The sequence below is a fragment of the Pseudorca crassidens genome, chromosome 3 (assembly GCF_039906515.1).
Source record: "Pseudorca crassidens isolate mPseCra1 chromosome 3, mPseCra1.hap1, whole genome shotgun sequence".
Taxonomy (NCBI): Eukaryota; Metazoa; Chordata; class Mammalia; order Artiodactyla; family Delphinidae; genus Pseudorca; species Pseudorca crassidens.
Window position 1 is genome coordinate 142,485,629 of NC_090298.1, and position 144,179 is coordinate 142,629,807.

General features: G+C 42.9%; 2 protein-coding genes, 2 long non-coding RNA genes and 1 pseudogene across 10 annotated transcripts in view; 3 read left to right on the top strand and 2 right to left on the bottom strand.

The window, feature by feature from the left end:
• Window positions 1–5,433: 5,433 nt before the first annotated feature.
• LOC137222082 (uncharacterized) lies at window positions 5,434–60,864 on the top strand. Of its 2 annotated transcripts, none has more exons than XR_010942302.1 (3): window positions 5,434–5,590; window positions 51,909–52,111; window positions 60,151–60,864. It is a non-coding gene; the product is annotated as an uncharacterized lncRNA (long non-coding RNA). The 2 variants fall into 2 exon arrangements; XR_010942301.1 differs by lacking the exon at window positions 60,151–60,864 and adding an exon at window positions 53,191–53,324.
• LOC137220872 (uncharacterized) lies at window positions 17,102–20,222 on the bottom strand. The gene is made up of 3 exons (XR_010941820.1): window positions 20,059–20,222; window positions 17,831–18,118; window positions 17,102–17,463 (listed from the first exon to the last, which is right to left on the bottom strand). It is a non-coding gene; the product is annotated as an uncharacterized lncRNA (long non-coding RNA).
• On the bottom strand, window positions 58,016–104,943 carry SFXN1 (sideroflexin 1). Of its 6 annotated transcripts, XM_067732813.1 has the most exons (13): window positions 104,797–104,907; window positions 103,463–103,568; window positions 89,587–89,759; window positions 77,755–77,925; window positions 76,939–77,037; window positions 75,332–75,407; window positions 74,655–74,740; window positions 73,608–73,735; window positions 70,750–70,799; window positions 64,282–64,354; window positions 63,327–63,376; window positions 62,868–62,915; window positions 58,016–59,348 (listed from the first exon to the last, which is right to left on the bottom strand). In XM_067732813.1, the coding sequence occupies exons 3-13, from the start codon at window positions 89,748–89,750 to the stop codon at window positions 59,286–59,288; spliced, it is 1,008 nt and encodes a 335-aa protein (XP_067588914.1). In that variant the 5' UTR covers window positions 89,751–89,759; window positions 103,463–103,568; window positions 104,797–104,907; the 3' UTR covers window positions 58,016–59,285. The 6 variants fall into 6 exon arrangements, 5 of the variants coding, with proteins under 5 accessions (XP_067588914.1, XP_067588909.1, XP_067588910.1 ...); XM_067732808.1 differs by lacking the exon at window positions 103,463–103,568 and having other exon boundaries at window positions 104,797–104,943; XM_067732809.1 differs by lacking the exons at window positions 103,463–103,568; window positions 104,797–104,907 and adding an exon at window positions 93,289–93,384.
• Window positions 98,120–98,575, top strand: LOC137221044 (nuclear transcription factor Y subunit beta-like; annotated as a pseudogene).
• A 38,612-nt stretch (window positions 104,944–143,555) lies between the features above and the next one.
• DRD1 (dopamine receptor D1) overlaps window positions 143,556–144,179 on the top strand; it is a 3,303-nt gene continuing 2,679 nt past the window's right edge. Inside the window, exons 1-2 of the mRNA XM_067732814.1 lie at window positions 143,556–144,044; window positions 144,139–144,179. The exon at window positions 144,139–144,179 is cut by the window's right edge and continues 2,679 nt beyond it. The gene's annotated coding sequence lies outside the window, so the exon portion shown is untranslated. The remainder of the gene's footprint in view (window positions 144,045–144,138) is intronic.

Sequence of the window (144,179 nt, forward strand, 5' to 3'; positions counted from 1 at the left end):
TCCCCTGAGGCATATAGATTAGAGGCAGGACAACCCCAGGTGGTGAATAATGGGGTGTGATGGGTAATGGGGTGTGAAGAGGCTATACTTGGTTCAGGGAGGTGTGAGGGGAGAAGCCATCAACTCTGCCCTAGAGGCTCCAGAAAAGCTCTGCTTCATACGGGACCTTTCGGCTGGGCCTTGAAGATAAAGAGGAGTTTGTTACCTGGAGATGGTGGGGATGGGCTCCTTAGGCAGAAGGAAGAAAGTGGGGTAGACTCTAAAGAAGGATGACACATAATTTCACTAGTTAACGTGAGCTTTTTAATCTCTTTCCTCGTGTATTTCTATTTCCTGTTAAAAAACAAGACATGTATTCAGATTTATGCTAATTGCATAGCCTGCGCCCAGAATAGAAAAAGTCGCAGGCAGTGGCTGCAGAGTCGTCACTGCTGTGGGAACTTCTTGCTGTGTTTGTGGCTTCTGAGGAAGAAATCCGGACCCTGGAGCCTTTCACTCGTCCTGGGGTGTCCCCGCACTGTGGACACGTCACTGAACACGCAATCACGTGGACTGGGGCTTCAGTGCCTGACTCTGGCACTTGAAGGCTGCGTGACCTTGGCCAAGTCATTTTGCCTGTCTCAGCTTTAGTTTCCAAATCCTAAAATAGGGATGCAGATCTGTCCTGTCGCTCCGTCTCCTCTAGGACTGAGCACTTGTACTATCTCCCTGGTAGTTTGCCAGCTGGACGCCCAAGGCACATGCTTAACTTGATCTAGAAGGTGTCTCACTGCCTGGCCCAGAGCACAAGGTCACTTTGATCCCTGTTTCACTCAGGTGTTAAAACGTCCTTTAAATAAGCAGGAACAGGCAAGCACAGCCACCTTCCCTCCTTGCCGCTCAAGTCAGCTTCCTGGTAACTTCTCTCCCGTGGTCAACAACCCCAGCTCTGTCAGTGGGGCTGGATTCTCACATCCCTGGCTTCAGGGAGATGCCCAGAGGGGACCTGTCTCCTTTGTACCCCATGCCAAGCAGGGTAAGGTCATCCCTTCTTTGGATCTGGAAGACCTGGGAATGTCCAGGGCCTGGATTTGAATCCTGGCTTGGCTGTGACGCCTTGAGCAAGTCCACTAACCTCTCTGAGCCTCGGTTTCTTAATCATTTAAATGGAGATGACAGCACTGACCTTCCAGACTTATGGTGAGGAAGCCATTAAATGGGAGAGTATGTGCCAAGTGACAGATGGTGACAACTATATATTTGCTCTTTGTTCCTGGTTCCTGGCACAGAGCTCCTAAAACCCTTGGAACACTCGACGCGGGAGTGGCAAGAACGCTTTTAATAATACACATCAATCTATATACAAAGACAGGAACAGCCTCACAGAGAAAACAAACTTATGGTTACCAAAGTGGACAGGGAGGTGGGGGAGGGATGAATTAGGAGTACGGGGATTAACAGATACACACTACTATACACAAAATAGATAAGCAACAAGGATTTACTCAATAGCACAGGGAATTATACCCAATATCTTGTAATAACCTATAACGGAATATAATGTGCTGAAAAAAAACCGTAATCACTATACTGTACTTCTGAAACTAACACAATGTTGTGAATCGACTCTACTTCGATAAAAAGAAGAATGTCTTTTATATGCTAATGAGATGACTGGTGTCTGGGGGCCCCTAAATAGCTTCAGGAGGGGGAATGGCTGCTAAAAGACAGGGCATGACTGGAGGGTTTGAACTTTCAGCCTCTCCCTTAAGCTCTGCGGAAGGCTGAGGGGCTGGAGGTTGAGTTAATCACGAATGGCCAATGATTTATGCCTACGGAATGAGACCTCCATAAAAATCCCTAAACAGTGGAGCTCAGAGGGCTTCTGGGTTGGTGAACACAGCGAGGTGCTGGGAGGACGGTGCGTCCAGAGAGGGCACGGAAGCGCACCTTCCCTCCCCCATACCTTGCCTTATGTACCTCTTCCAACTGACGCTTCCTGAGTTACATCTTTTTTATAGTGAACTAGAACTAGTAAGTAAAGCACTTTCCTGAATTCTGTGAATCATTCTGGCAAAGTATTAAGCCTGAGGAGGAGGTTGTGGGAATCCCCTGAATCTAGAGCTAGTTGGTCAGAAGTACACATGGCAACCTGGGACCTGTGACTGCTGTCTTCAGTGGGGCAGTTTGTGGGACTGAGGTCTCAACTTGAGGGGTCTGCACTATCTCCAGACAGTGTCAGAACTGAATTAAATTGTAGAACACCCAGTTGATGTCCAGAGAGTCTGTATCAGACCTGATTGTTGGCGTTGAAAAGAATCAGTTCACAGGTGAGTAGTGATCACTCAATAAAGAGCAGCTATGCACCTTCCAACTGGGCTGAATCTATTGAAAAGCTTGTGCACTGAGAATACTGATGGGTTTTATACACTGCCTCATGGTTTATAAAGAATTTTCGCTTAGGGTACCAAATTTGACAACAAATTTTGGACTTTCCTCCATTCTGTTGCTTCAATGGGGAGCCCACATAGGGTCCCTGCTGGGCTCAGCGAAGGGTGTCCTGGAGGAACCGAGCACACAGGGTGACCAGGGAAGCAATAAGGGGTACATTGTCTCAGAATTGAACAATAATGACAAAATGAACAAAACGTCAGTTTGCTTATTACCACCATGTGCCTGCAATTCTAAATAATGTTAGTGATAAAATCTTCCTCCCTGAAAATATATTTGTTGATGCAAATTCTAAACACTTGCTTTGGTCCTGGTTGAGAGTTTTCATAATATATGTCGGCTTCCTATTAGCACATTTTTATTACATATTACATATTCTTTAAAAATATATCATTCTACCTGGAAATTAATTCTGAGAACACCCAATTGTACAGTTGACCGTGATACACTCAGGGTTAGCTACAAGCTCTCGTTTTAAGAGTAAGTTCATAACGATTTGAAATTGTTTTCTCTTTGGGAGGGGTTAATGATGCTGTATATTCCCAAGTTTGGACAATAGACTTGAAATAAATGAAAGCATAGTAACCGCAAAGAAAAGGAAACTGAACTTGTGTGGGACTCGAGGGACATTGTTCCAGCTAATGATTAAGAACTCTCCAGACAATAGGGGCTTCTTAGACAATGGGTGAATTTCCAGGATGTCCGGCCCCCTTCCGAGAAGGAGGGAGATAAACAAAATGTAAAAAAGGTATCTGTCAAAGACCAATCAGGAAGCTGGGGACAAGTTCCCTCTCTGGTCCGAGCCTAAGCCGGGACCAATCAGCAGGAAAACACAACCAAGTCTATAATTTACATACGGGGAAGTGGGAACCTATAAAACTGACATATTCGCGCCCAAAAGGGGTTCCTTCTTCGACCGCCTGCGTGAGGACCAAGGAACCCCGGTGCACCGGCCTTCAATAAACCTCTTGCGTTTTGCAGCGGCTTCCGACTCTTGTTGTTTCCTGGGCGAGTCGAAACTCCTAGGAGACCGCGAAGGTCTAACACTTGCGTTTCTTCAATTGTTATTCCACGTGGCTACTTAGAGCTTGTATTTGTGTTTAAAATTTTAAACAGTGGAACAAAGTACCAACTGGGAGGTGTAATATTTTTGTTTGACAGTGCAAATTTTAGTTTATACACAAAATATGTCCATTTCACTTTAGAATATGATTTTATTTCAGATTATTATAATTGAATATCCCCCTCATATAGAGGAAGGAATGCTAAAAAATGATCCACTGTGGGTGTCAAATATGGCAGGTACACTCCTGCCAGGGAACCAGCCAGGCTGAGGCCAGGTCTCTGGGGGAGCTGAAGTGGCTCCTGCCTTCCCCCCTCAGAGCAGGACTGCCCAAGGGTCTGGGAGACTGAGCTTGTGTGTTGTCGTCACATGAAGGAGGCAGCAGCTGGTGTGACAGATGAAAACACCGGCTTTGGAATCAAAGGAGCAGGTTTAAATAGCTGTGTGGCCTTGAGTAAGTCACTGCACCTCTCTGGGCCTCAGTGTTGGCATCTGTAAAATAGAGATGATCTAGCACCTACCTTCTGCTTTGATTGGAGGGTACAATGAGATCATGGGACCAAACTCTGTCCGGCTCTCATCTGGTGGACAGGGGTTAGTGGCCATTGTTATTGATATAATTTCCATACACTGAGGGCTGGCAGGGACGGGAAAGGCGGGAAGGCGAACAGAGTGTGAGCGTGGGTATTTTCAGTATGACCCAGGGTGGCTGTGGTGACCAGAAGAACAGAGGCTCTGTTTAAGGACTCAGGTCCAAGCGCAAGAGGTCCAAGCTTCAAAAGAAGCTGGAAATGGGAAGTGAAGTCTCTCATTTGAAAATGTTGGCTCAAATAGTTTTAAAACACTGCGAGGGTCCAACAAAACATAACCGTGGGCTGAGTTTGATCCATGGGCCACTAGTTAGCAACCACAGTCTAAGAAAAGAGGGACCCCCAAACACAACAATAAGGAAGTCTACTGCTCTGAGAAACATCAATGAAACTCTCTTTCCCTTTATCTCTGCTCCCGACCTCTGTCTTTGTCTCTCTCCTGCTATCTACTTTATCTGCCACTCTGTCAGTAGTTGTCTCGAAAGATAAGGACTCTAAAAATGTAACCACTATACCATTATCGTACCTAAAAAATTAACAATACTTCATCAGATACGCAGTAAATTGTCAACATTTCCCCTGCTCCCTCACATTGCGTACTTTACAATTTGTGTGTTTTCAAACCTTTTCTTCATCACGGCCCCCTTAAGGAGCGATTTCAGACATTTTCTCCCCCCAGTCACAACCCTACCCACGCTGCTCCGTGAAATTTTAATACCACCGATGAACTGTATATTTCTTTATGTACTGCAGCCCTTTGGAGGGCCACATTCCATTGTAATAGCTAAGATTTTTCCACTCCCCCAAGAAGCAAGTTTTGCTCCCTTAGGGGGTGACTGCCCCCCTCTTCCCTCTCTTAAAAACGCATGCTCTAATGGGATCCAAGTATGGCATGGATCGCACCATAACAACTGATTGATGTATTCTCCTCCTAGACCCCTTTTAAGGTTCCCCTGCATCTCTCTCTCTCTCTCTCTCTCTCTCTCAGTTTTTAAAAGCAATTGTTTGTTGTTGAGGAAATGTGTTCATTTGTCTTGTTGCTTCTACCCCTCCCCCTCCCCACGTTTGCTGACTGCAGCCACCTGGCGTGGTTAACGTGGTCTTCTGTCTCCTGCACTTCCTGTTCGTTAATGGCTGGGTCCAGTCGAGGCTGAATCAGTATGAGGATTGATCTTTATTTTCTTTCTTTTGCAAGACGACGCCTCTTTTTAAAATGGGAGCAGACACTGATGATCAAGGCCTGGATCCACTAATTCATTAGGAATTTCTTTCCCTTTTAAGGAAAAGAGTTCGATAGTCAATTCCTCAAAGGGCTGGAAATTTTAGCATTTCTTAAGGATTTATCCATTGCACTCCCCTGCAAAATATTTTAAACCTGTTTAATCTAGGCTCTAGTTGAAAGTTCAGTTCTGGTGGCTTTTGGAAGGCAGTAAGATAATATACTTGAAATTCACGCATTTCATAGCCCTCTACAAACATGAGGGAAAAGGATGACCAGCCAGAAAAGGTATGTCTTTCTGCCTTCTCTTCCTTCTTTCCTCCATAAACAAGTCCTGGACCCTGTCTGAGGCACTTGCGATCCAGGGCTTTAGCTGGACTGAGCGGAGAGCTTACATTTGCAGAATGGACCCACTCCTTCCCTGCAGCTCAGTCACAATTTGTCTTTTCTCTTGCCCTGAATTTTTCTGTAGCATCAACAACAACAACAAAAGCATACCCTTGGTTGGGCCAGGGATCCTGGGGCAGGCATCGGGAAGAGTCCAAGCTGGGAACTCTGGAAGAAAACAGATGTCTCCTTTGCTGCTTCGGGAGACCACCCCCTGCCCCTGCACGACTGCAAGCGCCGGTCCCCTTTCCTGCCTGCCTGCACCGCCATGTCCCAGGGTTAGGCACAGTGATTCGTTGTGAGAAGGACTGACAATCCCTGGCTTCTGTCCGCTCACGTCCCTCACATGCAAATGTCCTCCCAAGGATCACCAAGTGTCTGCTGGCGATGCTGTTTTGTCCTTATTTTCGCCACTTCTAACTTCCTGTCCCTTCCCCATTGCAGATGCGGGGTGTCACACCTGGGGGCCGGGTGGAGACTCTATGCTCAGCTCCAAACAAGAAGAGCTTTGCCCCTGGTCCTGCCATCTACAGCTCCTGCCCTCTGTTTTCGCCTTCTCCTTAAAATAGAACGTCAGCTCCCACCTGCCGCCACAAGGGGAGGAGGCTGGAAAAGGATCTGCTAAGTAAACCCTTTAGGGACGGGCATTCAAAGAGTATCTTCAAGGTGTTTTCAGAAGGAAAGAGGAGAAGCTCCTTTAAGAGCCAATGTAAGCTTGGAAGGGAAATAGTCCAGCAGAGCTGGTTGCAGTGTAATTTTCACCCAAGGCCAGATTGTGCTGGGCCGGGCTTAGCCAAAGGCTTGTTTGCAATGCTAATTAAGCAGAATCCTTGAAGAGTGGAGGGAGAAAATGTGAGAATCTGAGAGGGGCTAAGAACTGGGATCTGCCTTCCTCCCTGAGCTGGTGTCTCTGGATATCTCGTGGGTGATCAAAACCAACTCTTTGAACATTTCAAATTACCTGAAGATCAAGTGAGAGCATGTAGAAGTGCTTTGCCGTCTGTAAAATGCTGTAGTCGAGTGAAGGATTTTCTTTATTAAGGTGAATTTTTATCTTTTTTTTTTAAGGATTTTACTGGAGTATAATTCTTCACAATACTGTTGGTCTCTTTCGTACAACAGAGTGAATCAGCCACGTGCACACATACATCCCCACAACCCCTCCCCTCTGAGCCTCCCTCCCACCCTCCCTATCCCACCCCTCTAGGTCATTGCAAAGCACAGAGCTGATCTCCCTGTGCTACGCTGCTGCTTCCCACTAGCTAACTATTTTACACTCTGCAGTGTATATATGTCGACAAGTCCACTCTCTTTGTCTATGTCTTTATTCCTGCCCTGTTCATCAGTTCCATTTTTTTTTCTTTTTTTTTTAGATTCCATGTGTTAGCATATGGTATTTGTTTTTCTCTTTCTGACTTACTTCACTCTGTGTGGCAGACTCTAGGTCCATCCACCTCACTACAAATAACTCAATTTCGTTTCCTTTTATGGCTGAGTATATTCCATTGTATATATGTGCCACATCTTCTTTATCCATTCATCTGTCGATGGACATTTAGGTTGCTTCCATGTCCTGGCTATTGTAAATAGTGCTGCAATGAACATTGTGGCACGTGTCTCTTTTTGAATGATGGTTTTCTCAGGGTATATGCCCAGTAGTGGGATTGCTGGGTCATATGGTAGTTTTATTTTTAGTTTTTTAAGGAACCTCCATACTGTTCTCCATAGTGGCTGTATCAGTTTACATTCCCACCAACAAGGCAGGAGGGTTCCTTTAAGGTGAATTTTTATCTTGACCTTGGAGAGTGAGGGTGGAGTAAAAAATGTAGGAAGGGGCGGGAATATTATATGCCAAGTGCTTTCAAAACGTGAATCTCGTTTAATTTTTATAAACTTTATATGAAGTAGGAATTCTTATTCCATGATTTATCAGACCAGAAGTTCATTTCTTATTTTACACATTCCAGAAACATACTGGATTGCGTGCTAGAATGAAGAAAGTCTTCCAGACAATTCTCCCAATCTGTTCATTTCTTTATTCACTCATTCCTTAAATATGTACTGAGTGCTTGCTTCCCAACCATTTTACAAATGAGGACAGTGGAGTTACAGAGCCAAGGGCTTACCAGCTGGGCGACCTTGGCCAAGTCACTTTCCCCCTCTGCGCTTTCATTTCTTTATGTGTAAAACGGAGATAATAAAATGGTCTTCTGGACTGCTGTCAGGATTCACTGAGAACCTGGCACACAGTGGGGACTCAATAAAGCCACAGATCAGAAGTTTTCCTTTACCATGTAGACCTGGGTTCTTTCCTGGATAATAACATCTCCAAGGGGGGGCATTTTGCAAATGGAGAGCAGTGATTCTTATTGTCACAAGGATTGGGAACGCTGCTGGCATTTGGGGGAGGGGGCCAGGATGCTTGAGTCCTGCTCTGGGCATGAGGGTCCCACACGGCAAGGTACAAGGAAGAATTGTCCGCATTTCTCCAGGCTTGAAAATGTCTCCCCCAGGCCAAACAGTATAAATATAAATAATAACACTTCAATATTTTAAAGGAAAACTTTTTACAATACGCTGAGTGAAATCCCAGTAATTCAGGAGAAGATTCTTGCAGAGGGAGAGACTTAAATGGAAGAAAAATTCTCTCTTGAGATTATTGACCAATTTCTCCCATCCAAGTACTAAGCAGGTCCCACCCTGCTTAGCTTCTGAGATCGGGTGCGTTCAGGGTGGTATAGCTATAGCCAATTTCTCTCTGACATGCCTCTAACTCATCTTCTCCCATCCAGTTTCCACCTCCATATTTAGTTGAAAAGGGCTTCCAGCAGACTGTAAAGCAGTCACTCCTTGCATATTCCTTGTAAGAGACTTAGAACCAAGTTGTATTAAATTAGTGGTGATATGTGACGTGTAGAACCCTCACTAAATTTCATCACTAAAAATTTCTAAAATATTCAAAATTCTTGCTGTTCAAAAGAATTTAACATTTTCTTTTGGCCTAATGATGAGAGAAATCTATGTTCTGAAAGTTACACATTAAATTTATTTATTTGGGCGTTGCCTGGGATTTTCCATTTTTACTCTGGTAGGATTTTCAGTTGACCATATACATAGGAACCATCTTCTAACGTAGTCAGGTCAGGGCACCGACATATTGAAATACGTATTATTGTATTATGAATTATTTTCTTTTACACTATGGGTGGGAGAGTTCCTATATATGTGCATATATATTAAAATCATGTGTATAGGTACATTTTATTATCTAAAACTTCAGGATAGTAAAGGGAACACTTTAAAAAAAAACTTAAGCCAATTCAGCTTCCCCGTAAGAGAGAACTCTTCGTAACAGCACAGCTTGGATATGCCAGTTGCACATATTTCTGACTCACTTTCAAATATTTATTATGAAATGGTGGGTATTGTGTGAATGAGGATTGGGGACCTCAGATCTGGAAGAGTCCAAATTACATCGGTCTCTGCGGAATTCAAGGCTCATATCCTGGCCTCTGGGGTCCCCCCCAGGACGTGTCTCCTCCCTGCTCTGCCCTCTGGCCTCTGTCACCCCCAAGTGACAGGCTCCCTGCATCCCTCCCTGCTTACCCACAATCAAGGAAGGGCATTCAAGACAGACAGTATGGGCCCTTCATGTTTGGAGAAGCAGACGCAAGCACTAGTCCGTCTCTGCTCTCTCGGGAGGCTCAGTGAGTGGTTGGAAGGATCCGGGCAGCTCTTTACATCATGCCTCCTGAATCACTCCTTTGGTGCATTTTGAGGCCTTAGAATGGCTGAGGCAGAAGGGATGACCTGCTGGGTGCTTCCCAAATGCTAGTGTTTGGAGGACATCGCCACGTCCTGCCTGTGTCCTGAAGAGGCTGTTAAGAGCACAGAACCTACGTCTCAGCTGTCTAGGTTCAGATTCTCCCTCTACTCCCTACTGTGTGGCCATGGCTGAATTACCCCACCACTGTGCACCTCTGTTTTCTCCATCTGTAAAATGGGTATAATCATGGCACCTACCTTATAGGATTATTATAAGGCTTTAATGAATTAATCCATGAATAACGAGTAAGCATTATAGAATTGCTGGATACACAGTGTTTAATTAATATTTTCTTGAGCTCAGTTCACTTTAAAAAAAAACTCGTGTAGCTCTACTCTAAGAAATAGTTCTCCATAGCAGCACAGACTGGATATGTGAGTTATACATGTTTCTCATTTGCTTCTGAATAAGCGCACAACTATTAAAATGAAGACTGCAGCGTGCGCTTCACATCTTAGGAGGGCGGATAAATCTGATCCCCTCGATGCTGGCAGGGAAGGCCTATCTTGAACCCTCAGCATCCAGGGCCTGGGCAGAGCAGGTGCTGCTGGGTAGTTCTTGGGTAACTGATCTGACAATTGAGGGAACTGAGTCCTGGGGCTTGTCCAAAGGCTCCTGCCCGCATCCCCCCCTCCGCTGCCTCTGGATTCATCACCACTGCTCCCCAGAGCTGCCAGGGAGACCGTGATTCCTTTTTGCTGAAATCATGTGTTTTGGAGTTATTTGGCTTGTCTCACACCCGCCTCTAGTCGGGGTGGCTGTGGAAATCACACTTTGGAAGAGAATTCAAATTTCAGGTGAGGGAGGAGCCAGGAGGCCTGCATCTTCTTCCAAGGAGATGTATTCATCAGCGGCAGGAGAGGGCCCAGCGGGACGCGGAGCCGCCCGACCTGCTCTTCAGCCTGGCCACCCTCTGCTCTGCTTTAGGCTGCAGCCTGGTCTCGCCCCTGCGGGGGTTCCTTACCTCCAATCCAGCGTGAACACAGCCCTTTCCAAAGCAAAGAGGACTCTGCCTCTCCTGATGAAAGCCCTTCTGTGGTCCCCATTACCTGACCAGTGGTTCTCGAAGTGAGGTTCCCAGACCAGCAGCAGCATCGTCCAGGAACTTGTTAGAAAAGCAGATTCTTGGCTTCATCCCAGGCCTACCGACTCAGGGGGTGGTACCCAGAAATCTGTGTTTATCAACCTCCCTCCCGCCACAGGTGATCCTGATGCTTGTTGAAGGGGGAGAACCCCTGCCCTAGACAATGTCCAGCCTCATCAGCTGGGTGTCCAGGGCCTTTAGGGTCTGGCATCAGCCCTGCCTGCTGCGTGGCAGCATCTCTGCCGTTGACTCCAACCAGACTCGGGGGTAGCTTCTGCACTGGCACTTACTCTGTGTCCTTGGGCGAGATCCTCCACCTCATGGTGCCTTGCCTTTCTGCCTGTGCAACTACACACAGGAGTGTTGAGACTTGAAATGGGATGGCCGCAGAAGGTGGCTGGCTCAGGGCCTGGGGTGGAGCAATTCAATGACTGCTACTCATTGAGCAACTACTATGTGCCAGGCACTGTTTTAGGCATTTGGGGATAAGTTGATGAACAAAACAGATAAAGCTCCCTGCCCTCAGGGAGCTTATGTTCTACCTGGGGAAATACAGACCACAAACAAAAAAAACCCACCATAGATCAGGGTGGTCAGGGAAAGAGACACTTGAGCAGAGACATCAGGGAAGGGCGTCCCTAACGAGCAGACACAGAGCCAGAGCAGAGGCCCTCGGTTTACTGGAGTAGAGGGCGCGAGGGGAGCATGGCACAGAGGGGGTCGGGAAGGGCACAGGCCCGGACCTCGTGGGTGGCCCAAATTAGAACTAAGGCTTTTCTCTGAGTGCAAGGGGACTCCGTGGGAATTTAATTTCAGACTTATACAGGCAGACGTTGTTTTACCGCACTCTGCTTTATTGTGCTTCCCAGACATTGCATTTCTTACAACCTGTGGCGAGCAAGTCTATTGGTCCCATTTTTCTGACAGCATCTGCTCACTTCCTGTCCCTGTGTCACAGTTTGGTAACTCTCGAAATATTTCAGACTTTTTCATTGTTATTATATTTGCTATGGTGACCTGTGATCAGTGATCTGTGACGTTACATTGCAAAAAATTACGACTTGCTGGAGGCTCGCATGAGCGTATTTTTCAGCAATAAAGAACATTTTTTTGTTTGTTTGTTTTTTGCGGTACGCGGGCCTTTTACTGCTGTGGCCCCTCCCATTGCAGAGCACAGGCTCCGGACGCGCAGGCTCAGCGGTCATGGTTCACGGGCCCAGCTGCTCCGCGGCACGTGGGATCCTCCCGGACCGGGGCATGAACCCGCGTCCCCTGCATCGGCAGGCGGACTCCCAACCACTGCCCCACCAGGGAAGCCCTGTAGGTATTTTTGAGGCAGAAAAGTCAAGGGCACAGCTGGGGGTGGTTAGGGGAGGGTGCCCCTGGGAAGGCACAAGACATTCTCTATTTTTCAGTAGCTGGGGATGCTCAGAGAATGACTATAGTTGGGTTTAAAAACAATGTCTGGCAGACCCTTTGGGGTTTTCTGATTCTCTAGGGGGCTGTGCCCTTCACGGTCTTTGAGCGAGCTATTTTACATCTCTGTAAGCTGTAGAAAACTGACAGTAAAGCAAATGACTCTTGTCCACATTGATGCAAGTGAATTTTGCTGTGGCGACTCAGTTGATTTCTGTCATGTGGAAGGCGGGATTTGCATCCACTAACAGATTCATGGTAGTGTCCCTGGTTACTGATTCAAGTCTTTTCCTTGGATTCTCCTGGAACCTCTTGTGATAGCTTCTTTGTTCCTTCATGATTAATGAACTAAATCATATCTTTGACACAGGTTCATTTTGTATTTGTATGACAGTCATGATTTTGCCTTTTTAAAAAAATGATCCTTTCACAATCGTTTAATTTGAAAATGATAGCTAGTGTAGTCTGTGGTGAGTAAGCAATGGGCGTGGGGATGGATAGAGAGCAAAGAGAGAATGTTTGCTTTCCAAGGGATAAAACCCATCCAAACTAGTCCAGCTAACGTTGAGTTTTACTAGAAAGATCCAGGGTCTTCTTATGGAACCAAAGGGTAGGCAGAATTGTCAGGCCTCATCTAAACTGGGAAGGGGGTAGGGGACTAAGTTTGGCTGCATATAACTGAAATAAAATATATGAGAAATATAAAAGAAGTATAGAAGTCAGAAACTCAGGGCTAGTATGACAGCTTCTCAGTGTCATAAAAGACTCAGACTCTTATTTTTCTGCCCTGTCATCCTCATCATGCTTCCATCCTCAAAGTCACCTTCGTGCCTCATATGATTGCTGAAGCTCCAGCCATCACTTCTGTACTCCAGGCACCAGGAATGAGGAAAGGAAGAACGACTCCCTTTTAAGAAAACCTCCAGCTAGATTGGCTACACAAGATTTTAATTGGCCGGAACTTAGTCAATGGCCATACTTAAATGCAAAGGAGGCTGGGAAATGAGGCTGATTACAGCAAAATTAGAAACTCACAGTGTGGTGTGTAGATGTATTTTGGCTGGCCTTGACAATTCTGAATGCTTAGAAACATGATCAGACATTTAAATATTATAAGGTTTAACATTTCTGGCCTCTCTTAAAAAAAGAAAAACTCAGAAGGTCTGACAGCCCCGGGCTTCTTTTAAAGCCCAGCTTGCCCCACCCCTTCAGGTTGTTTGCAGGACTCATGCCTTTGAACTCCAGCCTTTCCAAGGGAGGCGCTGATGGTCCCAGATCGCCTGGAATAATATCCACTCCTGGCCCAGTCGTGCTGGCCACTGGGAGAAGGGGTTGGCGGCCAAGGGGCAGTTCTCCAGATCGGGCTGTGGGGCAGCCTGTCTGTTAAGAGATGAGAATTCATCTGCATCGGCACCCTGGGGAGTCTTGCAAGACAGGGCCAGCTGTCAGAGCCTTCAGCTAGCTACCCCTGTCTGAGCACCTACTGGATGCCACATCCATTGGACTCCAAACCCGGTTTTACTAGAGTTTCTCAAAGTGTGGCACAGAGACCTGCCTCTGGCATCGGCATCCCCTGGAGAGCCTGTTGAAACCGTTGACTCCTAGGCTGCGTTCCAGAACTGCGGAACCAAACTGTCTATGTGGGGGCCAAGGACTCTGAACTTCAGCAGCCTCCCCAGGGAATTCTGACACTGCAGTTTGGGAGTGACAGCATCATGTCAGTCAGCCCTGCCGTTCGGAGCGGGGCCAGGGGTCTGTCCAGGGAAGGCAGGGAGTCAGTAGGAGCTCTTTTATCAGGAGGCTGCTGGCCCTTGCAGGGCTCTCTATCAAAGGCACTCTGAGGCCACCAGGACATCTTCCATCCTCACGGCTAACCCTGGGCTGCATGGAGGGTTCTTCTCTTAATTGTCTGTTTCACTGAGGAGCGGGGAGGGAGAGGGACAGACGGGAAGCCTAGAGAAGAGAATGGTCACATCACGTTCCCCTCCTCCCTCCACCCTGGGCCCGGTTCACTCTTTGAGGCTGTTTCCTCCCCTTTATGTGGGCAATCATTAGTGTAATGGCTGATAGCTGTTTCATGCTATCTAAATGCTATCAGTTTTTACTTATCTATCCACCCCTTCTGCTAACATCACTTTCCTTTCCTGCGGGAGACTTCCCCATGCGCGGTGTACCAGGATGGGTCAGTGAGAGCCCGAGTTAGAACTTGAGTGGAAACCACGGGGAAGAAGGACATTCCCCTTCCTGGCTGGGAACTGTGGCGATATAGGCTGTGCCAACTTGTCCCCTCAAAGGGCAGTTCTGCCTTGGAAGGAAGCCAGAGTGAGGGAAAGCAGGGCTGAGAGAAGAGAGGCCAAGAAAGCATCAGATGACATCCTGTAAGGCCCTGCCTCAAAGCTAGGCCCACTTCAGTATTGATGTGCCAGTGGATTCCTGTTTTCTGCTAAAGTTCACTTGAGTTGGTTTTCTATTGCCGAGGGAGTGACAGAAGGCCCCAGTAGCTACCAAATCTGATATAACCTGTGTTTGCTGTTAAGTATTGCATGGCTGCTATGCAGTCACTGCTTGGGCACTATTTTGCATCTTCTTTGGCTTCTTATAATTTGTGCTAGATATTTGTTCTTTTTCCCTTTATTATTTCACTCCTTACTGCTTGACCCATGGTAACAGCTGGTAGAGTTAAATGTGTATGCAGGAAAAAGCTTTCATGTAAGCGACAACTCTTTCCCAATTGGCTGCCTGGAAGGCTGGGTTAAGAAATCAGTGGGAAACAATGCAGGGCTTGATTAGCAATGTCTGCCATGGGAGCTGCGATCTAGTGTGGGTGTGCATATTATATTCTGGCCAGTGTGAATTATTCTTTTACTGGTGTTAATTGTTCCAAATCAATAAAAGGGAATTTTAGTGGCTGTGTGCTCCATGATTTCCCAAGTTGGGGCCACTTCTCAACCCAATTCAGAAACTGGAGAATGGGAAGATTTGTGGCCGGAGGTGAGTGAGCGAATTTGCAAAGGACTTGGGGCGGTGGCCAGAAGCCACATTTAGTGCCTGCCACTTGCTGGGTGATGCTGAACAATCACTTTCCCTCCCTCAGCACCAGTGACTGAATCTGCAGTGAGAGGGATTTGAACCAGGAGGACTGGAGGAGGCCCTGTGACTTGTGTGCAAGAGGCATTGCCTGTGCTGTCCTGCCTCTGGTCTTAATGCTCTGGTGACATTGACCTATGTGTCATTCTCCGAACAAATTGTTTTGTCTTTGTCCCTTTGAGGACGTTTGTCTCCCTGTGAGACGCCACCCTCACGCACTCCTCATAATTCCTCAGCACCCTGCTCAAATATCCCCTCTTCCTCCTCGGACAGAAAGGCTCAGAGCCTCTACTTGGCTTGTTGTTTGTGCTGTGAGCTGCCTGAAGGCAGGTACAGGTCGGATTCAGCTTGTGCCCCAGAGCTTGGCCTGTGACCTGGCACAGAGCAAGTGTTCAGACAAGCTTTGTTGAACTCATTAGTAAATGACCGCTTTTCAGAGGCATGAGGCTGCCGAGAAATTGAGAGAAAGGCAAAAATTCCAAGAAGTCTTTTTTGTATTTTTTCTCTGTATTTTTTCCCCCGCCCTCCCCTCCCTTCTTTTATCTCCCTTAAAATTTCCAAGAAGAAAGGGCTTGTGAGATCCCTGTCACCACCTTTGGAGGGGAAACCCCTGACTCATGGGACTGGCCTGGGCTGGCAGGGCTAGACAGTGTGGGAAGGTTCTGAGATTCCTGATCTGCTCTGACCTCCAAAGGCTGTGCAGCCAGGCCTCTCCAGAGACTCAATCAGAGCCACTGTTTACATGCTAAAGCCTGTTTCTCTCTGAACTGCCTGCAAATTGGACTGAATGTGCTAAATACATAATGAATCTGCTAAACTGTTTAATGCACTTCCAGTACTTATTGATTTCCTCGTTGATGACATATAATTTGCCGAATTGATTTGGCTGTGTGACTTGAAAGACATTTGGGAGAGATCTCTGCAATTTGTCGCTCAGCTCGCCCTGGACTTTAAAATGAATACAGAATGATACATTAAAAGAAATCTCGGGGCTGCGATCCCAATTGCCTTCAGCTGATGGTGCCACATTCAGTGCAGCAATTTTTTAAACTGAGTTCTGATGATATGCCAGGCCCTGTGTGAGCTGCTGGGGTTTCACTGATGGATAGGAGTGCGTTTCTGACCTTGGTGTGCTTACAGTCTATAGGTTGGGGGGTTGGGGGGGGTAGATGGATAGGCCCACAGGTGCTTACCATTCAGAGAGTGGGAGCACAGAGGAGGAGCATATAAACTCATTTGTGAAGGTCAAGGAAATCTTCGGAGAGAATTTGACCTTTGACCTATCTCTTGAAAGATGTGCAGGAGTTTCCAGGCAGGCCAGGTGGAGAAGATGGCCACTGCTCTTGCCTTCCCAGCTTCCTTCCTCCCTTCACTGAAGACAGCATGCAGGTTTTCTCTGAGAAATCGCCTCCTGCATTCCATATCCCATGAGGTACTAGAGAAACCAGGTGTACCCCACCTCCATCCCACAGCCAAGATATGGGTCCTTCAGACCTTATTCCTGGGACTCTCCATTTGCCAAGGTGTCTTAAAGGGACAGAAGGCAGCTGGAACCAAGACATCCCAAGATGGTCCTTGAATTTCTGCTGCTGAGATTCAGCCCTGTCTGGATTATTTCCTTCTTGAATCTCAGTCTCTGAGATGCTCAGTAACCAGGGTTGATTTCTGTGGCTCATAATCAAAAGGCCCTGAGTGACACACTAGGTGTCAAGGGGCTTTCCCTCCTTCACTCACTCTGGGGAAGAATTGCTCCTTCCCTTCTGGTGAGACCCTGAGCCCACAGCTATGCCTCTATCAGGGCCACGCGCCCATGACTCACATTTATATCACCATCCTTGTGTTCTCCACTGAGCTGGGAATTTGTATATCCAACTGCTCTACTAACACGGTCACTCGGATACCTAATACACATCCAGAACATCAATCCCTCAATCCCCACTCCCCTTGCCCCCCAGACAATCACCTCCTCCCCATCTAAGTAAATGACATCACTATCCACCTCTGAGCTCAAGCTAGTTGTTATCTGTCTACTTGGTTCTCTACCTGCCCAATCCCATCCACCTGCCAGTCCTGTTGGTTCTACTCTCCTTCCCCTACAAGTTCCATTTTGAACGCATCGTTTTCTTTCTTTTTTTCTTTTAAATTAATTAATTAATTTATTTTTGGCTGCGTTGGGTCTTCGTTGCTGCACGCAGCCTTTCTCTAGTTGCGGTGCACGGGCTTCTCATTGTGGTGGCTTCTCTTGATGCGGAGCATGGGCTCGAGGTGCGCGGGCCCTCGAGGTGCATAGTTGTGGCGCACGGTCTTAGTTGCTCCGTGGCATGTGGGATCTGCCCGGACCAGGGCTCGAACCTGTGTCCCCTGCAATAGCAGGCAGATTCTTAACCACTGTGCCACCAGGGAAGCCCCCTTTTCTTTCTATGTTGACTCCACACCCCTAGACAAAGTCACCCTCTCTCCTGGATCCTGTATTAGCTTCTTAAATCCAGTCTTAGACTCCTCAATCCTATATGCCCCTCTGCTTAAAACCCTTCCAAGGCATCTTATTGCAGCTGAGATACAATTCACATTTCCCACTGTGGTCTTCTGGCACATCCTACCCCATCTAGCCCTTTCCCACATTCCTGTCCTCACCTCCTACGCCTCTTCCCTTGTATCCAACCCTCAGCCGACCAGCCTACCTGTTCCTGGCTCTCTCTGTCTGGGTGTGCTTCTCCCCCATCTTTACCTGGTGGCGCCTCCTCATCGTTTTGCATCAGGGTCTCCACTCAAAGGTCTTCGCCTTAGTGAAGTCCATGTTGATCACGCCAGGCACCTCTCTCCCCAACTCCAAGCAGATCTATCCAGTTTTGTTGTTCTCATCGCACATATTGCTGTCAGACATTGTCGGGTTCCTTTGTTCACTTGTGTGGTGTCTGTCTTCCTCACTGGAATGAGGGCTCCAGCAGAGCAAGCGCTTGTCTCTTTGACTACTGCTGCATTGCTGCAACTCTGCACATAGAGTGTGCTTAAATATCTGTGTTGTGCAAACACATGAGTGAGTGAATGGACAAAAGAATTGAATAACAACATATCTGAGTGTTTTGCACATGCCATCTCTCCTGCTACTCTGAGCTCCTTGAGGACAAGTACTGGGTCTGTTTTTAATCTCAGTATCCCCAGCACCCTCTAGATAGCTGGCACACAGTAGGTATTCAATGAATGTGTGTTAAAAGGATGCAGAAGTAAATGGCATTTGTAGCAGAGGGAACAGGATAGGGAAAAATGCGGAGGCTTAATTTATGTTAAGCAGATTTACATACTCTGTTCTTGGAGAAGCAGTGAGCACAGCTATTTATGGTACAGGAGTGTGCATGTACACACGTGCAGTACTTCGGGGAATAGGTGAGGCAATGGAATTCCATCTGATGAAACCTTTAACGGGAACCCCCCCCTCCCATCTAAAGCAGTCCAATAGAAATGATTTCCAAGGATCAGAGTTCCCAGGGAAAAAAGATAGGAGTCAGGAATTCCCCTGTGAAGGGAAGTGTGGGGAGGGATGTTGAGACTTTGAGAACCATCCAGACTTTGTAAGATTGCGGGGTGAAAAGGGGTTTGATATTCTTCTAGACCAGAAGTTCTCAAACGTTAGCAAACATTAGAATGGAGATTTTTTTTTTTTGGTAATAGCTAAATTTCTTTCTTTCTTTTCTTTTCTCTCTTTCTTTCTTTCATTGAAGTATAGTTGATTTACAATGTTGTGTTAGTTTCAGGTGATTCAGCAAAGTGATTCAGCTATACATATATACACACATATATATAAGATTCTTTTCCATTATAGGTTATTGCAAGATATTAAATATAGTTCCCTGTGCCATACAGTATGTCCTTGTTGCTTGTCTATTTTATATATGGTAGTGTGCATCTGTTAATCCCAAACTTCTAATTTATCCCTCCCCCACTTTGGCAAGCATAAGTTTGTTTTCTATGTCTGTGGGTCTATTTCTGTTTTGTAAATAAGTTCATTTGTATCATTTTTTTTAGATTACACATATGATTGATATCATATGATATTTGTCTTTCTCTATTAGACTAACTTCACTCAGTATTATAATCTCTAGGTCCAACCATGTTGCTGCAAATGTCATTATTTCATCTTTTTATATATATACAATAGAATATTACTCAGCCATGTAGATAGGTAGATAGACAGACAGTTAGATACCGTATCTTCCTTATCCCTAGAATAGAGATCTTGAGAAAGGGGAAGATTCCTGGGGCCCATCCCCAGAGATTCTGGTTCTGTAGGTCTGGGCTAAAGTTTTGATCTGTGAATCTATATTTTGATAATCACCCCCTGGTGACTTTGACATAGGTAAGTCATCAACCCCCAGACTGGAGAAATCCTGAACTGAAGCAAACCCTATCTGTTGTCTTGAATCCTCTCTGTAACATCCCCTCTGAATGCCCTTCTTTCTGCCTGTGATACCCTGTGATGGAAACTCACTGTCTTTGGACATCTAAGACTGTTAGGAAGTTTTATTCTGTGTGCATGTCTGCGTGTAAAGAATGCCATTTGAAGCAGAAGGTACAGCATATACAAAAGCTTTTAAGAAGAAGGAAAATTGGGCTTCCCTGGTGGCACAGTGGTTGAGAGTCCGCCTGCCGATGCAGGGGACACGGGTTCGTGCCCCGGTCCGGGAGGATCCCACATGCTGCAGAGTGGCTAGGCCCGTGAGCCATGGCCGCTGAGCCTGCGCGTCGGAGCCTGTGCTCCGCAACGGGAGAGGCCACAGCAGTGAGAGGCCCGCGTACCGCAAAAAAAAAAAAAAGAAGAAGGAAAATTGCTGGTTTGTTGCTGAAGGGTGAGTGGTGTAAAGCAGATGGAACATTGGATGACAGGGAGAAGTGCAGAGCCTGGAAGCTGGAATTGCAGATTGGGACCTGCTAAAGAGTTTTTAGCAGAGAACATCTTACCTAAACCAGCACAGATGGGGTATGATTACTGGTGGGCATGACTTGATCTGGTACCCAGTTTCTTTCTCTCCCCTTCTTTTGGCTATGCTTTTTTACCAGGCCTCATATCATAAGAAGGCTACAGCAGTTCCAGCTCTTCCACCTTCTCTCTAATTCCTCTCTAGGCAGGAAGAGCCACAGCATATTTCTTAAGTTCACAGAAATGGGCTAAGGGCATCTCATTGGCTCTAAGTGGATCAGGTGCCCATCTCTGACCTAATCACCATGATTAAGGGAATATGACATTCTGATTGGCCTGGCTTAAGTCACATGTCTATGGAAGGGGTAGAGTCAACTCTACTGGAAACAAAGTGATTGCCCATGGAGGATGGGTGGTCCCCCAGAAGGAGATGTGATGAGTCAATTTAGAATGATTTATTCAACGAGTACAGAGAACTGCTCTACCCTTAGCAGCGTGTTGGGTGGAGAAGTGTGTTCCCCCTCTGTGGCTCAGGGAACCAGGTCCAGGGAACAGGAAGGTGTGAGGTGGAGACAGTGGAGTGGCAAAGGAGGAAAGTTTTGGAGGAGACAAACCAGAGTGCGTGACACTTAGCAGGTCAAGTCCTGGCTCAGCCATTTACTTCCTGGGTGGCCTTGGACATATTATGCCTTTCTCTGAGCCTCATTCTTCATTGCTAAAGTATTACATGAAATGTTTCCTTTAGAGAGCTGCTGTAGGGAGCTGATGAACTTATGTATAGTCCCTGGCACAAAATAACTGCTCAAATAACAATCAGCAATTACAGTATTTTCTTGGTTCTATGGAAGCAGTGATTATAGATGAATCATTGATTTAATAGGCTTTTGGAGAGAAAAAAGCTGTCATATCAATGGTATGAAATTTCAGAAATGTTGAAATTTGAAAAAAGAAGTGTCTTTGAATTGAAGAAATGGACAGCAATGATGATGATGGTGATAACGATGACGATGATGATGATGACAGTGATGATGATTTTTGGGGGGCAGGTGATCAATGGGTAAGAGCACAGATCTGGAGCACAGAAACCCTGGTTTGGGCCCCCACTAGCTGCCTGATGTTGAGATATGTAAACCATAAAAAAGGACTCAACAAGCGGTAACTTCCTCTCCTTGCCCACTCGGTGCCTCAGTTTCCCTTTTCACTCTCCTGTCCCATGACACCAAACTTCATGATTTTTATCTTCCTTATACATAGTTGTATTCACCTACTTTTCTACAATTTTTTAAAAAATAATCAAATTGTTTTGATAATTTAGGAAAATTTCTTCTAGAAAATTATAAAGAAAAAATCATCCTATTTCATTCCTGCCCCCTGAAGATGGCTCTCTACTATTTTATTGGATTCCCTTCTATGGTATTTTTCTGAGTATAAGGTTTTGTTGTTGTCGAACTCATAATCATCCTGTAATTTCAATTTTGTATCCTATTCCCCTCCCGGTTATTACCATCTCTCCCTAAATAGAATTTTAATGACCATAATATTTTTCATCATGTGTCTGGAATTGGTTGACTTAATCATTTCTATATTTGAATGCTAAGTAGTTTCCAAGTTTTCACTGGTGTTGATGACATAGGGATGAACAATTTTCTGCAAATATTTATTTCATATTTCCGATATCACGAGGAAACAATCCTGGGTGTAGAAATATTGGGTAAAAGTTGGGACATGTTTTCAGTTCTTGGGTGCCAACATGTTTCTCAAGATAATTTCAACACTATATGATCTGGTAGCTATCTGAAAGGCCTGTTTCAAATGCTTGGTGTGTACACAAATGTGAGTGCATGCAGAAAAACACACGTGTGCACACATGTTTAGCATTTGCCATGAGTCACCCGAGGACTAGGAACAGTGGGTCTATGCAGCCAGAGAAACAGCCCTTCAAAACCCTGCCACCCCCCACTCAGTGTTAAAAGAACCCAAAGAGGCTGACATAGGAGCAGGTTGGCAGGGGCCATTTCTCTTTCCAATTCTGGCTCAGACACTAGGTTTTTGCCACAACTCTGGGGCTTCTCCCTTAAATAAGGCTGAAACCTTCTTTCCCCCCTCCCTACATAGGGCAAAGTCCCCAGGGTAATTCCTTAGGGCTTAAGTGATTATGTTCCCCCCTATGCTTTCTTGTCCCGGAAATTCTCTGCTGGGCTCTAGGCAGCTACCCTCACCAGGGAAATTTGCTCTCACAGAGTGCAGGGATGTGAGAATCAACGTTAGAAGTTCTCATATTTTTAAAACTTTTTTGTGTTGAAAAATAATACATGTTCAGAAAGGTACATGCAATACAAATGTACAGTTTAGTGAATTGTTCTAAAACGAACATCCATGTAACCACCACCCAGGCCAAGAAACGAAAACTGGTCAGTGCCCCAGAAGCCCACCCCTTTCCCATCCAAGTACTAACCAGGCCCAACCTTGCTTAAGCTTCTGAGATCAGACAAGATCGGGTGCTTTCAGGGTGATATGGCCGTAGACCCTACCCTTTTCAATTACACGCCCTTCCATCCCTGCCAAACGTAACCATTGTCCTGCCTTTTATGGTAAGAGCTACATAAATGTTCTTCATACTTCTGTTATTTAGTTATGTGTTCTTAAACACTCCAGCTTAATGCCTGCTTTTGAGTTTTCTATAAATAGAATGAAAAATATGTGTCCTCTTATATCTGACTTCTTTTGCTCAAAAATACCTCTTTAAGGTTCATCCATGTTGTTCTGTAACTTTTTTGTTGGAAAGTATTATTCCATTGTATGAATATACCACAATTTATATGATCATTCAACCAGGGGTCTGCAAGCTACTGTCCATGGGGCCAAATCCAACCGAATGCCTGTAGTTTATAAATAAAGTTTTATTAGAACACAGCCCAGCCCACTCATTTACATATTGTCTATGGCTGTGTTCACTCTCCGAAGGAGAGTTGATTAGTTGTGGCAGAGAATGTATGGCCCACAGAGCCTAAATATTTATTATTTAGCCTTTTGCAGAAAAAGTTTGCTAACCCCTCCCTTCTGCAGTTGATGTACAGTTGTTTGCCAGTTTGGGGTTATCACAATTATTTTATGCACATTTTTCCTGGTATGTAGGTGCCCAAGATTTTCTGGGGTATATACTTAAGAGCGGAATTGTTGGTTCACATGATATATGTATGTTCAAATTTTCTAGATAATGCCAAACTGTTCCAAATTAGTTGTATTAATTTATACCCCTCACTTGTGTATAAGAGCTCTGGTTGTTTCACATCTTCTGAACAATTGTATGGTCAGACTTTTTTTTTTTTTTTAACGCAACATGAGAAGTTATTAATTATTATTACTGCTGCTCTTAAGGACCTTGCAGTCTAATGGGGAAAGGCCATTGAGCAATTATTGCTAGGTTTGCAGAAAATACGTGTTATTTTTCCTTAAGTGTTATCTTTCCTGCCACCCTGACTCTTGTCTAACTTTGGTATTCATTTGGGAAATTACAAATACAGCTTATGTTGATCAGATCTAGTGTCTCTGGAGTTTAGATGATGGAGGGAAAGTGCTCTCAGGCAACTATGGGTAAGTTCCTCTTGAGAACATAAGAAAAGATCACATCCTTCTTGTAGACAGAGGTGCCATTAGCTAGTTGCTCATTCTGGTTCCAGATTCCTTCCTATGTTGCCTCTGTTGCATTTATTCAGCAAGAATTTGAATTCTTGCTGGGTTTGGCCTCTGTTTTGCTTGGAAACAGTAGAGGAAGACTCAGTTTTTAGCTTGTTTTTGTCACTACCTGTGACTAGAGGTGTTTCAAAATAAATTGACGGGTCAGATATGCCTTTACAATCTTACTCATGGTTGATAACCTCACTGTTTTACTCCAACTTTATCATGCTAAGGTGGTCAGGCTTTTTAAATTTTGCCAATCTGACAGATGTGAATTAGTATTTTGTAACTTAGTATTTACATCTCCCCGATAACTAATGAAGTCAGGCATTTTTTCGTTTGTGTTTTGGCCCTTTTATTTTCCTCTTCTGTGAATTTCTTGGTCATTTTGCCCATTTTTCATACAGTTGTCTGCTTTTTTTCTTCTTGATTTATAGGAATTCTTTATAGTATTCTGTATATCAATCTTTTGTTGGTTATGTATTGCAAATACATTTTCCCTGCCTTTGACTAATCAATTTCACTTTCTGGTTGGCCATTTTCACTCAGAAGTTTTAAATTTTAGTCAAACCAACTCCTTTCCCTTGTGCTTTGTGCTTTTTTTGTATATTATCCAAAAAAGGTTTTTCCTATTCCACTATTGATGACAATTTTCCTATAATAGTTCTAAACTTTTGTCTGTGGGAGTCAGTATATACAGCATCTTAGTCCTTTAGACAGTTCTGTGGACTGGAGCTTTATGTCCCCAATTTAAATGAGGAAAGAGGTTCAGAGAGGTCAATGACCTGTCCGCTGTGGCACACCTGATAAAAGCCAAAATGGTGTCTGATCTAGGCCTGCCTGCCACTCTCCAGGACACAGCCTCCAGAGTCCTCCCAGAACATCAAATCTTTCCTCCTCAACCGACTGGAGACAGAACACTCTGTTCAATTCCATTGCCCTGGAGGAAGAAGTTGAAGCTCCGAAAGGGAAAGTACATTCAGTGCTTTGTCCAGGGCGGTGAAAAGCATTGTATTTTTATGGGGCAGGCGGCACCAGGATGCAGACCACAGAAGCACCCCAGTGGCCTGCTTCCAGTGGGTCTCAGAACAGCTGGCCTGAATGCCAGCCCAGGCCAGCTTCCCGGGTGGCAGGGCTGTTTTTAGGCCCCAGTCAGATGTGGCCTGGTCTTGGGGCTCCCTGGGGCTCAGCTGCAGACAACACGCCCATCGCTTTCCCACGATGGGCCTTCAAAGGTGGATGCCTTCCAAAAGGTCCTCTACTTTTCCCAAAAGTGGGAGCCCTGCTTCCCAATCTGCCTGTTCCAGGCAAGAAAGCTCACAGCAAGGTGTTGGGTATGTTTCAAGGACCCACTTCATAGGTCGTAACCACTTCTGCAGGAGGATCCATTTTTGGGTGGCCATTGGGGTCATGGTCCTGAGGAGGCGGAATCTGGGTCTGTCTCTCAGTGGTACCACCGGGACACAGAGGTGAATCAGACGTGTTTCCCACCTTGGACCCCTCTCTCCATGGGTTGTGAGTTGTGATGTAACCCCAAGTCCATAAGCGGCCTGGCCCCTTCATGGGGTTGCCTTTGATGATGGGGACCTAGATGCAAAATTTACTCTGGGGTCCAGTATTCACATATTCCCCTCAAACCACAAAAGACGTCCCTCCTACTTGGGCATTTGACCCCATAAGTAAAGAAGTTACACTTTGGGTTTTCTGTGCATCATCTCACTGAGTTCCCATAACTGGTCCTATGAGGTCCCATTCTACAGATTAAGAAACAGAGGCTTGGGACAGTCAGGCACCTTGACAACAAGGGCACACCCCTGGTAAGCGGCAGATGCACGACAATTTGTTTATTCATTCAACACATACAATTGAGATCTTACTACATGCCAGGTACCGTGCTAGATTCATGCAGAGATCTGTGGGAACAGGAATCTTGACAGAGAGAATAGCCAGCTAAAGGCCTCAAAATAGGAACAAGCCTGGGGCTTGAGGAGCACAGAGAAGGCCAGTGTGTCCAGAGCATGGTGATGAGGGGGAAGAGGAGTGAGGGTGAGGTCAAGGCAGGCAGGGGAAAAATCACGCAGAGCCCTGTAGGCCACAGGAAGACTAGATTTGATTCCAATGCAATGAGAGCGCTTTACCTAGGGCAGGGACAAGACGTTATTTGCACTTTAAAAGTAGCACTCTGGGTGCCCAGTGGGGCAAGAGAGGGCTAGTCCCAGGGCCACAACTTCAATTCAGGGTGGAGCTGGCATTAGAGTGTGGGCAGAGGAAGTATAGACAGGTCAGGGCAGAGAGAGAACCCTGTATCTCCCAGGGTTCTTTTTTTAAAATTAAGATATAATTTGCATCCCATAAAATTTACCCTTTATGAGTGTACAGTTCAGTGGTTTTTAGTAGATTCACAAGGTTGTGCAACCATCACCACTGTCTAATTCCAGAACCTTTCATCATCCCCAAAAGGTGTCCCATTCCCATTAGCGGTCATTCCCCATTTCCTCCTTCCCCCACCACCTGGAAGTGAGTAATCTCTAGCAATCAGTCTAGTCTGGACATTTCATACAAATGAAATCATATAGTGAATGGTCTTTTGTGTCTGGCTTCTTTCACTTACCATAAAGTTTTTAATTCACCCATATTGTACCATAAATCAGAACTTCATTTCTTCTTATTGCCAAATAATGTCCCATTGTATGGATATACCACATTTTGTTTATCCATCAATCAGCTGATGGACTTTTGGATTGTTTCCACTTCTTAGCTACTATGCATGAGTTATTCCTATGAACATGTATGTTCAAGTTTTTGTGTGGACATATGTTTTCAATTCTCCTGAGTATATTCCTAGGAATGGAATTTCTGGGTCATGTGGTGACTCTATATTTAACTTTTGGAGGAACTGCCAGATTGTTTGCCAAAGCAGCTGCACCATTTTACGTTTTTATCAACAGTGCTATGAGAGTTCCAAGCTTCCGCCTCCTCATGAGCCAACACTTACTGTCCATCTTTTTTATTCTAGCCAACCTAGTGGTTGTGAAGTGGTATCTCATTGTGATTTTGACTTACATTTCTGTGATAACTAATGATGTTGAGCATCCTTTCATGTGCTTATTGGCCACTTGTATATCTTCTTTGAACGAATGTCTACTTAAGTTCTTTGCCCATTTTTTAATTGGGTTATTCATATTTTTATTACTGAGTTGTAAGTGTTCTTTATATATTCTAGATATAAGTCCTTTATCAGATATAAGATCTGCAAATAGTTTATCCTACTCTGTGGGTTGTCTTTTCACTTTCTTGATAGTGTTCTTTGAAGCACAAAAGTTTATAATTTTGATAAAGTCCAATTTATCTATTTTTGTTATTGTCATTGTCTGTGCCTTTGGTGTCATGCCTAAGACATCTCTGGCTAGTACAAGATCACAAATATTTACCCCTATGTAAATATAAGGGTTCTATAGTTCTATCACTTATTTGTAGGTCTTTGGTCCATTTTGAGTTAATTTTTCTATATGGGGTGACATAGGGGTCCAACTTCATTCCTTTCCATGTGGATATCTAGTTGTCCCAGCAAAATCTGTTGAAAAGACTATTCTTTCCCCATGTCCCAGGGTCCTTGAGAGGACTTGATGAAAAACAAGAGGGGAAAATGCTGCACAGATGAAGTTTTCCCCACAGTAACCTATCCATGAAATTCCATCTAGTCCTGGGCTCTCCATGTCTCCCTCAGTTCCTGGGGAGAGAGCACAGTTGACTAGAGAAATGAGCTCAGAACTCAATGGACAGTTCCTTGATGCCTCACAGACTCAAAATGATGTCCCCAGAGGCTGGAACGGGAAGATCTGCTGAGTCCAACAGCCTCACTTTGCTGAGGAAGCATCCAAAGCTTAGAGAGAGGTGACTTGCCCAGGGTCACAGCCAGGTAGCTGTAGCTGGGCCCAGAGCAACCTCAGCACCCTCAGGATGTGATCCCTAAGTGAGCACAGAAAAGGCCCTTCCTCCCCTGCAGGCCTGGAGAGTCCCCAGGGCACAGGGCTACCTTTGAGGACTCTGGGGGAATGAGCTGCTTTTTTGGCATAGACTCAGCAGAAAATAAAATACTTATCACTAATTGCAGCATGGAAAAATAATTATGGCTTTTAAAAATGCAAATGTTGAAGTCCTCTCTCTCTAGAAGGAATGTCTGCACTGCTGGTGCTGCTGGGCCATCACAAACAATCCTCCAGGTGGGGGAGATACCAATGGTGGGTGGGAGCAAAGGTTTCTTAGAAGAGAGGGCTTGGGAGGGGGCCTTCAAGGACAAGTCTGTCCTCGCCTGGAGGATATAGTGTCAGGGAGAAGTAGGCACGTCAGTGGAAAGAATAGCAAGGGGGAAGGCAGAGATGGTTCTTCGGTGACATCATTCAGCAGAGACTCAGTTTCCTCTTCTGTAAAATGAGGTGTGTCCATTGAGATGCTTTTGGCTGTGTGAACAAAATACCTAACAAAAGTGGCTAAACATTGGGGTTTTTTTAATGTCCTCGTTTGACAGGAAATCTGGAGGTTGACAGTTCCAGGCTGGATGCCCCAGCTCTGTTTGTCAGGACTTCCAGGCGGCCTCTCTGAGAATCTCTTTCCTTCTCATGCTTGCAATATGGAAGACCTGGTTCTCCAGTCTAGTAGGGCAAGACAGGTCATGATCTATCAATAAAATGCAAGCACATGCATGGATGTGACATGTGATAAGTGCCATGAAAATGGACAGGCCATGGTGGCAGAGAATAACAGGCGGGCTCGACATATATAGGGTGTCAGAGGAGAAGCCTCTGAACGCTCATACTTAGGCTAAGACCCAAAGTAAGAGAAGGATCTAGATGCCAGAATGACTCAGGGAAGAGAGATCCAGGCAAGGGCCCCGATCCAGGCAGAACTCAGCTTCTCACCTTCTTAGCTTGTGACAACTAAAGTGGTACCCCTGGGGGCCATCATGGACAACACACAATCAGGAGCTCTGAAGTTTGGTGCAGGTACCCAGTTCTAAACGGGTCATCCAGGGCCTTCGGAATACACTGGCATTCACTTCCCAGTGATAATAACCACAGACATTTTTAGAGTGCAATAAACAGTCCAGGTGAGAGCAAGGAATCTCTGGGTCTCATGGAAATGCTAGTTCACTGATCTCCTTGTTTCTTGTCCTCCTACAGTTTATTCTCCAACCAGAAACCAGAGAGATATGACATAAATGTCCATTGAGATAATGTCATCCCTTTGCCCAAGGCCCTCCAATGGCCTCCAACTGCACTAGAACTAAACCCAGAGCCTTTCCCATGACTGCTAAGATCCTACAGCATCCAGCTCCTTGCCACTTCTCTAATCCCTTCTCTCACCATCCCCTCTCACTCACTCAGTTCCAGCCTTCCTGGCCTGCTTTCGGTTCACTGCTGCCTCGGGGCCTTTGTACGTGCTGTTTCCTCTGCCTGGAATCCTCTTCCCCAAATATCCACACGGCTGACTCCCCACTTCGTCCAGGGGTCTGCTCCAAAGTCACCTGCTCAAAGTCACTCTCTATCACCTTGCCCTGCTAATATATCATGGAGTTGTCTTTATATTGTCAGCTGCATCAGAGCAAAGTCTTGTTCTCATGTCTCCAGTGCCCAGACAGTGCCTGGCACATGGTAGGCATTCAATAAGTGTTTGTTAAATGACTAAATGAAAAAAACATAGACCCACATTTGAAATCATACAGGTATTTGATATCCCAAGTTATGGTTTCTGAGCATGGCAGCGCTGTTCACAGCGACTGCAGGAGAGGGGAGTAGCAGGGAAAGAAAGATGGTGCGCCTGGTCGGAACACTGTGTGGTTGAGATGTCACTGAGGCGTCTTGGAAGATTATCAGGAGGGTGGGCTGGAGAGGGGGACTTAGGAGTCATGGGAATGATGAGGGTAACGCAAATCACAGGGCCTGCCCATGGGAGTGTGCAAGACGAAATTGGAGCCCCATCTTGTGTGGACTGGGGGGACAAAGAGGAGGGAGGAAAGAGCATTAAAAGGGGGATGAGGAAAGGCAAAAGAAATAAAAGCAAAAGTAAACAAATGAGACCTAATCAAACATGTAAACTCTTGCACAGCAAAGGAAACCATAAACAAAATGGAAAGACAACGTATGGACTGGGAGAAAATATTTGCAAATGATGCAACCAACAAGAGTCCATTGTTTTGCATTTGTAATTTCCAAAATATACAAATAGCTCATATAGCTCAATCTCAAAAAACAAAACAACCCAATCAAAAGATGAGTCAAAGACCTAAATAGACATTTCTCCAAAGAAGACACACAGATGGCCAACAGGCACATGAAAAGATGTTCAACATCACTAATTATTAGAGAAATGCCAATCAAAACTACAATGAGGTACTACCTCACACTGGTCAGAATGACCATCAACAAAAAGTCTACAAATAATAAATCCTGGAGACGGTGTGGAGAAAAGGGAACCCTCTTGCACCATTGGTGGGAATGTAAATTGGAGCAGCATTATGGAGAACACTGTGGAGGTTCCTTAAAAAACTAAAAATAGAGCTACCATATAATCCAGCAATCCCACTCCTGGGCATATATTTAGAGAAAACTCTAATTTGAAAAGATATATGCACCCCAGTGTTCATAGCCAAGCAAGCTAAGTGCCCATCAACAGATGAATGGAGAAAGAAGATGTGGTATATATTCAATGGAATATTACTCAGCCATAAAAAAGAATGAAATACTGCCATTTGCAGCAACATGGATGGATCCAGAGATTACCATACTGAGTGAAGTAAGTCCAACAGAGAAAGACAAATATATGATATCACTTATACGTAGAATCTAATCAAAATGATACAAATGAACTTATTTACAAAACAGAAATAGACTCAGAGACATAGAAAACAAACTTAGAGTTTTAAAGAGGAAAGTGGTGGCGGGGAGGGAGGGACAAAGTAGGAGTTTGGGATTAACAGATACACACTACTATATATAAAATAAATAAACAACAAGGTCCTACTGTATAGCACAGGGAACTATATTCAATACCTTGTAATAACCTATAATGGAAAAGAATATGAAAAACATATATGTATAACTGAATTACTTTGCTGTACACATGAAACTAACATAACATTGTAAATTAACTATACTTCAATTAAAAAAAAAGTGGCGGGGTGGTGATGGGGGTGGAGGAGAGCCAAGGAGGCCCAGGGGACAGCGGCAGTGTCACAGGGAAATTGGGACAGGGAGGACTGAGCAGCGGTAGTGCTTTCAGGCACAGTGGGAAAATGAGACCTGGAAATGCATTTTTAAGATCAATTGTTTCAGTTGGCCTTTGGAAAATAAAGTGACATTTCAAAAATAACCATGAGGTTTAAAACTAAAAGCAGACAAGTTATTCCCAGTGTGGAAAGGACTACTTTTAATCAGAGCAATGAGGTTTGGTTTTTTTCCCTAAGTCCCAGATGAAGGGCTCACAAGTTACACTGGATCCACAATGAGGCTGTTCAGGGATCTTTAAAAATGCAGAATTTGCTGCTAACACTTAAAAATTGGGAGAGTTTCCATAAAAACCCAATTTCAAGCTTTTTGAAAAATGAGAATATTTGAAAGCACTGGCCTCTAATTCCCATGAAGTATCAGTTAGCTGTCCTCTTTATTTTATATTTAGTTTTGAATGTCTCAGTTAAGCAAATAACAACTTAAAAAAAGACCTTTTTATTATGAAAGCTTTCTAACATACTAAGAAGTAGAGATGAGAATAATATAAGGGCACCTCCCTGTATCATCACACAAATTGACAATTTTTAACATCTGCTTTTCTTGCTTCCTCAATTTCTTTTTTTTTAAATATTTTTTTATAATTTATTTTTATTATTTATTTAGTTAGTTTTGGGTGCGTTGGGTCTTCGTTGCTGCATGTGGGCTTTCTCTAGTTGCCATGAGCAGAGGCCACTCCTTGTTGCGGTGCGCGGGCTTCTCACTGCGGTGGCTTCTCTTGTTGCGGATCACGGGCTCTAGGTGCATAGACTTCAGTAGTTGTGGCATGCGGGCTTCAGTAGTTGTGGCGTGCGGGCTTCAGTAGTTGTGGTGTGTGGGCTCTAGAGCACAGGCTCAGTAGTTGTGGCACACGGGCTTAGTTGCTCTGAGGCATGTGGGATCTTCCCGGACCAGGGCTTGAACCCGTGTCCCCTGCATTGGCAGGTAGACTCTTAACCACTGGACCACCAGGGAAGTTCCATGTTTCCTCAATTTATATCCCAAGCTTTCTTTTTTTTTGGCAGGGGGATGGGAGGGCTGAAATAGTTTAAGTCAAATTCAAGACATCATATGATTCCACCCATAAATACAATAGTATTACTTTCTAAGAGATGAAGACCTTTAAAAATCATAACCACAATGCATTATGACACTCAACAAAATTAGTAACAATTCCTTAATATCATCTAATGTCTAAATTGTGTTCAATAAGACCCACATACTGCATTTGGTTGACATGTCTCCTAAATTTCTTTATCTACAAGAGTTCCTTTTCCCTCTTTTCTTTTTCATATTTTCCATTTATTGAAGAAACTGGGTCATTTCTCCTGTAAAACTTTGCATATTCTAGGTTTAACTGTTTCCGCCTGCTGTATTTAACATGCTTGTCTATCTTTGTATTTCCTCTAAACCAGTTAGAGTTAAAGGCTTGGTTAGAATCAAATTTATTCTTTTCTTTTTGTTTGCAAGTGTTACTCATTGGCAGTGCTGTTTATTTCCTATTGCTTTGTGTCATGTCTACTGTTCAACGCTTTTAAGAATGATTAGCAAGTTCAGATGGTGTCGGTGGATCTCACTGCAGTAAAGTTCACCATCATACCATCGATGATTATTGTCTAGACCACGCATTCTTAGTGGGGTGATGATGCAAAATATGAGGTTTGGGGTTAGAAAAAATCTTGTTTTTTCCTATGCATAAAGCATAGGAGAACATATACTACATAGGTAGGTATACAGTATATTTGTGGTATTAAAATTTCATGGGAGTAGGGTGTGATTAGGGAGAAAAGAAGTCTAAAAAGACTCCTTAGAGAGGTGATAATGAAAAGTAAGTTGAGAAACACTGACATGGATATGCTATTTCATTAGGGACTGCAAATTCGTGAACTTCTAATGCTATCATTCCTTCGCTATGATTCTTTTATATAGAAGAAATTTTCCATGCTATTTTATTTCCCTGAAATCTAATCCATGCAGGTAAGGCAAGTAAATGCTTAAATCTTATTCTTTATTAGTTTTCAGCATAATGAGTTGAAGGAAACCAATGAGATTTTAAAAGTATCATTTTGAACTTAGAGATGTCATATATTTTGTGTGATTTCTTTCAATCTATTTCAGTGAATATTCTTACTGCTCAAATTAATCTTGCTTTGGCCAATGAGAGCCCCTCCAGATAGGCTCTTATGTCCATTGACATGCTCCCAATAGTCTGATAGATTCTTGATTTCACAGTCATGACACGATGCCCCAGATTTGTCTTTGCCATTTCTTTTGCCAGATCTTCAAATACCTATTTCTCTGAGGAGCACTGGTTCATTTTAGAGAGAAATAATATTTAGAGACCACAGTGAGTGCTAAGGATGCTCATTGCTACTTGGTTGTCAGGGCTTCAGTAGTTGTGGCTTGTGGGCTCTAGAGCGCAGGCTCTGTAGTTGTGGTGCACGGGCTTAGTTGCTCCGCAGCATGTGGGATCTTCCCAGACCAGGGATCAAACCCATGTCCGCTGCACTGGCAGGCAGATTCTTTTTTTTTTTGTTACTTCTTTTTTTTTCTTAAACATCTTTATTGGAATATAATTGCTTTACAATGGTGTGTTAGTTTCTGCTTTATAAAAAAGTGAATCAGTTATACATATACATATGTCCCCATATCTCTTCCCTCTTGCGTCTTCTTCCCTCCCACCCTCCCTATCCCATCCCTCTAGGTGGTCACAAAGCACCAAGCTGATCTCCCTGTGCTATGCGGCTGCTTCCCACTAGCTGTCTATTTTACATTTCGTAGTGTATATATGGCCATGCCACTCTTTCACTTTGTCCAGCTTACCCTTCCCCCTCCCTGTATCCTCAAGTCCATTCTCTAGTAGGTCTGTGTCTTTATTCCCATCTTGCCCCTAGGTTCTTCATGACCATTTTCTTTTTTTTAGATTCCATATATATGTGTTAGCATACGGTATTTGTTTTTCTCTTTCTGACTTACTTCACTCTGTATGACACTCTCTAAGTCCATCCACCTCGCTACAAATAAATCAATTTCGTTTCTTTTTATGGCTGAGTAATATTCCATTGTATATATGTGCCACATCTTCTTTATCCATTCACCTGTTGATGGAAACTTAGGTTGCTTCGATGTCCTGGCTATTGTAAATAGAGCTGCAATGAACATTTTGGTACATGACTCCTTTTGAATTATGGTTTTCTCAGGGTATATGCCCAGTAGTGGGATTGGTGGGTCATATGGTAGTTCTATTTTTAGACTTTTAAGGAACCTCCATACTGTTCTCCATAGTGGCTGTATCAATTTACATTCCCACCAACAATGCAAAAGGATTCCCTTTTCTCCACACCCTCTCCAGCATTTATTGTTTGTAGATTTTTTGATGATGGCCATTCTGACAAGTGTGAGATGATATCTCATTATAGCTTTGATTTGCATTTCTCTAATGATTAATGATGTTGAGCATTCTTTCATGTGTTTGTTGGCAATCTGTATATCTTCTTTGGAGAAATGTCTATTTGGGTCTTCTGCCCATTTTGGGGTTGGGTTGTTTGTTTTTTTGATATTGAGCTGCCTGAGCTGCTGGTAAATTTTGGAGATGAATCCTTTGTCAGTTGCTTCATTTGCAAATATTTTCTCCCATTCTGAGGGTTGTCTTTTCGTCTTGTTTATGGTTTCCTTTGCTGTGCAAAAGCTTTTAAGTTTCATTAGGTCCCATTTGTTTATTTTTGTTTTTATTTCCATTTCTCTAGGAGGTGGGTCAAAAAGAATCTTGTTGTGATTTATGTCATAGAGTGTTCTGCCTTTGTTTTCCTCGAAGAGTTTGATAGTGTCTGGCCTTACATTTAGGTCTTTAATCCATTTTGAGTTTATTTTTGTATATGGTATTAGGGAGTGTTCTAATTTCATTCCTTTGCATATAGCTGTCTAGTTTTCCCAGCACCATTTATTGAAGAGGCTGTCTTTTCTCCACTGTATATTCTTGTCTCCTTTATCAAAGATAAGGTGAACCATATGTGCGTGGGTTTATCTCTGGGATTTGTATCCTGTTCCATTGACCTATATTTCTGTTTTTGTGCCAGTACCATAGTGTCTAGATTGCTGTAGCTTTGTAGTATAGTCTGAAGTCAGGGAGCCTGATTCCTCCAGCTCCATTTTTCTTTCTCAAGATTGCTTTGGCTATTCGGAGTCTTTTGTGTTTCCATACAAATTGTGAAATTTTTTGTTCTAGTTCTGTGAAAAATGCCATTGGTAATTTGATAGAGATTGCATTGAATCTGTAGATTGCTTTGGGTAGTATAGTCATTTTCACAATGTTGTATCTTCCAATCCAAGAACATGGTATATCTCTCCATCTATTTGCATCATCTTTACTTTCTTTCATCAATGTCTTATAATTTTCTGCATAGAGGTCTTTTGTCTCCTTAGGTAGATTTATTCCTGGATATTTTATTCTTTTTGTTGCAATGGTAAATGGGAGTGTTTTCTTAATTTCCCTTTCAGATTTTTCATCATTAATGTATAGGAATGAAAGAGATTTCTGTGCATTAATTTTGTATCCTGCTACTTTACCAAATTCATTAATTAGCTCTAGTAGTTTTCTGGTAGAGTCTTTAGGATTCTCTATGTATAGTATAATGTCATGTGCAAACAGAGACACCTTTACTTCTTCTTTTCCAATTTGGATTCCTTTTATTTCTTTTTCTTCTCTGATTGCTGTGGCTAAAACTTCCAAAACTATGTTGAATAAGAGTGGTGAGAGTGGGCAACCTTGTCTTGTTCCTGATCTTAGTGGGAATGGTTTCAGTTTTTCACCATTGAGGATGATGTTGGCTATGGGTTTGTCATATATGGCCTTTATTATGTTGTGGAAAGTTCCCTCTATGCCTACTTTCTAGAGGGTTTTTATCATAAATGGGCATTGAATTTTGTCGAAAGCTTTCTCCGCATCTATTGAGATGATCATATGGTTTTTCTCCTTCAATATGTTAATATGGTGTATCACATTGATTGATTTGCATATATTGAAGAATCCTTGCATTCCTGGGATAAACCCCACTTGATCATGGTGTATGATCCTTTTAATGTGCTGTTGCATTCTGTTTGCTGGTATTTTGTTGAGGATTTTTGCATCTATGCATCTATGTTCATCAGTGATATTGGCCTGTAGTATTCTTTCTTTGTGACATCTTTGTCTGGTGTTGGTATCAGGGTGATGGTGGCCTCGTAGAATGGGTTTGGGAGTGTTCCTCCCTCTGTTATATTTTGGAAGAGTTTGAGAAGGATAGGTGTTAACTATTCTCTAAATGTTTGATAGAATTCACATGTGAAGCCATCTGGTCCTGGGCTTTTGTTTGTTGGAAGAGTTTTAATCACAGTTTCAATTTCATTGCTTGTGATTGGTCTGTTCATATTTTCTATTTCTTCCTGGTTCAGTCTCGGAGGGTTGTGCATTACTAAGAATTTGTCCATTTCTTCCAGTTTGTCCATTTTATTGCTATAGAGTTGCTTGTGGTAATCTTTCATGATCCTTTGTATTTCTGCAGTGTCAGTTATTACTTCTCCTTTTTCATTTCTAAGTCTATTGATTTGAGTCTTCTCCTTTTTTTTCTTGTTGAGTCTGGCTAATAGTTTATCAATTTTATTTATCTTCTCAAAGAACCAGGTTTTAGTTTTATTGACCTTTGCTATCATTTCCTTCATTTCTTTTTCATTTATTTCTGATCTGATCTTTATGATTTCTTTCCTTCTGCTAACTTTGGGGTATTTTTGTTCTTCTTTCTCTAATTGCTTTAGGTGTAAGATTAGGTTGTTTATTTGAGATGTTTCTTGTTTCTTAAGGTAGGATTCTATTGCTATAAACTTCCCTCTTAGAACTAATTTTGCTGCATCCCAAATGTTTTGGGTGGTTGTGTTTTCGTTCTCATTTGTTTCTAGGTATTTTTTGATTTCCTCTTTGATTTCTTCAGTGATCTCTTGGTTATTAAGTAATGTATTATTTAGCCTCCATGTGTTTGTAGTTTTTATGGATTTTTTCCTGTAATTGGTATCTAGTCTCATAGTGTTGTGGTCAGAAAAGATACTTGATATGATTTCAATTTTATGAGATTTACCAAGGCTTGATTTGTGACCCAAGATATGATCTATCCTGGAGAATCTTCCATGAGCACTTGAGAATAAAGTGTATTCTGTTGTTTTTGGATGGAATGTCCTAAATATCAATTAAGTCCATCTTGTTTAATGTGTCATTTAAAGCTTGTGTTTCCTTATTTATTTTCATTTTGGATGATCTTTCTATTGTTGAAAGTGGGGTGTTAAAGTCCCCTACTATTAATGTGTTACTGCTAATTTCCCCTTTTATGGCTGTTAGCATTTGCCTTATGTATTGAGGTGCTCCCATGTTGGGTGTATAAATATTGACAATTGTTATATCTTCTTCCTGGATTGATCCCTTGATCATTATGTAGTGTCCTTCTTTGTCCCTTGTAATAGTCTGCGCTTTAAAGTTTATTTTGTCTGATATGAGAATCAGCTTTCTTTTGATTTCCATTTGCATGGAATATCTTTTTCCATCCCCTCACTTTCAGTCTGTATGTGTCCCTAGGTCTGAAGTTTGTCTCTTGTATACAGCATATATATGGGTCTTGTTTTCGTATCCATTCAGCAAGTCTATGTCTTTTGGTTGGAGCATTTAATCCATTTACATTTAAAGTAATTATTGATATGTATGTTCCTATTACCATTTTCTTGATTGTTTGGGTTTGTTATTGTAGGTCTTTTCCTTCACTTGTGTTTCCTGCCTAGAGAAGTTCCTTTAGCATTTGTTGTAAAGCTGGTTTGGTGGTGCTGAATTTTCTTAGCTTTTGCTTGTCTGTAAAGGTTTTAATTTTTCCATCAAATCTGAATGAGATCCTTACTGGGTAGAATAATCTTGGTTGTAGGTTTTTCTCCTTCATTACTTTAAATATGTCCAGGCACTCCCTTCTGGCTTGCACAGTTTCTGCTGAAAGATCAGCTGTTAACCTTACGGGGATTCCCTTGTGTGTTTTTTCTTTTTCTTTTCCCTTGCTGCTTTTAATATGTTTTCTTTGTATTTAATTTTTGACAGTTTGATTAATATGTGTCTTCGAGTGTTTCTTCTTGGATTTATCCTGTATGGGCCTCTCTGTGCTTCCTGGACTTGATGAACTATTTCCTTTCCCATATTAGGGAAGTTTTCAACTATAATCTCTTCAAATATTTTCTCAGTCCCTTTCTTTTCCTCTTCTTCTTCTGGGAACCCTGTAATTCGAATGTTGTTGTGGTTAATGTTGTCCCAGCAGTCTCTGAGACTGTCTTCAATTCTTTTCATTCTTTTTTCTTTATTCTGCTCTGCAGTAGTTATTTTCACTATTTTATCTTCCAGGTCACTTATCCGTTCTTCTGCCTCAGTTATTCTGCTATTGATCCCTTCTAGAGAATTTTTAATTTTATTTATTGTGTTGTTCATCACTGTTTGTTTGCTCTTTAGTTCTTCTACGTCCTTGTTAAACGTTTCTTATATTTTCTCCATTCTATTTCCAGGATTCTGGATCATCTTTGCTATCATTATTCTGAATTCTTTTTCAGGTAGACTGCCTATTTCCTCTTCATTTGTTAGGTCTGGTGGGTTTTTGCCTTGCTCCTTCATCTGCTGTGTGTTTCTCTGTCTTCTCATTTTACTTAACTTACTGTGTTTGGGGGTCTCCTTTTCACAGGCTGCAGGTTCGTAGTTCCCATTGTTTTTTGTGTCTGTCCCAGTGGCTAAGGTTGGTTCAGTGGGTTGTGTAGGTTTCCTGGTGGAGGGGACTAGTGGCAGGCAGATTCTTAACCACTGTGCCACCAGGGAAGTCACAAATCTTTTCTTTTAACTTCCTCATTTCTCTTTCATTGTTTTTCTTTTTTTTTCTCTTTTCACTCTATACTTCTCTAACGGTAATTTTCTATTGTGCCTATTAATTTTATCTCTAATTCATTCTTGGGATTGTCTAATTCTGTTTTATACCATTCTTTCTTAACTGCTATTTTTTTTTTCAGTTTTCTAGCTCATTTTGAAATATTAGGTAATAGTTTTCCTCTCCCTGGGGCTACATATTTCTAATGTGTTATTGCTTTTCATAGATATATTACTCTGATAATTGTCTGGTTTTTCTTATTCTTTGACCACAATCTTCCTCTGTTTACTCATATTTAAGCAGGATGGGTTTTCATACATTTTGGAGGAAGTTCTGATGTTAAAAGATGATTTTCAGAAACAGGTAATATCATGACTCTCATGCAGATGTAAATATGAACACACGTTAAAAATTTTAATCTATTTGTTAATCAACAAGGGAACCAGGTGGATGTTATAACCCATTCAAAGAAAAACTCAGAAAAGCACTAATGTATGTGGAGTAAAGGAGTGTTGAAATGAATTGCAAATGAAGACAAACATTTTGCACTTGTGTCGATGGGTATAAGACAGGACAGAATCCACGTGTCCATCAGTTACAAACTACTTACAAAGTTGTAAAAGGACTCCCACAGAATCAGTCTAATAAGGCAAAGGGTGTGCTATAGAATATGCATAATTTTCCACTAAAGTATGAGATTTTTTTCTACACTGTGCAGGAGATGGGGTGGGCCATCTCTCCCAGCTACTGCGAACCATGGACTCCCCTATAGCACAGAGGATTTGCCCACACCATGGTAAGAGACTTGGCTAAGTCTTAGCCTGGCTTCCACCTGCACTAGGCCACGTCTCAACAGGCGATCCTAGGCCACTGTGCTGAATCTTTGTTCATGTCGACTGAAAAAAATTGCACAATGTGAGAGCTGTGAGTTAAGTTGTATCTGGGGCAAAATGAGGACTATAGCCCTGGAGACAGCATTTCAGATAGCTCTGAGAAACTGCTCCAAAGAGGTTGGGGGCAAGGCCAGTATATATGTGATTTTGGTGAGGGGGGAGTACATGCAATCAAGCATATATATTTTGCAGAAAGTTGCTGCTAGTCACAAGGAGCAGACGTCACCATGAAGGATTTTAGTGCTTTTCTAGATAAAAGGAGATGCAAGAATTGGCTCATAAAATCTTCTCCTGAAAATATTTAACTATCTGAAGACCTGTTCTGCCAGTTTTTTCCCAGAGCACAGAGTGCCTCATTCCTGATCTCCACCCTGATCTCCTTTCGGGGGTGTTGAAGGACAGGGCCTGCAGCAGCTCATGATTTAATCCTTATAGAGGTAGATGGCAAGTGCTCATTTGTAGTTGGCACTCAAAAAAACATAATACAGCCAAACCACAAAATGTACCTTGTCCCAACCCACATGCTCAAACTATTTTCAGTAATTCTTCATTGAACTCCCTTCTGTGATTTTCCATATCCTCATAGCCCCTTTCTGTTCTCCCTTTAAAAACTTCAGTCACCTTTGTCCCAGTCAGAGTTGAGCTCAGTTTGTACCTGGGTTTCTGCCCTACTGCCCTGATCTGAATAAAATCTGTCTTGCTGCCTTTAACATGTGTCTGGTACTGTTTCTCTTTGTCACTCCACACTTTTCTCTCTCTTTGCTGTTGCTTCCACAAAGTATTAAAAAGTATTATCTTTCAGTACAGCCAGCTCCCTTTTTATTTTTATTTATTTATTTATTTATTTTTGCGGTACGCGGGCCTCTCACTGTTGTGGCCTCTCCCGTTGTGGAGCACAGGCTCCGGACGCGCAGGCTCAGTAGCCATGGCTTACGGGCCCAGCCGCTCAGCGGCATGTGGGATCTTCCCGGACCGGGGCACGAACCCGTGTCCCCTGCATCAGCAGGCGGACTTTCATCCACCGCGCCACCAGGGAAGCCCCCAGCTCCCTTTTTATTTTCAGAGCTCTGTATCTTCTGGTCACTTCCCTCACAGATAATTAAACCTTTTTTCACTTTTACTCACAAACTTTCTACCCTGGTTGTATTGCGTACTATTCTCAGCAGTTTCCCCCATGAGTGACTCTGTCTCTTTCCTGAGCATTTTGGAGAGCTTCGAGGTCCCAGGTTATCTCAGCACCCAGACCCCTTCTGTCCCTGTGCAGCCACCTGCAAAGCAGAGCCTTGTAGGCCTCTCCCAGTTCTGTGTACTCCAGACTGTTTCCGGTGAAAGTGAGGTTCTTGTCTCATCACAGAAAGAATTCAGAAATGAGACGGGGAGATCAAGAAAGTAAAGTAAGGATCTATTTAAGCAAGAATACATTCTCAGAGGGACAGCAGGCAGACAAGCGAGCAGCTGCTGCCCTGAGTTTCTTTGGCAAGCCGGTTATAAGGGGCGTACAAATGAAGGGGCAGAATAGTCATTGCGGAGGAAGAGGTTTGGGGGTCAAATTCCCTGACTTTCATCCCAGCTCCACCTTCCCTAGAGGGAAGGGAAGGCTTTCTGCCCACGATTCAATCGCCTCTTTTATTATGCAAATACTCCTTATTTAGCTTTGATTGATAGTATCATGGCATGGGTGCATGATGGGTACTTTTAGCTGCAAGGCTAATTTTATTGTAATGACAGCATAATGAGCAAAATGTTACATTTGGACACTGGAGATTCCTGCCTTTTCCCACCTTTCTTAGTCTGTCTCTAGGGCACTTATCACCCCCAAATGTGTGGTTTCCTGTCAGTCTGGAGGTTCCTGCTTTTCTTTGTCTGCCCATAGACCCCCGCTGTTCACAAGATGTGTGGTTTCCTGCCACCTGGCTGGTGCCCCCCGCCCCGCCGTTTCTCTGCTCATATGTAGCTACATGCCCGCTGTAACACGTCCACCTCTCAAGGACTCACTGCTGTCAGTCTCTGCAGTGCCTGGCTCTTAGGACGTCTGGAAGTCTTTGTTTTCCCTCTATCTGCTCCCACACAGCTGCGACCCAGGTGACCTTGTTGCCATCAGCGGTGTCACTGCAGCCTCCTGTATTCTGGGATCCTTGGTCCCCTGGTTTTATTAAATATGTTGTCTGTGGCTACTTTTCTTTTGCTCTCCTAGTTATTCTGTGCATGTGTGTAAGAGGAGGCAACTACACTGCCACTATCTCTTCCATCCTTGACTGTGCCCTTTTAGACAGGACACGTGCGGTCTACGGTGCCAAGGTCCCCACCAGGTGGCTTCACTTCCTTACTCAGGACATATTACCCCGCTGGCCTCCAGAGGTCTGTTTCCACATAGCCTCTATTTTTCTTGCTGTATTTCTGACGCTCAGTGTGTGTTTCAGAATCTATCTGCTTATATTTTCTTTATATTTTTTTCTCTTTATAATAGCTAAGGAGTCAATCCCCACCCCCCTTCTTTCTTTGTTCATGTGTTCTTTTTTGGGGGAGGCAGAGATCTGTTTTTGTTTTTTTTTCTATATTGCTTTCTTTGTAGGAAAAACAATGAGATTCAGTCCCTTCCTCAAGCACTTTCCTGGGACTTTCTTGAAACACCTACACCTCATTTCCTCATCTGTAAAATGAAAATAATATAAACACATCAAAGACTTTGAGAAGATTAAGAATATGGTAGGTCCTCAAGTAGTGCCTTTCTGCCTCTCCAACTGGTCATAATGTTGCAACTCAAGTACATTTCCCAGTGTTTTGTTTGCATTTATCAAGCAGTTTTACATCTTGTTTTGTTGTTTTTTTTTAAAAAAAGGATGTGAATTCAGAACGTTTTAAAATTCCACTTTGAAGAAATACCCTTCCCTCACCCCCTGCTGGGTAAGAAGAAGAAGAAAGGAAAAAGGAACCAGGAAATCAGTTCCTTTTCCTTCTGCTGCTGTCAGTCACTGCTGTCCCCGTCTGGGTCAGGGCCCCTCACAGCAAAAAAATAAATAAATAAATAAAAAAAAAAAAAAAAAAAAAAATAACAGAGAGAGAGAGAGAAAGAAAAAAGGCTTTCTGCCCACGATTCAAATTAACCCCTTTTATGACCATTTTTTTCCCCTCCTGAATTGGTATCTCCCTGTGACACAAGCTTTAGCCTTTGAAAAAACTGCTAGAAATGATTAGAATGGAGAACAAAAGGATTGCAGCCTCTGAAAGGTAGAGACTGTACACGTTTGAATTCAGTCACCTCTTTTATTATGCAAATACTCCCCCTTGGATTCTGCCTTTCTGTGTGATTAAATGGAGACTGTCTTAGGATAAACAGAGCACAGATGCTTAAATAAAGGACCCACATTTCTCAAGTCCCCTTTCCTCAGAAGCCAAATAACTCTCCTCTCCATAGTCCCAGTTGTTTCTTTGGAAAGTTGTCCATGTTCCCTGGGGGAAGATAAATTTTGAATGACTGTTCCTGGCCATGGGCTAAAGACAAAAACAAAACCCCAGTTCTCTGGTTTCCTAGAGACTCCATCATCCAGGTTGAGATCTGGGTGGTGTTTCCTGCCCGATAGAGGAAATAATGGCTCACATTTTTTTTCCTGAGCACTTCCTGTGTGCCAGGCACAGTGCCAAGCCCTCTCTCTCCATCCAGTCCCTCCTTTCCTCCTCCCAACAGCTGCATGAGGTGGGCACTGGTTTGGATTATCTGATTTTGCAGATGGGGTTGGGGGGCCCAAGGCTTACCCAGGTGGAGTCACTCAGCTCGTTAGCGCCAAAGCCAGGATTGAAACCCACAGGCAGAATCACAGAGTTGGCTCCATGTGCAGTGCACAGAATCTCATGGGCTCTAGGGCAGGGATGCAAGCCTGGGTTTTGTGTCCTGGACCCTGAGCTTCTGGAAACAGAGCCAAACATGAGGACTGGCATCATGTGCTCCAAAGAAAAAGAAAGAAAGAATGAAAGAATAAACGAACAAATGAATGGATACCAATCTAAGAAAAATGCAGGATGATGGAGCAGAAAGAACATGGGCTTTGGGGTTGGGCATCTGGGTGACAGTCTCAGATATGCCAGGGGCTTGCTGTGTGGCCTGGTGCACATTATCTTTCCTCTCTGGGTCTCTCTTTGCTCTCTCAAGGTTGTGGGGAAGATAAAATAAAATTATCCCCAGGAAGCTCTTTGGTAACTAGCATTTTGTCGAGGGGGACAATATATTGTCCAAACCAGGATGATTTGGAAAGGGGCGCTATTACCAAGGACACCCAGTCAACCTGAATGCGGGACCATTCTCTTCTCAATGTGCAAATGATCTCCTGGCTTCCCTGAGAATAGAAGAGAAATCCTGCAGGAGTGTTTTGGACACTCCTTGGGTGTCCAAAAGTGTTTTGGACACTCCTTGGGAAGTGTTTTTAAGGTCAGTAACTCAGCCCTCTAGGCACCTGACTTTGAGTACCTTGCTCTGTCCTACTCACTCACTAGATCTCTGGGTCACTTCATAGAATGGAGCCGTTTTTAGTTTAACTCAGCAGTGGTTGGGATGATCGATGCCAGAATCTTTCTTTTTTAAACATCTTTATTGGAGTATAATTGCTTCACAATGTTGTGTTTGTTTCTGCTGTATAACAAAGTGAATCAGCTATACATATACATATATCCCCATATCTCTTCCCTCTTGCATCTCCCTCCCTCACACCCTCCCTATCCCACTCCTGTAAGTGGTCACAAAGCACCGAGCTGATCCCCCTGTGCTATGCGGCTGCTTCCCACTAGCTATCTATTTTATGTTTGGTAGTGTATATATGTCCATGCCACTCTCTCACTTCGTCCCAGCTTACCCCTTCCCCCTCCTGTGTCCTCAAGTCCATTCTCTACGTCTGCAATGCCGGTCTTACTTTGAATATTTGAATCTCTTACAAGCTGTGAGATCTGGGACAAGATACATAACCTCTCTAGGCCTCATTTTTGTTTCCTGCAAAATGGGGCTATGAATCCCCAAGTGCACAAGTTGTGTGAAGATTGGGTGCTTAGCATGGTCCCTGGCACACAGAAGCCCTCCGTAACTGGTCGCTTCCCTTCTTTCCTTTGCATGGACCCTGGAGGCTATTCGAGTATTTATTGAAATCCAAGCATCACAGAGGACAAGGAAAATCAGACTGAGTTGGTCATAGCAGTCTGTTATATTTAAGTGGGTAGTGAAAGAAAAAAATACCCTACTATGCATACCTGTTGTTACTAGTAATAATAATGGCAACTGTAACAGAAGTGATTGAAACCCCGCTGCACATGCCCCTGGCCCTCCGGGGTTGACCCGAAAGCTGAGCACCTCCCTCCCCGAGCTTCTCCATCTCTCTTCTCTGCCAAGGGCTTCTCTCCTCATGCAGCTGTGCCCAGATGCGCAGTGGGGCTGGTCACTGCCTCCCAGGGCAGACCCCTACGTCATGGGGGTGAGAGTCGGGGTAAACGTCCCAGCCTCCTTCCCATCCTCCGGGAGGATGATACTGACATGATTCCACACTGTTTCTCAGAGTCTTGCACGAGGGCCTGAGCCCCAGGTGCCCCCAGCAGGAACCTGCTCAAAACAACACCCAGTACTGGCTTGGCTTCTGTCACACTCCTCCCTGGTCCCCCCTGTGCTTCCTGGCAGCACCTCATAAAAAAAACAGGAGCCCAAATTCTACTCTTTGATGAACCCCAGATGAGATGGTAACTGCTGTAGTCTGAACGTTTGTGCCCCCAATCCCCCAAATTCATATTTGAAATTAATCCCCAAGGTGATGGTATTAGGAGGTGGGACCTTTGGGAGGAGATTAGGCCTTGAGGGCGGAACCCTCCTGGTTGGGATAAGTTCTCTTATAAAAGAGACGCTGGACAGCCAGCTCGTCCCTTCCACCCTGAGAGGTTATAGTGAGGAGATGGCCCTCAATAAGGAAGCCAGTCCCCACTAGACGCTGAATAAGCCAGCACCCTGCTTTCCACTCCTCAGCCCCCAGAACTGTGAGAACTAAATTTCCATCGTTTATAAGCCACCCAGTCTATAGTATCTTTGTTACAGCAGCCCTAGCGGATCAAGATAGCACCTAACACTTAAGTGCTGGCTGTGTGCGGGTGCTGTGCTTAGCCCTCCATAAGCATCATTGAACGTGATCCTCCTGAAAACCCCATGAGGCAGGTCCTATTATTAGCCCTATTTTACAAATGCGAAAAACCAAAGCTCAAGAGGGAAGTGATTTATGCAAGTTCACACAGTGACTTAGTAATTTTCCAGGACAGAGATCCTGGGCCAGAAGCCAAGGTTGCACTGGTTGATTCTGTTCTCTGTCTAATCCACTGATTTGATGTGAAGAGCCTCCTTCAGTGGGGACTTTAGAGACCACCTCCAAGGGGATGGGGGAAGAATATCTAGGCTCTAGAGATCTGGGTCATGAGATATTGATGAAAGTGGGGTTCTGAGCCATAGAAGAGCTCAGTCGAGCCCTGGGAAGAGGCCATCAGTGTGTTTTGATGATATTACTAGAGGCACAAAGGAGTTAAGTTCTCTCAGCCATTCTCTGTCTGCTTGACTCTTGGGAAGGAGGTGGGCCTCCTGGAACAAGAGGGGCAGCTAATGCATCACGTCTGTGGTGGGACAGCTACCACACTGGGAGCCACCCGTGTCATTCTTTGAGGCACATTTCTTTCCTTCCTTCCCTCCCTCCCTCCCTCCCTCCCTTCCTTCTTTCCTTCCTTCCCTCCCTCCCTTCCTTCTTTCCTTCCTTTCCTCCTTCCCTCCTTCCCTCCCTTCCCTCCTTCCCTCCCTCCCCCCTCCTTCCCTCCCTCCCCCCTCCTTCCTTCCCTTCCCTCCCTCCCTCCCTCCCTCCCTCCTTTCCCTCCTTCCCTCCTTCCCTCCCTCCCTCCCTCCCTCCCTTCCCTCCTTCCTTCCTTCCCTCCCTCCCACCTTCCTTCTTTTTTTGTGAGTCTGCTTCTTTTCTGTTGTATTCACTAGTTTGTTGTATTTTTTAGATTCCACATATAAGTGAGATCTTACAGTATTTGTCTTTCTCTGCCTGATTTATTTCACTTGCACAATACACTCCAAGTCCATCCATGTTGCTGCAAATGGCAAAATGTCATTCTTTTTTATGGCTGAGTAGTATTCTATTGTAGTATACACCACATCTTCCTTATCCATTCACTTGTTGATGGGCACTTAGGTTGCTTCCATATCTTGGCAATTGTAAATAGTGCTGCTATGAACACTGCGGTGCCTGTATCTTTTTGAATTAGAGTTTTTGTTTATTCCGGATATATGCCCAGGAGTGGAACTGCTGGGTCATACGGTAGTTCTATTTTTAGTTGTTTGAGAACCCTCCATGCTGTTTTCCACATTGGCTGCACCAATTTACATTCCCACCAACAGTGTAGGTTGGAGGTGCATTTCTGATGCAAGGGGTCAGCCAACCCCGCTCTTCCTCTAACCTACAGCATCTCCCGAGCTTGGGTCTTTGGCCTTTGAGGGTTGCCAACCATGGGGAGACCGAGGCAGATCCTCCTCCACTCTGTGCGCACCGAGCGCTCTCCTTCCCACATTCTGACTCATGTGTCCAAGGTGGGACTTCTGATGCAACTTTACCAAGGAGAAGCCTTTCATTTCAGCTCTTGCTAAGGAATTTATGACCAGATTACCAGTAAACGTCATTTCCTAATTGGTCAAATTCCAAGAAGGAAAGTGTATTTTTAAAAATCTGGAGTTAAGGGCTTCCCTGGTGGCGCAGTGGTTGAGAGTCCGCCTGCCGATGCAGGGGACACGGGTTCGTGCCCCGGTCTGGGAAGATCCCACGTGCCGCGGAACGGCTAGGCCCGTGAGCCATGGCTGCTGAGCCTGCGCTTCCGGAGCCTGTGCTCCGCAACGGGAGAGGCCACATCAGTGAGAGGCCTGCGTACCATCAAAAAAATAAATAAATAAAAAATAAAAAATCTGGAGTTAATGAGAGTCTGGAAAACATCCAGGTGAGAGGGCGGAGCAATGAGAATGCTGGAAAGCTGCTCGGCATCCTCCCTTTGGGAGGGATGCAGACACCCTCTCCGAGTCCAAGCCTGGCTCCTCCTCCCATTGGCTTTGGCCCCCCAGGGGAGCCACATAATCTTTCCACTCCTCGGTTTCCTCATCTATAAAAGGGGGAGGGCTTCCCTGGTGGCGCAGTGGTTGAGAGTCTGCCTGCCGATGCAGGGGACACGGGTTCGCGCCCCGGTCCGGGAAGATCCCACATGCCGTGGAACGGCTGGGCCCGTGAGCCATGGCCACTGAGCCTGTGCGTCCGGAGCCTGTGCTCCACAACGGGAGAGGCCACAACAGTGAGAGGCCTGTGTACTGCAAAAAAAAAAAAAAAAAAAAAAGGGGGATGATATCATTTCCTACAGCCGAGGATTCCTGTGGGGACTAAATGGCAGTGCACAGAGAACATCAGTGCCTGATGTGTGCTAAAGGCTCGGTAAAAATTAGCAGAGCCACGAGGTTAATGGGCATAACGCCCATGAAAGATAAAAGGGGGAAGAGGCAGGGAAAGTTTCAGACGGTGGCGCAGCTCTGAAGTTCAGCCAAGGCAGCATCAAGTTCTAGAGCAAAGGTTGTTTTTAGAAGAATCTGCATTGGACAGAAATAGCCAGACCTGAGTACCCATGACCCTCTTCTCCATCCCTCTGCTCTTTTTTTTTTTTTAAATAAATGTATTTATTTTATTATTTTTTACTTTATTTTTTTTTGGCTGAGTTGGGTCTTCATTGCTGCATGCAGGCTTTCCCTAGTTGCGGGAGCGGAGGCTATCCTTCGTTGCAGTGTGTGGCTTCTCTTGTTGTGGATCACGGGCTCTAGGTGTGTGGGCTTCAGTAGTTGTGGCATGTGGGCTCAGTAGTTGTGGCTCACGGACACTAGAGTGCAGGCTCAGTAGTGGCGCACGGGCTTAGTTGCTCTGTGGCATGTGGGATCTTCCCAGACCAGGGCTCGAACCCGTGTCCCCTGCATTGGCAGGTAGATTCTTAACCACTGCGCCACCAGGGAAGTCCCAATCCCTCTGCTCTTAAACTGTGCCTCCCAGCTTTGGGGAATGAGACAGTGGTCCAACGCTGAGCCAAATATGTAACGTCTGCTCTCTTAGCTGCCGAAGACCCAGAGGGACCCAGAAGCAATCACATGTAGGGACTTCCTTGAGGGCATGTCTGTCCTTGTGTCTGGGGGAGAGGAACCCAGGAAGGAATCTTCTTTTGAATGCATGAGAAGCTTATGCTTTAGAAGTCAGCCAAGGTGTGTGTGTGGGCTTGACTTTTTTGTTAGTTAGTTAATTAACTAATGTATTTAGTAGCCGCTTATTGAGTGTCACCTATGTGCCAGGCACCTGGAAATTCTCTCAGAGGAAAAAGACACCTACTTGGACCCAAATATGAACAAAGAGGCAAGGCCAAGTTTCCTCTCAGAGAGTAATTTAGAATTATCTAGGTCAGGGCCCTAAAGCACTACTTTAGAGAGCACAGACTAAGACATTTCAACTGAAAAATGCTCAAAGATTAAAGTTATTTTATTTTTTTCTAGTTATGAAATAGTTACTCATGTCGAAACATTTAGAAAGCACAAAAAAGTATAAAACAGAAATAAATATCAGTCTCACTTCAATATTAATATTTTGGTGTTCTTGTTGGTTTTACCCTGGTCTCAAGAGGGGCCATTTTAACTGGGCTTTGAAGGATGAGTAGGAGTTCACCAGGCATATCAAAGATAAGAAAGCTTTCCAGGAAGAGGAAATGGCATGTGCACAGGCCTGGAGATGTGAAAGTACATGGACATGGTTTGCAAAAGCCAACGGGAAAAGTACAGGAGGGCCAGAGAGAGGATATTCATTTGCATAGTCTGGCAGGGAGGAAGTCATGGAGGCTCTCACATGTCAGACGGAGGAGCCAGGACTTTGTCAAATGGCTTCAGGGGAGGGTGTGCCTGCTCAGGCAAATGTGGAGGATGGGCTGAAAGAGGGAAGCCTGGCAGCAGGAGCCAGTGGAGGCTCTGGTCCAAGTAGGGGAGACAGTGGTCCAAAAGAGAATGGTAACAGTGGAGGTTCAAAAGATTTACCCCAAGGGATGAGAAGTAAATTTTTAAAAAGTGACCTTTAGATATTTAGTTCTTACAAAGACAACTATATCCTATCCTGGGGAGGGTGTGGGCCCTGTTGCTAGAGTGAAATACCTTTTTGGAGGACAGTCCATTTACTCCCTGGGTGGTTTGGGGCAAGGGTTTCAACCTCTCTAGGCCTCAATTTATTGTGTGAAAAGTGAGGCTAATAAGAGAATTTATCTTACAGAGTTGATGAGAGGCTCAAATGGGATAGTGAATAAATTGCGCTTATCAGACCTGGCACATCAAAATAAAGGCTAAATACTGTTAGCTTTCATCATCATCAACAAAATTTTAAATGCTCACATCCTAGGACCTAACTAATCTCCCTTCTAGGAACTTCTCTTAAAGAAACAACAGCGTAAGAATATAAAGCTTTGCACAAGGATATTCACAACAGAAATTTTTTTGTAGTAGCAAAATTGTGGAAATAACAGAAATGCCCGTCAATAGAGGAATGATTAATAAATTATAGGAATTCACGTTTCAGAATTCTATGAAGCTCTTAACAAGAATGAGGAAGATCTATAAATATTACCTAAAAAATAAAAAATTTTATGGGGAAAAGTGAGATTGTAGTAGAATATGTATATTTCATTTGTATAAAGTCAAACCAAATACACTTACAGGTGAGCGCATACATATGCAGTGGCCAGATGAACGGAGATCAAAGTCCACAGCCTTTACCCCCGGAGAAGGTAGCCTTGGGGTTGAGATTAGGAAAGGAGAAGAAGGAAGCCATCTCTTTATACACTTCTGCGTCATCTTAGTTTATTCTTATGAGCGTGTATTATTTTGGTGGGGCTTCTTAGGTCAGAGAGGTTGAGGCAGAAAAGAAGGCTGGAGAAGCAGGAGTGTGAGGCGGAGCCTGAGGGAGCCTGGATGGGAAAGGAGGCAGGAAGCAGCCGCGCGCCCAGAAGAGAGCACGCTGCAGGGCTCCAGAAGCTTCATCTTTCACATTGCAAACTCCACCCACACTGGAATCCTTCCAGAGCCACATTGTCCAGAACTAACAAGCCACTGCGGTCCTGGGCACATCTGTTGTTTGCCTCTGGCGATGTTCCAGAATTCTTCTCCCAGGCCTGTGGGAATGGAGCCTTGGTTGTGCTTACCCTGGGGTCAGAGGCTGGCTCGACACTACTCCCCCCGCCCCCCCCACCCGCGATGGATGGCAGGCTAAGGGGAGGGTCTGGGCAGGACACATAGGCCAAGGGCGTTCTGCCTACCTCTGCCACGCGTGAGCTGGCTATCTCTGGCAAGTCCCTGAAATGCAGTTTCATGTGTGAAGTGGGAGCAACTAGAGTCGCAGTTACTTGACAGGCTGTTGTGACAGTAAATGAGGCTGCAATAGGGTAAAATAATTGCTCAGTGCCTGTTAGCCATCGCTGTCTGTAATGGAGGTTCGACAGTGGTCGAGTGCAAATAAATGATAACACAGGTCCACACTCCTAGTGTCCACACTCCTGGTTCACTGCGGGACGTCCCGTCCCCACCACGGCAGAGCACTAACCACTGCCCCCGCTCCCCGGCACCTCCAAAGCCGTGGAATCACTTTAACGTACTCTTTGATCTCGAGAACAACAGTTCTCAACCCTGGCTGCACTTAGAACCTGAGCCCTGGGGAGCCTAAAATGCCGATTCCCAGGCCACCTCCGAATATTGGGATGTGATTGGTTTGGATGGGACCTGAGCAATAAGACTTGTGAAAGGCTCTTCAGGTGATTCTGGAGTGAAGCCAAGGGGGGAGAAACCCTACCCTACACCCAAACGGGGGTGCCTTCTTAATGCCCAGCATCAAGGATGGGGGCTGCCCATTGCTGCCTCTTTGTGTCCCCTCCCCCCAAACCCTGTCTTCCCGGCTCTCAACTCCCAGACTTGAGAGTGCTGTCTACACCTGGTCCAGGCAGCTTTTCTGTCCAGCCTTCTCTCCCTCTCTCCATTATTTTTACTGTCAGCCTCTACTTGGGAGTCCTTTGCTTTGTTTTCTTTTGTTTCCCCATTGTCCAGATTTTGCCTTGCAAAGGAGCCCTGGGAAGCTGGAGGTGCACTGCAGGAGTGGAATCCAGTCCCAGCTTCTCTTTCGGTGACAGCATCCTTTTCCTCCTCATCGGGTCATCCGCACTAGATTTGCCGATGTGACTCACCCTGCCCAGTGAGAAGGCCGTTGGAAGAAAACTTTCTGCTTCTTTCCTATGTCAGCCATCCAGCGGGTAAGCCACCCGGCTGCACCTGAGGCCGCTCCCCTGGGGAACAGGGTTCCCAGCAACCCCACTCCTAGTTCTGGACCGAAATTATTATTCAGGGTTTGTATCAGGAGGTGGCATCCTTTGGAATTTCAATAGCATCGTCATCTTCGTCTCTATTTTTAGCTTTGCGTTATTAAAAACCTTGTTCTCTCCTGCTACCATTTTTCTTGGAGATTGCACATGATTAAAATACATTTTCATCATAAATGAGAATACGAGGAAAGAACTTGTTCTTGATTGCAATCACACATGATGAATCGATTTCCTGGCCCCTGGAAACGTCACACTTGCCAAACCAACACTGTGACATGCTGGAAATGGCCTGCTTGTCTGTCTTTTCCATTTGGTTTATTGCAGAGAAATAAAAGGACAAGGAAAGGAAAGTCACGACTTCAGGTTCTCCATTTACCCATTTTAAGCTTCACAGCAAGACTGTAATGTAGGTTTTATTGTCTCCATTTTACAGCTGAGTACACTGAGGATCGGAGAGGGGAACTGGCTGGTCCCATATGACAAAAACAGCAAGTGACAGAGTTAGGATCTGACTGTTGTTCCTCCCCGGGACAAAAGCCTCCAGAAGGAGTCCCTGCTTTCAGGATGAAGCCCGCACTCCTTCCCTGGGCACTGAAGGGCTCTCACGACCCTGAGATCCTGGTGGCATCTTCCCCAAAGTTCCCTCCTTTGCACACACCATTCAGCCACACTCTCCCTGGTTTCCAGATCTTTCCATGGAAAGGGAAGCCCATTCCGGTACGGAGAAGCCCTAGTTTTCTTCTTGCCCCTTTTCTCCTCCCAGTGAGAAATTTCTACTCCTCTTCCCGGTATCAGTTGAGATGCCACTCTTTAAAGCCCTCACTGATTCCCAGCTCCCTTTCCCTGAGCCAGCTTCAGGTGTGATTGGCCTGTGTCGCAGCACTGATGGCTCTGAGGGCAGGGGTTGGGTCTGGTCTACAATTGTTCTGTGTCCCGCACTGCCCCCCTCCTACCGGGAGTCAGGTGCCCTGTACAATAAGCCCCATTCCTGCTTGTTGGCATCTTTCCAGCTTCCTGAAGCTGGAGAGATCATGTCCTTCTCCTGGCTTCCTGCACCATCTTCCCGACCTGGCCTTGGAAATCCAGAGATGCACTTTCGAGAGCCGCAGTCTGTTGCCTTGCGCCACCTGCCGGCAGCTCTGGGGATCGGTGGGCTCCAGCCGCGCGATGTTGCAGGCAATGCTGCTCCCTGGCGGCGTCTCTCGGCGCTGCGGATCTCTCCGGCCTGGAGCTCCAAAACCTCAGGTTCAGGCCTGTCTATAAGGTAGATACTGTTTCCATCATTTCCAGGAGAGAGATGGAATCAAGGGGAGGGTCAATGATTGGCTCGGTAATCCCAAGGCTTGGGAGCTGAGAGGCACCCGCTTCCAAGCCTGAGCTGGGGGTCACTCAACGGCCTGAACTTGACGTGTTTCTGATTTTAGAACCAATACAGGTACATTCCAGAAAATCTGAGAAACAGAAAGCTGTAAAGAAAATAAAGATTACCTGTAAATCCAGAGATACCAACTGTTAACCATTGTGGTATATATTCCTCTAATATGTCTTTTTATACATATCAGTGCATATATTATTATAAAATTGGGACTATAACCTACAGGGTTTTTTTTTTTAAGTAGCATTTAATATGTCCTGAGTTCAGAAACAGAAGTAAATCTGTAAAACTAGAAAAGCATAAAGGAGAAAATTTTAAAATCACTTAAAATCCCACCATCCAGAGATAGCCTTTCTTCCCAATTAGCTTATATTTGTGAAAATCAACTGTTATTTATCCTTCTATCTTGCAAAAATCCAATTCAGAAATTAAATTCTTTTTCCCAAGGGAAAATTTATTCTTATACTTGGGATTACCCACAATAGTGTACACTTTTTTTTTTCCTACCTGGCAGTTTCTCACCATCTTCTGGAAATATTCTCCAACCTCCCCCTTCCTTCACTTCCCCCGACCATTCCATTCATATGGTTCCCTCCCAGGAGTAGACAGGTCTCCTGTGAACCCGAGTGTATCCATCTGTGCGATTAATTCTTAGACGTGAAATTGCTTTAAGGAGGGTATGTGCTTTTATAAGTTTTGAGAGATACACCCAAACTGTCTTGCAGGAACACTGCAGCAATTTCGATGTCTACCAGCAGTCATGAGAGTGCCTGTTTCCCTGTAGGATCACCAACAGTGTTGTCAAACTTCTGGCCCTGGGGATCGCATAAATTTAGCTACAATGCGTTGAGTGTGCCCTGTGCCAGGCTAAGTGCTGTCCATTTATTAATTCTCATTGAATCCTCCCAATAACCCAAGGACGGAAGTGGCATTAACATCATTTTACAGATGAGGAAACAGGTTTAGAGAGATTAGCCTGCCTCAGTTCATAGAACGGAGCTGAACGCGACTCTAGCATTCATCCTAACAACCACGCAGTGGTTCTCAAGTTTGAATGGACTGTGTCAGAGTCACTCAGAGGGCTTGTTAGAAGTTGGTCGGGTCCCACCTTCGAGTTTTTGATTCAGTACGAGAGGGCCTGAGAACATGCATTTCTAGCTCCCAGTGATGCTGATGCTGCTGGACCAGGGACCACACTTTGAAAACCATTGTTCCTATTACTCTAATAGGGGATCCTATCTGGAAATGACCTTGCTGATCTGCCTGTGACCTTGGTTGGGTCCTTACTGGAATTCCGTATGTTCCATAAACCTTTTGTTTGTGGGTGTGTGTGTGGGAACGTGAATACATCTTTTATAATCCTTTGAATCCCCCAAGTTAGGTTGGTGGTAAGTGATTTCACTTCTTCAAGACTGTTTCCCCACTTTTTAAATGGAGATGATGCTCAGAGGAACTGTTGGGGGTATTACAAGGAGTAATGTATGCAGAAATAAAAACACGTTGAAGATTGTAAAATGCTGTACCGAAGCTAATTCTAATTATTCCTATTGATGGAGAAGCTGTGAAGTACAGCAGAAGACACTGGAGTCTGACAGGCCTGGACTGAGATAGCAGTTGGGCCACTGCATGACATTAGACAAATCAGCCCACATCTCTGAGCCTCAAATTCCTTCTCTTTAAAACTGGGCATATCGTGGTCTCCTTGAGGGTTCAACAAGCCCCTATGTGTATTGTCCCAAGTGCTCCTTCGTCTCCAAAAGCTACAGGGGCAGTGGTGTCATCCGTGACGGTTGGGCTGGCTCCAAAACAATGGGTACAATTGGATGTTCATTTTGCCTCTCGGTTCCCAAGGATAACATTCATGGCCAGCTCTGGTCCCAGAAACCCTCAGATTCCCTGTTCTTTCCACATCTTGGTGATGACCTCTCCGTGATGCCAAGTGGCTTCCTTTCCACAACTGGAAATCGGAAATGTGAAGACCCTTCTTCAGATTCCCAGAAAGAGCCCAGGATGAACCCGATGACCATATGGGGACCCGTCGCTGGTGCCAGTTGTTCTAGGTGATGGAGCTACGGCCGTGGACAAAACGGAAATCCCTGCCCTCGTAAGCTTGTTGACCCTACGTCCCTAAGAACGTCAACATTGAAGCTGGAAGCCTCCTTGGAATCTGGTGAGGGGTAAATACGCAAATTCACAGAGTATTAGAAGTTGATCTGAAACTGACTCAGTGAAGCTTGGGTCCCTGGGAGCGTCAGAGATGTGGCACAGCCAGAACTTCTCCAGCTGCGATGCATACGGGGATCTCAGGGCTCCTGTTATCTGGCAGATGCTGGCTCAGCAGGTCTGGGCTGGGGCCCAAGAACTTGCATTTCTAACAAACTTGGATGTTGCTGGGCTATGGACCATACTTTGAATATCTAGAGTTTGATACTTTCTAACATCACTAACAGATGTAACCTGACCTTTCTTTGGCTTTTAGTGAAATTCTGAATACACAAGAATACACCAATTTGAAAAACTAATGTTATTGGACTGTTCCAGTCGTTTACTTTTGGACAGGGCTGTAGATTCAGGTGTCAGACCTTGGCTGCCACTATAGTTTTCAAGCGACCAGGAGCAGCCTTGAACTTGTACTACTTGAAGCCCCAGCCTTCTCATCTGTGAGCAGAGACTTTCCTACCTCTGTCTCATTTAGGCAAAACCTTAACTGTTGGATGTTTTAAAAGGATGGATTCAAGTGTCTCCCCGTGGCCACTTCAATCTGCTACTTTTAGTGAAGTTGTGGGTTATCTCTGGGGAAGCCGCCAAGATTCTGAAATCTTACCGGTGGATTGATATACTGGCATTTTGAATGCACGTCCAGCATCTGTAGACGATTGGCAATCATCCACTGAATGGTTACTCTGTGCCAGGCACTACGTCAACCGCTGTGCTGGAATTATCTTGTTTACAACAACTCTATGAGGTAGATTCAATTATTCTCTCCAAACAATCTAAACTAATAAAACTGAAGGTCACAGAGAATGTCACCAGCCCAGATATGTTTATTTTAAAAGTGGGTACAACCAAGATTGTACCGGCTCTGACTCCTAGGCCCAAGCTCTTGAATATATTTCAATAATTTAAGTGATAAACAGAGGTCCTGTAGCAACACAGAGCAGAGACGTGACCACGGTGGGTAAAATGCTCAGTTCTTTTTTACGTCTCTTAATAAGGCACTCCCCAATCCTGGGCTGAATTTAGATTTTCTCTGTGAACTATGGTAAACGCTAGTTCCACATTAGAATCTGACAAACAATATAAAAGCAAATTGACCTGACCACATGTGTAAGGGTGTCAGTCATCAGGGTCTAAGGCAGAATCTGATTCCCCCTGTGTCATAATGAACGTACCTGGAATTACGCTGTGTGGGGCTGCCGGGGGGTGGGGGTGGGAGCCTCTATGGTGTTCAAGAAGGTGGAAAACTGGTAGCCAGGACTAGAAATATATTTCCTGCTAAAGGCATAATACAAAAATATCTCTTCATCAGGAGTTACTGATGGTACCCAGATATTAAGTTAGAATGAAAGGTACCATTGAGTATAACATAAAAACTGCATCATCCTTTACATACAAATAAAAGAGAGAATTTTTTTTCATTCTGAGTTTATTTAACATTTCATCCAGTTGAACTGAAATAATACATCGACTCCAACACTGGCCAGACACTGTGCTAATACTGAAAAAAAGCTGCCAGTCGTTTAATACTTACAGTCATAATTCTTTATATCATGTTGCTAGAAATATTAATAACTATTTACCTTTACAAGCATATTGCACTTCATGTGAACTTTTCTCCAGAAGAGGTATTCCTAAGAGATCAGCAAAGATCGCCAATCTTGGTTCATTTTGTTCCTTTATATAAACCATGATTCAACTATACAATTCATAGTTCTCTATAAAAGCATCAAGAGTCAGAAGCTTCAACAGATGATGTTTAAAAAGACACATCTCCAGGCTCATTATCCCTTTTGTAATGATCCTTTGGCCATCTCATCCTGGTGTGTATTAAAATTTTGGTCAGTTTGTCAATCTTCCAACCAGGCACTCATTAATTTTTCAACGAAGGTTAAGATTTGGACATGGAGCTGCCACCTGACTGGGGGTAAGCATTCTGAGATTAGCTGGGGCGAGTGGGGTAGGCCTCAAGGGCTTTAGTTTCTTGTTAAAAGTGCCCTTTAAGCACCTCGTGGAGCTCTGCCTTGAATTTCCTGCTTTTACCCATTTTTAAAGAGAAGCATCTATGGCCACAAAAGACATCCAAGGCCAGAATGTCATGGGGAAGCTCTTTTGCTTCAAATGGCTTAAGACAGGAAATCTAAATGAGAATATTCCGGCAGTATATAAAGGAAGGCTCAGAGTGGCCCAAAACCTTCAGGTCCATTCATCGTTTCAGAGAAAAGAGAAACACAGACACGAGGCACACCATTTTTTCTTTATGAGGAAATTCAGTCTGGTCACAGTGTCAGGAAAAATTTGCCCAAACTAGTTTCTACATTCTGAATTACAGATCGAATCGAGTGGTCTATACTCAGTGAAATGACCACCTCACGTATGCCTTTGAACCTCTACAGAATTGAAACATAATCTATTAACATTAAATATATTATATGTGAAGATACTACAGATGATGTAAACAGTGGTCCATGGGTTCATTATTTTCAAACAGGGTGGAATGTAATATACAACATTCAAGTAAAATTCATTGAGTCATTGATTCACATACACATTATTTCCGTATCTTTCTGAACGCCAAAGAGATCTACGAGGATGACAAGAAAAGACATGTAGGCAGAGGGAAATGTTCTCTCGCTTCTAAAAAAAAAAAAAAATCAAACACGCCAGATTCAACCCAGTCATACAGCGTTGGTTTCGAATATACTTCCAAAATTTGACATTTGTGCATTTCCGTTATTTGATTAGTTGATTTAAATGATTGAATATAAAGTCAACAAGTGCAAGGTAAGATTGATATCTTCATAAGAATGTAAAATAGAATAAATTTCAAACTCAACCGAAGAAATCCACCAGCAATACGAAAGCATACAGCTGTTGACAGCAGGGACCTTTCACAATTGTCTATCACTCTGACTTCCGGGAGGTGTATGAAGGAGCTTTTATCCTACAAATGCAAAGAACTCATCATCTACTTCGGGTCGCCTCCAGCCCGAACTGGGCAGGAAAGTAAACTGTCCTTAATATTTACGAGTCATTTTCTTTTACAGTTTAGCTTCAGAGCTTTTGTGTTTTCTCAACTCACTACTGAGCTCTCCTTGATTTGAAACAAGAGTAGGATAAAAATTCAGTATTTTAAACAGATTTCCTTTTCATTGACTGACAGTCAATATACTGAACATCTACTCTATGCCTAGCGGTGCTTTTGAAAACTCTGGGTGAGGGTTGGGATATTGTCTTTGAAAAAACAGTGACTATAAAAGCTACAGGAAGGGTGTTTCTGTAAATTGTACCATGATTCAAATGTAAGGGGAGGCCACCCCAGGTGCTGTGCTAGAAGTAGCAGCTTGACTCTAAAAGGCTAACGTGGATCGTTAAAAGGTATCTGTCACCTGTCGACCAGAACCAGGATATTCCTTACCAACTTGGCTACACCACACTTGTGGTTGGTAGGATCCTCTGAAGATGTTTCTTTCCCTACTTTATAATCCCTTGTTAAAGTACACGCGCCGTAATTCAGGATGGGTCTCTCGGATCCTGGCTTGCAGCTCGGCCTCCAAGCTTGTCACAGACATGGAACTGGGAGAAGGGAGAAACGACAGACAGGGTCATTCCACGGGCAGAGGTGGGAATTAGAACCTGGAGAGAGGAGAGAGAGGAGCCCCACCCACCCCCGTGACTGGGACAACAGAGTCCTGTTTGAAAAATGCTTCACGTGCCCAGAAAACGAGTATCCTGTTCCTCTCAGAAAACTGTCACTAAATATCAAAGAAAGGCACCATCAAAACCCAACACTGAGATACGCTTTTTACCTCGCATCTTATTAAAAGCCTTAAAAACCACTTTTGCCAGCAAGGAGGTATGGTGATGACACTCTTAGACCCTGATGGTATTGGAAAACAACCTGTGGTCACGCCACTTCCCAAGGAAAACAACATAAATGTTCACCGTTAATTAAAAAAAGATATATGCACTCAGTGGAATTTTTTAGCATTACAAATTCACTTGCGTTAATCTGCTTTTGTCCATTGTACAGTAAAACATACTTATTCTAAAACTTTCAGAAAATACTAAAATGTATGAGAAAAAACATCTCTTGTTGACCACTGTTAGTGCTTGCTTTATACTTTAAAAATGTACTTGAATGTTTTATATGTGCATATGTATTAAGGATGAAGAAAAACTGTCCAGAAAAACTGTGGACATTTTGTTATTGAAAGCAACTCATTTGCCCCTTTCCTGTTTGCCCATTTCTGTTCCCCTCTAATCTTAAAAGAACCTAATGACAGGGATGAGATCACTAGGCGATTAGCCTAACTCCTGACTTGTGCTGTCCTGAATGCACACCATGCCTTGTCTAACCTGTTGATTCTTTTCCTAGATAAAAAGAAGAATGAAGAAGTAAGCAGTTAAAAAAATGACTAGCTCTCTACCTGCAACGAATCTCCCTAAGCAATCCCGCAGGCAGATCATGTGGGCAAGATAACACGTGAAGAGAGTCAGCCAGTCTGCACTCAACGCAACGGAGAATGATGCAGAATCCAACCTCCTGCCTCGATGATTCGCTGAGATTCTTCCCCCTCCATTTTCTTCCCTTTAAAAACTGTCATGGCTGAGCAGAGTCATCAGAGCTGGTCTCTGGACACAAGTCCACCATCTCCCCAGACCGCCAGCTTTTATGATTAAAGCACCTTTCCTTTCTACTGACACTTGCCTCTTGAATTATTGGCTTCTGAGCGGCAAGCAGCCGAACCTGGGTCTGGCAACACTATATAATTAGTCTTTTAAAAAGATTTGTTCTTTAATATAGTTGAGATGTGGTAAACTACGAGGTCGAAAAGGTAGGAGGCCTCTTGCCTTCCAAGATGGCCCACACTCTGTCTATGGAGCGTGTATCTCCCTGAATAAACCTTCTTTCACTTTACTACGTCTTGCTCTTAAATTCTTGCCTGCACAAAGCCAAGAACACACACTGGGTGGCCATCCCAGGGACGCAGACATGACTTGGGATGTGACCATCCTCTCGTACCCCACTCTCTTTCCTGCAACATCTTTCCTGGCACCCAATGCGGGGCCTCCAAGGCCATAATCTCGATCCGCCTATTGGGCTATGGCTCCCCTCTGAAGGGTGGCTGGGACTTACCCTGAGCCATGGAGATTCAAGCAGCCCGTTAAGGGGCAGCTGACGTCGCCTGCAGGACCTGGCAGAGACCAGTTCTCTGGCCGTGAAGAAGCGCACTGAGGCCAAGGCTTTCCCCCTCAGTCTTTCTCATTCTCCTATTGCTCTATCTCTTTGGACTTGAAAAGATCCACCCAGACGACCACCAAACATCCAAATTAAGACTGCGCGGCAAGTAACTGACAACTTGGTTGGGTCTAAAGAACTCCTGCCAGGGGGCTTCCCTGGTGGTGCAGTGGTTGAGAATCTGCCTGCCAATGCAGGGGACAGGGGTTCGAGCCCTGGTCTGGGAGGATCCCACATGCCGCGGAGCAACTAGGCCCGTGAGCCACAACTACTGAGCCTGCGCGTCTGGAGCCTGTGCTCTGCAACAAGAGAGGCCGCGATGTGAGAGGCCCGCGCACCGCGATGAAGAGTGGCCCCCGCTTGCTGCAACTAGAGAAAGCCCTCGCAGAGAAACGAAGACCCAGCACAGGCAAAAATAAAAAAATAAAATAAATTTAAAAAAAAAGGTAGGATATAGATTTATAAACATATGCAAAAAAGAGAAAAATTATGAATATAGAAAAAAACTAGAAAAAAAACACAATGGCTTTTTTTTTTCCATATAGTGGGAACTTGGGTAATTTTAAAATCATGTTGCTGATGATAATGATAATGGGTATGACTTAGTACTCAGTTTCGGGGTCCGACGTTATGCGTTTTAACCCTTATAAAAGCCTGGCAAGTCAGGGATTATCCTAATTTTCCAGATAAGGAAACTGGAGGTGTAACTGAGATTTGAAGTCAGATCTTTCTCGACCCAAATGCCATGTTCCTAAGTCACCGAGCGCAAGGTCAAGGGCTGAACACACATTCCAATGCGATATACTAACGAAATAAACATGTCTTACCTTAAGCCCTGAGATTCTGGGGTTTGTACAATTAAATAGGTATGAACGCTCCTCTTTAGGAAATTCATCTGTATTGGGCTTCAACAGAGGTGCTGAAGGTCCCGCCCTCTTCAAGGGGGGCTTAGCTGTAGGCATCAAGGTGATAAAAGTTCCCTCTCCTTGAAATTTAAATCCCCAACTGAGAACAGTGGGGGTCAAAGGCAGAAGTGAAAGAGCGGATAAAAGATGGATTTTTCTATCAGGTAGAGGGACCTGATGAAGTTAGTTCTAGAACAGAATACCTCATCCCAAACCCACTGTGAAAGCCTAGGGCATTAAAGGCCATGTGTTTGGGGCCTGCTGGCCCACGAAGGATATTACAAGGGCAGGAGTCTGGTAACACAAACCACAGCAAAACAACAAAATGCTGCTCCTCTGTGCCTTGATGTTGGAATAGAAAAAAGCTGAAGCCTTAGATTTATGGGATGCTGATTTAAGGCCTGTCAATACAGTTCTTACATCAAAGGCAGGATTCAAGGGCAGCTTGTGATGAAAGACACGTGCACAATCAAGCTTTTAAGGCAAAAAAAGAAAAAAAAAAGAAAAAAAAGAAAAAAAAAAACCCTGAGTAGGAAGAAGGGAAGCAAATATACCAACCACCAAAGCTAAGTGCATATAACTGCTGTCCCTGGGGGTGGAACTTAAATTCGAATATATCTGCATTATAGACGCATTTGCCAATGGATTGGACATCAAGCCATATTTACATTCTTATAAGAGCAAATTGGCACCAGAGTTAACCTGAGTCTTACACAAGAATAAAGAATTTTCAAATGTAACAGTAGCAGGTAGAAAAGAGCTGGGCAAAGAGAATTTTGATATTAGACAGACATGCATTTCACTTCTGCCTCTTATCTCTTCCTTTTAGAGGCTTGGCTTCATTATCTTTTTGAGACTCAACTTTCCTACTAGTGAAATGGACCTGTGTCTTCAACTGGTTTTTAGGATTAAAACGCATGACCACTCTGAAGAATAACAAATACATACCTTTTCTGAGGAAACAGAGCACAGCACAGAGGTGTAGCAAATACCAAACTTAAAAAAAAAAGGAAAAAAATCAGAGCATTTTTGAAATGGTCGACTTTTCAGATTCTTTTTTATTATTTTACTTTGATAACAATGCCCTTTCTTTCTTTCAAGTATTATGCTGCCTCACAAAAATATGTCCTGTTCGTATAATTTTACTACCAAGGACTGCCAAAATAATTTTTTTTTTAAATCAAAGAGATAAAAGGAGTTTAAAAAAGAATCACACAAATAGCCCCAAATGTTGTAGGTTTCTCTAAAGACAGCTTATGTCTAGCTAATGACTGGGACCATAAGTTCCAGATGTTCTGGGATGGTCTCATTTTCAAAACGTGTGTCCCATATTATCCCTCACATTTCAAATGCTGTATATTTATCTTAAAAAAAAGAAATTAATGACATCAAAGTAATTCTACTCACCAGAAGCCAACTAATCCAACTTGAATAGGCGCGCTCATCCATGGGAACCTCTGTGTTGAGAAATAAATTATTTTGAGTACTTTTTATACAGGCTCTTAGAAACAATTTCTTCTGCTGGTTAACTGGGACAGGAACCTCGCCACATTACAAGATCCAGCTGGAATGCGATTAGTGAAACGCAGGGATAACACTGTAACAGCGCTACAGTTAGTCCTGACTTCCCTCTTCGATCTGCTCATGAATGCACAGGCAAAGATTAAGCGGCTTCTCATTTTTCTCCCTTGCACATATAATCTGAGAGATGCCTGGCTATATGGGAGCTGGAGAAATGGTTATCACTTAGCTATAATTTCTCTCCTGGCTGGGGGTCTGTAGAGCGTGGTTCCAAGGCTGGAAGACAAACAAAATTGCAATCAAATCTCTGCCCTACCAGTTCATCCCCACTGTGGGAAAAGGGCACGGTCTCCAACCTTTGGTTCCTTCTCTGCAAAATGAGGATCACGACAGCTTCCTCAAAGCGTGTGAGTGAAGATATGCCAGATAACATTCATAAAGCACCTAGCACCGTGCCCGGAACGTAGCAGAAACCCAACAAGTCTCCCCCCTCCTCCTCTGCACCTTTCCTTTCTTGGTTTTAGTTGCTGTCGGTATGGCTAAAACTATTGCTGGCATGACAAATTTTTGCCTGTTACTTTTTTGTTAATGGAAATGAACGAGTTGGTTGGTCTTTTAGAGAATAAGTGCTGTTAGATTTTTAGTGTTCAAAAGGGAGTTTTAAAAAAGCATAATATGCAACATAAAGAGCAACGAAATATATAGATTATATCAATAAGGCCACGGAAAGAGCTGCAACCAAGTTGTGAACGGGCTGTAATGAAATCAGCCAACTTAGTTAAGTGTCAACACAAGCTGTTAAAAGATCATGACCCCAAGGAGGCTTGTGTGACAGGCATACCCTGGTCCCCGAGCAGACTCCTCTGGCGAAGAGGTACATCACATGGGTGAACGTGAAGGGAGAGAGGCGTGGACTGGAGAGGAAGGGAGAGATGTCATCAAGCAGAGACAGACCATGGAGCTCGCACAGAGGGGCCCCACCCCTCCAAGGAAAGCAGGAAAAGGAAATATTGTATCTGGGGCAACTGGCTCTGTCTGATGATGAAGGATTTTCATAAGGAGATGGTAAATCCTCTTCCTAGCACTTCCCAGATGTGTGTCATCTGTGCGGGTACACAGACTTGGTGATGGGAAGGCAAGCTAAGCCCTGAATGAGATCTTGAGGGAAGATGAACCCATGAGAGCCCATCCTCAGGTCAAGTGGACTCTTGAACAGCTGTGTGTAATCTCAACAATGGATGTGTACAAACCAAAGGCTGATGGCAGCTTGTGCAGAGGGTTTTGTTGGAAAGGCTCTTGGTAACGACAAGGATCCTGGAGAATTCTGATCTCTCCCATGAAACCCAACCTGGATGTCATCCCTCCTCCCGACTCCTTCCCAGCATCCCATCCTGCCTCCTTCATCCCTACTTCTTAAACAGAACTTAGTCTGAGATTAAATAAGTGAGCTGAGGATGTTTGGTTTTCCCCTAGATAATCACAGAACTCCGTGAGGGAGGGACACACCTTATTTAGCACAGAATTGTGCAAACAGAGGATATTTTAAATGAATTAAAGACAGTAATCACAAGTTTAAAAGATATATATTCAATGAAGTAAGAGCTCAAAAAGTTGATATGAGTAAATTCTTTCTCCTCCCAATGATTTTTCCTCCAACAGCTTTATGAAATACAATAAATTGCACATACTTACTGTGTATGATAAAAGTTCTGACCTAAGTATTCAGCTGTGAAGCCATCACCACAATCAAAATAATTAACACAGCCATCATCCTTCATGTTTTCCTTGTTCCTTGTGCCCTTGGCAATTCCACCATCTTCCCTAAACCCTGTACCCATTCCCTGGCAACCTCTGATCTACTTTCTCTCATTATATACTAGGTTATAATTTCTAGGATTTTCTATACAGTATCTACTTTTTTGTGTAATTGTTTTGAGATTCATTCATGCTCTTGTATGTATCCATAGTTCAGGACTTCTTATTGCTGGGTTAGGTATTCCACTGCATGGAATGTATTGCTTTGATACTCCATTCATTCTCCTGTTGAGGAATATTTGGATTGTTTCCAGTTTTGGGCTATTACAAATAAAGCTGCTTTGAACATCTGTCTTTTATGGACATATGTTTTCATTTCTTCTAGGTAAATACCTAGGAGTGAAATGGCTGGGTCACATGGTAAGCATAGGTTTAACTTTTTAAGAAACTGCCAAACTCTTCTCCAAAGTGGTTGTATCATTTTACATTCCCACCAGCAGGGGATGAGAGTTTCAGGTCCTCCACAGCCTTGTCAACACTCGTTATGGTCAGTCTTTTTGATTTTAGCCATTCCAATAGGCGTTTAATGGTAGCTAATGTGGTTTTAAACTTGAATTTCCCCAATGACTAAAGATACTGAGCATCTTTACATGTGATATTATTTTATATCTATATATACTTGGTGAAATGTCTGTTCAAAACTTTTGCCTTTTAAAAAAAAAAAACTGTTGAGGTAGGGAGGGTGGGAGGGAGGGAGACGCAAGAGGGAAGAGATATGGGAACCTATGTATATGTATAACTGATTCACTTTGTTATAAAGCAGAAACTAACACACCATTGTAAAGCAATTATAATCCAATAAAAAAAATGCAAAAAAAACCCAACTGCGTTGTTTTCTTTAAAAATTATCGAGGACTCTTTATATATTCTGGATACAAGTCCTTTATCAGACACATACTTTGCATAAATTTTCTCCCAGTCTGTTTCTTGTCTTTTCAATCTCTGTACAGTTTTCAAAAAACAGAACTTTAACCTTTTGTTGAAGCCCAATTTGTCAATTTTTTCTTTTATGGACTGTGCTTTTGGTGTTATGTCTAAGAAATCTTTGCCCAAGTCTAGATCTCAAAGATGTTCTGCGATATTTTCTTCCAGAAGTTTGACAATTGTAGATTTTTACATTTAGATTCCATGAACTATTGGGAGTTGATTTTTATATATGGTACAGTCAGTTCCCTACACATGGCCCACATCCCAGGCAACCTGACCATCTACAAGTCTCTCGACAAGCCATGCTCTGTGTCTTCTCTGAGCTTCTGCAAAGCAGATGTCCCTGGCCAGTTGTCTTCAAGCCTCTGCCCACCTAGGGCAGTTGGGGGCGAAACCTCTTCTATGCTCCCTCTGTGCCTCACGCTGTACTCACCATGTATTGGAACCATTTGCCCTGTGCCTCTCCCCACCCCCATGCTATATGGTCCCTGAGAGCAGGGCCCAAGCCCTATTTCTCTGATGCTAGGACCTAGCACATTGCTTGGCACGCAACAGGCAGTCAACAAAGGGCTGCTGAATAAAATAAATGAATGAACAAATAAATGCTACATTCACACTCCATTAGCAGACGATCCTGAAAATCTACTGAGTAGACAGAGCTGTCCACTTTTATTAAAGAAAATATAAATGAACTAGAACTTAAGGAACGAGCAGCTCTTATCTGACCCAGACCATATCAACTTTATTCCCAATGAAAGTGCCAGCAAAGTAGAGAGACCACAGGAGCTATTCTTCAAGAACACTGTTGGGAAAAGCACCAGATTTTAAGCAGTGAACTTTTTGGTTTACTGCAAAGATTTCTGTGAGTCACCTGCCCACAGCTGATGCTTTTTGCCAGCGCTCCATTTGGGAAAAGATAAAGCGTGGGGGGAAGTATGAGTCATGCCGAAGGCTCCCCGAGCTCACCGTTTAAAAAAGCCAAGAACATTCAATTCATTTCATGTTTGCAGAGGAGTCTGGTCAAATTCAAGGTAAAAGCCCAGATAAGTACATCCTTGCAGAGAGGCACATCTGGCCGCTGGAGCTGCGGGAACAATCAGAGGGCTAACCGACCCAGGCAGATGCCACCCACATGGACATGAACGGCTGAGGAAATGACCTCTAAGCCTTTGTAAAAGGGCTCAGAAAAGCCTGCCCTTCCAAATAGCATGTGAAAGTGCTTTGCAGATGGAAACATATGGATAGGAAGATAAGCTGCTCTGCCTATGCTTTTGTAATGGCCATAGGTATCAGTGAAGTCCTACAGTCCTCGCTACATGGGCAAAATGCAATATTTGGGTATAACAGCAACCCTGAACATGGGAGTGGGATGTTATGTCTGAAGAGCTCAACGTTTAGCCATTGCTTTTTCAAAGCATCATCCTCCACAGAAGTCTGAATGAGTTCAGCTGCAGCCAGACCCTTTGTAGCTAGCGAGGTGCTCGGACTGACCCATGAGCTATTCTGACCTCCTCCCCCAACCCTGCCCCATGGCTTCTGATGCCAACGGCCCCTTCCGGTTCCACATGAGGCCCTTCAGTAGTGGAGTGGGGCGGGCAGAGGGGAATCGAGGTGGCACACCTCTATATGATTATTGAAGGGTATGGTACCAAGCAAAGCTGAAAACCACAAACAAAAACAAGGGAGGAAAACACAATATTTATTCATGTATTGCTGTGAAAAGCCTAGGGCAGTGTGGCAACAGTGGCTAACCGCTGGTATTATTTGCTGGTCGCTTCATGGAAGAAAATGCCAGGCTGTATCTACAGCAATTTCTGTCTGTCCCAGCAAGAAAATGATACAATATGCCCAGCTATGTCTCCTGCCCAGTGTTTGTCACCAAGATATGAGAGTAACCGTGGTAACTTTTCCAACAACGCTGAGACCCCAGGAGTTCAAAGGCAGTTGGGAGAGTAAAGGACCAAGTTCATTTCACATGTCTTCCCCAGTGACCTAACTCTTTAGCATGAATGTAGGTTCGAATGCAGACTTTCCTACGGAATTTCTGGAATCCCACGCCATGATCAGCTCACATGCAAGCAGCCACGTGTGCTCAGTATCCACAGCCTGGAGTGAGACTCCGGGGAATCATGTCCCACCAGCAGCGGCAGCTGGCAAGATTAGGAGTCTCCACTCCAGAGCCGGGCTGCTGACATACCTCTGCTAACTGGGTGCTGGGTGACGTTTGAGAGGCAGAGAGAAGGGGATGGGAAAGCTTCCAGGGTGGGGACACACTGTCACTGAAGGTGGCCTCCCAACTGCTCTCACGGTCACCTGCAAATTCACGACAATCATATATTATTGATGGAATGACCTACACTTGCAAAAGTATTCCTCTCTTGCCAAAGTTCACTTTCATGCCAGACAAACTAACATGATGAGATGACAATTTCCAAGCCTTGTTATCTACCCAGAAATCTGGTCTTGCTTTAAAAACCTGATTTTGCTTAAATTCCATGGGAGGGGGAAGTTGGGTTTATTAAACACGGTTTTTGATTCTCCATTGTTCCCAAAGTTGGCATGCCAATACCTGAAGAAATTAACAACCAGGCAAATCCAAAGGTTGCCTGGGTCAACATATGCCCTTGCAGAAAGACTATAATCCTAATGACTTATCAGATCAAGAGCCAGCAGAGAAGAACCCAGGGCATCAATTCCACGTCTGCAAAGTTACGGATCCACTGGACGGGTCACTTCCTATTAGCATCCTGGAGGATAATGTCGATGGCCCCCTTTCTAAGTTCATTTGATAAAGCCTAAAGCCTAAATTACGTCCCATAAGGAAAGCAGGGATGGATAGAGGAAGGAGCATTAATTTTCTTTTTTTTAGATTATTTGAAAAATCACTGAAATGTCAAAGTTGGTGAGTTTTAGATGTTTAAATAATTTAGTAGTTTTAAGATCTAGTCACTGTTCAAGCACATACACTAATTCCTTTGGCAGCTTTAAAGAGTTCATCTGTTTACATAATTTGGTAATTTCAAGATCTAGTCCCTGTTCTAGTACATAAACTAATCCCTGAGCAGCTTTAAAGAATTAATCTTTTCTAAATTTTGCAGCAGAAACAGACTTCAGCAAAGCCTTTTCATGAATCCTCAAAATAAGGGCTTATCGAAGTAGGTAAATTATGTCCAATGAGGTCACATTTACATTTTGGTCATCACTAATAGCATTACTGATTAAATCAGTGTAACTGTTTTATATTTTTGTTTAATCTTACACTTAAGGCTATAGAAACCCTCACAGGAGATGGGACGGGGACTCAGAGCGCATTTGAGGATGCAGCCTTCTGGGGTGGCCCGGGGGTCTGTGGACACCCCTGGGAACGTTCCCAGGAGCAATGGGATAGTTCAATCACTACAGAGCCACTGTGACACCCTATCTTGCCATTCACATCGACATGTAAGATTGCCAGAGGAAGAAGCTCAGGGAATATAATCTGCTTACGTACCCAAAGCTCCCAAGGAAGACTGGGAGGGGGCTGCTGAAGAGAGGGTCCCCTTTCCCTCACATGGGGTTGGTGCGTCGACATGCCGGTCAGATGAGGCACACAACACTACTATTTTTGCAAAGCATCCTTTCTGGGCTTATTTTTCTAAGAATGTGATTGTATTGAAAGTATTTAGTGTTGGCCTGGATGGAGCCCATAGGGTGAATAAAGGTCAATGAACGTTTACCTGTTGGGCACTTAGAATTCTCCTAATCACAGAAATCATTCAGGAAGTGTTTGGTCTGTGAACCATGTCCTTTTTTCAAAGTCCGATACCGTCCTCTCAGTGTGACGGTTCTGTCGCTAAGACCCAAAACAATTCACCCCAAGAGAGCTGCAGTGTTTACAACACACCTGCTCCTCCAGCAAGGAACTGGACCCATTCCTCCCCGCAGGTGTAATGGTGTCAGTTTCTAGATACAGCAGGAGCCAAACGAGTCACCCTATCCCACCCTTTCCTACTTGTTACAAGAACTGGAAAGCTAAGATGGAGCATACATATGATTGCATTAAATCATGGAAGTTACAAAAACAATGCAGACAGTGCACAGAGATTTCTCAGTGACAGTTTCATCCTGTAATATTTTCAGACCCTGAGGGGAGGCGGCTGATAGATTAATAGATTATTAGATACGATCACCAAAGAAAAATACATCAGGGCTCTAAATTCAGTGTTCTGTGAAGCTACTACTCCAGGTTATTCTTTCCTTTCTGACAGTATGTATCGGGACTTACAAACACATCATTCCAAATTCACACCATCTCCTCATTATCATCTAGCTAGGGATCCGACTGCTGACTACGATGACTGTGTACCCGGGTTATAACCTCTCAAGAGGAGTGGGCAGCATTCAATAAATGAAGATTTATGAGAGCTTTTTCAAATATCTGATATTAGAAATAAAATATTCCCTGAAGTGCCCAATTGCCACTGGCCTTCGAATTCTTTACTCCCTATTCATGTGGGAAATACTTCAATTTGAAGTCTGAAAACAAACTGAAAGGATTGAGACAAGGATAAATAGAAGTGGGGCTTACCTTGAGAAAGGCTTTCTTTTCCAAAGTGTTCATGATAAAGGGAGGGATGGCTGGAAGTAAAGATAGATCCACTTAAATCTTCATGTCTATTTTCAGCTCACTTTTTTTTTTGTTCCCCCCAACAATTTCACAAAAGGCTTATATTACTTTTAGGCTATTTTCGCACTGGCAGAGTAAAAGTAATTGCAATAATTCTTTAAAATACCTTAGTATTTTTTTAAAAAATCCATTGTTTCCATTCTCTAGATTTTTGAAAAATAACACAATGCTCTTTGCCAGCCAGAAAATTTTATGATATTGAAGAGAACTTTATATCTAACATTAAATACACAACAGTACAAACATCAGGAACTTCTCCCTCCTATACCAATGAAACAAATGCAGCCTTCCTGGGGTGTCCATCCCACGTAGAGTCCAGTATAAAGATTCCTGCTTTGAGTCACGCAGACCACTTGCTAGCTGGGTGAGCCTGGAAAACAATTCTCTGAGCCTCAGTTTTCTGTTTTCCTCATCTATATAATAGGCACAATTGTATCAAACTAGCCAGGATGATTAGATGCAATGATGCACGTAAAACACTGGATAGTGTTAGTTCATTTATTCATGATTTTTATCAGACTAAACTGTCACATCAATTTCAATGTATCAATTACCTTTAGAGATTTCGCTGGGATAGAAAGATTGTGTTCCTTCTCCGGGGACTAAATAATGTTTAAAGTAACCAAGCCACTGGAAACAAAGTTGTTGGGCCGGCTGAACTTCAAAGAGGAGCGTCCTTATTTCAAAATGGGAAAGAACAAAACCAAAAGCCCACCCAGGGTAGAAGCCGGAATGGCCACCTTGATTTCGGCAAACTGGAAATCTGGGCTCAGCAGGTGTTCTGGGGCTGCCTCCCCAGCCTCCTCGTAGGTTACTGACAACGTGCTGGTCCCGGACTCAGGGGACTCCTGGCCTACAGTTCACGACTGTGGTTTCCACCATTCACTCACCCCTACGGTGCACACCGCTGTCTCATGAGGGCACTGAGGTGCTTCTTTGTTAAATCACTTAATGGTGGTTAAATCAGATAACCAATTAGCTGGAGTGCAATTGGCTGGAATGCGCCTCCAAGTTTTCTTTCATGCCCTTTTCTTCACCTTTCCTTTGCCCACTCCTACTGTCTGCTGGTGAGCTTTCCCAGTGACAAAAGGAATTTAAAGACAACAAAAAATATCAGTGAGAAAACCTGACAGCACTTGATTAAGTATGCTTCTTTTGAGAGTTTAGTTAATAGCCAAGTGCTGTTTGCATCTGATTTAGACAAGGAAAGTAAACATACTCATTTCTCTCTGTAAAATATAGATTTATATTTTTCTGCAAAGAGTTATGTACTCCGGGGCCCTCTGGTTTCTGAGTAAGTCTGAGAACCTTCTCGAGAGCCCTGGTCTGAGGGTAGCTGAAGAAGCCTTAGGAGTGGACCAGAGATTCTCAGGGGAACTAAATCACCATGGAGATTTTCTGCTTTTGGTTATGTTGAGTCCAGGCCCTAGGGACAAAACTGAGACACATATTAATAGCTCCTATAACTAACCCAACTTGGTTCATGCTCTAAGGTTTTCCCGTTGATACGAATAAATCTTCAGTAGAAGTTATTCCAATTCAAGAACTTTTGGAAGTTTCTTTTCAAGATTTACAAAGATCAAATTCTTTCCCTTCAAATTGTCATCACCTTCACGGTCACTGCCCTGGTCCAACTACCATAATCTCTTGCCTGCAGCAGTCAACAGCTTCCTGAACAGTCTCCAACCACCATTCTTGGTCCCTCTTCAGTCTACTCTCAACGCAGGACCCTGAGTCACTCAGTTAAAACCTAAGCCGGATTATTATTCCCACTCCTGTGCTCGAAACCCTCCACGGCCTCCTACCCCTCAGACTAAAAGCCAGGGCTCCAAATGCTTGCAGGGCCACCTGCGTTCTGCCCGCTGGGGCCTCGTCTACTCCTTTCTGCTGTTCCCACACCCTTCTCTCCCCTCCCGCTGCACCTGCCTCCTGTGATGCTTCCATCACACTGGGCACAGCTCCCTGCTCTCCTGCTGTTCCGTCTGCCCAGAATATTCGACCCTGGAACCACTTGGCTCCCTCGCTCCCATCTGTCCAGTCTACTTCTGTAACCAAGCAGGACCGCACGGGGTCTTCCTGGGACAGACCCCTTCCCCATATCCTCTGCTGCGTCTCCTCTCTGAAGTACCCAGCTAACAGTACCTCATGGATATTTCCCGAGTTTTTCAGATGCTAAAAACCACCACCCAATGGAAGAAATTAACTGTTTGATGATCATGAGCACGTAGCCCCCAGACCTTCTGGTGCCTAAGGATTGATAATGTTAACTGTCCTGTTACCTCGCCATCAACCAATCAGAGAATTGTGCATGAGTTGATCACACACCCTGTGCCCCCACTCCCTCACCTGGCCGTTCAACATGCTTTGCTGAGACCGTTCGGGGGTTTCTGGGGGCATGAGCCACCCGTTGTCCTTGCATGGCCCTGCCATAAACCTTTCTCTGCTCCAAACTCGCAACATTTGGGTATCATTTGGCCTCACTATATGTGGGGCACACGGACTTACGTTCTATAGTACTTCCACCCCAAGATCCCCAACCCTCTTCCCCGCCCCCCCCCCCCCCCCCCCCCCGCCGCTTAGCTCTATAACCATCTCACCTATTCATATTTTACTTATTTTTGTTAGTTTTCTGCCTCCCCCGCCAGAAAGTAAGTTCCACTAAGGGAAGGGATCCTTTGCGGTTATTGCTCACCGGTGCACCAACGCTTGTTTGATTGAAACGTACCGAACAAATGAATGGATGGCAAAGCTCTACTCACCCATGCCGGGGGCCGCCATGAGGATCCTGGAGACAACTACTTGCGTGATGGCTTGTTTAGCGGCATTTGCCGACTCGCCCAGGCGGTGCCCGTTTTCATCTGTGACAGGAATGCCAACTTTGAGTTCCCTAGAGAGCAAGACAACGGGCAAAGAAGTTCACAGGTGCCTTCGCGGAATGGCTGGAAACAGCACTGAAGCTGTGAAAGCCCGAGTCCCTACTTAATCCAAAAATCCACTCCGGTGTCATTTTTGGCACTAATAAGTCTATTTTTAAAACCACAAACATGCTTAATCCTCGTGTGATAGACACACAAGTAAAATAATGCTAGGAAACTTTGTAAAAAAAAAAAAGGTGTAGCATTTTGAACAACAATAGGACTCAACAGGTGAATATGCTAACTTAGAGATAAGGCTGATTTCTAAGCTCATGTGCAAATTTGAGCAACTTTCCAAATGAGAGATAGATATAATTACTAAAAAATAAACTAACTGTACTGACATAGGCGTCACAAGTACACGGAACTATTGCATATTTAACTATGGTCACTACTGCTACAATTATAGCTCCTACTGTTACCCTGTTTTTCGTTATCCATTCCAAAATGCTTTTTTCTTGTTTTTTCTTCTCCTTTAATTTTTGCCAGCACTAAAAAATACTTCCAGAGATATAGATTAATATTACTTGAAACCCCAAGAGAAAATTTGGGGGGAAGAACCTATTGTATAGAAGAAGCTTTCTAGGCATAGACGTAAGCTTGAGATCTATTTTTTAAACTTTTTATTATACAGAGGTAGACAGACTATTCTAAACCCCATACGGCCATCAGCCTGCTTTAATAATCAGCAACTCAGAGCTGACCTTGTTTCATCAATGGACCCATCCTCACCCCCAAAACCAGATTATTTGGAAGCAGATCTCAGATCTCATAAAACTTCATCTGTAAATATTAAAATAAAACAAATTTATTTAAGTTTCAACAAAGCAGATTATTATAAGACCCTACTGTCAAGCACAAGTGTTCTCTAAGAGGGCATATTAAGCTTACCTTTGCCTCATTAATGGAATATTAATGCAATTAGCAGCAGCTACCGCAGCGAAGGGAACAAAGCGTCCTATGAGTGGAGAGACATGCTGCAGAAAAGATAATTCCAAAAGCAAGATCTTATTTTTCCTGTAGTACTGAATGCAAGTACTTATTTCTTCTTGAAAACCTCTACAAATGCAGAGTCCTATTTGTATAGAAACTTGGGCCAAGAGTACGTTCAAAACTTGGTTTCCTAGAGGTACTTTCTATTTCCAGCCTGGGCACACTGGGACAAGGCAGACTTCCAAGATATTTTGATGGCTTTATGTGGCTGATGGAGCAGGGGCTTTGGAGTCCCACAGTCTTGGGTTCAGATGCTGACTCCTCTACCTCTTCAGGGCAGTGCCTGGAGGTACCCAGCCCGGCACCCAGCCTCTGGTGGGCTGTATGGATGGATGAGCATTTAGCATTGAATACACAGTGCCAGGTACAGACCAGGCTCTTGGCAGACATTATTAGTGACACTCCTTCCCAAACGTATTGAAATATACACTTTAAAAAAGCAGTCGAAGATAATGACTATAATAAGAGAGTCATAGGACTTGAACTATTTTGAGAAATTAACAGAGAGACTTAGAGCCAGGCAGGTGAGAACAAATTAAGAAGCTTTACTGCTATGGAAATAAAAATCTGAGTACCTTGGTTAATGCATTGAGTCCTAGAGCTGTCGCTACAGCACCTGTTGTTGCAGAAACATAAGCTGTTCCCAGTTCACTGAAAAGAAGGAAAATGGTACATAAACAACAAGTGTGCGTCAGAAAACTCAAGCCCAACATTTTTGGAAGAAATCAAGATTAAGAATAGAGATTCCATAAAACATGACAAAAATGAACTTATCAAAGAAACAGAAACAGGCTCACAGACAGAGAACAGACTTGTGGTTGCCAAGAGGGAGCGGGGTAGGGGAGGGATGCATTGGGAGTTTGGGAATGGCAGATGCAAACTATTATATATAGAATGGATAAACAACAAGGTCCTACTGTCTAGCACAGGGAGCTATACTCAACATCCTGTGATAAGCCATCATGGAAAAGAATATGAAAAAGAATGTGTGTATGTGTTAACGAGTCACTCTGCTGTACAGCAGAAATTAACACAACATTGTAAATCAACTGTATTTCAATAAAATAAATTTTAAAAAGGAGATCCCACAGAACAACATTCGTCATCACTCTACAAGTAGAGATATTCAGAGAAAAAGCACGCAGACCCACACAAAAATGGCATTCTTCACATAGAACCTAACTACCACGCCAAACGAGCAGACATAGAGAATACGCATGCGTGGTGGTGGGGGGGGGAAGGAAGCAGGGACTGTGCAGCAAGCTACAAATGTGGGAAAATGCATATTAGCTTAAATGGTTGTAGCATATTTGCTTAAATAAAAAAATACTTCTCAAAATATCACTATACATACTGAAAGTAAAAATGCAGTGCCGCCATTCTAAAAATGACATCTTATGGTATAAAAAGACTAAAAGTCTCATCCTCAAAATACAATTAAGCCCAAGCCGTTCTCTCTTGCTTTAAAATAAATTCTAATTCAAGGATTGGATGAAATGAAGGTGTGACCGGCACTGCTGGGTTGCAGATTTCAATATTCTTTGTTCCCTAGGATGATAATAGAAGACTACAGATGGTCAAAAGCAATTTGAGAGTTAAAACAAAAAAGAAAACGCTTTGAAGTGTTACTAAGTTAGGCTCAAAGTTTTGGTTAACTAATCACTTTAGTCTATCTGAACATCTTTTCACAGGAGGCAAAATTTTAAATCCATTCACTTTCTTTTGGGTTCCGGAGGCGTCCTATTTTAAAGACAAGTCAGATACAAAATTCCCCTGGATTTCTGCAGAGATCACACTGTTGATTCTGCTACTTTTGATGTTGGTATCTGTCTACACCCACAGGGTGGTTGGGGGTACAGTGTGTCATGTCACACAGGCCAGCCCTGAGCTGCCTGCTGTGTGTTCTGCGGGGGCGAGGCGGGGATGCGCCCTAGGGTGTGGGAACCATGTCCTCCTACCAGAGCCACTAACGGCCTGGATGATGTCTGGAAAGGCAGGCTGCAAAAAACCGTTACCTACATAGAAAGGGAGGAAAAGAAACACTACTGAAAAATATGCTCCCTAGGATTCCAAACCGTATAAACAATTTGTACAAATATACTTTTTTAACCAGGAGAGCATCACCAGTGAATCAAATGAACCCCAGAGAAGTGCAGAGGACAGTTAAATCTTCCAGTCTTACTTTACAGTGAGGGGAGCATCTCCACTTCTGTTGGTGTAATTGACCACGGCATTGAAGGACTGGTTGATCCACTGCCAGAACAGCACTGCCGGTGTGGTCCTGAAACAGATCGATCCATCACATACCCACCAGCGCTTGTGAATCAGCCGCCATGCAGAATGGACTACATGAGCACCAGTAACCCGAGAGGAGATGGACTGGAGAAGGGAGAACGCTGGGTCCAGGACTGTGTGTTCTGGGTCAGAGGCCGAGGACCGGTGTGGCTGGGCAGATTTTTACCTTTTCTGATTCTCAGTTTCCTCATTCGTTAGATATGGATAGCAATAAACTCAGAGGGTTAGGGTGAGGATGGAGATAACTTATTTAAATTTTATCTTAAATTTGTAAGGGAGCCCAGCAAAGAGTGGGCACCCAATTAATGTGATTAATGTCAGGTCCCTTCTCCTAGGGAAAAAAGCCATTTGTAGGCTATTTCTGGTCCCTCCTCACTACATGTCTACACCTACACCTATACTTATACCTATAGCATATGAATGGATTAAACAGAATCTGCTTAGAGGATCTTTTTATTTTCTTTCTCATTTTCTTTTGGGTCTAAGATTTAGGGAGAAATTCAACCTCCTTTTGGGCAACAAGGAGAGTTCTACTCAACAGAGGGAAAAGGTAAAACAACCCCCTAGAGTTGCAACATTTATACAAACTGAAACGCCACATGAAATGACATTTATTTCGATTAAACCACTCACATAAAAAAAATGTACTTTAAGCTTCTGGAATATAAAGCAAACAAACTGTCGTTACATTGCCAGAACTCACCTATAGAATGTCATCATACAACCTGTGATGGTCATGTTCATTGGAACCTGAGCTGACATCCTTCCTATCAAGATCATCTTTTCACCAGTGTCGGGATGAAAAGCTGAATCATAGATGTACTTGGCTCTCCATAACTCATTTTCTGTGAGACCCGGAGGAACAATTCCTTGCCTAGGAAAACAGCAACAAATAACATGGTGATTTTTCATTCCAAATATCTCACCAGTGCTCTAGATACATGTAGCTAGAATGTTCTGGAGTTTATGTTTACCTAGAACATCTGTGTCTGGATGGAGTGACAAATCTAACTATTACAGAGTCAGGGAAAATTCTAATAACACAAAAGACAATAAACACTTAAAATGAGCACGTCAAACCCATAAACCTCAAATTGCCTATAATTTGGAAAAACAAAAGCATCTTGTATAATAGGGAAGTATTCAACTTTGAAATAGTCTTTGTTTTAAATGACATTTAAAAATGTACTTTGAACTCTGTAAATGCTAAGATATTTTTAACTCGTTAGACAAAATCTGTAGCAATCAAGAATGTGAATTCATTTTTAAACCTATAGTTTGAAAATCTAGATAAGAAAGGCTCACTATTTTTCCTCTTTATCAAAGAAACACATATTCATTGCAAAAAATTTAGAAAATACAGGAATTCATTAACACAATTAAAATCATTCAAGCCTCTCCCAACTTAGCACCACTAGCAATGCTTTGGTAAATGCCCTTTCAGGCTTTTATTGGATCTATTATACATGATATTTTTATTTAAAGGCATGGTATCAAATCACCTTTTTTATTCAAAAATATTTTGTAAACATTTCTCTATATCTTTAGATATTCTTCTATATCATCTGTACTGGGTTGAATAGTGTCCCCCGCTAAAATTCTTGTCCACCTGGAACCTCAAAATGTGACCTTATTTATAAACAGGGTCTTTGCAGATGTAATTACATAGTTAAGATGAGGTCATGCTGGATTGGCGGGGGCGGGAGGGAGCAGATCAAATGATTGATGCCTTTATACGACCAAGTGCAGCCATGCAAAGAAGGACATGTGATGACAGAGGCAGAGATTTGAGTGACGTAGTTACAAGCCTAGGGCCACCAGAAGCTGGAAGAGGAAAGGAGGGATTCTGCCCTAGAGCCGTCAGAGGGAGCAGAGCCCTGCCAACACCTTGATTTCAGACTTCTAGAGTCTGGAACTGTGAGAGAATAAATTTCTCTGTTGTATTAAGCCACTCAGTTTGTGGTAATGTGCTATGGCAGCCTTAGAAATTATACCAATCCCCTACTGTTGGACATTTTAATTGCTTTTAACCTTTTCCATTGGTAAGGGATAAGGAAGTAAATATCCTTATAAATAAAACTTTTCCCCCATCCAAGATTATTTAGAAAGAAATGAGTACATTTGCTGAGACAAAAGCTATGTAAAATATTAAAACTGTAAATATATCTTTTATCCTTTTCCTCTACTTGAGTATGTCTTTTTTTTTTTTTATCCTCAGCAGCAGTAGCATCATTATTATTTAGGTAACCTGTTATATTCTTTATACAATGTGGATAATTTTGTTTAGTTATGTTATCTGCCACCCTGAAAATTTTTATGATTATGCAGTCAGGTAGGAACAAATGGAGTTCCTGCCTAGAAAGGCGTGACCCACTTCAAGATTATAGGTATGTTCACCTATATAGTTCTTTGCATTTTCCTAATAGTTTTTTTTTTTGGTCACAGTTTTAAGCTATTTGAAATTTATCTTAAGATATGAATATGTGAAATTGCTTAATTTTAGATTCCAGTTGGCTGGTCTGCCCTTCCAAGACCAAGATTTCAATGCTATATTTACCATCATGAACTTTTGTGAATGTTAGGCTGGACTTTCTACAGTGTGCCCATCATCTACACCTCGTGCTGCCAAACCCACCATTTTAACTGAGGGTCCCTTTGAATATCTGGTAGAGCAATGGTCCTTCACTCCACTACTCTTCGTCTGCTTTCTCAAAAGTGCCTTACTTACACCCAGTAATTTGTTCTTCCAGGTAACTCTTACAATTATTTTGTTAATGTTATAGGGGATCGCAATTGTATTTTGACCAAAACTATATTAAGCTGAAGAGAACTGCTATCTCTACAGCAATAAGACTTTCTATCCAGGCCTACCACATATTTCTCCAGTTACTCAAAGGCATCTTTTAATGTCGCCCAGTGGTCTGTACTTGCCTCCTACTTCTGGGTAAGTTAATTCCCAGGTATTTTATATATATATATATATATATGTATATAGTTCTTAGGAATGAAATTGAAAAACACTGTCTAATAGAAAACAAACCTACGGTTACCAAAGGGGAAAGCATCTTTTTGTGTTCTATGTCCCCATAACATTAAAAGAAATTAAATCTCTTTATTAAGGTATCATTTAAATATTATAAAAGTCATTCATTTAAGTATACAATTTGATGAGTTTTGAAAAATGTACACGGTGGTGTAACCACCTTCAGAATCATGGTATAGAATATTTTCATCTCCCCCAAAGTTCCCTCAGGCCCCTTAGGAGTCATTCCCTGCACTGCCCAGCAACCATAGATCTGCTTTCTACCACTACAGTATTGCCTCTGAGAATTTCACATGAATGGAATCAAACGAGCAAGTAGTAGTATGTGTCTGGCTTCTTCAACTTTGCATAGTGCTTTCAGATGCATCTTTGTTGTATCAGTGACCGGTTAATTGCTGAGTGGTACTCCATTCAATGAATGGACCACAGGTATTTATCAATTCTCTTTTTAGCCATTCTAGTAGGTAGAAAATGGTATCTCATTGTGGTTTTTGTTTTGTTTTTCATTTTTAGACATTCCAATGTATACTCTTTTCTTCCAGTTTCGTTGAGATATAGTTGACATACAGCACTGTCTAAGTTGAACGCATCCAGCATAATGACTTGACTTACATACATCATGAAATGATCAGCACAATAGTTTAGTGAACATTCATCATCTCATACAGATACAAAATTAAAGACAGAGAAAAAAAATATTTGTCCTGCTGATGAGAACTCAGACTTTACTCTCGTAACAACTTTCATATATAACGTACAGCAGTGTTAATTCTATTTACCATGTTGTACATCACATCCCAAGTACTTATTTATTTTATAACTGGAAGTTTATACCTTCTGACTGCCTTCAGCCAATTCCCCCTCTCCCAACCCCCGCCTCTGGTAAGCACAAATCTGATCTCTTTTTCTATGCGTTTGTCTGTCTGCTTGTTTGTTTTTGAAGTATAATTGACCTACAACACTATGTTAGTTCCTGGTACACAACACAGTGATTCGGTACTTCTGTACATTTCAAAGTGATCACCACGATAAGCCTAATTACCATCTGTCATCTTACAAAGATATTAAAATTATAGTTATTGACATAGCCCCACACCGTACTGTACCTCTTGTATACCTGTGACTCATTTATTTTGTAATTGGGAGTTTGAACCTCTTAATCTCCCTCACCAATTTCTCTCCTCCCCCCAACCCCCTTTCCTATGGCAACCACCTGTTTGTTCTCCGTATCTATGAGTTTGCTTTTGTTTTCTGTTCATTTGTTTTATTTTTTAGATTCTACATGTAAGTAAAATCATACAGTATTTGTCTTTTGCTGTCTGACTTATTTTCACTTAGCATAATACATGCAAGTCCATCTGTGTTGTTGGAAATGACAAGATTTCATTCTTTTTTATGGCTGAGTAATAGATGTTTTACATATCTATATATACCACATCTTCTTATCCATTCACCTATTGATTGGCACTTACATTGCTTCTATATCTTGGCTATTGTAAATAATGCTGTAATAAACACAGGGGTACATATATCTTTTTCTAATTAGTGTTTTTGTTTTCTTTGAATAAATACCCAGGAATGGAACTGCTGGATCGTACAGTAGTTCTATTTTTAATTTTTAAAGAAACCTCCATACTATTTTCCATAGGTGGCTGCACCAATTTACATTCCCACTAAAAGGGCAGAAGGGTTCCCTTTTCTTCACATCCTCGCCAAAAGTTGTTATTTGTTGTCTTTTTGATTCTGACAGGTGTGAGGTGATATTTCATTGTGGTTTTAATTTGCATTTCCCTAGCAACTAATGATGTTCAGCATCTTTCCATAGGCTTACTTGATATTTCTGTATTTTCTTTGGTTTAGTGTCATCAGCCTATTCAAATCTTTTGACCATTTAAACAAATTGGGTTGGAATGAAAAGAATTCTTTATCTCTTCTGGACATAAGTCCTTTATGAGCTATACGTTTTGCAAGTATTTTCTTCCAGTCTGTGAATTGCATTTTTGTTTTCTAAACAGTGTCTTACGAAGTGGAGAGACATATCTTTTCCCTTATTGTTCATGCTTATGTCTTATCTAAGAAACCTTTGCCTATCCCAAAGTCATACAGATTTTATCTTGTTTTCTTCTAGAAATTTTACAGTGTTAGCTTGTATATTTAGGTCTATCATCTATTTCAAGTTATGTTTATGATTTTGTTTAAAGATTAATACTCTTTTTTTATGTGGAAATCCATTTTTTCCAGAACCACTCATTGAACAGAATATTCTTTCTCTATTGAATTATCCAGACACCTTTATTTAAAAATCAATTGACTATATATGTTTGAGTCTATTTCAGGATCCTCTATACTGTTCCACTGATCTATATATCTATACTGTTTTTATTACTTGAGCTTTACAGTAAGTCTTGAAATCATGCATTTAATATTTTTGTTGCTACTGAAAATATGATTTTTAAAATTTCAACTTCCAGTTGTTAATTGTTACTATACAGAAACCCAACTGATTTTTGTATATTGATCTTATATCTTGTGACTGTGCTAAACACTCTATTTGCATTTTTGGTAGATTCTTTCTATATAGATGATCATGTTTTCTGTGAATGAAGAGAGTTTTAGTTCCTTTCCTATCTGTACATCTTTTATTTTTGTTGCTCTTTTTTTCTTATTGGACTAGCTATGCTAGTCCAATGCTGAATAAACGTAGTGAAAGCTGAACTCCCTGCCTTGTTCCTGATCTCAGGGGGAAAGTTTTCATTCTTTCATCATTAAGTTTGGTGTTACTTATAGGCTTTTCTTAGATGTACTTTATTCCTTCTATTCCTAGTTTGCTGAGAGTTTTATCATGAAGGGATGTTGGATTTTGTCTGCTTTTTCTGCACTTATTGAGAAGACTGTATGTTTTTCTGTCATAGTCTACTGATACAGTGATTTCCAAATGTTAAAATGAACTTGCAGTCTTGTGACGAACCATATTTGGGTTCTGCTTATTTTGGGTATTATCCCTTTTAAAGATGGCTAGATTTAAGTTGTAAATTTTGTTGAGGAGTTTTTGTGTCTATGTTTATGAGGGATATTGGTCTGTAATTTTTGTCTTGTAATCCCTTTGGTTTTGCTATCAGTGGTCTCATAAAATGGATGAAGAAGGGCTTCCCTGGTGGCCGAGAGTACGCCTGCCAATGCAGGGGACACAGGTTTGTGCCCTGGTCCGGGAAGATCCCACATGCCGCGGAGCAGCTAGGCCCGTGAGCCATGGCCGCTGAGCCTGCACGTCCGGAGCCTGTGCTCTGCAATGGGAGAGGCCACAACAGTGAGAGGCCCATGTACCGCAAAAAAAAAAAAAAAAAAAGGATGAAGAAGTCTTTCCCCCTCTTCTATTTTCTGAGAAAGTTTGTGATGGAATTGATATAGTTTCTTTCTGTGAAGAAATAATTTCTTTCACCTGTGATGCTAATTGGCCTTGGAGATTTTTGTGGGAAAGTTTTATTTTTATTTATTTATTCTGCCATCTTGCTCTTTGTTTTCTGTTTGTCTCATCTCTTCCTTGTTCCTTTTTTTTCTCTTTCCTTGCCTTATTTTGGATTGAGTCAATTTTGGTAATTTATATATTCATAGAAGGCTAGACATTTCACGAATATTTCTAAAATTTTTAGCAAAGAGCTACATAGTAGGCTTCATTTTTTAAAAAAAATTAACTTATTTTTGGCTACGTTGGGTCTTCATTGCTGCGCATGGGCTTTCTCTAGTTGTGGTGAGCGGGGGCTACTCTTCGTTGCGGTACACGGGCTTCTCATCGTAGTGGCTTCTCTTGTTGCAGAGCACGGGCCCTAAGCGCATGGGTTTCAGTAGTTGTGGCTTGCGGGCTCTAGAGCGCAGGCTCAGTAGCTGTGGCACACAGGCTTAGCTGCTCTGCTGCATGTGGGATCTTCCCCGACCAGGGATCGAACCCATGTCCCCTGCACTGGCAGGAGGATTCTTAACCACTGTGCCACCAGGGAATCCCCTTCATTTTTATATTTCTATTTCTCACAGGCAACTTTCTTATCTTCTTGTTACATACTTTGAGTTTTATTTATTTATTTTATATTGATTAGATGTGCCAGAGGCTTATCTTTCTCTGGGCTTATCAGAGAACCAGTTTTTCATGTATTTTTCAATTCTGTTAATTTCTGACCTTAAAAAAATGACCTTCTCTCTGTTTTCTTTGAAAAACAGTCTATATAGTGGTTAACAGCATGAACTGTGGAGTCAGACTGTCTGAGTTTCTATGCTGGCTCTGCCACTTAACAGTGGCAGGACTTTGACTTTTGTGCCTTAGTTCTTTCATCTGAAAAATGGGCATAACGAGAGCACCTACCTTCAAGGGCTGCTGAGGTGTAAATGAATGCACATGAAGTGCTTCAGGCAGTATCATTACACAGCATGTGCTATTGCTATTTTCTTTTTATTATTTTGTGCTGTTCTTTAATTTCTTAAGCTGAAGTCTCAGTTCATTTGTTGTAAGCCTTTAACGTTTAATCAGAGAGACATGTAAAACTATAAACTTCCACTCAGAGTACAATTTTGACACAATTCCTTAAGTTTTCATATTAATTTTCTCATTATTTTTACTTTGTAATTTTACTTTTGGTTTTTCTTTTTGTACAGTTAAAGTACTGAACAATTCTGACGTGATTAATCAAGTTCTGTCTGTATTTCTAACAGTCTTTTCTTTGTATATTTTGATGTAACATTAACTAGTTCATGAATACCAAACATGGTCATTTTATAAATATCAAATTTTTCTGATCTATTCGCCCTGAACTGAATTTTGTCCGATTTTCATACAGCTTCCTTTTTATTTGCAGTTACCTTCGTCCTGCTTTGTAATGTTAGCCATTTTTATTACCTCCCTTTGGATTCATACTAAAATAGTACGTTGGTATCCCATGAGGACTACAGATTATTGGTATTCATATCCCTTGAAGGTACACTGTACATGATACTTCCTTGACTCCAACTAACCCTTTGAGCTATTCTCCTCTGAGAGTTCACAGCTAATTTGTCTCTTAGTGGGTAGGGGGAGAACTCTGGGGTATTTCTTATCCATTAATTCACAAATTGGTTTTACTGATGAATATATAGATAAAGATATAGATATAGATATATAGATATATAATGAATATAAAAGCAGCATTACACCTAATCCCCAGTGGAGCAATTTATGACACAGACTTTAAGGGTTTTATATTCCTTAAAAGGTGAAGAGAAAAGAAGGTGAGGTGCTCAACGATTCTTGGAGGAAGTCATTGTATTTTTCCATGCACAGTGACCTCATACAGAGATTAGTCATGTAGCTAGCAACTCTCATGCATTCTGATTGGGATGTCATGTCACTGTTGAGCTTTTTAAGTGTTTTTACACAATTTTAAAGTCTCTGATTTTAATAGAGGGTTTTAATCCCTTTTACACATACTGTTATTACTAAGCTGTCTGGCCTCCTCCATCTTGTTTTACGTTATTTTAAAAGCTTCTATGACAGTTTTTTGGTTTTACCTTTAGTTATACTTATTACACTGTCTTTGTTTTTATGCCTTTGGGGTTTTAGAAGATATATACTAAGATTTAACTTGACTAGTGGTTACCATTAAGATTCTCAAAACCGGGCTTCCCTGGTGGTGCAGTGGTTGAGAGTCCGCCTGCCGATGCAGGGGACACAGGTTCGTGCCCCGGTCCGGGAAGATCCCACATGCCGCGGAACGGCTGGGCCCGTGAGCCGTGGCTGCTGAGTCTGCGTGTCTGGAGCCTGTGCTCCGCCAACGGGAGAGGCCACAACAGTGAGAGGCCCGCGTACCGCAAAACAAAAAAAGATTCTCAAAACCATTCTAAGATACATTTCTCTAACATGGTAAAGGGCCAAACCATACATACTTTTGAGTCCACCTCCTATTTAAGATAAATATTTGGTATACTTTTAATTCCCCCTCTTCCTTTTTTTTAATTAAAAAAAAATTTTTTTTGATACTACAATCTAGGGCTTTAGATTCAGATAGCTATTACTATTTTTTACAAAACACTTAAAACTTCTTTTTGCCTATACATTGCTTTATAACTAGAAATGTAACAACTGTTTCTATTTTAACAGTTTTGACATTCATCACTAGTCTATTTATATTACAGCTTTTTTTTTTACTGTAATACAGTATATAACATAAAGTTTACCATCTCAACCATTTTTAACTGTACAGTTTTGTGGTACTAAGCATATTCATGTTATTGTCCAACTACTGCCACCATCCATCTATCTCCAGAATGTTTTCATCGTCTCCAACTGAGACTGTATTTGTTAAACAGTAACTCCTGATTCCCCGGCCCCCTAGGCCCTGGCAACCACCATTCTATTTTCCCTCTCTATGAATTTGGCTACTCCTGGCACATTATATAAGTAGTATTGTACAATAATTTGTCCTCTTCTGACTGGCTTATTTCACTTAGCATAATGTCTTCAAGGTTAATCCATGTTGTAGCATGTGTTAGGATTCCCTTCCTTTTTAAGGCTGAATAGTATTCTATTGCGTGAATATATGACGTTTTATTTTTCCATTCATCCATCCATGGACACTTGGGTTGCTTCCACCTTTGTCTATTATGAGTAATGCCACTATGAACACGGGTGTGCAAATATCTGTTCAAGACCCTGCTTCCCATTCTTTTGGGTATATACTCAGAAGTAGAATGGCTGGATCATATGGTAATTCTATTTTGAATTGTTTGAGGAATCACAATATACTATGGATTTCCTAGTTTTGAACTCAATTTTGCTTCATCTCCTGACCTCTCAAGAAGGATTTATGAGGAGTTTATTTTTGATGTTGTTATGTATTTTTCTGTTGCCTCTGTAAACAGAGACACTCTGGTATAAAATTCCTGGGTTACATGCTTTCTCCTGGAAACTCGGCACACGTTCCTTTACTGTCCTCTGGCACTCAGTACATAGATAAGAAGATTGAGACTTCTCTGTCATTTGTTCTTTTTTAATAACTTTTTTTCACTGTTTGAATGCTTACGAAATTTTTAGAAGTTGGTTTGTAGAAAAAAGAAAAAAAAAATCTCCATACGTGGGTCTCTTTGCCTGAAACAGGGTGAGCCTAATTTGTGGATGTCTGTCCTCACTACAGGACAATTCTTTTATCTACTTACTATGACATCTTTCGCATTTTTCTAGTTTCTCCTTGAGAAGCATCAATAAATTATATCTTCACTCTCCATCCTCTAGTCCCCTGAAATATAATCCTTTTCACACTCTCACCTTTTCATCTATATCAGGAGTTGACAAACTACAGCCCACGCCTATTTCTGAATAGCTGGTGCGCTAAGAATGGTTTTTCCATTTTTAATGGGTGGTGAACAAGCAAAACAACAGAGGATGAGACTGTAGGGCCTGCACAGCTAAAAATATTTATCATCTGGCCCTTTGCAGAAAAAGTGTGCCGACCTCAGATCTTCATCCTTGGAGAGTGACTCAGGTTTATCCCCAGCATCTCTGTTTCCACTTTTTTCTCGGTACCATTGATGTCATTACTTCTCCACCGCTGCCTCCAGTGAAGATTTTAATTTTGCTCTTACAAGTTTAGGGGCTTTGCAATCGCTTTTATGGCTTCTTTTCAACTCCTCTAGCTGTCTTTACATCTCCACCTCTCCTCTTTTTATGGCTTTTATTCCAGCATCATGGAACATTGACTTGCCGGAATTCTGAAATGCGCTTCTGCCGTCTTCCTCTGCCTCGTTCCTCAGGACTTGCTCATAGGGCTCCAGGACGTTCTGCTTCCCAGGGAGCCCTCTTTCTGCACGGCTGCGCATGCTAAGACCTGGCCAGACTCACTGTTTGGTAACAAAGTTTATCGACCGCCCTTGGTGGCCTCGCTGACTACCCATGTGACAGTCAAATACGTGCCTTGCATGGATTATTCTTGGCATGTTTAGGCTCACAGCTCCCACTAATCCAATTCTCAGCGTATGGCTGACTTTCCCTGAGAGCAGGAGTCAGCAAACTACTGTCTGTGGCCTGTATGGCTGGCTAGCTAAGAGTGATTTTTACATCTTTTAAAGGATTGTAAAACAACCAACCAAACAAAAAGCCCTGGAAAACAAACAAACAAGCAAGCAAACCCCCAAGACACTAAGAAGACTAGGCAGAACATTTAGAATAAGACAGAAATCCTCTGTAGTCCACGAAGGCTGAAATATTTCTTATATGGTCTTCTATCAAGAAAGCTGCATGTCCATCAGCAGATGGATGGCTAAAGAAGATGTGGCACGCACACACACACACACACACACACACACACACACACACACACACAGGAATACTACTCAGCCATAAAAAAGAATGAAATTCTGCCATTTGCAGCAACATGGATGGACTTGGAGGGCATTATACTAAGTGAAATAGGTCAGACAGAGAAAGACAAATGCTGTATGATATCACTTATATGTGGAACATATACATATATATACAACAAACTAGTAAATGTAACAAAAAAGATGCAGGCTTGGGCTTCCCTGGTGGCGCAGTGGTTGAGAGTCCGCCTGCCAATGCAGGGGACACGGGTTCATGCCCCGGTCCGGGAAGATCCCACATGCCTGAGAGCCATGGCCACTGAGCTTGCGCGTCCGGAGCCTGTGCTCCACAACGGGAGAGGCCACGACAGTGAGAGGCCCGCGTACCGCAAAAAAAAAAAAAAAAAAAAAAGATGCAGGCTCACAGATGTAGAGAACAAACTAGCGGTTATAGTGTGGCGGGGCAACATAGGGGTGGGGGAGTGGGAGGTACAAACTATTGGATGTAAGATAGGCTCAAGGATGTATTGTACAACACGGGGAATATAGCCAATATTTTGTAGTAACTGTAAATGGAGTGTAGCCTTTAAAAATTGTATTAAAATATTAAATAAATTAAAAAAAAAAAGAAAGTTGTGACCATTGCCTTAGAGCATGTCTCTTCTCTCACCTCATGCCTGGCTTTTTGAACTGACAGAGTCCATCCCAAACCTACAAACTGTGTCACCAGCATCCTTCCCATCTGAGCTACTGTACGTGGGGTTTATTCCCTGGGGCTTAATCTGAGAAGAAGCGAACAACCTACCCTAATTCTTGACGACTTGCTTTTCGTAAGATGCAGTCTCTATCTGGAGACAGAAAGTTGTGGATGCAGGTGTGGTTGTATTGTCGAGCAGAAGGCAGGGCTCTAGAAAGGGGACCTCACGGATTCGCACCTATGAGTTGGAGGGACGGCTGGCTTATTTTCAGGTTACTACGCACCCTGGGTATCTGTGTTAAGTGTCAACAATGGGGAATGAAACACGTCTTCCTATTTCTTACATTTTTTTTTTTTTATAAAAAGGAATCAATTGCAAAAAAAATGTTGAAAAATCCCTAAGGGAAGGTTTAAAGACAATAGGCTAACATGATGATCTATTCATATATTAAGCCCCAAAGCATACTTGTTAATGTTACCTGTAATCATGCACTACTTTCCTTGCATCCTCTAGTTGTTCGTTGGTTAACAGAATATTCCTGGGATCAGTTACAGTGAAGAAATGACTGGCTCGTCCAATGAAAGTGCTTTGATCCCATCGAGGTTCCTTGATGTTAATGTTTGGTGGAAGTTCTCCAGACATTGTCCTGGACTGTAGAGGGTCAAAAGGACAGGCCTAGTTAAGACTTACAAAGTCACTACACATTGAGGAACTTTGTAGTCACACTGATCTTCAAATAAAGAGTTATTTACATTACATTCCTATTTATGAAAATAATTTTGCTATACATGGCAGAAAGGCTATTTAAATCCAAAGCTAAATTTGTCTGTAAATCTCAATTTATCTTAACCAAATTTCAGTGATTTCCCACATAGTTCTTTTTATGAGGACATAGTATTTCATCATCCCTTACTTTGGAAATCTGTTCTTCAGAAAAAAATATAAAGAGTTAAAAATAACATTAACAATAACAGTGTCTGAAGTCTGAAACACTTTTTCTGGATGAAAGAACCAACGTCAAACTACTGCGGCATTTTGGTTTACTAAATTTGTTTTTCCTACAAGTAGAAGTGACTAATTATGCCAAAAGGCTTACATGCTAAAAAGTCTAGAATTAAAACAAGATTCAGATTCATTCAGCCTTATTCAGCGTATAAACCACCAATCAAAAATGAAAAATTATTCTCCTCAATCTAACAGAGTCATAGTGGGAAAAACACACTTTGACAACCCCATAAATAGTAATAACATAGAGCATATTATTTTCCTCATAAAATACTTATTTTCTGGCTAAGAACCATTACTTCTTTCGAAAGTAACTAGTTTCTTTCGCTGAGTAATATACGCTTATTTTTAGAGCTGCTTTGTATTGCTGTAATACGTGCTTATTGTAGTATTTTGAATAATATAAGCTTATTGTAGAAAATAAAGAAACAAAATCTGCTATGATTTAGCCATGCTGAAATAACCATTGTTGATGCCTTGATATATTTCCTTGCAGACATGTTCTATACATAGTATCCTCTAACTAAGACAATAAAGTTGATACCGTACTCTACATTTTAATACCTTGACCGTTTCCTGCTGTACTTATTTCACGAGCTCCCTATGGCGCTAAACATTCATTTCGGGTATTTAGCAACACCTTCAGCCTTCATGTTATTCTCAGGTTTTCACCGTGAAAAATAATGCTGTATCCTTGTCTATTAATTTTTTCCCTCGTAACTGGTGACTTCCTTCATCTAGATCTCTCTATGTGATATCAGCAGGTCAAAGGATCTTATCACTATAAAGGCTTCAAACCATTGCTTTCTCACACCTCTTTCCTCTTTCTATATTTCTAATATTGGTTCTTATAGTGGCTTTCTTTTCCAGGTACTTTTCATGAAGTTATTTTTCAGAGCTTCACTAGATCATAGGTCTGTTAAGATGTCAGGTGCAGACGCCTGCCATTTGAACTTTATCAGAATCTCAAATTAACACACTTCATGGCCCACTGGATCAAAATCAAGCATGTTAGGCCCAGAGATGTGAGGAATCTAGTATATGTAAAACAGCTGGTCAGTTGAGAGTAAGAAAGTAAAAATCAGCCCCATTATTCATAAAGCAGGCTGGGATGACAATCACAGATAAAGTCAGCTGCAAAGCTAATAGGAAACCATATTTCTCCCAAGGTCACACTGAAGCTAAAAGGTGTCCTAACAACCCCCTTCTTTGGGTGACCACTGCTTTCTTATCTCATTGAGAAACCCTGTTCTCCACAATCACAGACTGTCAGAAACTTTGCTGTTTGAAATCATACTAGGAAGAATGAATCATCCCACTTTAACACAGAAAAGGAGCCTGGATTTCCAGCCCAGATGCAGAGTTTCAGATTAGGGAGTTTCTGGACACAACATTCCACGTCTTTTTTCTTTTTTTAAAAAATTAATTTATTATTATTATTATTTTGGCTGTGTTGGGTTTTCGTTGCTGCACGCGGGCTTACTCTAGTTGTGGCGAGCAGGGGCTTCTCTTCCTTGTGGTGCGTGGGCTTCTCATTGCGGTGGCTTCTCTTTGTTGCGAAGCATGGGTTCTACGTGCATGCGCTTCAGTAGTTGTGGAAGGCAGGCTCAGCAGTTGTGCCTTGCGGGCTCTAGAGCACAGGCTCAGTAGTTGTGGCGCACAGGCTTAGTTGCTCCACAGCATGTGGGACCTTCCCGGACCAGGGCTTGATTGAACTTGTGTCCCCTGCATTGGCAGGAGGATTCTTAACCAGTGCGCCACCAGGGAAGTCCCTTCCATGTCTTTCTTAACTCTGTAGTTTCCAAGGAAACTTTGTAGTTTCCAGGTCATGGGCTACTTCACAGTTCAGATCTTTACACCCAGCCCTGCTTTGAGCCAATCAAAATATTGCTTCATGAAACTTCCCTAAGTTCCACCATTCTCCAAGATGCTCTGAAAGACCTATCTTTTCCTTTGTTGGTGAGACACTCCCAGTTCCTCCAGTGTGTGGTCTCCCTCATTGAAATACACATGACTTTGTTTAACTAAGGTTTGTCCCTGCTGGTTTTCAGTCAGCTGGGCTATGATAAGAGAAGTGTCTAAATTTCAAATTAGGACACCTCTAAGCCATGAACGTCAAGTCCAGGGATGTAAGGATATAATTTTCACTTCAAAGAGCTGTGTCATTGTATGAAGAAATGTCTCAATTTTGAATAAGAATGTACCAAATGTATTATTTATAAAACATACAAAAAGTCAAACAAAAACTCTAATTCACACCCAGACTTGTGTTTTCAGACTTGTGTTTTTAGACTTGTGTGCAGGGACCTAGGGCTCTGCTGAGGCATGCTAGTGACCTGCAGGGAGTGGAGGGGATTCAAGCAGGTGGGTTCTGAGCCCCTGAGTTTATAGTCAACTAGAGCAGGTCTGCTTTCATCTGCTCTCTACATCTGGGTTTTATGGCAATGATCATTTAAAGGGAGGGTTCTAATGCTTGAGGGTTGGCGGGGGGGGAAGAAAAAGCAAAAAAGAAAAAAGTTGAAAACCACTATAGGAGAGGAAAATCTGAAGATCTATGAGACGATTCATAAAGGTCCAGAAGGTTTCAAGCTTTTTTTTTTTTTTTTACTCCAGTTTCCTAAGTCAGCCCCGGTATCCATTTGATTAGTGCCTCTTCAACTATGTCCGGTGAAGGACCTGCTTTGGTTGTTCTAATTTCCGGTCCCATCATGAACCAATACTTTCGTAAACTATATTAAAAATAAATTTTGAAAAAATGAAATAAAAAAGTGGGACACATACAAAAGCCCCCATTTTTATTATTAGGTTCAGCAGATATACTAGAACTCTATCATATTGTTATGAAAGTTCCTAAATGCTTACCCCCAATTTCTGTATTTTCCCCAATGTGAGGACACTGGCCTCGTCCAAGGGTCATAATTTGAATTTACACTTAGGCGTATAGATCACAATTTGTTTCTGTACTTAAACGTCACCAAATAAATGCTACATATAATCATGTAACTAGAAAAGACAGACAATCTGGTCTAACTCACTTCTGTTTTTGAATGGACCACTAGAAGGTATAATTCTTACCCTCAAGTAGATCGCATACTAAATACAGAACAGATGAAATTCTGACCAGGACAAAACTTTTAGCTTTGTTTTTTCTTTAAGGTCTAGAAAGTGCTCCTACCTTTAGTGTTCACTGACTGGGCACCCACCACGTGACAGATTCTTGGGCTAAATCAGTGAACAAAAGACAAAAATTCCTGCCTTGGTGGAGGTGATGTTGGGTGCTGGCAATGGAAGGCTAGACAGACAATAAACAAGGTAAGCCAAGTATCCACTATATTAGTAGGTAATAAATGGTTTGGGGAAGAATCACGATGGGAAGCATCATGAGGACAGACTGCATTTTTAAACAGGGCAGTCGGGGTAGGCCTCATGGAGAAAATAACAATGGGGCAAGCTCAAAAAGAAGTGAGGAACTGAATCATGTGCGTATCCAGGGGAGCAGCATTCCAGGGAGAAGGAACAGACATTGCAAAGGCCCTGAAGCAGGTGTCTTCAAAGAACAGCAAGAAGGCATGCAACTGGGGTGGAGAGAGGAAGAGGGAGGGAGACAGGAGATGAGGGGTCAGAGAGGTATGGGGAGGGGTTTAGTTGGAATCACTCTGTTTGGCACCTCGTGGCCACCGTGAGGCCTTTGCATTTTACCCTGAGGGAAATGGGAGTCATTGGTGGGCTCCAATCAGAGGACTTACAACTGAAAAGGATGTCTCTGGCTGCTGTGTGGAGAACGCAGTGGGGCTATCAGAGTGGATGCAGGAAGAGCAATTGTAAAGCTCCCGCAGGGATCCAGGAGAGGGCTGATGGTGGCGTAGGTGGCAGCAAGGAGGGGCCAGAAGTGCTGACGTTCTGGATACTGTGTTGATGGAGCCAACAGGATTTCCTGACATCTTGGATGTGGGGTGTGAGAGAAAGAAAAGGCATGACTCCTAAGATGTTTGACTGGAGGAGAAGCAGGTGTCAGGGATCAAACAGCAAGTTCAGGTTTGGATGGATGGAGTTTGTGACGCCTAGGGGACTTCCAAGTGGAGATGTCCAGGAGGCAGTTGCGTACGAGAGTCCAGAGTTCAGAGGAGAGATTTAGTCTGCAGATCTTCATCTGTGAGCAGAGACGGCTGAAACTCAGGCAATGGGAGAGCGACAGACAAGTGAACGTAAACCGAGAAGAGATCCGAGACCTCCAATGTTAAGAGGTCAGGAAAGACTAAGTTATAGCAAAGGAGGCTGAGAAAGAGTGACCAGTGGGTAGGAACTCAGCAGAGCGTGGTGTCCTGGAGGACAGGTGACTACTTGTAGTCCCATCGGCCAAAAGGAAGAACACCTTGGTAGTTGGTTACTCCCATCTTGGGCTAGTGAAGAGGGGGATACAACTCCTGAAGGGCCATCTAGGGAATGGGAACGCTACAAAGATGGTTATCTTGGCAAATTCTAAAAATTCTTAGCAATGGTGATGGCAAGTAGGAAGTGAATGCACAGCACATTAAATGCCCCCTCTTCGGGGCACTGTTTATTCCTGCAAGGTCACCGGCACAGACCAGTGGTTCCTAACCAACAGAACGCATTGAAATCACCTGGAGAGCTTCTGAAAAAGACAAATACTATCGCCGTTCTAGAGATGCAGACCTAGGAGGTCTCACATAAGGCTGGGCATGTGATTCTGCAGGCGCTCTGGGTCTGGACCTCCAGCTCTCTGGGCACCAGGCTGGGACTCTACATGAAGCTGGGAGCTGTTTCCTTCCCTGCATCTTTCTCTGTGCCGCCTATGACTTCCCCCAGGCCTGAGCAATCTGCAGTGCTTCCCAGTGGATACCTGATACTGATTTTTTTCTCATAAAATTGAGTACCAAGCAATATATCTTCCTTTTAAAGTATAATTCTCACTATTTCCCCTTCACACTTAATATATATAACAATAGCACAAACAAAAAATTAAAATGTAGCTTTCATAGAATTGTAGTTCTTAATAACCAACCATCTCCAATTTGTTAAATATAGGGCAAGCTTCAGGTCAAGCTGTTGAACACATGATCTGGTTTTACAACATGGTGCTTCATAAAATAAAGATGTTCTATTGCATAAGAGCTGGAGAGGATCTTAAAAATAATCCACCCAATGTTCTCTTCATGTAGGAAACAGAGGCACAGAGGGGGAAATAACTTGTCCAGGGTGTGCTCCTGGTGATGGTGGCAGAAGGAAGTGGGCGAGGATGCAAAGCCAAACTGACCTCCTGAGCACTGGTCAACCAGTTTACTCTTTCTACTCTATTACTCTCTTTTAGCTATTCCCCTCCCCCCCCCCCGCCAAAGTACAGCAATTAATGTCTGCACAGAATTGGTATCTTTGAAGCTCTCCTTTTCTCCTTTCAATAAAAACAGCTTTACTCACACCACGAAGCTCTGCGCTACGCTAACCCTCTGGTGCCTCCATAGTACATGTGAGAAGAATGCTGTGGAGGCCTCACAAAGTCTCTTTTTTGTTTTTAATTGAAGTACAGTTGATTTACAATGTTGCGTTAGTTTCTGGTGTAAAGCAAAGTGATTCAGATATATATATATATATATATACACCTATGTATGTAAGTATGTGTGTATGTGTGTCTGTATTCTTTTTCAGATTCTTTTCCATTATAGGTTATTATAAGATACGGAATACAGTTCCCTGTACTATACAGTAGGACCTTGTTACTTATCTGTTTTATATAGAGTAGTGTGCCTTCTTAAAAAGGCAAAGAGAAAGGAGATAGATGGGAAAAGGAAACCCCACATTTTCGGAGTTTCTATTGCATACAAGGAACTGGGCTGGATGCTTCCTAAGAGTGCAAGCCCCTACCATGTGCCAGTGGCAGAAGAGTCTATGTCAGTTTTCGCAACGCTGTGCTTTACGCATATTGTGCACGTTTCACAGAAGAGGAAAGTAAGATTCTGAGACGTCACTCACAGCTACCCCCTTATCTCCCGGCAAGGGAGGAAGCAGGCTTATCATCAGACGACAGGCCAAGCCCACCAAGACCCCAACACTGAACGCTCATACTGATCCACTTCGTATAGACTTGGGGTGGGCAGAATCGTGCCCGCCCAAAGATGTCCACCTCCCAACCGCCACAGGATCTGAATCGATTACCTTACGTGGCAAAGGTGGCTGCTGGGATGATTAAGTTAAGGCTCTTGAGACTAGGAAACCACCTTGGATTATCTAGGGGGGCCTGTTAATCACAAGGGTCCTTATAAGAGAAAGAGGCAGGCAGGAGAGGCAGAATCAGAGAAGTAGATGTGACAAGGGACAAGCAGAGCTTGGAGTGATGCCATGAGCCAAGGCAGGTGCACAGCTTCTGGAAGCTGGAAACAGCAGGGAAACAGATGCTCCCTTGGAGCCTCCAGAAGCAATACAGAACCATTTAGGCTTCTGGCTTCTGACTTCAGAACAGTAAGCTAATACACAGTTGTTTTGTTTTAAGGTACATTTGTGGCAATGTGCTAAATAGCAATAGGCTACTAATTCAGCACTCTTTTCCCCTACTTAAAAGGATTTTATTTTGTAAATAAGTTCATTTAGAAAACAAACTTACGGTTACCAAAGGGGAAAGGAGGGGGGGCGAGGGAGGGATAAATTAGGAGTTTGGGAGTACCATGTATACACTACTATATATAAAATAAACAACAAGGACCTACACCTATAGTTCCCTGTGTGTATAGCACAGGGAACTATACTTGGTATTTTGTGATAACCTATATGGGAAAAGAATCTGAAAAAGAACATATATATATATATATATATATATATATATATCTGAATCACTTTACGGTACACCTGGAACTAACACAACATTGTAAATCAACTATACTTCAATAAAAATAAATAAATAAAAAATTTTAAAAAGAATTTTAGTAGAACCCTATACTGGTGTAAGTAATACCAACTAGACTTGAGCGCCTGTCCTGCCCCCACCAATTTCAAAACCATAAGGCTAATCAGGAATACCATATGAACATTCTTACAAACACAGCTGATCTCAAACCAGATAAAATTTTAATTATTGACTAGGACTCCCATGTTCCAATGAGACAAGCATTTTCACACACCAACCTTCAAGCCCAGGAACAGTTTTCACTTTTTTCCCACTCTAAAAAAATAACCAGTTTCTATAATTAGGGGTCCAGTTTTCAAAAAAAATATTTCTTATTTTGCACTAAAAAAACAGTGCATCCAGGCGCTGCTGCCCTGGATCACTGGTCTCCCTCCAGTTGTGGACCTGGGAGCAGCTCTGCACATCCGGCCAAGACGCAGGGGGCCACGGCTGGGGCTCCTGACCCAGTAGCGGCCTCCGGGGCCAAGGCACACCCATGGCCTTGGTTGCTATGCGGGGGTCCCTGGGGTACATCACCTTCCTACCTGCCTCATCGCCAGGGCTTGGTGGGCTGGTCACTTGGTCGGCGACCTGCAGCATCCAGGACGCCCACCAGCTGCCGGGGTCTGCGCTTTGGGATCATCCGCCCCACAAACTCGGTACCGAGCAGTGGGCCAGGGGCTGGGGCCACCGCGGGCACCTTCGTGGGAAGGAAGCGAAGTCCCAGGGGTGGTAGGGGAAGAAATGGATTTGGTTTCCCCACTGTCTGGTTTATGCATGAAGAGCATAGCCATCCCTGAACTTGTGGTTTCTGGACTTTCCTCTCTGTCTCCTCACCAAGGTTGACGTTGGTCAAAGATCAGATACCTTTCCAGAGAGTTCTTAAGCACCACTGACCACGCAGTTCTGACAGTATTTCATGACAATGTATGGTGACAGTTTAGAACAAGTGCTTCTCAGCTAAGAATTTCTGCAAAGTAGACTGGGTAAGTCATTCTGCTGTACAGCCCTAGCAATGATACTGGGGACCACGCGGATGATTGCAAAGCCACAATGGCTCAAAAGAAAGTTTCAGAGAACAAGGTACATATATGTATATATACATACATATATGTATATATCGTCCAATTTCAGGGGTGGCAGAGATAAGGGAAAATGCCACACCTCCAAGGGACAGACTGCACGGGACACCAAACAATGTGTTCAAGGAAGTGCAAGTGTGTCAGCTTTACAACAAGCCATGCAAGTGAAAGATGCCATGGACAGACTGAGAAGAGATGAGTGGGAGGATCTTCTCTCTGCCACGTCTATCTGAGGCTTTGACAGTTATGCAGAAGGGTGGAAATATCTTCAGAAATTTAGAGGCTATAGAAGGAGAGACAGGAGAGACAGGAAAGGTGGAAATATCACAGCTACAGATTGATTAAGTGAAGAGCTTCCCAAGGAGAAATTTACTAACCAGTGACCAGCTGGTTGAATAGCTGCAGATGGTCAACTGTGGAATGTTACGGTTTACACATAATCATATCAGTAGATTTCTGATGTTCAACAAACTCAGTTTCCATGACCTGAAGAAATGATGGAATAGGGGGTGTAGAGAAGCAAAGGAGGCTGGAAGATTCTGGAACAGAGGCGTTAACAGGAACTGACCTGTGAAAGGAGGTGTCTGTATATTTAAATAGTTATAATGTTGCTTTTTTTTTTTTTTTTTTTTTTTTTTGCGGTACGTGGGCCTCTCACTGTTCTGGCCTCTCCCGTTGCGGAGCACAGGCTCTGGATGCGCAGGCTCAGCGGCCGTGGCTCACGGGCCCAGCCGCTCCGCGGCATGTGGGATCCTCCCGGACCCGGGCACGAACCCGCGTCCCCTGCATCGGCAGGTGGACTCTCAACCACTGCGCCACCAGGGATGCCCTATAATGTTGCTTTTTGACACTTGACCAACTGAGGTGTTAATTCTGACTTAAGAATCTTTTTTTAAAATGAATGATTTCAAAGAAAAGTTTGGATTGTAAAGGTATGAAAATATTTTTTTGTATGAGAAAAAAAGTGGGATTCAAAAAAAATTTCTGTAGTGACTGACATCACTTATGCTAAGAAATAAAGTCAAGGCTTTGTTACCGAAAGACAAAATCAATAAACTAAGAATGACAGCTATCTGGGGCCATTAATACTTATAGCATTAGATTGCATTTAAATGAGTCATTCCTAAGGATATTATTTTACAGATTATATACGTTAATACATTAATTAACCCCTCAAAGGGGATAGAAATAATCTCTTAGAGGGGAAAAAAAATCCTGCTAAAATTCAATCTCTTGGCTAAGGGGTTTTGGGTAAATATAGTATCATGAAGCCTCATCAAAACTCATCAAAATGAATTTCTCCAAGTTTTCTTTATTCATTCATTCATAAACAAAATTAATATATGCATTCAGTATGCACTGAAGGCCTCTCCTATACCCAGCACTGGCCTGGCCCTGGATTTGGAAAGACCCACCATGCGGTAAATAAACTGAAAGGCTAACACATTCTAATGAATACAGCCTAAATTTCCCCAAACGTACTTATAGACACCCTTCTCATATAGAGCTCATTATGGGTGGACATCACCCACCTCTGTCCATGCAGTCTTCAACTGAGTTATCAGATTACTAACCTGGGTAAACCTTATTGAAGACTGTGATATGAATGATTGTCATATCCAAATCTGTACACACTTTTCAAAAATATCTATTATTTCAGTGAAGTAAACCTGGTTTAACATCCACAATAACTCAGTCACAGAATTTATAAGTTTTTAAAGCCAAAATGAGTGCCATGACAAAGATTCTCTAGTCATAATATTGTATTACACATTATAGGCCTACTGGAAATGGTACTTAACTCCATCTTTTTTCAAGTCATTATTTAAGTTATATCACAACCTTCATCACCAATTCTGGGAGGGCAATACTGTCTCCCTTTTAGGTTAGATGTTACACAGTCAGTGCACAGCTATGCAAGGGCGAGGACCACCCCCTGACTCAGAGGCCCAGGACCACTTCCCACCACACACAAGCCTTCATGGCTGGTAAACAGTCTGCTCCAATTAGACAACGGTGATCAGTTTCATTGCCAAATAACTTTACTGAACCAGTGGGTTAGTGGAACTTGAATTTCTGGCTCCAAGCCGCACCTCCCTAACTGCCCTGTAACCTGGAATCCTCCGATGGAGGTGATGAGGGCAGGGGTGTGTAGTGGTTAGGGGCTTATGCTGGTGGAGGCAACAGACCTGAGTTCCAATGCCAGCTCCACCGACGACTCTGTGACCTTGTACACATTATCCCACTGCCCCAAGTTTCTGCATCTTTATCAGCAAAATTAGGATGCTGCTTAATAATAACACTAATGTTTAATAACCACATATCATAAGAGCCCTCCTTATATTACCCCATCTAACCCTCATAAGGGTTTGGTTACAAGGAAGCGGTGCTGCCAGGGTGTGACGTTTTATTACCTGGCTCCAGAATCCCTGCTCCTTGGGGAGGTAGTTCTGACCTGGAAAGCGGCTTCCTGGAAATCCTGATTCAGGAAAGCGGGGGTGGAGCCTAGGAAGGTGATCCTTAAGAAATACACCAGGGGTATCCTATGATCAGCTAAGTTTGGGAAACACTCTGTGGGAAAGGATATAAAACCTATAGATAAATAACCAAATGCCCTACCAGTTAAGGGAAGATTCTTACTCTCTTTCAGGGGCAATAGAAATATTTAGATGACTCCATGGCCACTCAGGCTGGTTGCTGGCTGGGTCCTGTCGAGGAAGGCTCCCTGCCCTGCAGCCTGGTCTGCTGAGTACCTACCCTGCCAACCCACGGAATTGAGAACTGGACTTGAACCACTGCAATCTGGATTAGAGTCCTGACTCTGTCTCTTCCTTTCTAAGCATGTCACTGGGGGAGTCATCTCCCCTCTCTGAACCTCAATTTTCTCGTCTGTAAGATGGAGATGAGAGTTGGCTGACACAGTTGGAAGAATTAGGAAACTGAAGTGTGCAAGAGGGCTTTATTGACCTTTATTAAGTGTAAAGGGCTAAACAAAGGTAGGGTCATTACTAACATGTCATTCTCCAAGCAAGGAATCTCCTGCCCTCATTGGCTCAAGTCCTGCACAGAAACACAGTGGCTGGTAGTATTGGTGGGGTTGGTGGTGGGGGGAGGGTGGGGAATGCAAGGGCACTTGGCTTCCTGAAGATGATGCCTAAGAAAAGTGATTTTCCCTGAGATAAGCTTTATTTCAAACTTTTAGCTACATGCCAAGAAAATGCTTAACTACTGGAAAAAAAAAAAGAATTTTCCAAAACTTCACAGAAAACAAACTAGCAGGGAATGTGCTTTCTCAGGGACTTGGTAAGAAAGACCTTTAACCCTGGCTAAAGATTAACAACGGTAATTAAATTATTAAACTGGAAACTTATTGTTAGTTATGTTTTAACTAACATAATGCAGTTGTTTACTGCATTTGAAAGAGTTGAAAAAGAGTCTGGTTGCTCTTGGTTTATTTAGTTAGGGCCAGAGAGGTGTGATGTACCCTATCAAAGTCACTATAGGGGTACATGGCTGAGCACCCATTGTGGGCCAGACACAGGTGTTCCACGCGTTACTAGACTGCTGAATTCTCACTTCAGCTAAGAAATTTCCCCCTACTTTGCAGAGTTACTCAGAGAAATCAAGGGCCACGCCCAAGAAGGCAGTTCGGCCTGACTTTATACCCCACTTCTGACCCTTGCGGGGCCAGAAGTGATGTGTCTGGCAAGGGCAGTCACGTTCATTGAAGGCACACATTTCCTCATTTGGCTTTGCGATGGTCGTCCACACACAGCATTTCTCTCTTATGGGCATGGCCACACAAGAGATCAAATTATAGATCAGAGGGGCTTCCCTGGTGGCGCAGTGGTTGAGAGTCCGCCTGCCGATGCAGGGGACGCGGGTTCGTGCCCCGGTCCAGGAAGATCCCACATGCCGCGGAGCGGCTGGGCCCGTGAGCCACGGCCGCTGAGCCTGCGCGTCCGGAGCCCTGTGCTCCGCAACGGGAGAGGCCACAACAGTGAGAGGCCCGCGTACCGCAAAAAAAAAAAAAAAAAAAAAAAAAAATTATAGATCAGAAAGTTGAATCCTGTGCTAAGAAGCAGATTCTTTCAAAGGGCATTTCCACTCAGCAATGGCTTTCTGTTGCATACCCTCCTCTATTCCAGGGACAGGTCTGCATGGAGACATGGGGCCTGTGTAGTAGAATCAGGAACCCATGGGGAATGAATGCCTTCTGTCTGTCTCCCTGCCACCATACTCCCTGCCTCCACTCCCCATCCACATGGCAGATCCCATTCTTCTATGAACTTTAAAACACCCAGGTAACAATACAATCATTGTTCATATTCTGGTGAACCTCAAGATCAACTTTGGGTTTCTTAATCAATTTCTTATGATGAGTGAAGTTCTTATCCATTTTTTAAAAAAAATTCTATTAGTTTTTACTTGAGATGGTGGTATCACCCTGTAAAAATAATAAAGTACTCCCGAACTGTAGTATTTTGGACATATTCAGTTGAATATTTTCCCACCTACTTTAAAGAATCAAGTAACAGATTATATATACTGTGTATGAAAATATTTCACAAAGTAATAGCAGTTAACTAAAAACTTAATAACTTTGAACTTTGTATAATTAAGTATAGGTTTGATATGTATTCTGACAATAATTTTTCACTGTCTAGGTAAGATTCAGCCTTTTAAAAAAATGACTTAGTGCTGATTTCTTACCTTTAACCTCAAACAAAAGGTTGGTTCTATTCACAGTTATACTCCAACCGAATGCATCTAACCACGGCTTGCTTAGTAGGATGTAGATGCCATATTTCATTCTAATGCATCAGAGAGCAAAGAAGTTTTATGATGGATCTGCTCTAAGGGTCACTGCTGCTCTGGTTGTCTTCTCAGCTTCCTCTGCAGGAAGTGAGGAGGGGGAAGGGGTTCCCTCCCTCTGACAACATCTTTCTATACTCATCCACATGGGATTTCATAAAACTTTTACAGAATATTAAAAGCATTCTAAATATTTTCCTGATCCTGAATTACATCTACCCCTTGCTATACAGCTTCTTCTCTGACAACTGCAAGCACAGATACCCCTTTCCTGAAAGCCCATGGGACTTAAATGCTTGCCTGCTCAAGCAAAGCCTTGAATACATACTTAAAGCAATCATATGTTAGAGCTGGATAGAAACCGATATATCCTCCTCTCCAAACACCATCATTTTTTGCAAACTAGACAACTGCAGTCCTGAGGCGAGAAAGGAGCTGCTTGAGGTCCCAGAACCTCCTGGTGGAGCCTCCACTCATCCTCCCAGATTTCCCTCTCAGCTTACAGCTCTTACATGGCAAGTTCAGCACCACAAGAGCTGCAAAGTCTCCTTATTTACCTGTATACCCGCCTTGCACCTATTACAGTGCCTGGAACATGGAAGCAGCTCAGCAAACTGCGGATGGGCAAAGGAAGAGAAAAGCTGGAGACACGCAAGTAAAAATCTAGAAGATGAGGCAGAAGAGAGATTATGACTGAGGAAAAGTAAAAACAAAATGCCATGGGGCTTCAGAAGGCAGTTGCCCATGGAGTGGTTAAGTGCCCGAGCTCTAAAGTCACTCATACTGAGCTTTCTCATTCAGGCACTCAACAAATATTCAGTGAGGGTCTCCCTGGTGCAGGGAACAGACAGATGAGCAAGACAAACAGAGGCCCTGATCACAAGCAGAGAATCAAACAAGCAAGTAAACAGTTAATTTCAACTGGTGACAAATTCTCTTAAGGAAAAAATCACAGGGGTAATCTAACAGAGGATGTGTGCATGAAGGGGCAATTTCAAACAACACAGCCAAGGGAGAGCATCTCTGAGGAAGTAACATGTAAGCTGAGACTACAGATGACCAACTGTGTGACTTTAGGCAGGTTACACAACCTCTCTGAGCCCCAGTTTCCTTCCCCATCTGGATTAGGAAGGCAAGGCCAAGTACCTCATGGGGCTGGAGGAATGTAAAAGTAGATGGACCTGAATCACCTGCAAACTCTTAGTAGGCATTGTGTCTATTGTCATTCTGAGAAGGTTAGAGGCTCGTGACAAGTGGGAAAGCTCAGGCGGTCAGCACGGAAATGCAAGCTCCGGGCAGGATCACTCCTGTTCCCATTACCTGCTTTTCTCTTCCCTACTAGATTGCGAGTTCTAGGGCAGGGGCCAGGTGGTCTCTGATCTCCGAGCCCCCCCTCTGCGCCAGGAGGAGAAGCCAGGAGCTAGGAGCTTGAGGGGCGTGGGGGTCGGTGCCACCGAACCACCGAGCAATCGCTCGCGCCAGTCCCCGCCGTGGCCTGTCCCCGCGGCAGCCATCTTGGGTGTCCTCCCCGCCGCGAGTTTCGTCACGCGGCCGCGGGGACAGCGTGGCAGGGCGCGTGCGGGCGTGGATGGGTGAGCCCCCTCCCATGCCGGGAGACCCACTCCACCGCGGGGGCTCAGGGGGAGCTCGGAGGAGGTCAGGCTGCTAGAGATGGGGAGCTCAGGCATTGGGATGGCAGGGGTCTCCAAGGTGTAGGGACCCCCTGGCACGGGGAGTCTCGGGCATGGCGAGGGGGCTTCTGACCTCCCAGCCCCGGTGTCTCCTGGCAGCCGGCCCGCGGGAGCGCGCCCCCGCTCCAGCCCGCGCCCCTCCGCCAGGCTCCCTGCGCGTTTCCAACCCACAGCACCCGGGTCCGCGGCCCACGACTCACCGCTCCCCCCCGGCCACAGCCCGCGCCGCTCTGGGGACCCGCTCAGCGCCGCCTCCGCCGCCACCGGAAGCGCTTCTCCCGCCACGGCGGCCCTGCGCGCCGCCGCCGTCCGGAGCGCGCCCTCAGAGCGCGTCCCCGTGCGGAGCCCAGAGGCCCGGCTGGGCTGGGCGGCGGCCGCGCGCGGGAGGCCCCGGACGCGCCATCGCAGTCGCTGCGCTCTGGAAGCAGCCTCCGCCTGGTCCAGGCGCAATCCTCTGTCCCCGCGCTTTTGCTTCTGGCTCCATCATGAACTCCGAAGTTCACCCTCACCGCGGTGCGGGCTCCGTGCCATGTTTCCCATTTTGGTTTCCCCGAGACCGACCCCTTACTTGATCACTTCTCAGTTCCCAGGGTCTTACATAGTCAGCATCCTCTCATTCATTCATTCAAACCATTGTTTCCCAAAGTGTGGAATTTGGCACCACTGGGGCTACAAGGCGATTTTAGGTGGTACAAGGGCCATGACCTGATTTATGTCTAAACAAGAACCATCATCCTGGCTGCTGTGTGAATAGGCTGTAGAGGAGATGACGTGGAGGCAGAGGAGCCAGTAGGGAGGCTACCCGGGGCTAACCAGGGGAGAAATGACGGTGGCTTGCACCAGGTTGGTAACAGGAGAGGCGGTGAGAATTATTGGATTCCGGGTATATCTTGGAGACAGGTGAAATTTAATAAGTAGTGAAATTAAATCATGTTCATGGATAGGAAGATTCGATTTTTAAAGTCGTAAATTCTCCCCAAATTAACCTAAAAATATAATGCAATACCAAACAAAATTCTGTCAACTCTAGTGGGTATAAGAGTTTGGTGTATAACTTGACAGGGTGACTGTAAAATGTATATGAAAAATAAAGAGCCAGAAATAGCCAAAACTATTTTGAAGAAAAAGAGCAGGGTGGAGTGACTCATCCTATGAACACAGAGAGGTTGTGTGTTTGTGCAGGGATCAACAAATAGTGCAGGCAAATAAGAGGTACCAGACACACACCCTGCACATACAGAAACCTTCTATTAGCTGCATCCTAAGTGAACGGGAAGGTTAGATATTCATTAAATGACGCTGGGGCAATTGAACCCCTACCTTAAACCATATATAAAACTGAACTTCAGGCACATTAAAGACCCAAATATGAAAAACAAAACTCCCAACTTTTTAGCAGACAATATAGGAGGGTATCTTTATGACTGGGGATAAGGATGCATTCTTAAATAAACACAAAATGGATGGAATATAAAGGAAAGATTGAAAAGTTAAACCTCATTAAAACTAAAAAAGTCATGCTCATCAATGATAGCATAATAAAAGGGAAAGAGTTCACAGACTGGCAGGAAATATTTTCAATACATGATCTGGCAAAGAATACATATGGAGAAAATATTAAAAAGTTTTCAAATTAATAAGAAAAAAGAGAAACAATCCAATAGATAAACAAATAAAAAACAAGAAGCATGCAATTCACGGAGACAGAAAAACAAATGACCCTGATACCTAAAAAAAAAATCAACCTGGCTAGGGATTTGGGCACTCAGCGTAGGTTTCACAGATAGTTTTTTTTTTTTTTTTTTTTTTTTTTTGCGGTAAGTGGGCCTCTCACTGTTGTGGCCTCTCCCGTTGCGGAGCACAGGCTCCGGAACCGCAGGCTCAGCGGCCACGGCTCACGGGCCCAGCCGCTCCGCGGCATGTGGGATCTTCCCGGACCGGGGCACAAACCCGTGTCCCCTGCATCGGCAGGCGGACTCTCAATCACTGCGCCACAAGGGAAGCCCTACAGATAGTTTTTTGGTGGGACTCCTCATTCTCAGAATTCCTAGGAACGTTTAACCGGTTTCTGTTCTTTACTACACTCTGTGCCAAGTGTTGGGCTCAAAAAGATTTAAAAAAATTCCTCCCTCAAAGAGCTTAGTGTCAAGGAGATATATATATATGTAAACAAGTAGTTACAATAGATGATTACAACTCAGTATAAACATTGCAACAACATACTTTGGGTGATGTAAGTGCGTGAGCACAGGAGGGATGCCCCGCTCTGCCCGCAGAATGGTGATGTGAGAGAGGTCTGGTAGATACAAAGTGTATCCGTTATCTGTTGCCACGGTGATGCTATAGCAGAACCACAAAAAACCTCAGGAGTATACAAAAAAAAAAAAGGTTATTTTTGTTTCTACATCTATGGGTTGGCTGGTGGTTCTGCTGATCAGAGCTGGGCTCTGCAAGGCTTCCTTAGTTGGTGGCTTTGTGGGTCTTGGCAGGGTTTTCTCACTGTCTGAGTCTCCAGCTAGGACATGTGGACTGACTTGGCTCTGTTCCAGGTCTCATTTTTCCAGCAAAGTTACGGAGAGAGAATCCTCAAGGCTGCCTTCGCTTCTGCTTTAGCCTATTGGTCAAACCAAGTCACAAGACCAGCCCAGATTCTTTATCTCTTGATGGGATGAGCTGCAAAGTGACATTATAAATAGATGTGATATATAGACAAGTGGAGACTTGGGGGCTTTCTTTTTCAAAAATTCTTTCTTGTGTGTATTTTGCCTTCCCAGCTTCCCAGTTTCTTTTGGGGATCTCCTCTCTCTCACTTCATTTGATCCTGGTCAGATTGTCAGTCATGGGACTTTTATCTTCTCACGCCTGCCACTGCCATGGATATGTGACCCAAGCTCGGCCAAACAGAATCCCGCTCTGAATTTATATGTAGACACCGGGAAAAAGAGAAGTCATCCCCCTCCTCTGACCCTATAGGGGTTGCTAAGCTGGGAGAATGTGGATCAGGGGCTGCCAGGGCTGCTCTTTTTGCCTGTTTGCAGAATTGCAAGTAAGCTGAAAGAAGGCAAGAGAGAGAGTTCAGATGACATAACTGCAGGCCCTGGGCTCAGCCAATCCTGAAGCTAGGTCTACCTCCTAGGCTTCCAGTTATAAGAGCCAATAAATCCACCCACATACAGTTTTTGTTTTTGTTTTTGTTTTTTTAAATCATAAGCTCTGTTGAGTTGGGGTTCTGTCTCTAACTGACTGGGGCTTCATTTTTAAATCATAAGCTCTTTTGAGTTGGAGTTCTGTCTCTAACTGACTGGGGGCTTCACAGAAGTGGTGACATTTGAGCTGAATGAAATCAAATTTGAAAAATCAAGGAAAAGAAGGAAGATGAAGGAAGAAGAAATGAGCTAAGGTTTAAAGAATAAAAAGCAGGTGTCCACATGTGTTCCTACCATTGTTTTAAATAAACGTCTTTCAGAAAGAACTTCCAAGGAAGCTAAAGCAGTATTTTTCACCTTTGTTGATAAGGAAACTGAGGGCTTGGGAATTCTTGCTAGTCTAGCATTGACAAAGGTTGCAAAACCCTGGCATTTTAATATGGACTTTGAACTGTTCAGGGCATGGCAAAAATGAAACAACGCTTAAGTCAGCAAAGATAGGGGGACATTTCTGAGCATAGCAAAAGTTCCGTGAGCTGAGCAAAGATCTTGCAGAATATATCACAAGGTGAGAGTTTCCTCATGGAAGAACAGGGAATTCAGTGAGACTTAATATGTTTCTTTTAAATTAATATTTAAATGAAAACCTTAAGTTACAGATTCAATTAGCAAATTTATTTGTGATGATAAAAGAAATGCATAATCATGAATTTGAGAGGTGTGGAAAACTTCATGTACACACTCCATGCTGTTCCTCAGCTCTCTCCCTGGGAGATTTTTAGTATGTTTCCTTCTAGGATTTTCTTTTCTTTTCTGACCTAATCAAACTTCTGTTCTTCCTGAGCCTTATAGGAGAAGGAACATAGGGGAATAACAGTCATTGAGTGCCCACTGTGAGTTGGGCACATAGTAGACACTTTCACAAACATCTTTTCTAGTCCTCAGAGAAACACTGAGAGGTTAACTACTTGTATTAGTCAGGGTTCACTGAGAGAACAGAACCAATAGGATACATCTCTATCTCTATAGCTATCTATCTATCTATCTATCTATCTATTTTTCCTAAGGAATTTTTTCACATGATTGTGGGAGCTGGCAAGCCTGAAATTTATAGGACAGACCAGCAGGCTGAAAGCTCCTATTGATGCTGTAGTGTTGAAAGGCTGAACTTCTCTGGGCAAATCAATTTTTGCTCTTAAGGCCTTCAACTGCTTAGGTGAGGCCCACCCACATTATGGAGGACAATGTTCTTTATACAAAGTCAACTGATTACAGATGTTAACCATATCTACAAAATGCCTTCACAGCAGCACCTAGATTAGTGCTTAATTGAATAACTGGGTTTCTAGACTCGCCTAGCTAACACATAAAAGTAACCATCATATTACCCTTCCCCTGATTTTATATCTCCATTCACTCTTGCCTCTAACAATTCATCCCCTGATCTTTTGAAAATGTGAATCAGATCAATTCTTGCCCCGCTTTAAAATCCTCAATGGCTACCAGTTTTATTTACAGTTAAATTTGAACTTTCCATCATGGCCTATGGACCCTCATGATCCGTCCTGTACTATTTCTGTGGTTTCATGTTAATATCACTAAACTTCCTGACTTCTGAACAGGCCAACTTATTCCTACCTCAGGTGCTTTGTATATGCTGGTCCAGCTGCCTGGAATGCTTTCAGGTCAAATATCACCTCCTCAGAGAAGCCTTCCTTGACCACCTGAGTAGGAGTAGCCCCTCCCACTCCCCCTGGAGCTCATCACTCTTTTATTTCTTTTACTGCACTATTACTATCCAAAATCACCTTGTTGACTCATTTGTTGACTTGTTTCTTCTCTGTCTCTTGCACTAGAATGTCCCACCATAAGGGCAGTGGTCCTGTCTGCCTTATCTGCCACTGTATTCTCAGCTCCTTGAACAATGCTTGCCGCAGTTACCCTCCCCGCTCAAATCACGCCACAGCACCACTGTGGTGAGGATCCTACGGCCTCCACCCCGGATGTCGGACCCTGCAGCTTACACAAGAGTTACTCATGCTCCTGGAACTGCTTACTACAGCCGCTGCTGGAACGGATACGCCACCGCCTGGGCAGGCGCATCTGATTGGCTGAGCCGCGGTCACGTGCCAGCGCCACATCAAAACTTTTCTGTAGATGTCTAGCACTATTTCTAATTAGCTTTGTCTGTTCTGGAACTTGAGCTAAATGGCATCATATAGTATGTGCTTTTTTGCGTGTGTGTCTGGTTTCTTTCACTCAGCATGTTTCTGAGATGTATCCATGTTGTTGGATGTAGCTGTAGCTTGTTTTTTCCTAATGTGTAGAATTCCACTTCATATGAATAGACCACAATTTTTGTGTCCATTTCCCAATTGATGGACATTTACAGTGTTTCCAGTTTTTGGTTATTATGAATAAAGCAGCTGTGATATAAACAGTCATGTACAATCTTTTTATGGATAAAAGAGCAGTTCTTTTTTTGCATTTAGTTCACATGTTTGGGGCATGTGTCTTCACCTAATTTCTGCCTCCAGAGTGATGTTACCAAGATCTGAAGCTCACGTCACTCCCCATGTGAAAGTTGGTTCTTGCCTCCTGATAAAGTCCAACCTCCCTGGTATGGTATTCACGGCTTTTTGATACTGACCTTAACTTCCAATCCATTACATCTTTTGCCTTACACCCTGATACAGGCACATCGACCAACTCACTGTTTCTAGAATGTACCAGGTTGTTTTCTTCCTCTTGGCCTTTGTACAGCTTTCGTCTGGAATGCCTTTCCCCAGAGAGTCTTGATTCCTGGACAAACTGTTACACATCCCTCAAAACCCAGATGAAAGACACCTCCTCTAGGGAGCTGTCCTTCAGTTTGTCAGGCACTTTATTGTACTCTCCACTGGGTACACACTTTGGTATAAATGTTTCGTATTAATGTTGTAGGAGGACTTATTTCATCACATAAATTTCTATGATCATGGTCTGTCTCCTCTTCTTGTCTGTGAGCTCTGGAAGGCAAAGAAGGACGCTCAGAGCTGTGAAGTAATGTACCTAAACGCCACGCAGCTTCTATGACTGAAGGTTTGCCTGATTCCAGGTTAAATGCTCTTAACACCACAGTGCATGGTGGAGTACATGCTCATCGCCATGTGCAAGGTTAAAGGAGACCAGGGGTTGGAGCTCAAAGGGCCTGAGGGTCTTGGTCTTGGTCTTGGTGATGAGAACAGAAGAGAGCATGGAGCTGGGCCGAGTGGTCGGGGCGTATCTGCTGGAGAGTGCAGAGTCCTCCCAGCCCAGCACATTGTTGCCATGGTAGTATGAGCTCCGAGGGGCCACATCTACTGATTTGTTTCAAGAAAAACCAGAAATCCACAAAAGATGTAGAGTTTCCTAATTTTTGAATGTTGCTAAGTTATTTTAAGTACAAGGTAAGACAATCCAAAAACATCTGTGGGCTGGATTCAGGCCATTTTTCACTCATTTGCTTCTTGTACTTCAAACATCGTCATGCAACATCTGCATTCTGATCATTCTTACTTTGGAAAGTTAAAAATAGGAATGTTAAGTGACTGCTTGTAGCCCAAACAGAGATGCACCTGAAAACCAAGGCAAATGTCCTAGTTTTCTCTGATGTCCCATTTGTTTGTTGGTTTACTCACCACGTTCTCTGATGCTGCATCAGGTTAAGGCCCATGAGGGTACAGCGGCCACCGAGGTGAGTTAGACACAGTCCACCTGCTGGTAAGACACTCAGGGCCCAACACAGGCAGGGCCAGGTGGTCTCAGCAGCAGACATGGAGCCTGGAGGAAGACCCAACTGGCCTTTTCTGTGTACATGTTGGGGAAGGGTTCCTGACAGAGGTAATAGGTGAACCAGGGCTTAAGGGACAAGTAGGAGAAAGCAAGGTAAAGGGGCAGGAAAGGACATTCTTTGCAGGGGGAGCAGTATGTGCAATAACATAGAGGCCAACTGGTTGGGCATGGGTGGGAGAGCTGTGGCCCATGTGGGGAACGATGGGCGTGGGGTGGGCTTGCCTGTAGATCTCAAGGGGTGGGGATAGGTGGAGATGAGGCACCCAGACAGGAGAGGGGTGCATTGCTAGAGGGCATGTAGGAATCCTCCCAGGGAGGGGTGAGGTCAAAGCTGGAAAGAGTATCCTCATGGGTTCCTTCATTGGAGAGATTAGGGAGAGAATGGGGCCAGGGCCAGGGCCCAAGAAGGGAAAACTAAGGGACCAGCAAAGCAAAATGGACAAATGAGCAGCTTAGGGCATTTACGGAGGCAGAGTGCTGGCAGAGCGGGATTTCATGCTGTTTGCCTAAGTCCTACCAGGGTCCTTTTAAAAGGCTGCAGCTTGGAATCACCTGGGGATCTTTAAAATCTTCCCAATTTTATCCAATTTCCTGGGCCACAACCCAGATGAATTACATCAGGATCTTAACAGGCAGGACCTGGAATCTGGAGTTTTTTTTTTTTTTTTTTTTTTTTTTTTGCAGTACGCGGGCCTCTCACTGTTGTGGCCTCTCCTGTTGCGGAGCACAGGCTCCGGATGCACAGGCTCAGCGGCCATGGCTCACGGGCCCAGCCGCTCCGCGGCATGTGGGATCCTCCCGGACCGGGGCACGAACCCGCGTCCCCTGCATCGGCAGGCGGACTCTCAACCACTGCGCCACCAGGGAAGCCCTGGAATCTGGATTTTTAATGCTTCAGTGTGAAGCCAGGGATGGAGGGTCACAGCAGTAAAGGATGGACCAAACAGCAAACCCACAGAATCATCCTTCAGTTGATTAAAAGTGGCCCCTCCTGTTCTTGAGGTGAGGGTAGTTGGCTACAGGGATCTTTGTGGGTAATTGCAGAGTTGACCTGCCATCTGCCCAAGATGGGGGCTGGCCTGTGGGCAGCAGGCAGACAGGCCTTAGGCTTCTGTACCTCAAATATGCAGACAATAATCCTGAAAGCATTCTTGTTTGGGAGTGAAAACTCAGTGTATCACACACAAAGCATCTGAAAAACACATCATGAATTGGCTCTGTTTTAAAATAAAGCAACGCTGAATATCACTTGGAAGCCAATTATGTCTTAAACAGGTTCTGGAGGCTAAACACAATGTTGATTATTCTGAGAAAGCTGAGTCACTCCATTATGCGTTTTAAGAAACTCGTTCATTAGTCAAATTAATCTTAACATAATAGGAGAGAAATAAGGGAGAAATAATACTTCACATTTCTTTTTGCTCAGGTTAAGGACTTGCCGTTCCTTTTCCGTAATTTTTCTGAAAAGAATATGACATCCTGCTCGTCCTTTAGGTCCAATCCATTCATCCATCCAACGTACATCTACTGAGCATCTATTCTGTGCTGGCACTGGACAGGCACCAGTGAGTGAGAATGAGTCCCTCGCTTGGGGGAGCTTACACTCCCATGGGAGACAGACAATAATCCAATACATACAGGATTTCAGGGAGTGAAAAGTGGAATGAAGAAAGCTGGATAAGAGGACAGAGTAAGGTAAGGATGGAGAGGGGGCTGATTTTAGAGGGGATGTTCAGGGAAGGCGTCTTTGTGGAGGTGACATTGGAACAGGGACCCTGATGAAGGAGGGAAGGAGCCAGTCCAGATCAGGGAAGAGTGTTCCAGGCAGAGGGAAAGGCCAGTGAAATAGCCTCAGGACTGTCCTAAAAGCAGAGGCTACAAAGAAACCTTTGAGTTGATACGTGAATTTCTGATAATGTTGATCAGTCTGAGACTCAGGGCCCCAGCTGGCACGTATAATACCTTGGTAGAAGTTACAAAAGGTCAGTCTCTCTGGCAGACAAATTACTAAAAGGCTCTCCTACCTGTGATTAAAGCAGCTCCAGGTTGGCCCAGCTTATAAGCAGAGCCCCTGATGGATTCTAGCTCCCCCTCACTCCCTTGCCCAGGGGCATCTTTGTGCAGTGCACAGACTGTACAACTGCATGTAGCAGCCCTCACTGAGGTTCATTTAAAACAGACTCACCCAAGCCATAGGAAAATGATAAGATGGAATAGACTTTCTTTTTCTGGATATTTTTAAAATTTATTTTACTGAATCATAGTTGATTTAAGATGTTTTGTTAATTTCTGCTGTATAGCAAAGTGATTCAGTTATACATACACATATATATATACATACACACATGCATTCTTTTTAATATTCTTTTCCATTATGGTTTATCACAGGATATTGAATATAGTTCCCTGTGCTACACAGCAGGACCTTGTTGTTTATCCATTCTCTACATAATAGTTTTTATGGGTTTGAAAATGCTTACCAAGAAGACTGAAACTGTTGCAGTGGGATAATATTTTGAGAGGTCAGCTGGTTAGCTGATTAACCGGTCTCCTCCACCAACCTCCTTTCTGGTCCCCTTCAAATGACTAAGTTGTTCTGGGCCAACTTCCTTTATTCTTTTCCTTTATTTCTTCCTTTATTCTTCTTTCCTTATTCTTTTCCATTATGGTTTATCACAGGATATTGAATATAATTCCCTGTGCTATACGGTAGGACCTTGTTGTTTATTCATTCTATATATAATAGTTTACATCTGCCAACCCCAAACTCCCAATCCGTCCCTCCCCCACCTCCCCTCCCCCTTGGCAACCACAAGTCTGTTCTCTATGTCTGGGAGTCTGTTTCTGTTTCAGAGATAAGTTCATTTGTGTCGTATTTTAGATTCCACATACAACTGATATCATATGGTATTTGTCTCTCTCTTTCCGAGTCACTTCACTTAGTTTGGTAATCTCTAGGTCCATCCATGTGTGCATATCTTTTTTGTTCCTTCTAACTGTGGATACAATTCCTTGGAGTAAAGCCACAATATTTTACTCATCCGCTATCCATGATGGGCACCAGGGTGCCTTCTACTTCTCAGTGCCGCAAACAACTCTGTGATAAATGCCTTCTCTTATGTCCAGTAATGGTCCTATTTAATAAAGACTCTGGGAACGTACGGAGGGGTGAGATTTCTGCACATACAAGCACACTTAATTTAGATACGTACTGCCAGAGAACTCCCCAGAATGGCAGCAATATCTAAACACTCACCAGCAGTGTGCAAAAAGGCCCTGTTCCTCACATCTCACCAAGAATTACCATTATCCTTCTCTCTGATCTTTGCCAGTCTGATGGGAATAAAGTTCTATATTATTGTTTTGATTTGTAGTTCTTTGGTTATCAGTGATTTTGAGAATCTTCTCATCTACTTAGCACTTGCTTGATCATATTCATTGCCTTTTTTTTTTTGCGGTACGTGGGCCTCTCACTGTTGTGGCCTCTCCCATTGCGGAGCACAGGCTCCGGACGCGCAGGCTCAGCGGCCATGGCTCATGGGCCCAGCCGCTCCGTGGCATGTGGGATCTTCCCAGACTGGGGCACGAACCCGTGTCCCCTGCATCGGCAGGCGGACTCTCAACCACTGCGCCACCAGGGAAGCCCGCCTTTTTTTTCTGAAAGCAGTTTTTCTGTCTTTGTTCCTTTGCACGTGTTCCGAGTCTGTTGTAAACACTGTGAATATCTTCTCCCAACTTGTCATCCTTCTGTTAACTTTGTCTACAGTGTGTTTTGTTGAACAGAATTTTTTTTCTTTGTCTGAAGGTTTTATTTTATTTTTATTAATTTTTCTTGTAGTATAGTTGCTTTACAATGTTGTGTTAGTTTCTGCTGTACAGCAAAGTGAATCAGTTTTATGTATACATATATCCCCTCTTTTTTAGATTTCCTTCCCATTTAGGTCACCACAGAGCTTTGAGCAGAGTTCCCTGTGCTATACAGTAGTTGAACAGAAATCTTTAATGTTGATGTAATGAAAGCCACTTACTTGTTTCCTTATGTTTTTAGCTTTTGAGGTCTGGTTTTAGAAGGTCTCCCCCAATGCTAGGTTGTAAAATTACTCTCCAATATTTAATTCTTTAGCTGTGTAATTTTATGTTTCACACTTAGGTCTTTAATCAATCTAGAATCTACTTTTGTATATAGTGTGATGTAGGAATTCAACTTCATTTTTCTCTAAAGAATGAGCCTGTTTTCACTATACTGTCTACTAAATGGTGGATCAGGGGATTTAAGGAGTGTAGGATTTACTCCTTCCCCAGACTGGGAATGATTTCATCATGCTTAAGGAAGAGGAGAGAAGAAGAAGAATGCTGAAAATCCAGATATTAATATGTTCCAGGGAGAGGGAACCTGCCTCTTGCTTCCCTGGCAGACTTTAATGAGTCTAGGGAGATGGAGTCTTAGCTTCATAGAGATTCTCAGGCTCTCAGGTATGGGTTATGGAAACAGAGCTAATAGATCCAAAGAGTGCTTGCAGGCAGAAATGAGGGATATATAAATACTGACATTTACATAGGGGTATGTGAATGTGAAAATAGCAACCTCTTTGAATTAACGAAAGATTGATGGGCCCTTCTAACCTGCCTTGGAACTTAGATTCAACCCCAAGAAAATGTGAGGGTAGGTGAACTTTTAATTAACTAAGATAAAATTTCAACCACCTCAGTGGAATGGGAGCTTGAGATAGAGATTTGGTTCATTTACAGAAATTGCTCACATTATTGGCTGAGTAAAGCTCAAATATACATCTTTGTTATTTCACTTTTGTCTTAATATATCAATCAATAATTTTTTAGAACTAAACTTGCTGATCAGTTACAACCATAGTTTGGCTAAGAATACAGGAATTTGGTAAAAATCAATGAAACATCTTATGAGAATCAGTTGCCTATGTGATATAATAAAGAGTATTGTATAATTTATTGTAATTTTAAAATTTTCTTCTACACATCCTTTGTATCAGTGTATTTATAATAAAATTATTTTATATATGTATATATATATTTCTCAGAGTACTGGTTGTTAAACATATAACCTACAACTCTGGCTCAAGTCTCAATTTTATTTAACTATCTACTCTCCCCACATGTCACCCAGGAGTAAGTTTTAATTACTCTAAGCCATTATTTGCTGTTTCAGTTTCTCTTTTTGCTGAGGATTGATTCCATATGGCCATGTAACTCTGTTCTGGCCAATGAGATATAAGAGGAAATCGGCCGGGAGGCTTCTGGGAAAAGTTTCCTTGCACTAAAAAGAGATTTTTTTTCACCAAGTACTTTTTTCTATGTCTGAATCTGTAATGCCTGTGTGATGTCTGGAATTGTGGCAGTCATCTTGTTGCCATGAGGAAAACGAACTGAAGATAAAGCCACATTCTAAAGAGGGCAGAGTGGGGGATTCCCTGGGGGATTCCCTGGTGGCACAGTGAGTAAGAATCTGCCTGTCAATGCAAGGGACACGTGTTCGAGCCCTGGCCCGGGAAGATCCCACATGCCACAGAGCAACTAAGCCCATGCACCACAACTACTGAGCCTGAGCTCTAGAGCCCGCAAGCCACAACTACTAAGCCCACGTGCCACAACTACTGAAGCCTGTGCACCTGGAGCCCATGTTCCACAACAAGAGAAGCCACGACAACGAGAAGCCCGCGCACCACAATGAAGAGTAGCCCCCGCTCACCACAACTAGAGAAAGCCTGCACACAGCAATGACCCAACACAGGCCAAAAAAAAAAAAAAAAGATGGCAGAGTGGAAAGACGGAAAGACCTTAATCCCTTATGGCAATATTGAGTAGTTGAATTAAGCAATCCTGGAGCTGTTGGGAACTTGTATTTTGGTGAGTAAGGAAATTTTGTCATTGTTTAAGCTAATTAAGTTAGAGTTTTTTTCCATTGCTTGCAGCCAGACTGTTCTCACTGATACCCTGATCATGTGAATTGTTTGTGTGCTAGTAATTATCTCTCTGTACAGAACCCAATTTTTCTGTACTCTGCTTTGTGATTCTAGGACTCTGCAAGCCACATTTCTGCTTTGCCAGGGCCTGGGGAAAATGAGAGGCTGAACAAGGAAGGAGGGACATGTCCCTTCCTGTTAGCTTCCTATTCTTTTTGGCATCACCACAGCCTTGCTTCCTCATCTCAGAGGCCAAGTGTTTTAGACACTCCCAGACTCAGACTCATTGCACCTCTTCAGAGATACTAGCACTGCAGATGGGGTGCCCCTCCTCAGAGTTCTGGGTCAAGCTCCAGGAGCCATCTCCTCCAAGCTCTGAGACACCAGCAGTATCTAAGCTGTGCTCTCTCCCCCAGTTCTCTAAGATTTAATGAATCCAGACCCCTCCCTTCATTCCCCCGCTGCATAGGGCTGAGGCTGATTCCTGCAGTGGCTACATTCTGATGGCTCAGCGTTCCTTTTTAAGTTCCACTGTTCTAATACCCACCCAGTTAAAAATTCTTTAGATTAAAGCCTCTCTGTTAAACTAACGTGTGTAGTTTCTGTTTTCCTGAATGAGACCCTGACTGATAGAATGCATTCAGTGGACATTTGATAATTGCCTTTCAATATCCATTGTCCTCCTTCTGCTGAGAGTACCCTGATTTGGAACAGTTACCTCTACACTGTTTCATAGCAGCCATTTGTTTTAGGTGGGATTGAATCAGACTTCAGCTCCAGGGTGATTGTCTTATCAGCATATCACATCCCCTTAGCTAGAATTCTTGGCTCAGGGATAAGCATGGGTCCCAATTTGAAACACAAGAGAGTGCATCCAGGATGCTGTGATGTGAGAATGAGGCCCAAAGAGAGTGGCTGGAGCTGCTGGGAGGGAGTGGACCGTGTGGAGACAGATGATGAGGCTGGATGTGGTTGAATACAGAACAGAGAGAGGGAGAGAAATCCAGGGTGTAGTATGGATGCAAACCCTCTGGACCCAGCCTTCCCTAAAGCCAGTGCTCTTCAGCTGTTCAGCCAATAAACCCCCCTTTGCTTAAATAAGTTAGGTTGTATTGTCTTCTACTTGCAGTCAAAAGAATCCTCATTGATGGAATGGAGAAAGCAAACCAATATATTGAGCACACGCCATTTGCCCAGCTCTAAGCTGGTTACTTTCGAATAAGCTGTGTTGTATAACTTTCCCTGCAATACTGTTTCTACATTACACATGTGGACACTGAGTCTCAGGGAAGTGAAGGATCATGCTTGATGTCACACAGAAAGTCAATGTCAGAGCCTACTTTTTTTTTTTTTTTCAGAAAAATGTTAACATAGCATTTTGTGGCAAGGATAACTCTCATTCAGATTTAGCTGACAGCAAAACTATCTCTACTCTCAGAAAGGTGAAGGGGCATGTATTTGAGAGGAACAAGTAGCAAGGGGGTTTTCACATAGATTCACACAGATTTCACATAGATGACACCCATCCTGCTAGGAATTTTTGATGGGCATGTATTTGAGAGGAACAAGTAGCAAGGGGGTTTTCACATAGGTTCACACAGATTTCACATAGATGACACCCATCCTGCTAGGAATTTTTGATGGATTTTATTTAGGTATAATTGATACAGAATAAAATGCACAGCTCACTGAAAGTTGTATAGCTTGTTGAGTTTCAATAAATGTATAGACACTAGTGTAGTTACCACAACAATCAAGATATAGAATGTTTCCATTGCCCCCCAAAATTTCCTTTGTGCTCATTGGCAGTCAAGCCCTCACCCTGACAACCACTCCTCTGCTCTTTTTATTTTTATTATTTTTCTTTTTTATTAATCATCGATTTTACACACATTAGTATATACATGTCAATCCTAATCGCACAATTCATCACACCACAACCCCCACCCCCCGCCACTTTCCCCCCTTGGTGTCCATACGTTTGTTCTCTGCATCTGTGTCTCTATTTCTGCCCTGCAAACCGGTTCATCGGTACCATTTTTCTAGGTTCCACATATATGCGTTAATATACGATATTTGTTTTTCTCTTTCTGACTTACTTCACTCTGTATGACAGTCTCTAGATCCATCTATGTCTCAACAAATGACCCAGTTTTGTTCCTTTTTATGGCTGAGTAAAGTTCCATTGTATATATGTACCACATCTTCTTTATCCATTTGTCTGTCGATGGGCATTTAGGTTGCTTCCATGACCTGGCTATTGTAAATAGTGCTGCAATGAACATTGGGGTGCATGTGTCTTTTTGAATTATGGTTTTCTCTGGGTATATGCCCAGTAGTGGGATTGCTGGATCATATGGTAATTCTATTTTTAGTTTTTTAAGGAACCTCCACACTGTTTTCCATAGTGGCTGTATCAACTTACATTCCCACCAACAGTGCAAGAGGATTCCCTTTTCTCCACACCCTCTCCAGCATTTGTTGTTTGTAGATTTTCTGATGCTGCCCATTCTAACTGGTGTGAGGTGATACCTCATTGTAGTTTTGATTTGCATTTCTGTAATAATTAGTGATGTTGAGCAGCTTTTCATATGCTTCTTGGCCATCTGTATGTCTTCTTTGGAGAAATGTCTATTTAGGTCTTCTGCCCATTTTTGTATTGGGTTGTTTGTTTCTTTAATATTGAGCTTTATATTTTGAAGATTAATCCTTTGTCCATTGATGCATTTGCAAATATTTTCTCCCATTCTGAGGGTTGTCTTTTCATCTTGTTTATGGTTTCCTTTGCTGTGCAAAAGCTCTGAAGTTTCATTAGGTCCCATTTGTTTATTTTTGTTTTTATTTCCATTACTATAAGAGGTGGATCAAAAAAGATCTTTCTGTGATTTATGTCAAAGAGCGTTCTTCTTATGTTTTCCTCTAAGAGTTTATAGTGTCTAGTCTTAAATTTAGGTCTCGAATCCATTTTGAGTTTATTTTTGTGTATGGTGTTAGGGAGTGTTCTAATTTCATTCTTTTACATGTAGCTGTACAGTTTTCCCAGCACCGCTTATTGAAGAGACTGTCTTTTCTCCACTGTATATCCTTGCCTCCTTTGTCATAGATTATTTGACCATAGGTGCGTGGGTTTATCTCTGGGATTTCTATCTTGTTCCATTGATCTATGTTTCTGTTTTTGTGCAAGTACCATATTGTCTTGATTACTGTAGCTTTGTAGTATAGTCTGAAGTCAGGGAGTCTGATTCCTCCTGCTCTATTTTTTTCCCTCCAGACTGCTTTGGTTATTCAGGGTCTTTTGTGTCTCCATACAAATTTTAAGACTTTTGGTTCTAGTTCCGTAAAAAATGCCATTGGTAATTTGATAGGGATTGCATTGAATCTGTAGATTGCTTTGGATAGTATAGTCATTTTCACAATATTGATTCTTCCAATCCAAAAACATGGTATATCTCTCCATCTGTTGGTATCATATTTAATTCTTTCATCAGTGTCTTGTAATTTTCTGCATACAGGTCTTTGTCTCCCTAGGTAGGTTTATTCCTAGGTATTTTATTCTTTTTGTTGCAAGGTAAATGGGAGTGTTTCCTTAATTTCTCTTTCAGATTTTTCATCATTAGTGTATAGGAATGCAAGAGATTTCTGTGCATTAATTTTGTATCCTGCAACTTTACCAAATTCATTGATTAGCTCTAGTAGTTTTCTGGTGGCATCTTTAGGATTCTGTATGTATAGTATCATGTCATCTGCAAAGAGTGACAATTTTACTTCTTCTTTTCCAATCTGTATTCCTTTTATCTTTTTCTTCTCTGATTGCTGTGGCTAAGACTTCCAAAACTATGCTGAATAATAGTGGTGAGAGTGGACATCCTTGTCTTGTTCCTGATCTTAGAGGAAATGCTTTCAGTTTTTCACCATTGAGAATGATGTTTGCTGTGGGTTTGTTGTATATGGCCTTTATTGTGTGGAGGTAGGTTCCCTCTATGTCCACTTTCTGGAGAGTTTTTATCATAAATAGGTGTTGAATTTTGTCGAAAGCTTTTTCTGCATCTATTGAGATGATCATATGGTTTTTATTCTTCAATTTGTTAATATGGTGTATCACATTGATTGATTTGCATATATTGAAGAATCCTTGCATCCCTGGGACAAATCCCACTTGCTCATGGTATATGATCCTTTTAATGTGTTGTTGGATTCTGTTTGCTAGTATTTTGTTGAGGATTTTTGCATCTATATTCATCAGTGATATTGGTCTGTAATATTCTTTTTTTGTAGTGTCTTTGGTTTTGGTATCAGGGTGATGGTGGCCTCATAGAATGAGTTTGGGAGTGTTCCTTCCTCTGCAATTTTTTGGAAGAGTTTGAGAAGGATGGGTGTTAGCTCTTTTCTAAATGTTTGATAGAATTCACCTGTGAAGCCATCTGGTCCTGGGCTTTTGTTTGTTGGAAGATTTTTAATCACAGTTTTAATTTCATTACTTGTGATTGGTCTGTTCATATTTTCTGTTTCTTCCTGGTTCAGTCTTAGAAGGTTATACATTTCTAAGAATTTGTCCATTTCTTCCAGGTTGTCCATTTTATTGGCATAGAGTTGTTTGTAGTAGTCTCTTAGGATGCTTTGTATTTCTGTGGTGTCTGTTGTAACTTCTCCTTTTTCATTTCTAATTTTATTGATTTGAGTCCTCTCCCTCTTTTTCTTGATGAGTCTGGCTACTGGTTTATCAATTTTGTTTATCTTCTCAAAGAACCAGCTTTTAGTTTTATTGATCTTTGCTATTGTTTTCTTTGTTTCTGTTTCATGTATTTCTGCTATAATCTTTATGATTTCTTTCCTTCTGCTAACTTTGGGTTTTGTTTGTTCTTCTTTCTCTAATTCCTTTAAGTGTTAAGGTTAGATTATTTATTTGAGATTTTTCTTGTTTCTTGAGGTAGGCTTGTATAGCGATAAACTTCCCTCTTAGAACTGCTTTTGCTGCAACCCATAGGTTTCAGATCGTCGTGTTTTCATTTGTCTCTAGGTATTTTTTGATTTCCTCTTTGATTTCTTCAGTGATCTCTTGGTTATTTAGTAATCTATCATTTAGCCTCCATGTGTTTGTGTTTTTTATGTTTTTTTCCCTGTAATTGATTTGTAATCTCATAGTATTGTGGTCAGAAAAGATGCTTGATATGATTTCAGTTTTCTTAAATTTATTGAGGCCTGATTTGTGACCCAAGATGTGACCTAACCTGGAGAATGTTCCATGTGCACTTGAGAAGAAAGTGTAATCTGCTGTTTTGGGATGGAATGTCCTATAAATATCAATTAAATCTATCTGGTCTCTTGTGTAATTTAAAGCTTGTGTTTCCTTATTTTTTTTTTTTCATTTTGGATGATCTGTTCATTGGTGTAAATGAGGTGTTAAAGTCCCCCACTGTTATTGTGTTACTGTCGATTTCCTCTTTTATAGCTGTTAGCAGTTGCCTTATGTATTGAGGTGCTCCAATGTTGGGTGCATATATATTTATAATTGTTATATCTTCTTCTTGGATTGATCCCTTGATCATTATGTAGTGTCCTTCTTTGTCTCTTCTAACATTCTTTATTTTAAAGTCTATTTTGTCTGATATGAGTATTGCTTCTCTAGCTTTCTTTTGATTTCCATTTGCATGGAATATCTTTTTCCATCCCCTCACTTTCAGTCTGAATGTGTCGCTAGGTCTGAAGTTGGTCTCTTTTAGACAGCATATATAATGGGTCTTGTTTTCGTATCCATTCAGCAAGCCTGTGTCTTTTGGTTGGAGCATTTAACCCATTCATGTTTAAGGTAATTATCGATACGTATGTTCCTATGACCATTTTATTAATTGTTTTGGGTTTGTTTTTGTAGGTCCTTTTCTTCTCTTGTGCTTCCCACTTAGAGAACTTCCTTTAGCATTTGGTGTAGAGCTGGTTTGGTCTTGCTGAATTCTCTTAGCTTTTGCTTGTCTGTAATGCTTTTGATTTCTCCATCGAATCTGAATGAGATCCTTGCCGGATAGAGTAATCTGGGCTGTAAGTTCTTCCCTTTCATCACTTTAAGTATATCATGCCACTCCCTTCTGGCTTGTAGAGTTTCTGCTGAGAAATCAGCTGTTAACCTTATGGGAGTTCCCTTGTATGTTATTTGTTGTTTTTCCTTTGCTGCTTTCAATAATTTTTCTTTGTCTTTAATTTTTGCCAATTTGATTACTATGTGTCTCAGCATGTTTCTCCTTGGGTTTATCCTGTATGGGACTCTCTGCGCTTCCTGGACTTGGGTGGCTATTTCCTTTCCCATGTTAGGGAAGTTTTTGACTATAATGTCTTCAAATATTTTCTCTGGTCCTTTCTCTCTCTCTGCTCCTTCTGGGACCCCTATAATGTGAATGTTGTGTTTAATGTCGTCCCAGAGGTCTCTTAGGCTGTCTTCATTTCTTTTCATTCTTTTTTCTTTATTCTGTTCCACAGCAGTGAATTCCACCATTCTGTCTTCCAGGTCACTTATCCGTTCTTCTGCCTCAGTTATTCTACTATTGATTCCTTCTAGTGTAGTTTTCATTTCAGTTATTGTATTGTTCATCTCTGTTTGTTTGTTCTTTAATTCTTCTAGGTCTTTGTTAAACATTTCTTGCATCTTCTCAATCTTTGCCTCCATTCTTTTTCCGTGGTCCTGGATCATCTTCACTATCATTATTCTGAATTCTTTTTCTGGAAGGTTGCCTATCTCCACTTCATTTAATTGTTTTTCTGGGGTTTTATCTTGTTCCTTCATCTGGTACATAGCCCTCTGACTTTTCATCTTGTCTATCTTTCTGTGAATGTGGTTTTTGTTCTACTGGCTGCAGGCTTGTAATTATTCTTGCTTCTGCTGTCTGTCCTCTCCTCTGTTTTCTTGAAGTAGATATTAGTTAAGTCTCCTGTAGGATGTCAAATGAATGGAGTAATATACTACTAGCCTTTTGTGTCTGGCTTCTTTGGCTCAGCATGACTGTGGATCCATCCACAGTGTTTCATGTAGCAGTACTTCATCCCTTTTTATTGCTGAGTAGTGTTCCATTGTGTGAATATACTACAGTTTTTTAATCCAATGAACAGGATTTTTGAGACCAGATTCTTGGGAGACAGGAAATGCTATATCTGCAGCCCTACTGGAGTAGGGGCTTTTGATCAAGAGGCCTTGGGGATAGCACCATTGTGTCTGAGGTGTCCTGGGGGTAGTGTGGTCCTGGTGTGCTGGGCAAGGTTCTTCTCAGATGGCTCCTTCAGGGAGGGGTGTCCTCTGAGCCTGTTCTTTGTCTCAATTCAGTGGCCTTTCAGATCACCTCGTCTTAGCTTCCTAGTTGTCAGTTTTTTCAGTGAATTCCTGACATTGACCCTGTGAGGTGGGAGAGGAGGAGACAAAGGTTGGGGAGGAGTGGCAGGGCCACTTTCTCCCACTTGGAGCATGCCTTTCCCTCTCATTAATTTATTACTGTTCTGTACAACATCTGCACCAGCACAGGAAGAGATCATTACTATGATGGGCTTGCAGGTCAGCCCTTGATGTTCTTAGCTGTTGCACAGTATGGAAAAATCACTGGAAGAAAATTGTCTAGGATTTGCTTGTGGTGGTCCAATAGGGAGAGATGACCATATTTTTTCTCTGACTTACATTAAAGACTGAAAAGAGATGTTTTCAAAAGGGCTCGTGAATAAAAAAACCTTGTGAGCAGCTTTTCTGTGTTGTAGCTAAGTCCACATTTCCAGCACTATTATTTTGCTTTGTTGAGAGATGCTGAAGTTAATTTACATCTAGCTGGAAAGAAATTCTGGCTCTTGCAAGGAAATTTCTAGCAGACCTGAAAGCATCTAGACTCTCTTAACCAAAACACTGTGAGGTGTGTAACTGATTTTTAAAATATTGTCTATACGCTGCAAAGGCCAAATTGTGTGTGATTCAGTTAGGAGGAACGCCACTCTGAAGTGTGCCAGAGCTTGGGAAATGCCTTTGGATCTAAGTTCCATTTCCCTGCTGAATGGTGCATGTGTACCCTTACAGCCTAGTGTACTTTACCCAGTACCATCTCTCTGAGGATTCTCAGTTGCAGACAACAGAGGCCCCTCCTCCTATTTTAAACAGAAGGGCATTTGTTAAGGGATGTTAGAAAGTTTGCACGCCTCCAGGGTGTTTGAAGAATCAGCCTTGGGAAGGCATGTCCAGGAAAAAAACGCAGTTGGGAGAAACAGATCAAGGACTGTTCTAGAAAAAACCCTGTGGTGCTGGGGACTGACAGCCTCTGCCACAGGGCTCACCAGGTGATCCTCTCATCTGCTGGCAGCCCACCTTCCCTTGCTCACTGCAACATCCACGTCTAGGGATATGTCAGGCAGGCTGAAAAGAGGTCACATTCCTGTACCCTATCATCAAAGGATTTTGGGAAATGTAGTTTTTAGTTCTTCATCTGCTACAGCCCAGAGAGAGAAGCTATAGGAGGGACTTGGGATGGGTGCTGGCAGTGGCTGCTATAAGTACTAACCAGAACTTGACAGACACCAGGCCATTAGAGGATGGCAGCCAAACTCTATGTACTCTCACTCAAAGAAAAGTTTCAAAGTAAGATTTTTGAGCCTCTATTTCCTAATTTGTAAGATATGTCTAAAACTCCAACCTTACAGGGCATGGTGCCCTTCTTGGGTCTCCCTTCAAAAAGAATTTGTTATTTTACTGCAAGGAGTGAATGCAGTTGACAGCCTCTAGTTAGAGCCTTTAGGATCTGCCTTCATGTTCAAGCAGAGGTCACACTCTTTCTGGGAAGATGACCAAGCACAGTGGGAACACTAGGGCCTGTCTATTTCTGCCCAGTGCGGGATTCCTGTGATGGGAAGTCTTTGTTCTGAAGCTCCCCATTGGGTTGAGTGGGCTGCAACTTTGTCAGATCTGCATCACAGTACTTACTCTGTCCAATTCTGCTTCCTTCCCTTTTTATCTTCCACAGGCATTCCCTCTATTGTATTCCCAATCCCAACTCTGCTTCCCAGGGGACCCGACTGACACAGAGGACCACAGGACTCCTGTGAAGAAAGCAATTCTTCATGATAGCATTGGATGGAGTGCTTGATGTACAATTTCAATAATTTCCTCTTTAATTCCTCCCTTTCCTTTTTTTTTTTTTTTTTTGCGGTACACGGGCCTCTCACTGTTGTGGTCTCTCCCATTGCGGAGCACAGGCTCTGGACACACAGGCTCCGGACGCACAGGCTCAGCAGCCATGGCTCACAGGCCCAGCCGCTCCGCGGCACGTGGGATCCTCCCGGACCGGGGCACGAACCCGTGTCCCCTGCATAGGCAGGCGAACTCTCAACCACTGCGCCACCAGGGAAGCCCCCTTTCCATTTTTAAAATTTTATTTTATTTATTTTTTTGGCTGCACCGGGTCTTAGTTGCGGCATGCGAGATCTTGGTTGAGGCATGCAGGATCTTTCATTGCAGCATGCAGGCTCTTCATTGTGGTGTGTGGGTTTCTCTCTAGTTGTGGTGTGAGGGTTTTCTCTCTCTAGTTGTGGCGCACAGGCTCCAAGGCACAGGGACTCTGTAGTTTGTGGCATGCAGGCTCTAGCTGAGGTGCGTGAGCTCAGTAGTTTGGGCATGCAGGCTTAGTTGCCCTGCAGCATGTGGGATCTTAATTCCCTGACTGGGGATCGAACCCACGTTCCCCTGCATTGCAAGGCAGATTCTTTACCACTGGACCACCAGGGAAGTCCCCTCCCTTTCCATTTTAATCTATGTCTAACCCAATAAAAAATCATGTCTTTTCCACCTTCAAAATGAATCTTGAACATGGAAACAGCCCAAGTGTCCATCAACAGATGAATGGATAAAGAAGATGCTGTATAAACACACACACACACACACTGGAATATTACTCAACCATAAAAAAGAATGAAATAATGCCATTTACAGAAACATGGATGGACCTAGAGAACATTATACTTAGTGAAGGGAGAAAGACAAATACTCTATGATATCACTTATACGTGGACTCTAAAAAATAATACAAAAGATTCTATATACAAAACAGAAGCAAATTCACAAACATAGAAAACAAACTTATGGTTACCAAAGGGGAGGTGGGGGGAAGACATATTAGGAGTACGGGATTAACATATACAAACTACTACACATAAAATAGATAAGCAACAAGGATTTACTGTATAACACAGGGAATTATATTCAATATCTTGTAATAATGGAATATAATCAGAAGAAATTGACAAAAAAATTACAAAGTGTATCTTGAATTTATCTGCTTTTTATACCATCCCCAAAGCTATCACTCCAGCCCAAGATACCACTGTCTCTGTCCTTATATTCGTTTTCTGAGGCTGCATAACAACATACCACTGACTGGGTGGCTTAAGCAACAGAAACTTACTGTCTCAGAGTTCTGGAAACTAGAAGTCTGGGATCAAGGTGTTGGCATGGCTGATTTCTTCTGAGGGCTGTGAGGGAGAATCTGCCCCATACCTCTCCCCTAGCTCATGGTGATTTTCTGCCAGTCTTTGTCATTCCCTTACTTGTAAAAACATCATCCCAACATCTGCCTTCCTCACATGGTGTTCTCCTTGTGTACGTGTCAGTATCCAAGTTTTCCTGTTTTATAAGGATACCAGTCATATTGGACTAGGGCCCACTCTACTCCTGTATGACCTCATCTAAACTTAACTAATTACATTTGCAATGACCCTATTTCTATACAAGGTCACATTCTGAGGTACTGGGATTAGGACTTCAACATATAATTTTGGGGGGAACACAATTCAGAAAGAACACAACTTTAACAGGACAACGCAATAGCCTTGTACTTGGTGTCCCTGCTTCCTTTCCTGCTTTATAGATTATAGGGAAATCTGTTAAACACTTGAATCTGATCACTTCATTCCCCTGCTTGGAATCCTTCAGCAGCTTCCTATCACACATGGAATGCAATCCAGCCTCCTCCCTTGGCTCCCACTTCCTTATGCTCAGCTCAGACATCTCTTCAGCCTCATCTCTCACCACTCTCATCAGCTCTTGACACGGAGGCCATGCCAAGTTCTTTCCCACTTTAGGGCATGTGCACTGCCTGTTTTTATCCTTGCTGGGAAGCTCTCCTCTCCTGCTCTTTACCTAGCAGGATCCTGCATTCAGGACTCATCTCAAATGTCACTTCCTCAAAGAGGTCTTCACTGACCACCCTCTAAGAGGGTATATAAGTCAGGGTAAGGTATGTTATGCTGCACTAACAAATGAGCCCCAGATCTCAGTGACTTACAACAAAGGCATGTCTACCAAGGGTCAGCTGCAGCTCTGATCCACTAAGGCTTCACTCTGGGACAGACTGATCACAGTCTCTACCTGGGACACTGCTGGACTCAGGGGAGAGAGAATAGAGATGGTAAACCCTGAACTGGTTTTAAGGCATCTGCCTGACAAAAACACACATGACTTCCAGCCACATTCTATTGGTCAAAATAAGTTGCATGGACACTCCTGAGTACAACAGGGTGGGGATGTATAACGCTCCCCTAGGGAAGCACCATAAGTCCCAGGGCAAGCCTAAAGTCAATGAGCTGGGGAAATGTAATATTCTTCCAGGGAAAGGCAGCAAATATTTGGAACAACAATATAAGCTACCAAAAAGTTCATTCCCAACCTGCATTCTCTTTTATTTCCTCTTTTTGTTTTCTTTCACAGCAATGACTACAGCTGTAAATTGTAAACAAATCCACATTTATCTAAAAACAGTGTGTGTGTGTGTGTGTGTGTGTGTGTGTGTGTGTCTGTATGTGTGTATCACAGAGGCCTGGCCTATGATAGATTTTTGATAAATTATTATCGAATGAATGACCACATAAACATGAAAAAACATAGAAAGAGCCCATGCTTTTCAATCATATAGAATGAGGGTTGTGTGAATCCCAGCTGCCTTTTATTAATACGTGATATTACTGTGCTCCACTTTCTTCATATTTAAAATAAGGCTGATGAAACTTTCACCAGGATTGGCCCATAGATGGCACTAAAAACGTTAGTTTCTTTCCCACGTTGTTGCTTTACTGGCTCTCATTCTTTTGGTGTGTGTTTCATTTTAGAACGTATGTGTGTGAACCTGACATTTATTGTATTGCAGCAAATACAAAACAACATTTTTATACTGGTGTTCATTCAGAAACTTTCATTTGGCATTGGCTGTGTTTTGTGATTTTTAACCCAAGAGGACCTTAGTGATCTCTGGCTCTGCTACTGTGTCTCATATTCTCTAATTAACTTGCTAAATCTGGCTTTTAAAAAATGACATCTGTTGATATATTGACTGTTTTGTTTCATTTGATGAATTTGCTTTTTATGTTTTAAGTAAAGAAATCCAATTTTTAAAATAATGAGTCCTAGTCCCAAGCCAATGAATGTGATTTCAGAGAATTAGCCCTGACTCTTTTGTATTTGATGCAATAATTACCCCTGATATACAGAACATCAGCCATCCTCTATCCAACATAGAGAGATTATGGTCTTTGGAGTCAGACAGGGCTTGCAAGACTCTCACTCTACCATCTCGTGCATTAGGTGGCTTTGGACAAATCACTTTCCCTCTCTGGGCTCCCATTTATCTTGGATAAAATAGGGATCATGTTTGAATAGTTTCTTTTTTTTTTTAACATCTTTTTTGTAGTATAATTGCTTTACAATGGTGTGTTAGTTTCTACTGTATAACAAAGTGAATCAGCTATAGATAAACATATATCCCCATATCTCCTCCCTCTTGCTTCTCCCTCCCACCCTCCCTATCCCACCCCTCTAGGTGGACACAAAGCACCAAGCTGATCTCCCTGTGCTATGCAGCTGCTTCCCACTAGCTATCTATTTTACATTTGGTAGTGTATATATGTCCATGCCACTCTCTCACTTCGTCCCAGCTTACCCTTCCCCCTCCACATGTCCTCAAGTCCATTCTCTACTCTACGTCTGTGTCTTTATTCCTGTCCTGCCCCTAGGTCCTTGAGAACCTTTTTTTTTTTTTTTTTTTTAGATTCCATATATATGTGTTAGCATACGGTATTTGTTTTTCTCTTTCTGACTTACTTCACTCTGTATGACAGTCTCTAGGTCCATGGGTGCTGACTATCACGTCATGTCCAAGAATTAGGACCAGTGCAAGTTGGTAATTTTTTCTGGCCCATGGATTGTGGTGCCTGTCATCTAGGGAGGTGAAGAGGGGAAAGAATATTGGAGAGAAACCAATACAAAAACATGAGTGTACTGTCAAAAAAATCTTCAGTTTGAAGACCCCGGACATGCAAGGTGACCCTGGGTTGAAGTGTCAGGTACAGGTGAAAACAGAGTGGATAAAGGATGCTCATCTAATGGCAGATAGTCTTTGTTCCATAGAATAAATTAGCAATGCTTCCTCATAGGCAAATAGCTGCAACCGTTTTTTGCAGAACGTCAGCATTTCAGTTAATATCTATTGGCCAAAAGAAAACTATCCTGGATGCCTTAGGCTAAAAGAAGACTTCAGAGTGAGGATAATGGGAGTTCACAGACTGGAAAAGAGAGCTCTGGTCCAGCTTTCCTTGGAAGGTCTAGGGAAGCACTGGAGTTTCAACAGCAGGAACTCACAGACCACCCTCTGGAGGCTGCCATCTAATGGCTCAGTTCTGATCTCCCGTGCTCTTTATTGCGGTAAAATGTACATAATACAAAATATACGATTTTAAGGATTTTTAAGTGTATAGTTCAGTGACATTAAGCACATCCACATTGTTGTGCACCCATTACCACCATCCATCTCCAGAACTTTTTTCTTCTTCCTCACTTGAAATTCTGTCCCCATTAAGCAATGACTCCCCATTTGCCCTCCCCCAGCCCCTGACAACCACCATTCTACTTTCTGTTTCTATGAATTTGACTAGCCTAAGTATCTCATATAAGTGGAATCCTGCAATAATTTTCCTTTTGTTAACTGGCTTATTTCACTTAGCATAATGTCCTCTCTGCTGTAGTATGTGTCAGAATCTTTCCTTTTTAAGAATGAATAATATTCCGTTGCATATATATACTACATTTTAATGGACACATGGGTTACTTTCTTTTTTTTTAAATTTATTTATTTAATTTATTTATTTTTGGCTGAGTTGGGTCTTCGTTGCTGCATGCGGGCTTTCTCTAGTTGCGGCAAGCAGGGCTACTCTTTGTTGTGGTGCACAGGCTTCTCATTGCAGTGGCTTCTCTTGTTGCAGAGCATGGGTTCTAGGCCCACAGGCTTCAGTAGTTGCGGCATGCGGGCTCAGTAGTTGTGGCTCGTGGGCTCTAGAGCACAGGCTCAGTAGTTGTGGCTCACGGGCTTACTTGCTCCACGGCATGTGGGGTCTTCCTGAACCAGGGCTCGAACCCGTGTCCCCTGCATTGGTAGGCTGATTCTTAACCATTGCGCCACCTGGGAAGTCCTACTTTCATCTTTTAGCTATTGTGAATAATGTTACTAAGGACAGGGGTGTGAAAATATCTGTTTGAGTCAATTTTTAGGGGGCGTGTAAGTATCTGTTCTCAATTTTGGGTGGGGTATATGCCCAGAGGTGGAATTGTTGGATCACATGGTAATTCTATTTTTAACCTTTGAGGAACTGCCACAATATTTTCCATACTGGCTGCACTATTTTTATTTCCATCAGCAATGCAATGCACAAAGGATCTAATTTCTCCATACCCTTGCCAACACTTGATATTTTCTGCTTTTTGATGATAGCAGTATCTCATTGCGATTTTGTTTTGCACTTCCCTAAAGATTAGTGATGAACATCTCTTCATTTACTTATTGGCCATTTGTATCCCTTCTTCAGAGTAATGTCTAATTAAGTCTTTGTCTATTTTAAAATTTGAGTTGTAGGAGTTCCTTATAGATTCTGGATATTAATTCCTTATCAAATATGATTTGTGAATAGTTTCTTCTATTCTGTGGGTTGCTTTTTTAATCTGCTGATAGTGTCCTTTGATGCACACGTTTTTACTTTTGATGTATTCAAATTTATCTAGTTTTTCTTTTGTTGCCTGTGGTTTTGATATCCATTGCCAATCCACTGTCATGTGTTTTCACCCTATATTTTCTTCTAAGAGTTTTATAGTTTTAGTTTTTCCTTTTAGATTTTTGATTCAGTTGGAGTTAATTTTTTTATATGGTGCTAGGTGAGGGTTCAACTTTATCATTTCGCATGTAGATATCCAGATTTCCCAAAAACATTTGTTGAAAAGACAGCTCTGACCTCTTTTTGTTCTTCTGTGTCTCCAACTCAAATTTCAGATGCCTGAGAAGAGTCTGAACATGGTAGTGTAGGTCCTGTGCTCATCCCATGTGGTCAGGGGAAGTGAGTGCCATGATAGGCAGGGGAGGAAAGTGCTGGGTGAACAAAAACTAGAGGTGTCACTACACCCAGAGACAGAACCCTAATCATGAGCATTCACTGTTTGAAGAAAAGGAATCCATCAGATTCATCCAATTATTTGCCTTTGTAACAAAGAGACAGGGTTGAATTTTCTGGTTGAATGTTCTTTCTGGTAAAGAACAATGGCAGTTTATGAACCTGACAGGAATAATAGATACCAATTTGAAGAGTGTGCCTGATGATGGCCAATCACTATGAAAATCCTTGAGAGATTAAAAGAACATTCAACAGGAAAGACCCTGAGTCCAGGTATCTCCAAAGAGACTTTTGTGGACAATTGAGGGCCCTTGCTGTTTTCTAAACAGAAAACTGAATTTTATTCTTTTTAAATGTTTTCTGTCTCCGTATTTATCTAAACTTTTTTCCCCAAAGGCTGTACTGTTTAGGATTTTATCTCCAAGTGCAGCTACACCAACTTTTTTTGTTGTTGTTCCTTTGCTTGAATTAGGAGGGTTTCTTTTGAAAAGCTGCAAGTAGAATTCCTTTTGCTAGAATTGAATCCAATAAGGTGTTGCTTAAAGAAATCTAAGAGCCAATAGAACATATACAGAAATAATATATTTTAGAGAAAAGGACAAGTAATGTATGATATTTGCTACCATATCCAGTAGCATCAGGTAGGAGCATGGGAGGAGCAATTAAAGGTTCTGCTCATCCCTACTAATTCCTTTTCACAAGGCGTCTCTGAAGACTAGAGACACATAACCCATGACTTAACAACTTATTAAGTTATATACTGGGATGATGATTGGGAGGCTGGTTGCATTAACCAAGTGAGAAATATTGAGACCTGGATTAGAACAGTAGTTTTGGAAACAAAGAGAAGGGAGCAGATGTCTCCATGGATCTCAGAAAAAGAATAAAAAAGAGTGTATGATTTTAAATGGGAAGAAGAAGGGAATAAAGACATCAGGTAATGTGTCGGCTTCCATTGTTGTATCTGGGGGAGGAGAGGTATCTGTCACCAAGAGAAGAATCACAAGAGGAGCAGCAAGGAGAAAGATGATAAGTTTAATAAAGGATACAATTATGATGACCTGGTGGAGATGTTGAGTAAGCAGTTGGTGACACAGTAGTTCCAGAGAAGTCGGTGGCTGGAGACTGGGGCCACACAACTTATAGGAGGTATGGAGAGGAAACTTTTGGTCAAGGTTGTTGACCATTCTCTGGACCCTTCTCCATGTTCCCTATCTCTTCCAAATTGGAGCTACTGAGATATGGGGGGCTTCTGCCTCTACTTTCTCTGCCCCATGAACACAAGTCCTGTTGGTTATATTTGAGACCCCCCCAATAAGTCTCTAAATAAAAGGATATTGACCTTAAAATTGCTTGAGTTTCAAAAGCAGAGGTGGGCCCTCCTCTTTATATTTCTTCCAATCTTCCAACTTCCTCTCTCATCATTCCCCGCACCCTCTCCCATCACCATCACTCACATATATTGGCCCCTCTGCCAAACATACCTTTCCCTCCTTCTTCATCTGGATTATTTCCTTCCTTTCTTTTAAGATCAGATTAGGTGTTGTCTCCTCTGGGAAGTCACCCTTGGTCCCCCTATCTACATTCCTGAAGCTGGGAAAGGTGCTTCTACTCTTTGGAGAAGTAGCCAATCAGGTAAACCCCCATGTCCAAAATGTGGGCATTGAGTACATGCTGGCCCCAAGGATGCCAGGTGGAGGTGGCCAGAGCAACTCTAGAGATCAGGGGCAAGGTGTTTCCCACTAGAAGCAGGTAATGCATTGTATTGTTCATTTAATCTGTTAAATATCTTGGTTATAGGGAATGAAGGCTGTAAATGAAATAAGTCATTGGGAGGACTCATCACTACAAATTAAATAGGCTCTTTCGTTAGTTAGGAAAAATCCTGAGACCTCTATGTATAATTTGTCTCCTTGCTGGCTAGGCAAGTAAAAAGGGTAGCTCTAGTTGATTTGAATCCAAATAAAACATAAAACATGTTTTTTTTTCCTTTTTATTCTGCTGATCAAATAGAGCTATCTGGTTGTAAGCAACAGAAATTCACTATGGCTAACCTAAGCAAAAGGAAATTCACTGGAAAGGTAACACTGAATGGAGGGGAGGCCATAGAAACAGGCTTGGGAATAGACAGAGAGCAGAGCACCCATGGTCCTGGAAGGAAGAGTTATAGGGATAGTCTCACAACAGAAGCAATCTGGTCAAGGTGATGCTGATGGGATGAGTGACAACCAAATGTTTTCAGTCTCTTTGTCACTCTGTGTAAGATTCAAATCTCAGGGGCGAAACATCTTCAGGTCATGTGTCCATCCTCTTAGCTACAGAGGGGCAGTCTACCTTATCAGACCACTAGAATGTAGTCAGTAAGGAACACGTAACCAGCCGCCCCCCCCCCCCCCCGCCTGCTCCCCCGAATCTGGGATGTTTTTACCAGGAGAAGGTGAAATGTGTGCTGGGCTGGTAAACCCAACAAAAGATGCATGACGAACAACCTTTGCTAGGACAGAATGTAAAGCGAGGTAACATTTCCTGATCTTTGTCTACCTACCTGATATTTCATAGACAGAATATCATTCAATCTTCTTAACAGCCTTGCATGGTAAATAGTAGTATTTGCATTTTCAAGGGGTAGAAAAAAGAGGTCAGAGAGGTGAAGAAACTTAACTAAGTTCCCACAGCTAGCTATTATAATAGTAGAGTCAAGGTTCAAATCCAAGTCTGTCTGACTCAATTTCTTTCCACTGCAGCCCCATGTGACCTTCTCACAGAACTGGGACACATGAAGCTGGGGGTTTAGATTGACCAGTGATTACATTGTCAGGAGGGACAATAACTTAACCAATGGCAGAGATAGGCTGGGAGGAAAGGCCTCAGCTCATGAATTCTTTTGTGAATTGAAGGTTGCTCTCTGGGGTCCTCTAATCATAAATTACCTCATAGGCCCAACAGACGAATTAGTATCTTTTGTGTCTTCACAGAGCATTGATTTACAGCCTAAGAGCCTGCTTCAGCATTTTTTTCTGCAAAGTCTCTCCCCTGGGCTTTGTGTTTTCTGTAAATGGCCTAAAGAAGACTCTCCAAGGTGACTTAAATAGATTCTATATTTAAATAGTGTAAACAGTTTTTCTGAATGAGCCCATATTTTATCTTAGCTTAGATTATGATTTTGCCAGTAAGGGCATTCATTTTTTTTCAACAAAATTGAAACTCATGGCAATTCTATATTGTGTTGTACAAAAGGCATTTATCATTTAGCACAGGAATATAAATGTTACGAGGACAGGAATGTTTATTTTGTACAGTGTTGTGGTTCCAGTGCCTAGAAAAGTACCTGGCCAATAATAGGCACTCAAGAAATATTTACGGAATGCATGATGGCATTTGTAACCATTCCATCTCTTCTCAGAGCATTGACTCTGTCCACAACCCCAGAAGGCCAGGCTGGGCCAAACTGACTCCATATATCTCTCAAGACTGAGGGATTTAGATGGGGGAAGAGGGAGAACACTGGAGTCATAATATAGGTGGGTCAGTAGCATAAAAAAAAAAAGAAGAAGAAGAAGAAGAAAATCAGTATTGCTGAATCAATCTTCATTTCCAATCCCAATTTCCCTTTCTGGCTTGATTCCTTTGCCTTTTTAGACTTAAAATTTTTAAAGTTGAGACTTCTATTTCCAGACAGGATAGAGTAATAGGGACTGGATTGATCCTCCTATCTGAAACAAGCAACAAAATGGGCAGAATATATGAAATGATGGTTTTCAAGATACTGGACATCATACAACAAAGGACGGTGATCTCTCAGAGCAGGGAACCAAGTGAGGTGAGCCTTACAACTGCCCCAGCTTACTGACTCAAGAGAATTTCCAGGTCATGGTGTGGGGAAGGGGAGCAGAGGTGGAGTCTGGTGGACTCCTGGAGTTGAGGAGACAGAATTGAGAGTCCAGGGACACCAAGGCAGCTAGAGGTCACAGAACAGAGTACTGGAAAGGAGAGACCTGGGGGGGAGAGAGAGAGAGAGAGAGAGAGAGAGAGAGAGAGACAGAACTCCAGAGATCTTCAGAGTCCCTTAGAGTATTCAGCAGGAAACTAATCAGTATATGATGTGAGGAAATGGGAGTGTGAAGATTATAGGAACAGTGCTTGTTGCCTCCAGCCAGACTGGAAAACCTCATAATTCACAGGGCATTGGGTAGAGTACACAGAAGAATCTTGCCCCTGTTATGGAAAATAATTAGTCCCAGACTGAACACTGCTCTTGTTCTACGTAACAAGCCTTCAAAGCAAATACCTGATAGGATAAAATTGTTTTTAAGTAATTTAAATCTGTTCTAGAACAAAGCTCAAGAATATTTGTAGGAATATAAAAAGATCCAGTACCCAACAAGATAAAATTCACAGTGTATGGCATCCAGTCAAAAATTACCGTGGATGAAAAGAATTGGAAAAATGCAACCCATCATAAGTAAAAGCAATCAATTGAACTGACACAGAGGTTGGAATTAGCAAAGAGGGACAGTGAAACCATTATTAGAACTATATTTCATACATTCAGAATGTTACATAGAAACATGGGAGATATAAAAAAGACACAAAATGAACTTCTAGAGAAGAAAACTACAAAACTTGAGATAGAAAATTCACTGGATGTGATTAACAACAGGTTAGACAGTGAAAAAAAAAAATATTAGTGAACTCAAGGATATAGCAACAGAAACTATCCGAAATGAAAATGCAGAGAAAAGAGAGGAAATAAAATAGGATAAGCATCAGTGAGTTGTAGACCAACCCCAGGCAGTCTGATATACATATCATTGAAGAACCTGAAGAAAATGAGAAAAGGGGAGACAGAAAAAAATACTGGAAAAAAATAATGGTCAAATTTTTCAAATTTGACAACAACTATAAACCCACAGATCTAAGAATCTCAACAAATCCCTAGAACACCAAGGATTTGAAGAAAACTACACTAAAGTACATCACGATTAAATTGATCAAAATCAATGATAAAGAAAAAAAACCTTAAAAGTGGCCAGAGGAAAAAAGATGTGTTCCATATAGAAGGACAAAGATGAAGGTGACATCAGATTTTCCCCTGGAAACAATGCAAGTAAGGTAACTGTGGTCCAAGCTTTTAAAACACTAAAAGGAAAAATCCGTCAATCCAGTATTCTATCCCTAGTAAAAATATCTTTCAAAAACAAAGGCAAATTAAAGACTTTTCAGAGATATAAAAGCTGAAAGAATCATCCCCAGCAGATCTGTACGACAGGAAAAGTTAAAGATCATCCTTCAAGCAGAAAGATGATAACAGATGAAAATATGGATCTAGTTACAGAAGAATGAAGATTGTCAGAAGTGGTACATAGGTAACTATACAGGTAAATATATAATTGTTCTTTCTTATTATTTAAATATCTTTACAAGATAATTGGCCATTTATTTATTTATTTAAAATTTATTTTATTGAAGTATAGTTGATTTACAATGTTGTGTTAATTTCTGCTGTACAGCAAAGTGATTCAGTTATACATGTATATATACATTCTTTTTCATATTCTTTTTCATTATAGTTTATCACAGGATAGTGAATACAGTTCCCTTTGCTATACAGTAGAACATCGTTGTTTATCCATTCTATATATAATAGTTTGCATCTGCTAATCCCAAACTTTCAATCGGCCCCCACCTCCCTTGGCAACCACAAGTCTGTTCTCTATGTCTGTGAGTCTGTTTCTGTTTCATAGATAAGTTCATTTGTGTCATATTTTAGATTCCACATATAAGTGATATCATATGGTATTTGTCTTTCTCTTTCTGACTTACTTCAATTAGTATGATAATCTCTAGGTCCATCCATATTGCTGTAAATGGTATTATTTTATTCTTTTTTATGATTAAGTAGTATTCCATTGTATATATATATATCACATCATCTTTATCCATTCATCTGTCGATGGACATTTAGGATGTTTCCATGTCTTGGATATTGTAAATAGTGCTGCAGATAATTGACTATTTAAAGAAAAATTATAACAATGTATTCTGGAATTTATATCATGTATAGAAGTAAAATGTATGACAAAAACAACATAAAGATTGAGAGGGAAGACATGGAAAAATTCTATTGTAAGTTTCTTAACTATACACAAAATGGTATCAAATCACTTGAAGATAGTCTGTGAGAAAGATGTATAAGATATGACATAATCTATATCTTACATAGATCTATCATATATGTCATACATATGTCTGATATAAGATGTATAGAGGCATACTTCAGAGTTATTGTGGGTTTAGTTCCAGACCACCACAATAAAGTGAGTATCGCAATAAAATGCGTCACATGAATTTTTGGTTTCCCAGTGCATATGAAAGTTACGTTTACACTATACTGTAGTCTGTTAAGTGTGCAACAGCATGATGTCTAAAACAGCACTGCACATACCTTAATTAAAAAATACTTTATTGCTAAAAAATGGTAACCCTCATCTGAGCCTTCACTGATCACAGATTAACATAACAAATATAATCATAATGAAAAACCTTGAAACATTACAAGAATTACCAAAATGTGACACAGAGACACAAAGTGATCAAACACTGTTAGAAAAATGGCACCGAAAGACTTGCTGGAACAGAGTTGCCACAAACCTTCAGTTTGTAAAACATGCAATATCTGTGAAAAGCAGTAAAACGGGGTATGTCTGTACCTATATCTTATATATCTTCACATGTATATGATGTCAACCCTAAAGCAACCATGAAAATAGCAAAATGAAGAATTACAGAAAATAAGGCAATGAAGGAGATAAAAAGAAATCATAAAAACTACTCAGGTAAATCTACAGAAGTCGGAAAACGAGGAAAAGGAAAAAGCGAACCAAGAATGGGCACGACAATAAGAAACACACATTATGCCTGCTGGACTACCTCTCAACCTCTACTCAAAGCGGTATTTGTAGATTAAAAAATTTTTAACAGTGTTGATTTTTGAATCATATAATAAGCTTATAGGAGAAGAAAACCCAACACGGGATCAGGAATTTCAGAGGTTATATTTATGGTCTAAAACAAGCATTCTAGTTACTCAGTCAAGGTGAGCCAAGCTTCATCTCTTTTCACTAACATTATAAGCCATCATTTCGGGTATAAAATTAGCTTTAATAATCTTAAAGCCTCCCAAGTATCTCATTTGTTATACTTGACAGTTCAGTTGTTTTATTTAGTCTTTTATGAGCTTAAGCTCCCCTGTGATAGCGTGCCTTCTGTATTCATTTACTTTTACAAACTCCAATAAAAATTTGTTGAAAAGCATCATTTTAACTTCCCCCTCCCTGCAGCGCATAAATCACCATACAGCTTAAAAGACCTGCCAATTTGGGAAACAAATGTGCTTTTGTGTTAGGGTTTACATTCCCAGCATGATCTAATGCTAATACCTGCTTGCATTTATATTTGGTTCCTGATGCTTGTGGGGGAGATTTTTACAGAACAAAATGGAAAGTTTTGTTTCACCTGGGCTTCAAGAGAGAAAATATGGAAAAAACCCCAAACCTCTAGCCAAATTGTTAAGTTCGTCTGAAATTCACTCTGCAACGTGAAAAAAACCCTGAGATTTAAGCTACATTTTACTTTTTCCTGTTCCCTCAGCAATGACGTTCAAAAATCAGTGACCTAAGTTTGCCAGAAAGAAAACTCAAGGGTCTGTCTTGGAATCGTAAAAAATTGTCCCACTCTTTTGTTTTTTAAGTGACAGGAAACAAAATTATCCTGTTAGGTGTTCACAGAGACTTCCCTCCTTCTGTAGCTGCATTCCTGAGCTTTTTTCTTTTTTTTTATGTTATGGGGAAGGAGGAAATTGGATGGTCTAAAAGTAAAAATGGCAGAAATTTACTTGTACAAGAAATACCTCTCAACCAGTACAAAAGTGAGATATGCTGATTTGATCACCTAGACCTATCAGGTGAATGAGTTGAGAGAAAAAAACGCAGGTCAGTGTGGGATAGTTTGGAAAGAATTTAGGGAATTTTTCAAGCAAAGAAAAAAGGCTTTTTTTTTTTTTTGGAACAGCTGTTGAGCCTGAGAGTAACAAGGATACGAAATGTGTTATGAACGTCATTTCCAGCCAACGAGGTTTCGGTTCATATTTAAATTTCATGTCAAATATCTTTTAGCTGTTGAACTGTGTTTCATTGAATGTGATGCCACCTGAGATCAGACCGGTTGTCACGGGGCTTTAATATAAAGAGCAGTGGGCAGGGCAGTGCCAGGATTATTGACTCTGGGAGGACTCGGGCATTGGCGGTATTTCTCAGGGGAATCATTAGACAGAAATTTTACCCCTCAAACTGGCCTTGTTCTGGCCTCCAGGCCCTGTTACCCCCATCTTGTAGTGTGTTCTTTTGGGGTTTCTTTCCAGATGAAAAATCCCAGGGAGACCTCCTTCCTTCAGTTCAGTCCTATCTGCCTTTTATCCCGGAGAAAGGACCCCCATCCCCCAATCTTTCCTGCCTTCCAGGGTTAATGCTGAATTTCTGCTACCTGTGTATTTCTGGGTAATTGCAGTGGAAACACTCCAGGATGGGTGGGTAGAATGTGAGGAGTTAAACATTAAGGCTGACATGACTGTCTTGAACCAGAAGCATATTCTTTCACTTGTGTTTGTGATGCAATAAAGCCAGGAAGCTTGGGGAATGACTACCTTAAGGAAAATGATCTGGAAGTGTTATGTTGAGCATTGCTTTAAGACTCTATAAGCGTGTGGTTCTTTGGGCAGGTTTGTGGCAAAAATTGTAACTGTGACCATGACTCATGACCCATGGTGTCAATATGTGTGACAGTAGGGCTGAGGGGGGAAGAACAGAGCTGGTAACAGAGGCACAGGAGGGTCTGCTGTCTGTAATGCGGTTCTTTCATTTAAAATCAAGGTGCAGTTTGAACTGGCTAATTGAATGGAATTATTATTTAGGGTCAGGGTTTTTACAGAGAAAATTGTGCCTTCCAGTGTGATGCGAGGTTCTCAAGGAGATAAGTCTATAGGTTTTCTAATGAGCCCTCAGGGGTGCCTACCTGGAAAGGGCTGACTGGGTCCTAGGCTCCGTGCCAAGCCGTGTATAAATATCATCTCATTTAATACTTATAACAATCCTGTTATGTCATCACCATTTTACAGGGGAAGAAACCAAGCTCAGAGAGGATAGAGGGCACACGCAGCCAGCAGCGGCAGGGTAGGGACAGGAAGCCTGGCAGTCTGACGTGGAAACTGCTTGCTTAACGGATTCCCCACGCCTAGGAAGGCACGGCAAGGCGCCGTGATCTCGCCATTTACAGCAGTGAAGTCTGTCCTGTGAGGCATTGCCCAGGGCAGCAGGGGAGGGGCTCAGGGACAATCATCTCCACCAGGCCTTCTTGCTTCCATCTTGTCCTTTCCTCTATTTTAGCTCTGTGGGTAATTATTTAGTTCGCCGGATCCCGCACTAGACTCAGAGTTCCCAGTAGGCAGTGGCGTGTAGGTGAAAAGAACACGCGGGTGGGAGTCAGGCAGCTGGCACCGTCATTAACTCTGTGCAACTTTGGGTAGTGTTTTGAACCTGATTTTCCACTCCGGCAAAGTGAAGATGAGGAGGCTTATGAGGAGGGATTCTTTAAAGGGTGGACGACATAAGGCGAGTTCTCTCTGGTTTACTCTTTGAGAGTAAGGCTTGTATCTTGCTTACCCTGTCGCTCTTGGTACGTAGTGAAGCTCAGGAAAATACAGTGGCTCAATGAATGCAGTGCTAGCAAAAGAAAAATTTTCACCTTTGTCAGTTTTTAGGGGATTTCAAGCAGAGGAGTCCTCTTTCCCAGGTTCTGGCGGTCATAGTCAGGGAAGAGTGGGTCCAGGCGCGGGTCCCGCGTGGATGCTGGAGCCCATACCGGTGAGGTTGGTGCCTGAGAGAGCGCAGTCGGGGCACTGGAAGCCAAAACCGCCGGCAGAGGGCGCCCCGGGCCCGCTGAGCGCGTGGCTCTGGGGTTGGGGCGCTCGCCGGGCGCTGGACACTGGCTGCAGTCCGGCCTTGACCGCAGCCGTGGACGAGCCCACTACCCCAGCTGAGCGCGAAGTGAGAGCCCTCTGGGCGCAGCGGAGCGCACCGGCCAGGCGCGCTGCTGCGCAGAGCCTCCCGGCGAGCGGTGAGTAGAGGCGCCCGCAAGGCACATCTCACCCTAGTTGGGGGGCACTTGGAGGCAGCGCCTGTCGGACCTGGGCGCGCTGTTCTAGTGGTTGGTGTCCGTGGGAGAGTGAGCGCTGTCCCTGCTTCCGTTTGGTCTTTGGGAAAGGCTTCGGGTTGACCCCAGGAGGCGCTGAGTGTCGGGCGGAGCTTTGCTTTCCGGCGACTAGGGCTCATTTGAGGTTTTAACATCGGATCTTTTCTCGCGGGCCCCTGTCGGGTGCTGTCCCGAGTGCCAGGGGCCCGGGGTTCGGCGGGGTAACCCGGGGCGGGCGAGCGCTCACCTGGACGTCCCCCACCCCTTTCGCCCGCGGCACCAACCGGGGGAACCACGTGGGGCTGTCGCCAGTAACTCTGCCTGTCAAGCGAAGCCCGCCTCCAGGGCAGGGGAGGGACGCGGGGGGGGGGGGTGGGCTGTGCCCCGAGGGAACCTGGCCAGCCCGTGCGCCCGCCGGTGCCAGCTCGGCTTTCCCTGCCTCGTGTTCTCACGGGCTCCTTGGCAGGTAGCGGGCAGTTCCGCGGGAAGGCGCAGGGCTCTTCCCCGAGGGACCAGAGGCCACTCGAGGGGCGCCCGGGCGCTCGTTTTCCGGAGAAGGGAAGCAAAGAAGCTGCCCAGGTGACTAATACTGGGGGTGCCCTCTCTCAAGGAAGCTCCAAGCGTCCGGGGGCATTTTTCGGGGTCTCGTCCGCTTTGAACCATCTCTAGCCATTGGAGGCAGTGGGGGCAGCGCCAGCTCTCTGTGGACCTGGCCCAGGATCCTTTTCCCAAACCCGCTCCGGCGACTGTTGCGCATCGGGAGCAGAACCCCAGCTGCGCGCGCAGGATAGGACTGAGGCGTGCCTCCCGGGCGCCTCGCGAAGCCCGCTCTCCCCGAGCTCCTGGGGGCTTGGAGAGAGACAACCCCAAGGCAAGGTACGTGGTTCAGAGGGGGTTGGATTGGGCTTGACAGTAAAGATGCGATCTGCTTATCTTGGCAAACGTCCTTTGCTTTCTCTTTGCTTTCTAGAGCTTTGGGGGAGCTGGTGCAGAGCCAGGGGCTTGGAGGAG

Bases quoted from the DNA above. Each gene is read 5' to 3' on its own strand.
- SFXN1 (XM_067732808.1), bottom strand. From the start codon at position 89,750: ATGTCTGGAGAACTTCCACCAAACATTAACATCAAGGAACCTCGATGG. The intron at 74,741-75,331 runs GTACTCAGATTT...TCTTTTCTGCAG, and splicing joins GACTCAATGCATTAACCAAG to CATGTCTCTCCACTCATAGG. The intron at 70,800-73,607 runs GTGAGTAGAGCT...CTTTACTTCCAG, and splicing joins CATGGCGGCCCCCGGCATGG to CCATCCCTCCCTTTATCATG.